Below are 139091 nucleotides of genomic sequence, written 5' to 3'. Positions count from 1 at the left end.
TGATCAGTGTCTCTCCGATGACGCAGTGGTAGCGTCGTCGCCTTGTAATCAATGGATCCCGGGTTCGATACCAGGTGGAGGCACGTAGTGGTTCGGATCCCACTTTAAACTGTAGGTCTAGTCCCGATTAGCCTTACTGTGCATAAAGTGAACTTAAAACACGAAATCAATCAATTAATATGAACGATCTGCATATATATATATACAGGTGTAGATAACATACATCACTTCAGAATCCAATTTGTTCGTAAAGAAAAACTGAAATATTGTAAAGTTAGAGCCAAAAAAATGGTGACTGTATTCCTTGTTTTACGCATTTATTATGCCTCCTTAGGCTAATCACAACGACGAAGATAAATAATGTTTAAGTGAAATTGACACAATGGTTGATTAATTGATTTTGCCACCTTTGGCTAGTCGCGAAGATGAAGATGAGTGATGACGATGAAATTGATCAGGGGCCACTCCCAAAGACCTAGATTCCAACCTAAGACCCCTGGCGTCGTAGCGTTCTGTGCTAACCACTCTTCTACTTAGGTCGGCTTGCCACAAAGGACCGCACATGTCCAGGCAGGGACTCGAACATGGAACTTTGGGTAGTCTCATCGCAAGTCAATGTGCTCAGTCATAAATTGAGAAGATTATCACAATTAATTCACACAGCGTTTTTATTTCATGAACACTGCCTTATTTTCATTCTCGTATTAAACCTACAGGGAGAGAAAGGGACAGGCAAGCGAAGGACTCCCATCCCATCACCGTCCTGGAGTGACTGAGGAGAAGCACAGGAAAACCTCAGCCAAAATAGCGGGAGCCATTTACAGGGAAAGACTAATCGGCCATGGTCCTACAGTTTTGTACATGCACTGCGAATTGAACCAGCGATACTTACAAAGCTGTTGGACATTAATCCTACAAAATCGCGAAGATATAGTGTAGATATGAAACTACCAAACAAGATCATGAATGTAAGGTTAAGTTGCAATATCCTACCACATGAATATTCAGAGTACTCTGAAGAAAAACACACAAGAAAGAAACTATGTACACTGTAACTCCTAGGGTATAGTTCAACGTTCATTATTGTCAAATCAGTTTAATAAGATTTCGAATAAGATTATCAACACCTACTTGACTTTTGTGTCGTGTTTGCAAGTAATTGTAAATAAATTAATGTAATCTGAGCTTTGTGTCATCTTGATATTGTTACTGTTTTGTCTGGTACTGGCTGTTCTACTGTTTTTATTGTTTTTTTCTTTCCATATACCGAGGAATTATAAATGAATAAAGTAATAATTTATTAAGGAAATTACTGAGAGCCGTCGATGTGTACGAAAGCACGATGACACTATACCTATGAGTGTAATTGTATTTACAGCCATAACTACCAATGCTAATTAATCCCTCATTTCCGCGATGACAGATTGAATTATAAGTAAGGTTGAATCATGTACAGTTACAACGAAGCGTGGAAAATGGTCGCTGCTAAATGTCCCGCTGATAATGCCCCAGTAATTATTGTCGGCGACAAACTAATTAACTATGATAATTCAACTTATACGTCACGCGCGCATGGATAAGTGTGAATCTTACGGCGTTGGTCAGATGACAGTGAAAACTGCGAAGCGTTTGGCTTCGTGTTAGCTTTTTCGCGTTATGTCGAAAGGCGTGTTCAAGAATAAGCTTTGCAAAGAAAAGGAAGAAGAAGAAGTTTAAAACTTGTGCGTTTTATTCAGTATGCGAAATAACGGGGGATGTCGGAAATTCCCCCTTCACAAAACATTCTATTCCCGGCAAAAGAAAATTATTTTTATCCATGGTTGTTAAACGTCCAGTAATCCATAAATTCTAAGGGGTTCTAGAGCATTCCCTGACATTCGCTACGAGACTCGGCGGCAAACTGCCCAGCATCAGCGCTTGTCTTTCCCGGCGAACGGGGTCCGCGACTGTCGGTAGAGTCGGCTATTAAAAATACAGTTTTCATATTGTGTACTAACCTTGACTACAGAAGGTGTTGAAAATGATGTCCCTCTGCTGCAACACATTCCTGGCATCTCCGAAGGAAATTGGCATTTACACGTGCAAGTTGGTCTACTGTAATTCTCCAGATTTTTTGTACAATACTCTCTTTTAACTCACGGATGGTGTGCGGATTGCCTTTGTATACTTTATTTACCCATTTTTCTCTCCACTTTTATTCAGAACTGACCCTGTTACTGCAAACCTTTTTACGAGGTTTAATATAGTTGTCCTATGTGGAACGGGAACACCAGGAAATTTCGTTGCAAAACGTCGTCGCACTTCTCTACAATTCCTCTTTCCGAAGTAGCACTCGACAAGATAAATCCTTTGTTGCAATGTAAACTTTTGTGGTGCCACAATCTTCAACACACGGACACGACACAACACAACTTCCGAGGGAAGATTATACTGGCGTCAGTCTGCAACGTCAATGGAAGGGGAAAGAGAGCGAAGTCAGGGAGAGCGAAAAAAACAGACTGTAGCGTGCGATTGTCGCGGACCCCGTTCACCGGGAAAGACAAGCCCTGATGTCGGGTCCCTTGCCGCCGAGTCTCGTAGCGAATATCAGTGGATGCTCTGTATTTGGTTCCGCAATATGACAGGAATTTCTTTCCTCGCACAATTTCAATTCGGTCCAAGTTGCTTATTGTTTCATTGAAAAAAGGTTCCTGGACCGAATTTAAATTCACCAGGAAAAAAGTTCCTGAATCGAACTGAAATACTTTAAACACGCAAAGGTTCTTTACGGTCTAGAACCCAGTTACACTTCTTGATTTTTCTTTCCTGGACCGAAATTGAATTTATTTACATTTCCTGGACATTTAACAACCTTTACATACGTGTATGGAATGTACTTTCGAAAGAAGCCACCAGATGAAGTCTGGATGCAGAAGACTCTCGTAGGGAAGAGGCAGAACACATGACATTGGACAACAGTGTTTTATTTTGGCAGTTGACACACTGCCCGTATGAAGGCCTCCACCCACCTCGCCACTGTTTGATAGAGCATGACATGCAAACCCAGTGTTTCCCGTAGCTCTGTATGGCATTCCCGTGCATTTCTGTCGTGGAGAACTGCTATTTTAACGTACGAACGTTGCTCCTGCTTCATGACTTCTATTTTCGAACGCTGTCACTCACCGACTGAACTTGGGTGCGTGTTTACTACCCCACCTTTGTTTACATACACAATTTGGTGGCTTCTTTCGAAAGTACATTCCATACACCTTCAAATGTATATCTTAGATTTTTCGTGTTGTCCCCTGTTTTCGAGAAAAAAAATAGTTGCCATGACTTATGACTTAACCCTCGTATAAAAAGGTTCTTTACGGTTCAGAATCCATTTACCCTTGCTGATTTTCTCTCCTGAACCGGAATTGAATATATATAAAATTCATGGTCCTTTAACAACCCTGTTTTTATCCCTACCAGGGATGTTTGTATTCTCGTCGAAGAAAATGGAACTGATAGCATATAATATGCAATTTCCTAACTGCGTATCAACCATAACTGGAAAATTATTCGTGTCCATTAATGGTTCAGTCATCAAAGATTTCCCTGCCGAAAAGTCTGCAGCCTTGTGGATTAAACGAGGACACCATTCTGCAACAGATCAACCTCGCCGAACATGTATTAAAGTGTTCTCAAGAAACTTGCAGGCTGGTTAAATGGAAATTAAAGCCCGCATCACACGGAACTGGATATACAGTAAGTATGCCCTATTTGGCGCTGGACTGGCTACCCATTTGCTAGTTTTCGCCTCACACGATACTTATCAGCGTACTTGTCGATAGGCTCTTGTTCCCATACGAGGGAAGTTGTAATGGCGGCCGCGTGAGATGTAAACAATGTATCACTTCACATTTTTAAAAGCCGATAACTATTGAACTGAGAGGAATAAGGTTTCGTATTAAACGTTATTAGGTGCAAAACAATAGCGCTGCTTAAATACATACTTTACAACGTTTACTGTACACGTGTGGAAGAATATTTTACCTGTTACAAATGTAAACACCGTGCACTCAGCATAGATGGTGTAACTTGACGTGCCTTTCATGCTGTATACGTTATACATTGCTGGAGTAACACTCGGAAACCACAGACAAAAACGCTTCTTTGCAAACTCGCAGATTATCTTCACATGGCGAAACTTCACTCTGATTGGCTGTTCCACAGAATCCAGTCGAGGGAAGCAAGTAGCAATTAGAACATGTTCTATTCCTCCAAACCAGTCAATCAGTTCAGCGCCAACTAGGGCATTCCTACTAGATATCCAGTTCCGTGTGATAGGGGCTTTAGTTTGAATCTGCTAATGGAAATTTGTACAAGTGTTCGACACGTTCGATAGCTCTTTTTGTGTACGAGTTTGAGTTTTCTTAGAATGTAAATACAGTAAAACTTCGTTAATCCGGGTTTTTGACGAAAACACGAAATGTGAAATAACACATTGTAATGTTAATTTTTCATGTTTCTGAAAGGTGTGAGGTGCATTTTCCTACCCTGTTTTGTCACGAAATGATGCGAAATAAACTGCAGAATGCGAAATAGACTCTTAAACACGAAATTTGCCGTTTATATACCGACGCGACACTTTCTGAAGTCAGAATTATGCAATTCACGGAAAATTGATTAATTCTGCTGTAAATATTTGACAAGCAAAAGTGGACCCCTTTATACATGAATAAACTTAATATAAAGGTAATGATTTAATGTGCTATTAGAAGATATATGTTTATTTTGTATAATAGTGTAAAGTAAAGGTAAAGTGTTCCCCTGTGCATAGCACCACGCCATGAAGGCGTATAGGGGGTGTGGGGGTAACGCCCCACACTTTCTTGATCCGGTCGTGAGTAGGGGTGATGTGATCAGCACCACGCCCCTGACCGCCTTTACCCCCCAGGGTTTCCCCCCAGGTACCCATGTTATTCGACGCTGGGTGGGCGCCGGGGCCGCTTCCAACCGTTAGAAAAGTTCCCGGATTTGAACCGGCCGGGGATCGAACCCGGGACCTTGAGCATGGTAGTCAGACGCGTTACCGACTGAGCCACCGCGGCCACCTTATAATAGTGTAGTTTTGTAAATCAAATTTGCTATTATATTCACATTTTTAAAACCGAAATGTCATTTTATATAACGCTATAAGACCAAATTTCATTTTATTTACCGCTTTTGAACACGAAATTGACTCTGTTTTGCTTTTTTATTTACCAAAAATATGTGCCTCTAGGTATAGTGTATTTAGACCTATGCCCTTTAAATACACCATAATAAACGTGTTTTGTTGCTATAAACGGAGTTTTAATGCACTTTCTACTGTTCTTTTGGGTTATTTCAGTTAATCCGGACTTTTGTTAAACCGGTCAAGTTATCTCCTCCATTCGTCCGGATTAACGAGGTTTTACTGTATACTGTTTCTAATTACGTGTAAATCTAATCATAAGATTTAATGACTTAGATTAGAACCAATGTTCAGTTACTTAGGACCGCAAAGCAGTAGTTTAGTTTACTGAATGGTAACACATTAAAATGTGCGTACCCCACAAAAAACTACTTCCCAAAAAGAGATCACAAATACGCCACTGAGAGGGCTCCCCCCCCCCCAAGCAAAAAGCTTAATTCGCACAGTGGTTTCATTGGAAGAATCTTTTAAACACATTTTCTCAGCGTTAAATAGTAACAAGAATGTACAGTCACGGATACTGCCAGCTTTTAACGATTCCATTGAAAGTCAATGTATTCATTACAAGCCAGCAGTGTCCGTGACTGTACGTTACACTTATATTATTTGTTCTATATTCGAATATTGCCGTTCACTTTGGAAACCTAGGTATAAGATCTGGCAGGCTAATGTAGAAATGGTGAAATGTGATTTAAAAAGTTATAGACGCATTTTAGTGTTACGTGTGTGACATTCTCACGTAAAATGTAAGTTCTAGACGTGCGATCGGATTAAAATATTCATAATAAACTGATTTCATAGAATTGAAGAACTGGATGCAACACCATAAGTCACACTTTCGGCGAAAACCGTATTTTTCAGCCCAAAAGGTGTGTTGCTAGTAGCTATAGTTTCCAATTAGTTTTCAGGTGTTATTTCCATAAATTGCTAAGAGAGAGCAGCACCATGCAGACTGTCATGTTCTTGCCCAAATGATTTTTCTGTCTTCCTTGAGAAGAACTAGCTACTGTCTAAGATGACGTCATGCAGTGACGTTTCCTCAATTCCAGGAGAAAAATTGTTTAATTTTGACACTTCGTCGTCTAATTCTAGTGAAGAATCCAGTTTTCTTATAATCGATAGCAATGAGGATATTGACTGTCGACTTCAAGTCAAGTAAGTAAAGAATAAAATAATTCGTGGCTTGTCATGCGATTGTGTGTGTGATTTCTAGAACTTCCTGGGGGCAAAATATTTGGTGCAGAATTATTTACGGCATCGAACAAATGACTTTTTAATCTAAAGTTTATGGGTTGTCTTCGTAAATTAACAAATTTAACTCGTTAGACACTTAAAAAAAGTTTAGTGTTGTAATAGTTATTAAAGTTATTAAAAGAATGTGGCTTGCTGTGGGACCTTAAGTTGGTTTATTATATGAGTGAAACGTGACAAATCGTAAAATTGTGTGCATTATTTCTTTTAGAATAATTCAATTTGAGTAACGTAAAACTTAAAACATACTTTCGTTTGAATCCGAGAAGAGATTATGAATGGTAAACTCGTCGCCTCGTAATCAAGGGGTCCCGGGTTCGATGCCCAGTGGAGTCATATAGTAGTTCGGATCCCACTTTAAACTGTAAGTCCAGTCCCGATTAGCCTATCTGTGCATAAAGTGGACTTAAAACAAGAAATCAATCAATAAATAAAAAAATATCAAGCCTGACGAACATTAAAAGAATAATAAAAATTATTGAATTTTTCAAATGTAAAAAATCGCTCCATTGAAAAATTTACTGGATATGGCTTGTCATGTTGTTGCAACAAGCCCTTCATGAAAACTTGAGTAGATGACAGAAAATTATTAACGAAAAATGTGTTACGTGTGTCACCCTTTAAAAATGTAACAAAGTTTGACTTCATTTGTCTGTGAAGTATACAGGATGCAGACGCTAATAATGTTTGTTGGCGAAATATGCGAATTACATTCATTCACAAACATTTAAATCTTAATGGAGTTAAAAACAATAATAATTTCCAGATTGAATCATTTTGTTATTTAATGGAGTAGGACTACTTGTCGCGGAATGGCCCAATATATATAGAATATAATACAGGGTAATTCAAAATGAATGGTACAACTTTACACAGTTATTATTATATAACTATTTATGATAGAAAATCAGACAAGGCATCAGTATAAAGAAAAATTCTGGAAGTTTTATTCCCACTTAGGGGGCTTATCCTGCTTAGCCGATGCTCCACCAGGCTCGCCAGTGTCGGAAAATGGCTAATGACCAGTAGAAGGCGTATTGTGTGCTGGAGCTATCGAGAACTGATTCAATCTATAGGCGTGCGCACGGGGGGGGGGGGGGGCAAGGAGGGGGAAATTGCCCCCCTGATCATGGACGTCCGCAGATTTTTCCACGGAGGAACAAGCAAGGTCTTTTTCCATGGGGCATATTACCCCGATAATGGTGTTGCCCCTTCAAAAAACACCACATGAATTTGAAATTATCGCATGAATGAAAATTACTATGACTGAAATCAAATTATACGTGTGAAATATATACTTTTAGGTTGAAATTCGATTTCTAAGGAGGAGGTATGGCCATTCTTGTTACCCCTTCCAGACGTCTATGTCCCTACATTATTATACTTTCACCTAGAAATTTAGTGTAGAGGAATCTTATCGATATTATACTATTATTGCCCCTCCCCAACCTTGGACGGAAATCAATTCTAGGGGGGCGGCAAGGGGGGGCAAACATTGAGATAAAAGAAAGGCAAGGCTTGTAGTATATAAGAGTAGCAGGACAAAAATATACTCAAGATGGAATTTCACGTCTTTCTTGCATTATTTCTTCCAGACGGCCAAGAACACCTGCAGGAGACACATAGGGGCAATTGCCCCCCTTGATATCAAATTTTGTACAAATAAAAATACATTTCGTAAAACTTTCTTGGTCGCTTTGCTCGCAATATTTGCTTTTCTTATAGTTAAGTTCAGAGCCGTAGCTAGGGGAGTTGGTCCTGGGCTCCGAAATGAAAAAAAAGGAAAAGAATAACACAGCGGCCCATGAAATTTTTTGCACCATATTAAATCAATATTGTTTTCAGTTTGCAAAAATTTGGATGTAAACATTTTCTTCCTGGCTTCGCTCGCATTTTTTATTGTTTTCTGTAATGCAATGTAAATTACCAGAGAGAGAGAAGTTATAACTACCAAGTACTTCAGGCTCATGCTGCTAAACAGTTTTGTCTTAAATGCATGGACACAATTGTTTGGAGAGACAGGAGGACAATTTGTTTATTCATTATGGTGCCTCTATGTTGCTGCATTAGACCATATATATATATAATATACAGCCCAGGGATTTCCAAACTTTTTCGTTAAACGGCACCCGTAGTGTTTCAAGATTTTCCCGCGGCGCCTAAGTCAGAAAGTAGGCCTATCTAACACTTGCAACGCTCACCAGTGTGGGTAGGGTGCTTGCCTTAAGTTAAATAGTAAACACATATTTCAAATTCATAAACATTTTGTGTAAAAAAGTACTAAGTAAGCACATATTTGGAACAATCCTTCAGTGAAAATATTGAAACATTTCGCGGCGAGCTTGTAAGCTAGCAATGACGCCCCAGGGCGCGGGGCCCGGAGACAAGTAAGCCTTTAGGGGGGCCCTCAACCATTGACATAGTAGAGGGTTCGTATTATATAAAAAATAAACGTAGTTACTCAGAGGTACAGAAACGAATACAATATCCCAGGTAAAGTTAAAGTTCCCTGTGCATGCCCCACATATTTTCGATGCCGGACATCTTGGAGGTAATGTGATCAGCACCACGCTCCGGCCGCATTTACACCCACCCCCCTCCCAACGGGTACCATTTGATTTGATGCTGGGTGGATCATGGATCAGCTTTTTGCGGGGACAAAACCGGAAAAATTCCGACCTTACATCAAATCTGGCTACAATTTCATGAGAAAAATAGTGTCATATATGTATATCACATCACCACCGGTGTCGAAACCGGGAGGGAGGGGCAGAGGGGCCCGGGCCCATCCACTTCTCGTTTGACCCCCAATGCATATCTTCCAACATATTACATAACTTTTGCACACAGAAACTTCACACACAACAGGTGGGAAATTACGCAGGATTCTGCTCTGAAATGGCCAGAATCAATAACGTGGGACTATCACTCAATTTGAGTGTCTTTCTTTTTTAAAACCGACAATGAATTAAGGAAAAATATTGGTATATTATGAATGAATATGTGCGAGAATAGAGGAAGAAGCGTGGGAATACTGTAGTCTTCATGCTCTTCAATGAGCCAGTCCATTGCAAAATAGACTCCTTTGTTTCCCTTCGGAAATGTCAAAAATCCCCCGCCCAGGTGAAAATTGTATCTTGGGCCTTCCTATTTTATGTTAATATGTGTGAAGATATTAAACTCCTATAAAGGGTTGTAAGAATAAGTATTAAAAACAGAATATGATAAAAAATTCTCGGTCAAAAGTTACATGTAAAGTATTACGTTCTATAATTACATAATCACAGTAGTGCAGTGAATTTTTTGTCCTGCTAATAAAGATCGATGTATCCTGATATATATGTTTTTTTGTCAAATACAGTTATTGCAATTACTATTTTTCAAAGGTAAATTCAAGTGTAATAGGTTCCACCTTAAGGGGAAAAAAATTGCCCCTCCTCCCGCAAACAGAAATAAATCAGTATTTATGCTTTACTTAGCTTTACCCCCCCCCCCAAAAAAATATCTTAACAAATCAGCGCCTATGCACATCACCCCCTTCCCATTTAAAAAAAATGAGTTGAAATTTAATATGGCGGCCACTAATATGGTGGACATCCGCTTGGAACACACCAACGTGGTTCCCCCTAAGCCTAATCTGTTTCTATCAATTGTACCCAACCTAACTCCTTTACTTTTTATAGGGGGTGTTAACATACTTTTGAATCACCCTGTAGGCCCTCGTATGTGAGTTTGTCAACATGATATCAAGAATTACACACAGAGACATTATATATTATAATGTGTGTGTGTGTGTGTGTCTGTGTGTGAAGGTAGGTACAGGGGGCCTTTGGTAATATTTTGCGGGGGGGGGGCAACATTTGTAGATCCGGCACTGGGTATAGCCTATACAGTGAGAGAAAATGAGGTTTTTCTTTCCCGATTGAACTTTCATCAAGGCTTCGCCCCCTCCCCTTATCAGAGGGTCTGCGCACGCCTATGATTCAATCACGCTGGAACAAAGACATTTCCGCATGCTTTTCGGTAGTAATGCATAGTTTCAACCTTCCGAGGGATTTGCCAAAGTTACAACTGCGAATTGTTAGTGCCTTCGAAACCGTTGACAACAACTTGCTGTCTCGTGCATAGCAACTACTTGATTATCGTGTGGACCTTTTGCCCGTTGAATGTTGAATCTTTATAATGTGAGTAAAACGTCCCGAGTTCTTCTTTATATTGATGCCTTGTCTGATTTTCTATCTAAGTAGTTACGTCATAATAACTGTGTAAAGTTGTACAATTCATTTTGAATTACCCTGTAGATTAATTTGTTTTTTGTGGCTCGGTACATTGAAAGATATGGAAGGGTCATGAGTGATGCAATATTTAGGACTCGGCATGTATCATTTTCCACTTCCGGCGACAGGCACCTAACACATTCATTTGCTTTGATGAGCGACCACGAAGCTCATTTCTGGCTAAACTCCTTCAAGAGTACGACCGGCCCCGAGTTAGAGCTATAGTGGTGAAGGGTTCTTGCAAGTGGGGGCCAGAGAGGCACTTGCCCCCTGAGATATCTTGGAAAAGTTCATGCAATCCGATTGGTGAAACTTTAGCGATATTTTTTTATTATGGGTAATGTTCTTTTCTATGATTTATAGGTTGTAAGCTACGGTAATTAATTGCCATGTCCAACAAGATAACGACAGAACATTTTTTAGCGGAGACATTACTGCGACAAAAGAAACAGCTGTAAGGAACTTCAATACAAGACCAAGATCGTTTGGTTTGAGTTTGTTTTTGATTTTGATTTGATTTAGTTTATTTTACTTCGCGTTTTGTGCCTCTTGGCTAATTTGCGAAGATGGGGATGAGTGATGAAATGATGAAATTGATGAATGGACATTCACAAACAACCAAGCCCGACCGGGATTCGAACCCGGGACCCTTGGCGTCGCAGCGCGATGTGCTAACCACTCGGCCACAGGGTCGGGCGGTTTGAGTTTGTGTTGTAAGTCCACTTTATGCACAGTAAGGCTAATCGGGACTGGACATACAGTTTAAAGTGGGATCCGAACCACTATGTGCCTCCACCGGGTATCGAACCCGGGACCCCTTGATTACAAGGCTACGACGCTACCACTAAGACCAAGATCGTATTTGTAGGATTATCCAATAAGAACAAGTTGCTTCACAAAATTCATAAGAATGTCTTTTTGGCCGAATTAAAAAATCTGAAAAATTGAGAATTTCATTTAAACCTTTCTTCTCTTCCTGCATTGTATTTAAATTTCATCAGGATCTTACCACAAGTTTTTTTTTTATTTATAGAATTTCGACGAGAATGGTTGTTTGGAAAACACAAAAAACCGGCACTATTTTTGTTCTCATGACGATAAAAAATCGAAAGCATACCCGGAAGAAAATTTAGTTCTCACAGCTTAACTTGCATTTATGTACATCTTCTAGTTAATTTTTAATTGGAGTCCAAAACTAGAGTATACATAATTTTTAATCCGATGTTAGAATCATGTTGACTCTCGTAACTAAGGGTGTGATTGGACGGAAAAATTTTGGTCGCCGGGATTGGGAAGGAAAAATTTTATAATCCCGATACTCTGAACTGAAAAGAAATCACCATTTCCAGATTTTTACCTGACGCGTGAAAATTTGGAATTGTACACATTATTTTCCCCTCAAGTGTTTGTTTTTGCAATTCTGGAATAAAAACTGTTAATTTCAAGAAATTTTAGACATTTATAGTGCAGAAAATACAACCACAGTCCTTTGAAATTTCTCGACTGTTGATCTGACAAAATGATAATTCATTTGCCGTTAATTTCAAGTACTTTTTTATTTTACAGTGCCCTTCGGCACGTAAAACCATGGATCAGAGGTGCCATGCAGAAGAGCAGATTAAGTGGTCTCTGCTTGGTATCTGTTTATCACGAAAAAGTACAAAAAAAAAAAAGAATAGTTCATCAACAAAGTGATAGATGTTTTATGGATTCGAACCCAGGATCCCTGGCGTCGTAGCGCGCTGTGATAGCCACTCTACCACGGAGGTCGTCTCTATTCAATTTTAATTTTATTATTTGTCATATAATATCAGTAATAATAATAACAATAATAAAATATAAATATGTACGTAAGTTGCTACGACTGAAGGGCAAGATATGAAATCTTATTCTGCCCCATTCGAGAAACAAAATCCTGCGCACGCCCTTGACGGTGGTGCCATCTGTCCTCGGGAGGGAAAGTGTATTTATTTTCCATTGAACACGAGGTGCGATAACAGCGAACTCGATATGCATTATTCACATCCGTTGTGAAGACTTCTTGCTTCTCGGACATGCAAAATAATGGACGCCTCATTAATACTGTCACGATTCAAAGCTGTTCGGATGTGCATTTCCAGTCGCGGCGACAGCAAGCACGTCTCGTCTCTCTGCCCTTCGAACGCTTCGTAACGAGTAGCCTTCTAAGGTTTATAAGGACGAGCTGCGGTCAAACGTACACGCGTTGTGTTGTATTGTAATTTCGTGTTCGTTATTTAACCTCGCTTATCTACCTGCTCAAATACTAATTGATTAGATTAATGCGTTGCCTGGGGCATACGCGGGACCTCTATAACCAGGCATGTAATTTCGGGGTGGGAGGGTGTCGAACCAATCGCGAAGATGCGGAAGTTGAAGACCTATAAATTGCCAAAAAATACTACAAAAATACCTAAAAATATAAAAAAAGGACGTAAAACGGAAAAAAGGACGTATAAATGTGATCCAAATTAATTAATAACTTCAGTTCTAATTACATATTTAATGAATAAAAAAATAAAAAAATTCTGGTGGTATGGAACACACAGTGCAAAAAAACTGAAAGCTTCAAAACAAGAGAAAGTTGCCAGTTACAGCGCGACCTTCCAGACAAGTTACGGTTAAAGGACCTTGTACCGTACATGCTTCAGGCCTCCAAAAATATATTTATTTATTTCTTTACTACAGAAAGGATGTTTAAGAGGTGATGAACTGATGATGATTCGAATTGAAAATGGGCAGTAAAAACGCAGTCGAAAGAAGCAATTAAGACCTTAAAAAAGGGCTAAAAAAGGACCAATAAGCCAAAAAACGCCACAAAAGGACAAATAAAACCCACCTTTTTGTGGCCTACAATGACCCAAAATGAACATATATTATGTTGGGCCTCCTCTTCGGACACTAAGAAAAAAAAGGATTTTTTCTCGACTACTAAGCCCTAGTGATAAGATGAAACAGATGGAAGATGGACAACACACAACGAAGTCCCACAGAGGATTATACTGGCCATGGGACCAGACGCCAGAGCCTCGTTAGTCTGCAAAATGCAGTCCGGGGTGGAAGGGTCACCCCTTGCACCTCTTCCCTCTCTATGGCTGTTATTCTTAAAATTTATCTTCTTTCTCCCTCGCTTTTGCTATTTTATTTATTTATCGCTCCCCATCTACCTCTCCCTTCTCTATATACTTCACTTGTTCACTCTCTTCTTCGTTTCCCTATCTCTCTCTTTCTTTCTCTCTCTCTCTCTCTTTCTCTCCCTCTCTCTCTCTTTCTCTCTCTCTCCCTCTCTCTCTTTCTCTCTCTCTCTTTCTCTCTCCTCTCTCTCTTTCTCTCCCTCTCTCTCTTTCTCTCTCTCTTTCTCTCCCCTCTCTCTCTTTCTCTCCCTCTCTCTTTTTCTCTCCCTCTTTCTCCCTCTCTCCCTCTCTCTCTTTCTCTCTCCCCTCTCACTTTCTCTCTCTCTCTCTCCCCCTCTCTCTCTTTCTCTCCCCTCTCTCTTTCTCTCTCTCTTTCTCCCCTCCCCTGTCACGTGCCAGTTTCAGATGACACAATGAATGTTGCAAGCAGGAATGGTTTCTCGTAATCGACGATAGATGGCAGCACGCCATGTGTCACGTGCCAGTTTCAGATGACACAATGAATGTTGCAAGGAGGAATGGTTTCTCGGAATCGACAAGAGATGGCAGCACGTTATATATAGAGGAGTGAAGGAAATTATAAAAAACTTAGAGCGGAGATGAGGGATTATATATATTATAGTAAATTGAGAAATATATAAAAGAAGAGTTCAAATACTATAATAGAAGTAAATAGAATGATGTATATAGTAATTTGAAAGAATTAAGAATATAGCCGCATATGAAACGTTTAGGAAAGTTATTAAGTGAGCAAATGAATTCAGAAATGTATCTCAATTTCTTTTTGATTCTCTGACGAGGAGAATATCGTCAGCTTTTGCATTTGTCCGTTCCCCGGTGGCGCTGTGTCAAATTAGACGCCCCGAAGCACTTTTCGGTTGCGCTTTTTATTAGTCGCACTGGGCCATTGGCAGCGCTCGTTATTAGCGATCCTGGTTATTCCCCTTTGGTCGTCAAATAGGAGGTGGCGCTATTGTCAGTTTAGTCGACCCTACTCTTTCTACAAGTATAGCTTGTATTGTTTGACAAAGAAGCGGGGGGAAAGCGAGCACATAAATAAGATTACGCTTTAATAAAAGAAGAAGAAATTCAAAGAAAAAGAAGAAGAAGCAATTTCCATATTAAAAGAAGAAGAAGCCTTTAAGAAGAAGAAGCCTTTTAGAAGAAGAAGAAGCCTTTTAGAAGAAGAAGAAGCCTTTTAAAAGAAGAAGAAGCCTTTTAAAAGAAGAAGAAGAAGCCGTTTCTTCCATAAGAAAAGAAGAAGCTTTTTCCATATTAAAAGAAGAAGAAGCCTTTTAAAAGAAGAATAAGCCAATTAAAAGAAGAAGAAGCCTTTTCGATTATACATATACATATATTTTCTCTGTATTTTGTTAAGTTCTCAGAATATAGATCCGCATTTTACTATATCCTCTTGACTATAAAACGCTTTCTTATTTGGAATTCTCAAACAAAGAACCTATCCCCCTGAGATTAAGATATCTGTAGCCGTGGTAAATAACAATTTTAAGAAGTGCACTAGAGGGACGTTGCACAAGTGGCGACCACCTTTTTTTCGGCTAGCAGATTTGTGAATAAGAAAGCAAAGGGAGAAAGCCAAAATGGAGGAAGAAAATAAAGTCGAGGACGAGAACGGAGAAACTACAGTGAAGGAAAAACAAGAGAAAATTAGAAGAGCACCATAGAGGGATGATGGAGATGCTTGACGAAAGGAAGAGAGAGGGAAAAGAGCACTACAGAAGGATGTTGGGATTGTTGGACGAAAGGAATAGAAAGGTAGAAGAGCACCACACAAGGATGTTGGGATTGCTCGACAAAAGGGAGAGAATAATAGAAGGAACAATGCTGTCGATCGAGAGTACGAGTTTAGATATGAATAGAAGAAGCGAAGATGAGGTGTCAGAGATTAGAGAAGAAAATGAACGAAGAAATGAAAGTCCGGAAATTAAAATTGGGGAAAGTGATTCTCACACAGAAATAGCTGTTTCAAGAACAGAAGAAAATGACAGGAAGACAGAAGTAGATGTTTCCATAATAGCAGAAAACGAAGACAAGATAGAAGAAGAAGCTATAAAGTTAAGCGAAGTAAACAAAGAAGAGACAGATAAGAAAATAGAAGAAGAAGAAAAAGAGGAAAATTCCAATGACGAGCATAACAGCAAGATAGAAGAAGAAGCTATAAAGTTAAGCGAAGTAAACAAAGAAGAGGAAGATGAGAAAATAGAAGAAGATGAAAGAGGAATAGAAAGAGATGAAAAATTTAGTTGTCAATGTAATGATGAAGAAATCCATGTCGAAATGAAGATGAAAGATGAAAGTTCCTGTGACGAGTCTCTGACAGAGGAAGAAAATAAGCATAAGCTGAGCAGAAGATGTAAACAAAGAAGAAAGAAAAGTAAAATGAAATTTAGATATATTAACGTAAAGACATGGAAGAAGAAGAAGAAGAGAAAGAAATTAAAAATAGAAAAGAACCTGAAGAAAGTTAAGAATATGGCAAGAGGGGTTGACATAGATCGATGTAAACAAAGATGGAAGAAAACTAAAATGAAATTTAGATATATTCACGTAAAGACATGGAAGAAGAAGAAGAGAAAGAAATTAAAAATACAAAGGAACCTGAAGAAAGTTAAGAATATGATAAAAAGGGTCAACATCGATCAAATGGATTTTGATGCTACTTCGCCAAAGAGAAGGAAGAAGAAGACGAGACGGAAAAGACAAGGAAAGCATGCATTTGATGAAGATGTAGAACATAAGAAGAAGACTTGGCAGAAACCAGATTGGAAGAAGAGAGATATGAAAGTAATTTCTTTACTGGAAGAAAGTTGGAAGAGGAGGAAGAAGAATCTTGAGAAGAATAGAAAAGAAAATAGAAGAAAGAGAAGAAAAGAAGAGGAAGGAAAAGAGAAACAAGATAATAACAAGCAACGAGTATCTGAAAGAATCGGAAGAAACAAATATGACTGAATAGTGCAAAGGAAGGAGATGTTATGACTTATTTAGACTGGCAAGCAGACGTTTCTAGGATTAAAAAAATTCTCTGAAAAAGTTCCAGTTTACCAGAAGAAAAATTCGTGGAATTATTAGTGATCTATTTGAAGGAAGAGAATTTTAGTTCTTTAATGTTAGTTCATGTAAGAAGATATATATATATGATAGTCATCGTTGGAGGAAAATCTATTCTGCAAGTGATATCTTAAAAAAGAATAATGACTGCTAATTTATGTCACCACCCCCATTGAACAATGAGACTGACAGTGAAATATCAAACCTGTAAAAGAAGAGATGCCAAAGAAAGTAATATGGAAAATGGATGTAAACTTTTCAATATACGAACAGAAGAGAAAGAAGATAGAACAGTTAAGCACAGAAGGAAGTTAATTACGAAGAAAATTCTCAGGAAAAAGGAGAAGATAATATGAAAGAAGATCGAATAGTATCAGTAAAATTAATTCTTTGCAAGCTTAGACGACTAAAGGTCATCGTGTATTTAGAAAAGTGTAAAACAAATGGGTTGTAATCCCAGAAGATAAAGAAAAATCGGTTGTATTCCGAGAAAAGGGTTGTAATCCCAGAAAATAAATATATCTAGATACATGCTGATATGAAATTAAGGCTGATGTGAAGAATTAGTGTAGCTGATAAAAACACTTAGATGGTCAACTTAGAGAAGAGAGAGAGTTCTTTGAAACGGAAAAATCTGAGCTAACTGATAATCTGTAGAGAGGTTGCTGAAAGAAGAAAAGAGTGAAACGAAAATTACTATTTTGGCATGACATTGTCAGGTAAAGACTATCTTGGAGAAATTAGACGAGCAGACTTGCAGGAGATGAACTATTGAAGAATTATATTTTGTATCTAAAAATAACTTAAGAGGTCACGAATATTTCCGGAACGGTGATAAGATATCTAGAAACGAAAATTGAAAGAAGAGATAAATCGAGAGATGAGGAAAAATGCTGCCAGGAGATATAATTGCACAGAGAAAGTGAAAAAGGAATGTAAGCAGTAGAAATGAGAGCCAATGAGAAAAGTCAAACGAGATGTAGAGAAAGTGGAAAAATTTATCTATTTCCAAAAGATTTTTTCCAATACATAAATTTTTATCCTCATGGAGGGGGATATTGTGTCACGTGCCAGTTTCAGATGACACAATGAATGTTGCAAGGAGGAATGGTTTCTCGGAATCGACAAGAGATGGCAGCACGTTATATATAGAGGAGTGAAGGAAATTATAAAAAACTTAGAGCGGAGATGAGGGATTATATATATTATAGTAAATTGAGAAATATATAAAAGAAGAGTTCAAATACTATAATAGAAGTAAATAGAATGATGTATATAGTAATTTGAAAGAATTAAGAATATAGCCGCATATGAAACGTTTAGGAAAGTTATTAAGTGAGCAAATGAATTCAGAAATGTATCTCAATTTCTTTTTGATTCTCTGACGAGGAGAACATCGTCAGCTTTTGCATTTGTCCGTTCCCCGGTGGCGCTGTGTCAAATTAGACGCCCCGAAGCACTTTTCGGTTGCGCTTTTTATTAGTCGCACTGGGCCATTGGCAGCGCTCGTTATTAGCGATCCTGGTTATTCCCCTTTGGTCGTCAAATAGGAGGTGGCGCTATTGTCAGTTTAGTCGACCCTACTCTTTCTACAAGTATAGCTTGTATTGTTTGACAAAGAAGCGGGGGGAAAGCGAGCACATAAATAAGATTACGCTTTAATAAAAGAAGAAGAAATTCAAAGAAGAAGAAGCAATTTCCATATTAAAAGAAGAAGAAGCCTTTTAGAAGAAGAAGAAGCCTTTTAGAAGAAGAAGAAGCCTTTTAAAAGAAGAAGAAGCCTTTTAAAAGAAGAAGAAGAAGCCGTTTCCATAAGAAAAGAAGAAGCTTTTTCCATATTAAAAGAAGAAGAAGCCTTTTAAAAGAAGAATAAGCCAATTAAAAGAAGAAGAAGCCTTTTCGATTATACATATACATATATTTTCTCTGTATTTTGTTAAGTTCTCAGAATATAGATCCGCATTTTACTATATCCTCTTGACTATAAAACGCTTTCTTATTTGGAATTCTCAAACAAAGAACCTATCCCCCTGAGATTAAGATATCTGTAGCCGTGGTAAATAACAATTTTAAGAAGTGCACTAGAGGGACGTTGCACCCCCTCTCTATCTTTCTCTCCCTCCGTCTCTCCCTCTCTCTCTTTCTCTCCCTCCGTCTCTCCCTCTCTCTCTTTCTCTCCCTCCGTCTCTCCCTCTCTCTCTTTCTCTCCCTCTCTCTCTTTCTCTCCCTCCCTCTCCCCTCTCTCTTTTTCTCTCCCTCCCTCTCTCTCTCTTTCTCTCCCTCTCTCTCTTTCCCTCTCTCATTCTCTCCCTCTCTTTCTCTCTCTTTCTCTCCCTATCTCCCTTTCTATCTCTTTCCCCCTCTCTCTCTCTCCCTCTCTCTCTCTCTGTGGTCTCTTTAATCTCTTCTTTTCTCTCATTCTCCACCTCTTCTTTAACCTCTGTTTTCTATCTCCGTTCAAACACTTATTTCTTATGATGACATACTTTGAGTCATTGATTGATTGATTTTACTTCGAATTTCTGCCACTTTTGGCAAATAGCGCAGATGAGGATGAGTGATGATAATATGCAATGCATGAAAGGACACACAAAGAATACCCCTGCCCAGCTCGGAATTCGAACCCGAGACCTCTGGTGTCGTCATAGGCGGGGTTCTGGAGGGGCCAGGGGGGGCCTGGCCACCCCAACTTAAAGAAGACTAAAACAATAACGCATGATTAAGTTTAGTTACTACATTTTTGTTACGAAGCCATACGTTTGGCATGTTGGCATCTGCGGTAATTGCGCCGCAATAGCGGGTCTTAGACGATTTGATTGATATGTACAGTTTGAAGAAAGAAAAACGTAAAATGACTTTGTGTTGAGTCAACTGTTACTGCTGGGGCATCAAAAGAACTTTTCAATTTAATTTTTCTAACATTTCTGAGGCTTACTATTGTTCGGTAACTTTTTAAAAATAATACGAGTATTGTATCAATAAAAAAATAATGAAGTGGAAAATGCATTAATCGTACTGTTTTGCTTCTTACAAAACTGACAACCAATATACTAATTAATATTTGTTTACTTAAGCGAGGAAATTTAACATTTTCAAATCTAAAAGGCCTGAAACTCAGTGTTTTTAAGTTGTTTTTTTTTACCTTCTTTACCTTTTAAGGCACCCGGACCCCTTATAAACTAGGGGATAATCAATAACCCTCAAGTACATCATATGCTTCTCCCAGAGTCTGACCCCCTCAAAGCAAAAGCTCAAAGTCCGCCCATGGGTGTCGTATCTGGGCGCTGACCACTCCAAACATGATGTTAATAGAGTCCAGTTTTCCGATTTCGAAAACCCTTTGGAAAACTTCCAGCTGTCGCCCGTGTAAGACCTACTCAAAATATTGTGGTATGTTCATAAATTATCGTGCATCTACGTAGCCACACGCACACATTTCTTTCGTTAAAGTAAAACGTCGTTAATTTTTATTCTCACCTACAAAAAGGTGCCGTTGCGAACCGTCAGAAAAAAAGCACCGCCCAAGGGGGGCGGGGGGGGGTTCAGACCGCCTCCTTCGGCCCAGTATTCATAAAAAATATGTCAAAGGCAGGAAAAGATGGCAAAATAAGGACCGACTACTAAAAATAGTCTACGAAACACCCTCCTAGAAAATCCTAGGCACGCCACTGTATATGGAATTCCATGTGAAAGTGCCTCTGAACCTCAATTTTTAAAATTAAATGCAATGCTGTAACTTCATCATATCTTGTGAGTGTACAATCTAAAATCGTCTGTTGGATAAAAATGCAAGTATTACACATAATTAAGTTAGAAGGTAGGAGATATTTCAAATATTGTTAGTTTATTTTAACTTACTGATTTACTTGTGTTTTACATTGTGTCCCACCGTGACACCAAAAAACAATTAATTTCTCCTTCAACTGTTACATTTTCCCCTCAACTCCACTAGAAAATTCAAAGATCAATTACCTTCTCTCTTTTTCTTACATAATTTATTTTTACTCATTTGACAATTCACAGAATTTACAATAAACTTCTTATTAAGTGAAGAGGCAGTGTTTCGTCTGTCCTGCCCATGACACAAAATTGTTCACTATAGCTACAAATCTTGGGAAGTATTTTAAGGGTAGTTATGTTTAATCAACAGAGTGAAGTTTCACATTTCATTGCACAGAAACTGTAAGAAAAATGTTGCTTAACTATCAGTAGAATAGTTACTTTAATACAAAAATGTAGTCCGCGTGTCCCACCCTTGACAATGAAATGCCCCGTAGGCGTCTCGTGAACGCACGCAAGCGGAGATAACATTACATCAAGGACATAACGAAGGGGGGAAGCTGATGGGGTTAAACCTCTCCCAAATGCATATCGCCAAAAAAATACAAAATTTTGTGGAAGTCACAAACATATTTGATGATATGAACTAATCTTATTTAGCATTTTTTTTCAAAATCAATCTAAATTTGTGCATTTTATAATGAACTCATTTGGCAATGTATTTTTCTATTATCATGTTGTTGTTGCTGCTGCTGCTGTTTTAAGTCCACTTTATGCACAGATAGACTAATCGGGACTGGGCCTACAGTTTAAACTTTAGTGAGATTAAATTCAAAATGAAATATAGTTTTCAATTTTACATATTTCTACAGCACGTAACCAATTAGCTAACCTGTTTCAAATTTGTGAACCTGAAATTCTCCATCCTGTCAAAAACCCAAATTTAATTTCCTATGGGTACATCCGTGGCAAACCTATTTCAACCAGCAATAAACGAGATGGAAAGGCTTTTATTGGTTATTGAACTAACGTGTTACGCAAAGGTGTACAAAACCAAGAACCGACACGCTTTTCCCAGTAGGAAAACTCCCAGTTTGATGCACCTGCCGATTTTCAACATAGAAGTCGCTGTCTTTGTTCGTCGTTTCGTCATACATTTGACCTTTTTGATAAACAAACAAAAAAAAGTGTAACATGTGTCGCGTGCTGCTTCACCTGAACTATCAGTTAAAACTTCTAAAAATCTATTTCTCGCACAACGCTTGTTTCTTGACGTCAAGATAACTAACACACATTTTTAGAATCAGAAAAAAAATTCTGTCGCTCTAGCACCTGAAATGTATAGGGTGACCAGACACACACACTCAAAAAAGAGGACAGAACAGGCAAAAAAGGAGGACAAAGTCATAAAAAAGAGGACGCCCAAAAAATTGCAACACATTTGACATTACTCATAATTTAATCAGTATATAAAAATCTTAATGACACTTTGCTTACAGAGAATTTTCAGGTGATCTCTTTCAATAATTTCTTATCTTTAAGCAAAGAAAACAATCTCCTAATCTGTCATTTAATAAATGACAAAGAATATCTACAATTTGAAGCACATAATTTTACTCCTTTTCTAATTCTTGGATAATAATAATAATAATAATAATCCTTAGCGCGACAGCCCATGAAGGGCCTTGGCTTACCTACCGACTGCCGGTGTCCCTCCCACACATTCCTTCACCTCTAAGCGTGGAGATCTTCAACCAGTATTGGAATAGTCGGGGGGTCAGCCCGACGTATCCCCCCACAAGTGAATACAAATTTAACAAGTAAGATTAGCTTTGACTTATTTCCAAACACCGGATTACAATTTTTAAGTTTTTACATTGGGTAGAGAAATATAATTTTTTTTATTTATTTATTTTTATTTATTCCTTGTTTTGGATGGCGTAGTTAAGGCACAAGCCTTTTCTTCCACTTAACCATATCTACTTTACATTTTATAAATTGATTTTTATAGCTAACTGTATGTTAAATATATAAAAAACTAAATATTTAACCCTTTAAGTACCACACATTTTCTTTTGATTTCATTGACTGAAATTCTGATTGGATATGATAAGGGGGTTGTTTTAAAGTGATCCACGCAGCAATAAAAATTTTACCTGTTACCAGTTTCATATAAATAACTGTCCTAAAAATAGGACGCTGGTACAATAGGGTATCATACTCAACATATGCACCTTTCTGACAGAACCTAAGATGATATAAGAAATTTCATAGCTTGGTTAAAAATTGTATTACTACTTCTCTGTTTATTGATTATTACATTTGATACACACGATACACATACATTTTCAAATAATAAGAAAAGAAACAATACATATATGGAACTCTGGTTGCTTATTGAGTGTGGTAAGGTGTGAAACAATCTTTGCACAATGTTACCTAACATTTCTCACAAAATATTAAGGGTTTAGATTTGCAGTTTGGTTCCTTGCACCTTCTTTGTTTATCTCTTCGCACAACATAATGTCCAATGCCATCTCATCATACCTCACATCTTGAAATGTGGATTGTGATGATGTTATTGTGGGTTTTCCAAATGCAGATAGACGTCCTTGTCCTGCCTTCAAATATGCCACTGCAATTGGTTTTCTGTATTCCAGCAAGTCCATTCCTGATTGTGATACCTTTCTGTACACAATCCACGCATTTACAACTGCCATGTCAAGCATTCTTGTAAACAGACACCAATACCATTTTTTACCTCGAACAGAAGCATTGTATTTGCTTACGAGCCAGTCGTGGTGGTCAACGCCACCCATGTATTTATTATATGTCTTCACAATATGTGACTGAGGGATGGAAATTTTCGCTCTAGATGTTCTGCTCCATCTTGAAGTTTGACACAATGGCTCAATAGTATCAAAGTTGGTACCGATAGCAACACATTTATTATCGTTCCATTTGACAAATAGTATCTCACCTTCCACATCAAAATAGTAGTCAAATGTGCCCCTTGCATCATTACTCAATTCTTTTGAATCCTTCATGGGACACTTACTAAGGCGATTCTGTCTCAACGTACCTGTAGCTCTAATGCCTTTGTCTCGCAAGTGCACAAGTAAGTCTCTGCTGGTAAATAAATTATCAAAAAATATCCAGTAGCTGTTTGGCTCTTCAATTGGTTCCAACATATTGAGCACAACACGGGAACCCAAAACTAAGTCTTCTCTTTCATTATGTGCTATGTCTTTGCCACAATATAGGTCAAAATTAAAGCAGTATCCACTTTCACCACACTAAGCCCACGTCTTATATCCAAATCGAATTGGTTTTCCCCAGGTGTAGGGATTTTTTCAGGTTCTTCCACATTCAAAGACGAAGACTCCCTGTTTTCTTCATTTGGTACAATTTGCAAAAGTAACTCACCAGGAACATCTGCAACCTCCACATCAATTATTTGATCATCTTCAAAAATATCTTCATCGCTGATGATGTCATTATCGGGAGGCAGAACCACCACACTCAGTTCTGCAGAGTTGTCAGTTACGGCTCGATCAAGGAGAATATCATTTATTTCACTTGCTGTAAGCTACTTTCTAAACATGTCGACAAAGGTAAGATGATGGATACTGGACACTGCAACATCCAAGCCGTTACCTCCTGATACACAAAAATCACAATGGCTTTCCATGCGCAGCTACTCGTTTATCTTCTCTTGCAACGAAGCTAGAGACATTTGTGAGGAAAAAGTTGAAACTGATACCTTTAAGTTCCAGCGTCCTATAAATAGGACAGCAAACTTCATTACCATTCCACGAAGACAAAAACCTCATGGGTTTGAGATATTCTTCATATAAATCGTATGGAGACCCTTTCAAAGTTATGTATAGCAATTTAAAATGCCTACTGCATATTGTTTGCAAACTAGATGAATGAAACTGATAGCATGACATAGTACTAAATATTGCTTTAATTAACTGTACTTTTACTTATGCTGTCCTCAACCCAAATTGTTATATTTATTTATGAACATAGTTATTAATATGCTTTATTGAATAATAAAACAATTGCTTGTTCATAAACTTACTTTTACATTTAATAAAAATTAAGAAATCAACTGTCCTATTTATAGGACGCTGGTACATAATGGGTTAAGATACCAAGAAATGAAATCTATAAAAAACTAAGAACATTGAGATACCAAAAAAAAAGAAAAACACAAGAAAAAATAAAAGAGAAAGACGCAAAACACAAAAAATAAAGACAAAAATACATACACACTAAGTAAAAAAAAAATACACGTAAAACATAAACACAAACGCAACAAACATAGTCAAATTACAGAAAAAGTCGGTGGGTGTTGGTCCTATCAGTTTACACGAAGGTTTAATTTTATTTCCCTGTTTTCAGTTCTGGTAAGTTGACTCCAGAAGATGGTTTGTTAATTTTGATTTGAATTGGAGAAGAGAAGAAGAGTTTCTTATGTCGTTGGGGAGGTCGTTCCACGCTCTGGTAGCAGTGACCGTGAAGGAATTTCCATAAAACGTTGTGTTGTGGGAGGGAATGGCCAGCAGAGACTTGTCTCTCGAACGGGTGGCAAAGGTGTGTGCTGAACTTAGGGGTTGAAATCGAGAAAGTAGGTAGGGCGGCTCTCGTGAGTTTACTATTTTGTAGAGCGCTGTAAGAGCGTGAAAGCGGCGGCGAGTGGAAAGGTCGAACCAGCCTAGGTCCTTGAAAGCCGGGGTCAGGTGGTCAAGAAATTTGATATTATAAATGTAGCGCACACATGCATTTTGTATTCGCTGTAGACGTCTTGCTAGTTCACCGTTGAGGTCAATATATGTCAAGTCACAGTAGTCTATATGAGACAGAACTAAGGACTCCACGAGTGTTTTTTTTACTTCTTGTGGTAAAATATTTTTAAGGCGGTACAGCGAGTGTAATGCTGCGTAGGATTTTTTACATATGGCCTTCACATGGTCACTCCAAGTGAGGTTTTCGTCCACGACGACTCCCAGGTCTTTGACCGAAAGCGACAACGAAATGGGGTTTCCTTCGACAAGAATGTCGGGGATGGAGGACTTCTCTGTTGTGGAAATGAGCTGACGTGAGCCAATTAAAATACATTTCGTTTTCTCAGCATTTACTCGCAGACCGTTTGCCTGAGACCACTTGCAGACGTTCATAATATCATCGTTTAGGGCTTTGATGGCCATATTGATGCTTGTTTTAGGGAACGACAAATAACATTGGACGTCATCAGCGTACAGATGGTAATTAGTCGATTGAAAGTTTCCAGATATATCATTTACGTACATGGAGAACAGCAGCGGAGACAGGACGCTACCTTGGGGTACACCGCAATTCGTCGGCAGCCACGACGACTTATTGTCAGAAACGAATGTGCGTTGCTGTCTGGCTGCTAAATATGAGCGAGCCCAGTCAACAGCGGGTTGGGAAAAGTTAAAATAAGATGACAATTTTGCCAGCAGGATATCGTGGTCTACGGTTTGGAAGGCTTTGCTGTAATCGAGGAGAACTAGCATTGTCAAATATCTCTTATCCATCGCCGACCTTACATCATCCACCACTTTAATGAGCGCTGTGCTGGTGCTGTGATGTGGGCGGAAACCGGACTGGAAGGGGTTTAACAATTTTTTCGATTGCACATAGTTAAAAATTTGCTCGTGAACGATGTTTTCAAATACTTTTGACAAAGTTGGGAGAATACTGATCGGTCGAAAATCTTCAGCTCTTACTGGGTTGGTGATTTTAGCCAGGGGGCGTACGTGAGCGAGTTTCCAAATGCTTGGGAATGTGCCAGTGTACAGGGATGTGTTGAAAATATCTGCAATTGCGGGTGAGATGTGGGTAGCGATATACTTTAACATGTTAATAGAAATTTCGTCTGCTCCGGTTGCATTGGATTTGATTTTATTAATTGTAGTTTGGACCTTTTCATGCGTTATAAAAGAGAAATCGAAACTATTGTTGTTGTTGTTGCTTTTATGAACACTTACGGAGTCGATTGTACGTTTCTTAATTTCAGGATTTATACCTGATACGTTTTGGAAGTGGCCATTTAGTTCTTCTGTGGAGATGCCAACAATTTCATTACTATCACATTTTTTTCCAACGCCGAACATTTTAAGTTTATTCCACAGCGATTTCGGCTGCGATCTGTAGTTTAATAGTTGTCCCGCAAAGCAAAACTTTCTCTTTCGTATTTCCTGCGTGCACCGATTCCGAAGAATGCGGTATTCTTCGAAATAATCGTGTACTGATTGCAGGTTTGCTTTGAGTGTGGACTTATACCGCCTGTAAGCTGCATCCCTACGGGACATCAGCTGCAGAATCTCGGGGGTGATCCACGGGCTGGGAGGTCTCGAAACTCTTTTTCTTTTCACGGGCGCGTGCTTGTTGTAAATATGAAGGATGAGGGAGTTTAAGAGATTCACTTTCTCGTCAACTGTTTGAAAAGAGGACACGAGGTGCCATGGCATGTTTCCTGCTTCAATATTCAGGGCTCGAATATCAAGCCGTTTAAAATCTCTGAGGGAGATTACTTTTGGTTTGTATTTATATGTTTTCAGAGAATAGGACAGAAAAATAAGGTCGTGCTTCGATATGTCTGGGACTGGAAATTGTCCGAAATTTAATGCCATGAACATTTCTATCACTGACAGTTTACCTCATATTCGTTTCTTCCTCCATCCTTAAAAAGCTGGATATTTTCTTGCTGAATTTACACTTTCGTTTCGTTATTTCATGAAAGTAAGTATTACTTAATCAAAATTCTCACTACGCGTTTCTGTATCGTGTATGTATAACTCGAAAAGGAACTGGCCGATCCCCGTGGCGGAGTGGTTGGCACACCGCGTCACAATGCCAGCGGTCACCGATTCGAATCCAGCCTAGGCATGAGTTTTCTTTGTGAGTGCCCCTTCATCAAAATCATCATACCATCGCTCATATCCATCTTCGCAATTAGCCAAAAGTGGATGAAAAGCGAAGTAAAATAAACCAAATCAATCAATCAAAAAGGAACTTAACAGACTACATGCGTTCCAGCAGTCTCAGAGGGCGAAACAACGAGTTAGAGAATAATAGTAATGACCAGGGTGCCGAATTTTGCCTATTTGCCATTTATATTCCTTTGTAGTAAAACATAGGCTTCAATGTTTAAAATTCGTTTCATTGTGTTTCTAGTCCTAAAACGCATTTTTATAGTACCTATAAATTCATATCTTGATTAATCGTTCCCAAAAATAACTATTCTGCAATTTTTGCATACTTCAGTATCTTTTACGTGCCTTTGGCTTTTCCTAGATTGAAGAATGTAACGCTTTGTTGATGTTGTACTGACTGAAATCTGGTATTTACCAGATTTGAGTGTCTCAATTGATTGGAAGATTATTTCAAAATAGTTTTGTTACAATGGTGCAAATTGTTTTTTTCATCATTTGTTCAAATTCGCACAATAGTTAGCACAAGCTGTTTTTGTGAGAATTACTTTTCCCCACAAATGTGAATTTCGATCAAAAGAGTGTTAATTAATATTAATAATTTGATATCGTACTTTTATGGATAAACTGAAGTGTTAATACTAGGGGTGTGCGGAACAGAATTATTTTGATCGGGACGGGAATTTTTTTAAATCCCGACATTTGGGATGGGAAAAATTTACAATTTCCCGAAGCTCTGGAAATCTAGAATTCTACACACCATTTTCACTTTAAGTTGTTATTTTTGCATTTCTGGAATAAAAACTAACAATTTCCGATAAGTTCCAGACACTTACAACGCAGGAAACGTCGAAAATTAACTACTTTTTAAAGTGAACATTCGGTATTTTATTTCCCGACTGCTCAGGATCCCGCACACCCCAAGTTAATACAGTCTGGTGCATTGTAAGAAGAAAATTGAAATAAGTTCACATTCATTGGCTCAGTAGCGTACGCAGGATTTCATCAAGGGGGGTGTTATTTCTAAAACTTTTTTTTTCCAAATTCACATTACCATTGTTTTATTATACTTTAATTAAATAATAATAATAATCACAATTAATTAATAATACTTATAATTAATTAATTAGCTAAATTAATACTAATAATAGTACTACTAATACCACTACTACTACTTTTAAGTAGTAGAGATCTACATAAATATAGTATTTATGAAAACATTAAAACGAAATTACTTTCTAGTCATTCGATTTTTATCAAATCCTGGGAGCATTTTTTTGTTTCTTTGTTACGAAATAATTGTCTGGTCAACGAGGTGAGGCATTTCAAGGGTGAAGAAAATCCATAAATACAAGAAAATATATTAAAATAAATTGAAATCAATTAATCAAAGTATGGAACTCATCCAAGAAGCTGCGGTGATCTGGTCGGTAGAGCGTCTGATAAGTGACAATCACGCGGGAGATCCGGATTCGATTCCCGAAATTGGTTGGAATTTTTCCGGCTTCTTCCCCGCATAAATGTCCCCAATAATTCACAATGGGTTGTCTCCCTGTTCTTACCAATAAAACATTTTACAATAGTTAAGCTTATTGTCGTTTGAATGATTGTCTAGTCAACAAGGTGACCCTTTTTAAATAGAGACATTCAAACGTGCTGCGGTAAACAATACAATGGGAAGGCGAATTGGTGACTGTATTCTTGTCCCCCTAGCCTTTGTCTATACATTAGCCTCTTACAACGTACCAACAACTTTATTGAGTTAATTCTCATTGTTCACACACAAAAATAAATACATGTTCGTTGAACACTGGCGTACGTAGAGGGGTGGCCGATGGTGTTCCAGCTCCTACCGAAATTTTGAGAAAATCAGAATTTTCAAATAAAAATCCGTTAAGAACTTTAAGAAATCAAAATGTGTAAATGCGAAACCTCTTTTAAAATGAATCCCGATTACCATTCTTGTCTTTGAATACAATTTTAATAGACTGAAAAGCTTCAAAAATACGAAATATTTTATTATGCATCCTGCCCTCCAAAACGAATCCATGTGCTATCCACATTTACTATTCCAGCCCCTCCCGAAAAAAGAAAATCCTGCGTACGGCAGTGTATTGAACATTGTTGCACCTGAGATACAAAACAACTTTTTTTTCTCTTTTAAATCATAGTTACCCTAACCTAACCTCATAAACTCGTGTTTATTTTCAAGGCATCACTTTGAAAGACGCGTGTGTTTGGAATGTTGTGCTTTTCTCCATGCTGCTTGGAAATAATAATTCAAATTATTATTATTATTATTATTAGTAGTAGTAGTAGTAGTGGTGGTGGTGGTGGTGGTAGTAGTAGTAGTAGTAGAAGTAGTAATAGGAATATTATTGTCCCAGATCCTTGACTGTGAAAAATTGGCCATTTTTTTTCCACAGCATTTTTCATATTTCACAAGCTCAAGGGGGGGGGTTTAAACCCCGTAACACCCCCCTTGCGTACGCCACTGCATTGGCTATTTTAATGTCTTTTCTTAGTTTATGGTGCCTTTTTAAGTGCCTCTTTCAGAGGTTTTTAGTCAGCGGTGTAGTGGTAAAATAAATAGTACCAGGGCGGTTCCTTCCCTTCGGTGTTTTCTCATAATAGACATCTTCGTGTCCCTAACGTGCCTGTTTCGAGACATATTCACTGCACAGTATTTCATAAATTGAATACATACTATCGTAACCTTCCAATTTCTCCCATAATGCAGCAAATGCCGAATTCCAATTTGGTTTATAAAAATACAAGAACATTTTGATATGCAACTTACTTGCATATTAATAATTAAAAAACTACGAAATACAGGATAAGTCAAACGTTAAAGTAATAATTGTAAATAATTTGGAAATAATAATTAAGTAATTTGTAACCTTGTTCTCACACCTTCTTTTCATTTCGAATAGAAAATCAGAGAGCGACCGAAAAGATGTTTTGTTTTAATCACCTCGAAACTCACAGCGAAAAACAAAAGAACAGACGCAAGTGAGAGTCAGCCACAAATTCTCCATTTTTTATGCTTTATGGTTCACCGTCTTATCACAACTAGAATCCATTGTTGAGAGCGAAAATGCTGGCGGCGTCGACATAATGCAGGCAGCTGATTGATTCTTTCGCCTAAATAATGGTTGCTTTACTGACTATTTATAACAGAGTAGATGTATTTTATTATATCAGTTAATATGTTTTCGATATAGGCCTACATATATTTTAAGGAAGACTTTTAAAGGAAAAACTAGTTGTACAAAAATATAGAACCAGAGCGTTCCCAGGGGTTAAAAAAAAAGTACCGGGACGGCACCCTGGCACCACTAAATACACACTCTATTAATGACTCAGTCGGGAAAGTGATCGTGTTGAGCTCCCAGATGCTAGGTGAGCATTGCTCGAATACTTAAAGGCAGCCCAAGTGATTTGCTTTAAATGATGATCGTTACATGTGGAAGCATTCTCTAGGCAGCATATTGGTTATGGTCTTTGCTATACTCTTTCCTAAAAGGAGGACATTTACCGATTTCTAAAAAATTCGCCCGGACGCCGGACAGACACCTGAAAAGGAGGACATGTCCGGACAAAAGAGGACGTCTGGTCACCCTAGTCAAATGTAGACTACTTTAAATATTCTCATGAGCACTTGGATTTTTGCATACTGTTCGTGTTGTTTTTCATACACTAAAAAAACGTCTTATGTGCAATTTGCTAGTGAGTGGCCTTTCTGACTTCAATATAAAAAGCCAAGAAACAAACCGTATTTGGCAGTATGGCGGAAGAAACAAACATGTATGCGTGTTTAGTTGCGAAATTATGGAACAATACAAATACAATTGCATTACCCTCCGCAGTCTTTAGTCGTAAACTGTAAAGTTTTAATCAGTTGTAAATCGGACGTAAACATTTTCAATATTGTCTCATTCATTTTCGTCAGAAAACAGTTCCTGACATCTATGAGCAATTTCTATAACTACTAGAGACGTTGCTGCAGAAAGTCGGCTTCCGAGAAGTACTTCACTCCAATGAGTTCACCGTAGTTTGTCCAGATGGCAGCATATACTGAACAACTGTACGTGCCACCTATCGGCAACTTGCATAATTAATATGCATGTGCTGGAATATTCGCATTACATCGCAATCCTTCGTATGTTTCTTTTCATAAAATTAATATTGGTATTTCAACACTGAAATTAAGTGAACAAATATTAATTCTATCTATTTCCGCCGAACTTAAAATGAGAATAGCATTCGATTGAGATAGATTTGTGTTAACAGTGAAAACTAAAGTTAATACAAAACTTTATTTTTTTCATCAGCTGAACATATTATTATTTATAAATTTTGCATTTTTGTGTTTCTTTTGACATTATATTCCTTCGCTTTAAAAGCATTTTTCTTTCTTAACTACATGTAGGTAGATAATGAATTTTATTATATATCTACGTGTTTGCACGTATTATTATTAATAATTTAAATTATAAATTTATTTTTATAATTATTATTCTTTGTAATAAAAGTTGTTATTATAACGTGAGACAGCGTAGAAAGGGCCACTCGAAACCTGACCCGGACATGTGTGTTCTTTGCGAATGTCCCTTCATCAATTTCATCATATCATCATCACTCATCCTCATTTGCTGCAAGGGCTGGACCCTCCGTTGTATCCTACTTGTAACTTTTTTTAAGTGTCCAGCACATTCTTCTCGAATTAACAGATTTTAATGACCTCAGACAGAGTTTCAAACTTCCGAACATCTATGTTGGGAGACGATGACATTGTTTTATCCAATGTTTTTAGATATTTGAGAAGAGCAGGTCTCGTGCACTGTTTCTGAGGTAGTTTTTCAATATCTTTACCTTTTTTAATGTGTTGTGTTTGTCCTATGCAGGTCCATTTACAACCTGTATTTTTAACCTTTTTAAAGGGGCCTTTTTACACCCCTCTTTTATTTCTTAAAATTTTGAGTTAAGATTTCTAGATAAGAGGATCTTCCCCCTATACATAGAAGGGTGCAAAATGGCCTAATGTGCCGACGCGTCCAAAAAATTTAATTCAATCAATCATCTCAGCGATTAGCTACAAGTGGCAGAAAAGCGAAATAAATTAAACCAAATCAATCATTTAAAACCACATAGCAGAAAATGTACGGTTTTCGCTGTACTTTCTAGAAATTTCCGAGAAACACTATTACATTGAATTCTGAATTTGCATTATTTAGTTTCTTATAATAATAACCCGTGGCTCTACAGCCCGTAAGGGCCTTGGCTTAGAACCGGTTTTGGGATGACGGGGGTCAGCACGTCGAACCCTCAGCCGTTATCGGAGATTTCCGAGACCGGAATACGCTACTCATTTTAATTAATTTAATTAGGATGTCTTCTTTGTTTCTACGCTTTGAAATATAACCATTAAAATGAAATTTTCACTAACATATGTATATTTTTATTTCATTCCTAGCTTGTAGCAGGATAGTGTAAAATTATATATTGGTTGCCTTTTGTTTTTAGACATATATGTTACGGTATCAGGTTGAGGAGATCATTGAGAACTCAGGAAATTTCAAGTAATGGGAACAATTTCTCTGTTTCAATATTTGAATGTCGCTCAACATTTTTTATTGGTCGACGCCCACATCCCTAATTAATTAAATTAGCAGATCCTTTGCTGACATTCTTCTCAGAAAAGAGCAAGAGTTTGGAAAGAACAAATATTATGTTTATGATTTAATTCACCACAAGAAATATAGCGGTGCTACACCTGAAAACAATAAAATGAAACATTCTTTGCATTTACAAAGAGTTTTTGATATCCGATTTCATCGTCAATGAAAATGTATAATGAGTTTTTGACTTGGATGAAATATTTTTTCCCCTTCAGTTCCTGAAATTTCCCGCCAGAGGGAAAATTCACTCACCTCAGAATATTCGGTAAAACGGGAATTCCCATTTCCCCGAAAATTTTGCTACGGGGAGATATTTGTCTCTGGGGCATTCGGCGAAACAGGTGTTCGTATCGTTCTCCTTATCTCCATGTCTTGGTCGTAATTCTTATTTCTGTCTCTTCTATTCCTTTCGCAAGGCTGTCGTGTTACTTGGGTGCGAGAATCTTGAAACATTGTATATTTAAATTTCTATTGCCACGTATTGCCTTACCAGGTAGAATAGGAGCAATATTTACTCCGAAGATGACGAGTTTTATGGAGTAAACTTTTAATTAACAGTAATTGAAATGTTTTGATTCTGTAGTCTAGACAGTCACTCCTCCAAGAACTTTCCAGACATAACACTGCTTCATTTTTTTCCTAATCATTAGATTAGATTACATTAATAAACTGGCATATTAGATTTGTTTCTTAATTAAGTCTAGGCGGGTCATTTCCACGCCATTTCAACGAGGTCATGACACCCACCAACTCCGATTTCGATGAAATTTGATATACACCCTTCCTTTACGGTTGAAAGAAACTCCCTAAATGTTTTTCACTCTATCTCAAACGGTTTTCATTTTACAGCACTTTGAATATCGAAATTTTTAAAAGGTACTTCTTTATGCAGTAAATATAAAATTTTATTAGGTTCCCAACCAGATATTGGTTTGATTTCAGTTTTAAGTCAACTTTATGCACGGAAGGCTAATCGAGACTGGACCTACAGTTTTTTTTTTTTTTTTAAAGTGGGATCCTAACCAGTATGTGCCTTCACTGGGTATCGAACCCGGGACCCCTTGATGTAACCAATAACTGACGACATCTATTGCATTGTACAATGTCTAACGATGAATAAATATATTGTATTGTACAAAACGTCGACGTAACCATTATGCCATCGGGAAGACCTTTCCAACCAGACATATATTTGGGGCCCAAATTTTGAGGAAAATGAGCATTTTCAAAGAGCTTTAACTCAATGCGGAAACCAGTAACAGAGCTCAAATATTTTCTGTTGAAACTTTGGATGTTTCCTCTAAAAAAAATTATAGCTCTGATATTTCATTGCTTACCTACTAAAAAAATATATCCTATACATTGATTTCCCTTCAAAATTGAATATCAGTCAGTTTTGACCCTAAATTTCAGTCATTTGCATTAGATGTGGTGAAAAAGGTACGGAACATAAAATGTAGCCTGAAATGTACTGAAAACAATGTTTTTACACCAGATTTCTATAAGTTTTCTTAACCGAGTTATCATAATTAACGCAACTGTCTGCATAGGCCAAAAATGTTGCAAGTCATGAAACAAAATTGGCCACCATTTTCAAACGAAGTCTAGTTCTAGAAAAATAATGTCTGTTTTGAACTACCCTTGTACAGGGGGTTACAACGACAAACAAATTAAACATTTTAAAAATGGACCATTTGGTACGGATTGACCCTGAAATTTTAGGCAATTTCCAAAAAACGTAAAATTTTCGTTAGAAGGAATAAAAAAACCAAAAATTTTATTTTTTGTAGAGAAAGAGCATGTCTTTGCAATGATTTTCAACATCAAAAGTTTTTGGTTCCATCATACCCATATGATGAAAATTCAGATTTTCGTAACCTAGTTTTCCCACCACAAAAATTAGGCTACAAATCCATTATTAGTCTTTTTATAGGCATTTGTAAAATTTTTTAGAGCTGATGTATTTTTTCTGAAATCCTCATTATTTCGTTGAACTTTGTGTAAAATTTCAAAGAGATCTGATGATTGGTTAAGGAGAAAAGAAATAAAATGTAAGCAAGGGTATCTTGTGTCGAGGGTCTCAAGAGTGACAGACAACACTGATTTGATGACATTTCAAAGCGCTGTAAAATGAAAACCGTTTGAGATAGAGTGAAAAAAAAAATTTAGGACATTTCTTTCAACCATAAAGGAAAGGAGTATACCAAATTTCATCGAAATCGGAGTTGGTGGGTGTCAACATCTTCGTTTTTTGCGTTGATTTGATGATGACCCGAATGTGTCTTCTTGGATCTCGTTTCTCTATGATATTTATGGTCGGATTATGGTGGTGAGGTGGTTGTGCCCAGAATTTCAACATTTCGCGTTGTATGAATTCAAATAGCGTTTGTTGGTCTAATGCTTCTCTTATTTGAATGTTAGGTATGTATCGATCTGCGCCAGATATTATTTTTATTGCCTTGTTCTGGATAGTTTGTAGTGGCCCAAGGAAAATGTTGAGAAACTCGCTATATATAGAGCCCTATTCAGTTCCGCAGAGGGAGCCCGAAGCCAATATCCCCATCGTTCGTCAGAGTCATTCTTAGTCTATTCTTCTAGAAACGTGTATTTTCGTTTCGGTGAAGGTTATGCAAGAGTGTGGAAATGGAGCATTATGCTTGTGAATTTATACGAACTGATTTTGACATCCCTCTTCAAAATGCATTCTGCATTGGCAAAGAGGAAATATGGCAACGCTGTGTGCAGTCAACAAATAAGTCAGTATATTTTACCGTGTGTCACTTTTGTGCAGTTCGGGTCCAAAGCTGAAGACATTGACGACAGCAGAACTTCCGGAGCCTCAGTGTAGTGCTAGTTCGGGTCGAGGGCCGAAGAGATCAAAGGTCTCTCTCTAAAGTGAATATTTCAGCAGTAACGGGTATTGGAGCGGTTAATTAAAAAAAAGAATTTTTTTTTTTGTTACCATTTATTTATTTTTTGTTGTAACATTTCGGGAGAACACACATTCGTTGTGTGTGTGTGTGTGTGTGTGATGGTGTGTGTGTGTGTGTGTGTGTGTGTGGGTGTGTGTGTGTGTGTGTGTTTGTTTGTTTTTTATATTGTGTAGTAGTTGTGGTGTGTTTGTGTGTGTCTTGTGTAGTAGTTGTGATGTGTTTGTGTGTGTCTTGTGTAGTAGTTGTGATGTGTTTGTGTTCGTCTTGTGTAGTAATTGTGCTGTCTAATATGTTTGTGTTTGTCTTGTGTAGTAGTTCCTCCATTCATATCGGGGGTTAGGCGTAGAGCTGACAACTCTGCACTGTAAAAAGACATGTCAAGAAACAGAAATATAAGGCCATGGATGTTCCCAAGGTAAAATATTCCGGAGGTAAAATAGTCCTCCGTTCGGATCTCCGGGTGGGGACTACTTTGGGAGGTCCCTGGACTAAGGATAAGATCTACGTTAGGAATAAGGATATTAAATTAGGCACCTGGAATGTTCTGAGCCTTTACCGGCCTGGGGCATTTCAGTGTACAGTTAATGAGATAGTGAAGTATAAATTAGATGTAGTAGCTGTCCAGGAAGTTAGGTGGCCAGGAGAAGGGAATTGTAAAACTAAAAATTATACTTTTTTCTATGGTGGTACTGAAAATCATAATTTTGGAACAGGCTTTTTCATAAATAATAGAATTATCTCGGCTCTTAAAACAGTAGAATTTATTAATGATAGGATATCATATGCAGTTTTACAGGGTAGGTGGTGTAAAATTATTTTAATAAACATACATGCACCAACGGAAGATAAAGATGATAATACTAAAGATGATTTTTATACAGAGTTAGAACAGGTCTTTGATAAATTTTCTCAGTATGATATGAAAATTCTGTTAGGTGACTGTAATGCACAGATTGGCAAAGAAGATACATTTAAACCCACGATTGGTAAAGAAAGTCTTCATGAATTAAGTAATGATAATGGTATAAGATTGATTACTTTTGCAACCTCAAAGAATTTAATTGTGAAAAGTACCACTTTTAAACATAAAGATATCCATAAATATACCTGGTCTTCTCCAGATGGTAAAACTCATAATCAGATAGATCATATTCTCATTGATAAGAGAAGGCATACTAGTATAATTGACGTTCGTACACATAGAGGTGCTGACTGTGCCAGTGACCATTATTTAGTAATTGCTAAATTAAGAGAAAGACTCTCAGTGATAAATCATAAGCAACAAAATCTAAAAGTTATAAAATTTGATACAGGAAAGTTTGTTGATGAAAGAATTAAGAAAGATTACCAAATTAAACTGTCAAATAGATTTGAGGTTTTGCAGGATTTAAATGATGATGAAAATATAAATGAAACGGACGTAAATAAGAATTGGGAGCACATACGTAATGCAATAGAATCAGCAGCTAAAGAAACTATAGGATACCATAAACCAAGAAAAAGTAAGCCATGGTTTGATAATGAATGTCATAATCTAATAGAAATAAGAAATCAGGCTAGACTTAGGTGGTTAAATAACTCTGATGATACAAATCTAAGCAATTATAATACAATAAAGCGAGAAGTTAACCGCACGTTTAGAAGTAAAAAAAGAGATTACTTGAAAAGCAAAATTAATGAAATTGAAACAAACAGCAAAAATAAAAATATCAGAGATTTATATAAAGGTGTAAATGAATTTAGAAAGGGGTGGCAACCTAAAGTAAATTTGATAAAAGATAAAGACGGTGATTTTCTAGCTGACCCAAGCGATATTCTCAATAGATGGAAGAACTACTTTAATGACCTTTTAAATGTCCATGTAGGAGATAAATCAGAAGTAAATGAAGTCTACACAGCAGAACCTTTAGTTCCAGAACCTAACTTGACTGAAGTTAAAGATGCTATTAAAAGGCTAAAGAATAACAAAGCACCTGGCATTGATTTAATACCAGCTGAGTTAATTAAATATGGTGGAAATTCATTAATATGTCAAATTCATAAATTAATTTGTTTAATATGGAATAAAGAAGAAATCCCTCAACAGTGGAAAGAATCCATAATTGTTCCTGTGTTTAAAAAAGGTGATAAAATGAACTGCAATAATTACCGTGGAATTTCTCTACTCTCAACAACATACAAAATATTGTCTAACATTCTTTTAACAAGACTAACCCCATATGCTAATGAAATTATAGGTGATTATCAATGCGGATTTAAACGTAACAGATCAACTACAGATCAAATTTTTCACATCAGACAGACACTTGAAAAAAAGTGGGAATATAATCAAAATGTCCATCAGCTATTCGTTGATTTCAAAAAAGCATATGATTCGGTCAAAAGAGATAAATTATATAATATATTAGTAGAGTTTGGAATACCTAAGAAGCTTGTTAGTATGATAAAAATATGCACCAGTGAAACAGAAAGTAAAATTCGTGTGGGTAATAATATGTCTGACAAATTTATAATTCATGATGGGTTAAAACAAGGAGATGCATTATCTCCATTGCTCTTTAATTTTGCCTTAGAATATGCTGTAAGGAAGGTAAAAGAAACTAAAGAAGGACTAAAATTAAATCGTGTGACTCAGTTGTTAGCATATGCAGATGATGTAGACTTACTGGGGGATGATATAAATACGATTAAGAATAATGCTAAAATATTTTTCAAAACTGCTAGAGAGATAGGTTTGGAAGTTAACAAAGAGAAAACTAAATATATGCTTACAGGCCGAAACCAAGTGTTAGGTAATAATCAAAATCTAATTATTGATAACAACTCGTTTGAAACAGTTTCCAAATTCAAATACTTAGGAGTAATATTAACAAATGAAAATTATATTAAAGAGGAAATAAAAAGTAGGCTTAATTCAGGAAATGCATGTTACTTCTCTCTTCATAAACTTTTGTCTTCTCGTTTAATATCTAAGAAACTAAAAGTTAAAATATACAAAACAGTAATTTTGCCTGTAGTATTATATGGATGTGAAACTTGGTCCCTTACATTAAAAGAGGAACATAAATTGAGAGTATTTGAAAATAAGATCCTTAGGAAAATATTTGGACCTAAAAGGGATGAGGAGACAGGTGAGTGGAGAAGGTTACATAATTTAGAACTACATAATTTGTATTCATGTCCAGATATTATTAGAATAATTAAATCAAGAAGACTTAGGTGGGCAGGCCATGTGGCACGAATGGGAGAGGAAAGAGGAGTTTACAGGATTCTTGTTGGGAAACCTGATGGTAAGAGACCAGTAGGAAGGCCAAGACGAAGATGGAGGGACAACGTGGAGATGGACCTAAGGGAAATCGGTAGGGATGGAAAAGAGTATATAGATCTTGCTCAAGATAGGGACAGATGGAAGGCCTGTGTTGCTGCAGCCATGAACCTTCGGGTTTAGGAAGGCTAGAGAGTTAGTTAGTTAGTTAGTCACTTTTGTGCTTTCAAAACTGGTTTACAGAATTACAAGTTACTGAATTTCGCATGGTGGAGAACACTAGAACGAAAAGTTGGAATGTTGCAAGGAATTTTAAAATGTAAATTTTAGTCATCAATGCAAGAAAGGTTAAATTGTCGACGTGAGATTATGCTGTGTAAGAAAACAGAAATTCCCTCATTTTTTTCTGAACAAAATGAATTATTGTACTTACATTGCAAATTAAGGTGAAGAAAGGAAAAGGTAAGAAATATCATTCAAACGTTAGAAATAGAATGTTGAGTTCAAGTCGTCTAATATAACGTTTTACTTGAACGTTGAAATAAGTTTTGTTAATATTTAATTAATTAAAGAATACTGTTATTAACTTGAATTTGTACTTACAGTATGTGTTTTCCTCAGAAAACTTCGTTCTTCATTCCAACTTCCCCTCAAACCAAAGAAGGATTCTCTCATGCCAGTGTGGCCAAAACCAAGGAATGGAATAAGCTAAGAACCAATCCAAAATTACTTTCTTGCATTGATTCGCAAACGTTCCATAATACAAATAAAACGCATTTTCTATGTTGTTTCTGCGAATTCAGTCTAAAATTCATTTTGCAAAAGTATATGAAAGTTGTAGAGCATCGGTACAGTGGGATACGTAAATAATAGAGCGAAAATTGTCCATTGCTTCTTTTTATTATATTTCTCTCTCAAATCCATGTTTTTCCTAGGAATGGAATTGTTCTGATAGTGGTGTATATGTAGAAGTTATTAATGACTTGGTCAGTGTATTCAATTTTGAACCGCTGCATCAAATAGGTGAATGAACATGGGCGCGACTCTTTAACCTGGTAATATTTATGCATCGCATTTTACATTTTACGATGTAATTTAATTGAAATACCTGTCGAATTGTACGTTGTCGGATATATTTAGTCAGTTTCGTGTATAAGAAATTTGTTTTATTTTGATTCTTCAAAGATTGCACGTAACTTGGGACCTACCTGGGGGAGGGGGCAGAGGGCATAATCGATTAGTTTTCCATCCCTTCAAAAATAGCGTCCAGGATTATTTGCTAAATAGCTGTTACACTTGCGAAATCTTATTACTTTGCTCCTCAGGTCCCAAGAGCTTAACAAGAAGTACCTAAATTTTAATAAACCTGAACATTTTGGATTTCAAAGTAGTAAAACAAGATGGTTGTGATGACTTGGTGTCTCTCTTAATATTTGTGTTGTTAATATAAATATTTCACACTTTCTACTTCTCACTGATATGTTCACCGAAAATTCAATCAATAGCAAGCCTACTATTTCTGTACAGGGTGAGTCAAAGGTTAAAGTGGTGTGCCCAAAAAAAAGTTGATAGGGATCACTTACTGCCTTTTGGCCCAGTAAAACACATGGTAAAGATGGCAAAATAAGTACTAAAAAAAAGTATACATAACCTGTGATCACCCAAGTATATTTAAAAGACCACTGATATACGCTCTCACACCATTCTCAATCATGTATTAACCTTGACCATTCACATTTATGTAAAATTTTACTAGAAATCCGATGGTGTGATTCATTTTAGTAATCTTTGTTACTTAAAACTTCACTAAAGAATACTTCAAAAATGTACACAAAAGCATGAATTTCAGAATTGGATTTGTTGTAAAATCCAAGCCTACATAGAACTGAGTAGTCACACGACCACACCTCTGTATAAAATGTCTTAGCCGAGTTCAAGATAACGAAGGAGAATGGTAACACATATCAAAGGTGTACTTACTGGTGTAATATGTAATGATAACGCCTAGAGGATAAAACAAAACAACTACATGATGTCATTTCATACCATCGAGTGATCATTCACAACTCCTGATTGATTCACTTGATCCTCCTTGTTATGATTAGTATAATGCATCACAATATTCTTTATATGGGGCATTCCACGAAACGTGGTCTTACTCCATGCAAATAATAAAATGAATTATTATAGAAATTATTATTTATAATTGCATTAAGGTTTAGATGTTTGTGAATGCATATAAAAGTCACTAGCAGCTGCAGCCTATATGCTTCAGAGATAAATTAAGTCAAAATTTGCTACATTTTTAAAGTGTCACACACGTAACACACTTTTGTTAATGCTTTTTATGCATTCAGCCTATGCCATCATACTATGAAATCAGTTCATCAAGAATATGTCTAGAATATTAAATTTTGTGTAAAATGTCACACATGTAACGCTGGAATGCCCCATATGCAGTTGAATGAATCTCATGTCATTGCTGGTCTGAGAATATACGTATATATATATATATGCGAGTTGGCCTAGTGTCATACCATTGAACAATCAAATGTCAGCTTTACATGTTCATGAAAATAAACACCACTTTTTAAAGTCTCCAATATGGCGCATTACATGTGCAATATTCATGCATAAAATGCAAGGTTCTTAGACATGCAATTGGATTAAAATATTCACAATGAACTGATTTCACAGAGTTATGAAGTACTTTGTGGTGTCTGCTAACAAATTAAAAAAACTTGAGTATGACATAGCCTGAATGCATGAAATGTATTAACGAAAGTATGTTACATGTGTGTGGTTTTTAAAATATGGTTAAGCTTCACTTTATTTGTCTGTGAAGCATATAGGCCACAGATTGCAAATTGAAATATGCAAATTACATTCATTCACAAACATTTAAATCTCATGCAGTTACAAACAATAATAATTTCCAGATAGATTCGTTTTTTTACATAGAGTAGGACCACTTTTTGTGGAATGCCTCGTGTACAATTTTGTAGGACTTGCAGTCACTTGCTGCTTCCAAACTGCACATAACACTGCAACAATGGCATTATGTATTGTAGTGGGTGAGCAGTGCTTGAAGTGGGGAGAGGGTGCAGGATTTCCAATTAGGAAAATATGTTTAAGGCACCCTCCCAACTGGGATATGCGTAAGCTTCCCTCCAGCTGCTTCACTGTCTCAACTTTGAACCATACAAGCAACCCCCCCCCAACTAGGAATTTCCACTTTATAATGATGAGATCACTACTGGATCCTTTTTATGTTATAAATTGTATAATATATATGTATTGTATATATATTTCTGTACTGGCTTTTTTTAAATTTTTGGCTATTGGGATAGGCAGGTGTGTAGCTGAAGAGCAGACAAGCAAAAGTTTCCAGTAACGGGTTAGGTCATTAGTGAGACTTATATAAATAGGAAGGGAACGAAGTAGTGGCTCAGATGTCTGGCGGGAGTTCTGAGATGTAATACGTGCCTTCTTCTCTAAGGGAGCGGCTGGGAAAGCTTTCCTTTTACTACGTAAAACCAACGGGGACTTATTTATTTGTATTTATTCTTTATTCTAATACACACACTTGATATCTTCCACTATTTCAATAGTTCATTTCATGTGGGAAAACTGGTACACAACACACATATCTTCGGCCACTTTGTTTGGTACCGAATGGTTTTTTTTTTTTACTCACTGAAGTCAGTGGCTACACGAGTCTACACACCCTCTTCAGGACGGGGTGACAGAGTACACTGAGATGGTGATTTTTTCAGAATATCGGCCAAGTTTTAACTTCTTCTGTAAATAATGTATAACGAAAAACCTCCGTATATCAAAAGGGAAATGGACGTTCTGATGATTTGATGAAATACCTGTCTATTGTCAATTGTTACTGCTACATTTTCGCAGAACGTCAGATACTGCATGTTTTTTTAACCTAGGGACAATAATAAAAAATGAATGGGAGTGTATGTTGAAGGTGCGAGGTGTAAATTGCATAAATACACAATGTAAACGCATACAACTTCAAGCACTGTGGATGATATCAGGTAGGACAGACTTACACAGAATTAAAGAATAGCACACATTAAATAAAAAATCTGAAATATATTTTCTGTAAAACATCCTAAGGCATATAATAGATAAGTATCACATAGTTCTAAGTTGGGGAGAGAAACAGGGACATTGTTTCATTCACCATATGAATATAGAATGACCACAATCGGCACACAACTCAGTCACTCCACATCTTTGGTAATAACCTAAAGAAAGCAGTAGTTCTAGTTTTCACAACATGGTACAGATTTTTTTAGTGTATGTAACATTTTTTATAATATATAGTAACAAAAAGGTCACTGGCATATAACGTTAAAACTTACAACAATACACATCAACTATATTTGACATGTAAAACAGGAATGGTCTTGCCTTTTCCAAAAAACTGGTTTCCGAAATATTCAACAAAATACAATTTCTGTGCACCAACTGGTCATTTTGTTCTTCATTCTTGAAACGTTCAACAATACATGATGAATCACCCTTAAGAAACAAACCTTTCTTATGTATTTCTCCCTGTGTCTTTTCATGAAAACATGTAACCTCATTATAAACAACAACTTTTTGAGTATACGAATAACTGCTGTAATGTTTTACAGTTACAGTGACACAGAAATGCGAACATCAGTATCTTTTTTATTTAAACAAATTAGTGATAACTATTTCTGTAACAACAGTAATATTCCATTGTATCAAGCAATATATGTATATATATATCTATATTTCTATACAAGATTTTTTCATTTACACTCAATAGCCATTCTTCAAAATATATTTAGCCTATACGCAAAAGGCACTTTCTAGGCATGCGCACGCTGAGCTTACTAGCGAACTAGCAGCTCGTGATATAAAATAATTTTAAACCTTTTTCTTCGGTTATTTTACCCATTAAAATAAGCATTCCGATACCTAAAACTGATTTTCAGATTCAAAAGACAAATTGTTTTGTATTTCATATGATTTGTGTTGCTAAATGTACAAGAAACTTTTGGTAACATTTACCTTGCTGATGGACATTGTTATAGCTGTATGTTATGGTTAATCAAGTTTTGCTCTAAATTCTATGCATCTACAATAGGCGATAGTTACCTATTCTTCTTTAATGCAATGATTACATACATGCTGTGTCATTTGGATATGTTCGGGAATTTTCATGTGACGTGGCTTGGAATTTTGACAAATTTACACATTCTGCAGTCTCTATTCTCAGTTAAAACTTTCTAATCATTAACACATTAATATGTGATAATTATTTAATGAATGACATAATTCATTATTTACTTAAACATTTTAATTAATGACATAAAAGTTAAAATTATTACAATTTTCTTCAGAAAATTAAACATAATTCTTCATTATGTATTCCAGATGGCCTCGCTTGTTCATACTGCACATTGTACAATGAAGTGGATACAGGTAATTCTGTTGCAGGCAGTGCTCAAAGTGAGGGGGGGGGGATGGTATGCCTCTAGCTAGCAAAATTTTTGCAAAGTATCCCCCCATTGTCACCAAGTTAAATCATGGGAGCAACTAGTATAGCTCGGCAAATTGGCCATGACTATTTTCATGATTTTATTATCTTACATCTTATGGTTTTTAAGCGATGGATTTGCAGAAGTTGTCAACAACTTGTTTTGAGTCTTCTTTTAATTCTTGAAGCTCTTATTAGGTCAAATGAAGTGCACGAGCTTGATGATGGACAATTTGCACAGTAAAACTCATGGATCCCACTGTGCCAAACATTCCTCCAGCTACATTTTGCACTTCATGCCCTAGTTGCATGTTGGTTTAATGGCGGAATACTTCTGCAAGCGATGTCTGAAAATTGGATTGTATGCATCGTCTGGGGCTTCACTCCTGCCTAACTTACTCATGTCTATTGTCTGTGTGAAAAATTATTTCCTGCTAATATGCGACAAGGTGAGTAGGATATGCAGGTTGGGTTTCGTGGACCTTAATCCCATATTATAGTCAGGTGGTACAGTGGGATCCATGAGTATTACCGTGCAAATTGTCCATGACTATTTTCATTAATTTTTCTCTTACATCCTGTGTGTTTTTAAGCGATTGGTTGTTATGTATGCTGGTGCTTTAGTTGTCAACAGCTTGTTTTGAGTATTCTTTCAATTCTTGAAGCTCTTATTGGATCAAATAAAGTGTACTAACATGGTGATGGACAATTTGCACGGTAATACTCATAGATCCCACTGTACATCCAGCCTTCAAGTTTTGCCTGCCTCCACACAAAGCTTGCAGAGGTGTTCATAACGTTATCTCAGTAACTTGGGACACTTTCCGCTAGGTGGAGTTGCAATCTTTACACTGGCCCCACACTGAGAATAACAAATGCCACAACAAAAGTTCTAGTACATTTAGCATCTTCGCTCCAATGCTTGATTTGAATGCCGATTTCTGTATCTTTCTTTTACTTATCAGTACATCTAAACTTCAAACACCCTAACCATACTGTCAATATGATCCTTAATACTTTTTTGGCTGTCTCTCCCGAAGAGAGACCACGTCATATATTTCTTAACATTTCATATAAAATGTTCCTATTCAGTCTTTTCCTACACAACTGTACCAAGAGTACAGTGTTTTATTTTCTCGTAACCACCATCGTCTGTTCCTACAAAACCTAAGTTGAACGCATAGGAACTTAAAAAAAAAGTCTTTAACAGTTTTATGCAAAGCAAATGCATTGTTAACATTCTACAGTGTAATTAAAAATAGTCTTTTTTTGTTATTAACACATCACTTTAGGAACCAGAGAGACAGTTTTCAACATAGACTTTATACACCGTTCCAATGTGTTCGCATTGAAAGAGTGTTGGCTAAATCATTTAAACAAAAAAAAAATGGCAGCTCATAGATAAAAAAGAACAGTCAAAAATTACTGACTGCCCAGAAGAGGAAACACATTAAGGGTCCTTTGTCCTTTTCACTACGTCATCATTACAAAATTGATCAGGTGCGGACCAGCGTCTCTTACGAGGGTGGTTTGAACTAGCTTGTGCTGAATCTTGGCTGGACGTGGCTGTGGGAGGGGGAGGAGGGGGCAACGACACTTTGCAGTCGCCTTTGTGCTTGCTCGCCGACTGCCTCGAGCCACCGTGATGGTGCGCTGACTGGTGTCCGGTGGTGCTGGAGGATTTGGCCGCTGAAGTCGACGACGAGGTTTCCGGCTGAGGGGTTAGCGAAACGCACACATCGCCCACTTGGAGCTTGTGACACGAGAGTCCAAAGCACTGCATTGTGCGTTCCGGTGAACACGACGCCCATCCTCTGGAGTACACGAAAAATGGGTGCTCCACAGAGGTATCGACTTCAACCTGCAAAGTCAGAAGAAAACAACAGTTAGTATTATGGTGAATATCAACCTACATTCTCAAGAATTACAACAGCAAGGAAGAAAACATATGCAATAATGACACAGTGCAGGCAGGTATCTAGAAATACTATATTTCGAGGGGGGAAGGGGAACGAACCAAGTGTAGCAGAAATAATAATAATAAATAATGTTTGGATTAAAACAATTACATTATAATTAAATTACATATTAATTAAAACATGCCAATTGATTTTTATTATTACATAAATACTTAAAAAGATGGTATAAGAATATAAATATAACAGCATATATTTATTATCTAGTTTGCGTGTACTCAAGATAGCCAAATTTGTACATAAACAAGGAAATGTATGTCAAATAGATAAAGAATGGAATATTTATTGAACAATAAGACAGGATGTTCCTGATTAATATTTTATGCATATTTTCATTAGTAGTAGTGTGCATAAATCTTCTTGGTACTGTCCTTCAAAGCAGAATGATCTTAATATAATAATCCTTGTCTTCCAAGTTCATAGGAAATGAATAACCATCAATTATAGTTCAACAAATGCTAAAAAGTACATTTTCATTATAATATTTTAGTACTTGCTAAGTTTTCTGGGAAAGGGGGGTTTCGACCATGGGCGTGTCAGGAGGGGCGTCGAACGGGTCGGTCGACTCCCCCCCCCCCCCGGAAATTGACATCGGTAATTTAAAGATACAAGAAAGCCGAAAGCTTGTTACTCTTATTGTTAAGAACAGAAATAAAGTTCATTTAGTTAGTATTCGAACAGAATAATCAAAGTAAAAATGCATTGGATCGAAAACATTGAGTGAAAAATACAGCAACAAGGTTAGATTCTACCATTTCATCCAAAGAACAAATGGTTTCACAGTTTTCAAAAATTCTAACAATTACAGTTGTATGTGAGAGGTCACACAACACACTTTATTAAAAAAAGAAATACCCCTAACACATAAAGCCTTGTCTTGAACGAAACGTGCAAAACTTAATATCAAAGAGCTTTTCAGATACTAACTGCATAAAATGCAAAAGAAATAATGGAAAATAGTTGTGCTGGTATTCACTCGTTTGGTGGATCGAGTCTCCCAATTTACATAATAATAATAATAATAATAATAATAATAATAGTAATTAATAATTATTATTATTTCGAATAAAATTTATTATTAGTTTATAACATTTATTATTGTATAATAACATTTATAACCGTGGTAATAATACTCATTATTTTTCTACTATTCAACTTATATCATTTGCCCGACCCTCCTGCAAAAATTTCTGGCGACGCCCATGGCTTCGACCCCCTCCCTGGACCCCATAAATACGTCTTTGACACAGTGGTGTAATTCATTCATGGGTCAAATAATGAAATAGTAGCATTGTTCTATTCATCCATGAGTACAAATATTATTTAACCAGTTGCCGAGAAAAGTTGATTTTCTCTTCGCGCTGTGCAAGTTTGTCGCCGTTATACGGTGACATTCTGTAGATGATATTGTTATTTAGTAGATACACTCGTTTGCAAGTATATATTCAAAGAAAAAAATGTAATTCCATAAAATTCCGGATCCTAATAATCAGCAAAGAAATGATGCGAGTATTTCCCGTTACAAGATAAAAGCGACATGTCAAACAACACAAACTACTATCCATCCAAACCAAAGTAAAGAATGTCGTTGTGTTCAATAGAATTCTGTTTACATAGCAATAATACAATGTACGTAGTTAATATATCCAACACATACAGTAATTTCTTAAGTTCCCCGTCCAATTATGAACAGCACAATGAGGAGAACGAAGAGGTTTACATCCGACTTGACTGCCACCTATCGGAGAGCTCCGAGGCTGATGCTGCCATCCGGTGGCAAAATCAGGAACTTTATGTCCCATGAAAAGCGGCACGTGTGCTGTTGTCATGCAGATCTGACAGTTTGTAGCAGACTGCGAATACTGAAAAAAAAAAAATAATTTCGTCTGTCAATATGTCAATTATTAGCGATCTAACAAGCGTGCATGAATGTACGCTTGCAGAATCTGAATATATAGATCAAAAGGCAGCTCTCAACAGCACATGGCATAGAATGTCAATTTTTCAAGGTTTGCGAAGCTATTCTCATACTATTTTGCTGTGTTGATGTAAATCTTTATGTGCGTACTTACAGTAAGATCGCAATTATCTAATTTCCTTTTGGAAACGATATAGAAATAAATTTATCATAGGCAAAGCCACTTAGTTATATAGTGAGTGGCGGCGATTAGGATGGGGCGGTCCCCCCCCCCCCACTTTTCGCCACTTTTGCCCCCGCACTATTCTAAATCTTATCTACAAAGGGAAATATACTGTATTTGCCCCCAATACGAGTGAGTAGCGTAACCTGGTCACGGATATCTCCTATACCGGCTGGGGGTTCGACGTTCTGACCACACGTCACGCCATTACTGGTTGAAGAACTCCACACCTCTAGGTAGGATTGTGGGAGGGAGATAGGCCAAGACCCTTAGGGGCTGTAGAGCCACACGTAATCATATATAAAGCCACTTATACATATTCTTTTTTCTGTGGTTCACTCCTAAAATTCTGACCAATGAGTTTCAATAAAACATTGGATTTTGTGTCCCAAGGTGGTCACATGCAGGTGAGTCAGGTAAGTCTGAAGTCTGACTAATTGAAGTATGTTCAATATTTTTTCACATCACAGAAACTTGAAACAAAAGTTTAATCAATGTTAATGTGATTCCAACAGTTTGTAATTCTTATGTTGTCTTACTTTGAAAGATTAAGCAATCATGATAAAATCAAAGGAGTACGGGATTAAAACAACAAGCATAAAAACCTGAGATTTGTATCTCGCTGTTCGGTCTATCCAATTAAATTTCGTCGTTGCCTCTGCCGTCTCATGCCCAGGTGATAAGAGACCATGTCGTCGATCTGCATCCTACATATATCTCCACCAGGTTGAGCTTCGAATGAATTTTCTATAAGGGCTCAACTAACGCGAATATTTATTGGTATATCTCCCACTCCGTTTACATCATTGAACAAACCGCTGAAAAGGAACTTTTCCAGTGTTCGAATCCTCATTTACCCTATCCTAGAGCTTTATGGTCATTCAGATTAAACATACTTCCGACTGCAAGAGGATCGGGACTATAACGGATTACCACAGGTTAACACTAGAACGGCGAAGGATCTGATACCCCTAGAACAGCGGAACGGGGTCATTTTGACAACTCGTAAGAAATGCATTTAAAAATTTAATTATCTTAGAATGGGGACATATTTGTAATTTATATTATTTTCTGTGCTTTATGTATTATATTCAAAGTCTTCAGGTGGTTTGTGATACATTTTGATTACAAATAAAAATTATAATCCTCAACAACTGAACACTCCAGAATACGCAACATTTCACCACGAGAAACTGCTACTTGATGCGACATGTTCGGAGACGTCCTTCCCGGTCAAAGAACACTAGCTACATGACGACATGTAAACTGTGACAAATGGGAACATGCTAAAGACAGATTGACACAGGAACAAAAACCTAACGCTGATACTGCAACACGCATAAATGAAAATTTACAGGGGTCAAATTGACCCCTCCCGTTGTTCTACAGGTATAACATGAAATTTCACAAAAAGCAATTATATTTTGTAGATTTGAATATACCATCTTAAAAAGGACAAAGAATTATGAAAAGTCACAAAATTTCGAGGAAAAAATAAGAAAAACTTGATAGTTATTAAAGAAACGGTCAATGTAGGAGTCTTTTTGACCCCTTCCGCCGTTCTAGTGTTAGAAGCTTGTAACGTAACAGAATGTATAGACCTTCTGTAAGTAAACATTTTTAAACTCCATATTTATATTTTATCATGGTAGTGAAATTCGTGAAGAAACTGGAAAGGTGATAGATACGACATAAAAAGGCCGACTGAATTTTAAAGCTTTTTAAAATAACACAAGGGTGTACAGTGTACGTCTATCTTGCCACCCCAACGTAAGAAAGTAAGTTGATATGTGGTCACAATGAGTTGTGAACACTTTGTAGACGACTAGCTGATTCGCCTGTTAACTCGGAATAAGCTACGTCACAACAATCTAAATGACTTAAAACGCGAGTTTGCCCTTCGAGATGGCGAGAAACTTTTTCATCAGTTTTGTAAATTACAGGACACCTGCAAGCGCACTGACTATACTTTAAGTTGATGTAACTTATCATCTCGACATTACAACTAACAAGAGTTCAAAGATCATCCACTCCGGTTTAAAAATGTGAGTAAAGCATCCCCCATCTACTTCTGTCTCCATGTTGAAACATACAGGCATGCACCAATCCTCAAACTCGACCAAGTATTTCCCCCACGTAGGAATTTCCACTTCGAGTACTGGCAACAAAAGAACTACCAACGTTCCCCTTTCGAGTTCAAAATTATCAGATTCAATCTCTAAAAAAAATGTGTAGTTATCAGAATTCACATGGTATTTTCAGTTGGAATTTTAGATACATTGGGATGCATAAGTATTACCACGCAAATTGTCCATCACAATGTTTATTCCCTTGGTTCTATGCACTGAGAGCTTCAAGAATTGAAATAAAGCTCGAAACAAGCTGCCGACAATCTATGCATCAGAAAACATAAAAACTCAGTCCTTCGAAACAGGAAGGGTGCAACAGAACAATTAATAAAAATAGTCATGGACAATTTGCCGAACAATACTTCTGAACTGCACATTAAAAATCTCATTACAAATACACGTTCTCTAACGCCAATAATTGTGTAAGAATTGAAACACCCAAATTAAGAACTTGTTTAGTTCCAAACTAAAATATGGCAGGTCATGTAATGTACCGCATTCCAACACCTCGAGAGAAGTAAATCTTGTGGCCACGGAATGGAAATCCGTTGATCGGAGAAGTCATGATCATACCAAATAAGGTAACAAAAGGTGAAGATGAGGTATGCGATTACTACAGGACGCGGCACAACAGCGCCACCAACTGCAGCGCAAAGTAGCATACCGAAAGTTCACAGTGATGTATGGGGAGTGGAAACCTCGACCAGTTTGTCGAGTGTCAGGTGGGCGCCAGGTGACTCTGCAGTCGTCCTTGCCACCACTCTCAATCCGTCCTCTTGGTCCAAAAACTTGCGGTCAACGTCCTTGGCAAGGATCACGTACACCACACGCGCTCGCAACCGCCGCGGTAAAGCACGGGATTGGCCACGCTTGAAAAGTTCAACGGTGTTTATCAAAACATCCACGAGCAAGGGCAGGGAGCATAGGTGTTTTCCGTGCACTGACATTTCCTAATGGTCAGGTACATGAAAAATCTTGATATAGCGGATGTGGGTGGATCCAGCCAGAGTAGACGCTCAGTTCGTGAACGTGACGCCTCGATGGGCGAGAGCTTTTGTGAGTGACCGAATAGCGACCTCGCATTGAAGGTACTGGAGTTCGGGTACCGGTCAGGGTGTAGATATTCACTGATTTTCCCATTTCATCCTATCAGCATTCATTCTCAACGTCAGGTATATCCGAACATGGCAGAAAAAAGACATTCAATAACAAAAATTACAGTACATTAGTTCTTACTAGTATTTCCCGCAATTCTTGTCTAATCGTGAGGATGTAGACGGGGCCGGGTTAAGGTGGGTGCTATCAGTGGCGCAGGAACGGGGGGTACAGGGGTACATTGTAACCCCTCAAATTTTTGAAGGGGGGTACTGTACCCCCCTAAATCCGTAAATCGAGTTGTACACCCTGTACCCCCTCCCCCACCTTTGGTAATTTGACAGCAGACGCAAGGTGCTACTGTTAAAAGAACCTATTTTCAATTCGCCCAATAAAAAAAAAGTATTATGTTTATAACTTACAAACGTTATCTTCCTTACCACAGAAATTCTAACCATTGTAAACTTATTCTACTACATTGTGCTTGCTACTATAGTGCGCGTCAAATCTCCTGCATATGGCGATAGCCAATAGCAGCGCACTGCAGCGGTGCCATGTCGAAATCTCACACGAAAAGAGACAGCGTGGTCGAGCGAAACGCCTTGTCACGGAGAGCACGGAACATTAGATAATATAACATATAATAAACATAATGGGAGAAAAGAACATACCTGATTAGGGACTGCATAATTCTTTCAATATTCTCAAGGTGAAAGTTGTAGATCCTTTGTAAGATATTTTGTCCCGTAAAGAGTACGTTATCTTTTTGGTAGTAGAAAATTCGCCACGATCGTAAATCTCAAAGACTGTTCTACGAACTACGTCTTTTTTCAAAGTCATCTAAATTTGTCGTTCTTTTCGGTATATTAATGTGCTTTCTAGTCTAGGTTATTGAAACATTGGAGCAGGCCCCGATCCACATTGTTTTGCCCCCGAACATATCCGAGAAACGGTAGCTTGATTCACACCACACGCTTGAGCTGTTAGATCCTGGCACTTCTTAAAGTCAATTTTACTTCTTTGTTCGTCACTCGAACACTTTTTTTTTAAAAAAAAAAATGTACACCTGAAAAATCACCTGTCGTGCCTGGCTTCGTACAACACTGTATTTTTCCCTCTTCTCTCGCCATCACTACCACTTGGTTTACTCAACGACATGCTGCACACACCCACTAAACACATGAAAAAAATACGAACAATGACGGTATCCTCTTCGTCAACTTCTTCTGCCATCACTGGGAACGAACGTGCCCTGTTCCCTTAGCTAATCGGAAAGTTTCAGAATGCAACAGGAACGAAGGGAGAGCAAAAAGGATACAATGCAAATACGTTTATAATAACATTGCTTCTACAGAGGGAACGGTATAAGCTACAATCACGCTTGTTTTTCGTACATACTCGCAAATTCATTATCTTTCCATCTGTTGAACTACTGACACTTGAAATAATATATTTATATCCGAGCGCCAGGTACACGATTTAGTAGCGAGGTGAAACAGCTTCTGAACTAGGCAACGCTGCACGTCCGTGATTCGCTGGTGCTGTTCAGTCGTTCAAGGTCATATGCAGGAGATTTGACGCGCACTCTAGTTAGTTCATTGATCTATGTTCTTGAAAACCTCTTTAAGGAGATGAAAATTGTTTAAAATGTGTGTGGAACCATTGAATCAGATTTGCCATGAGAAAATCACGCTGCAGACGAATGCTCCTTTGGGTAAGGGGGGTACACTATTCTAATGAATTGGTCGCGTTGATTCGAAGATAAGATACAAATCTTCATGAGAAGAGTATATGACTGATCCCATTATCTTTTGAATATTTAAAATGGAATTTTCCGAAACGAAATACTTACACGAACGAGACGAGACACGACAGGCCAACTTGGGGATGGGGGGGTACAATGTATTTCTATACCTCACACAGATATTTTTAATAACTTTGTAAGAGGGTGTTCGGAAAACTATACATAAATCTACATATTAAGACATTTTTTTTGAAAATAGAGTCTCGAATAGCCTATCTGCATCTATAATAAGTTTTAATAACTTCAGAGTGGAAACCGAAACAAAAATAAGCACAAACAAGGATGAGAAAGACCTCACCACACAGGAGACGAGATGAGGCTGTGACAATTCTCGACTCATCGCATCGCGATATCATTCCTAGGTGAAATGAAATTCTTCCTAGACATTTAAACAAGGTGGGGGGGCCTCTCTCTCTCTCTCTCATTCTTTCCCTCTCTCTCTCTATCTTTCTTCTCTCCTCTACTTTTCCTCTTCTTCTCTCCCTCTCTCTCTCTCTCTTTAGATCTCCCTCTCTCTACTTTCCTTCTCCCCTTCTCTCTTCCTCCCCCCTTTATATTCTCCCCCCCTCACTCTCTCTCTCTCTCTTTCATTAAACAAGGTGCAATTTGCGATCTTTTTTTATTTTTACCTATGTATTAGGTATAGTTATAATTGGACATAAATTGCTTAAAATCTAATTCTGCTATCGAATGCAACACAAGCACACCATTTTAAGTTAAGGCGAGGAGGGACAATTTCCCCTAGGTCTTTCTCGCTGGGGCAGCTGCTGATCACTGTTGCCAACTTCGCTCTTTTGGAGCCAGATCTGTCTCTTTCGTGCACTCGTTTGTCTGTGAACTGTGGCAGCCGCCCTCTGCCCCACTATGATGCCACCACTGGCTCCGGCCCATAAATACCAACTTTTGCCATGAGTGTACATTTTGCACGTGACGTGATATTCGTATAGCTATAGGCTGCGTCACCCACCTCTTCTTTCCTCCCCATGTATTTTTATATATAGCGCTGTGGCTAAGATGAAGATAACAATTTTGTAACCCTTTATTTTCGATTTTATATTAACATCATTGGATTATTGAGATGGGTGATGCCGCCAAATCTAGGCAGTGAAAACTAAGAATAAATTGCCATCACTTTAAAGCTAACGGTAATAGAAGCACCCCCACCCCTCTGACAACTAAAATTACCCTAGTAGGCACTTTATGCAGCCTTCGTTAATCTAGCTCCTTGAAAGTCCTCTTTAGCTATATTAATGGTAAAATTTAGCTCTATTATGCACATCAGGTTTGGCAACACTGCCAGGATGGCCGTAGGAGGCAAGGAGAAATGCACTAGGCTTATGGGACCATTATTTTATTCGTTCTCTTGGGAATATCAAACATCCGATGACGTAGAAAAGTACATGGACGAAAAAAGGGCACGTTGAACTATGTCATAGTAGTAGGAAAAGTCGAAACTCCCATTTGATGAGCCGTAACTTGAAGTTGAAGTTGATGTCCCATAAGGAATACATGGGATTCGGTAAATACTAATTCATCATATTTTTCAAAAATCGTATAAGGCTTAATAATCAACTTAGGAAACCGCTTCCACTTGCCACATGGGGAGAAATTCATACTCTTCATTTCTGGCGGAGATCTTTTTAGTAGCATTGCTCATTCCGATGATATTGGAATAAATGCATGCCTGGTGCATAATTGTCCCTCTTCGCCTTAAACCCTAAAGTCAAACTGTAAGAAAATTACATTAGTGAGATGAATGCACGAGATAAAAGCATTGCAGGTACTATTGGTAGATTTTGGATTGGATTCACAAGGTCTTTGAATGAGATGGGAATGTTTGATTGATTTATTTGGTTTATTTTACTTCGCATTTCTGCCACTTTTGGCTAATCGCGAAGATGAGGATGAGTGATGATGTGATGAAATTGATGGACACTCACAAATAACACTCATGCCAGGGCCGGGATTCGAACCTGGAACCTCTGGCGTCATAGCGTGCTATGCTAACCCCTCATCCACAGAGGACGGCGAGGTGGGAATGTGTTTTGGATTTTCTTTGTAGATGCGAAAATCTTTAACTATGACGCGCACATGCTTTTGCTTATATTATAGTTTACCTTTTCACATAAACGAGAAATTGACATGCCACTCTAAAAACACACGCATGTATCGGCATTTAATAACGAAAAAAAATACCTTGGTCGGGTATCACATTGTCCACTAAAGATTGAGATGGAAAAAAAACTTTTGAGCGTATGGCTTTCCTTGCTTCCTCTGAGATGTGAAGAATTTCGTTTCTGTATGTATATGTAATGATAGTAGTTTCAGTGCTTGAAGAGTGCCATTAGGTACAGCTAATTACATAACAAATAAATGCTTTGTCAAATGTTTCACAAATATTTCAAAATTAGACATCCTACTTGTTGATCGGGAACCATCTCAACTTAGTTTTATTTTTATTTTTTAATACCACGCCCTATAGATGTCTGAGAAAATACCAAATACATGGCTTCTAAAAGGCATTGGATGTGGTACACATCTGCCATAAATTGCTTAAAGATATTTTTATGCGTAGCTATGGAACTTTAAAAACAGAATGAACTGAACTGGACCTCTATTAAGTATGATATATTGAATAATGTGGTTTCTATATCCAGTGGGTGGGAGATGATTATTCCTGGTTCGGGTGACTCAAGATCCTATTCAGCCCCTTTAATCTCCGTAGTCGCCTTGTAATCAAGGGGTCCCGGGTTGGATACCCGGTGGAGGCACACATAGTAGTTCGGATCCCACTTTAAACTGTAGGTCCAGTCCCGATTAGCCTTACTGTGCTTAAAGTGGACTTAAAACACTAACTCAATCAATCAATCAAACCCTTTAATCACAACCTCCATTAAAATGAATAGATGTATCTTTGTTCGCAATTTTTACATTTCAAACTCCTGATTTTCCGTTCTGTTAAATCCAAATAAACCCAGAACGAGGTAGAGAGCTATATATATTTCAGAATTGTTATCTGGTTTAAAATATGTTTTTAAAAAAATTATAAGAAAAACAAAGAAAAAATATTTATGCAGATTCTTTTCTGAAAGCTGAACAGTTTTCTTTGCTATATTAACCTGAAAATAAATCTGAGAATGAAATTTGGAGCTCCAATTTCGGACGCCTAGACACAGCGTTACTTATTATACAGTTACAATTATTCTTTCCGCTGTGACGTAACTATAACGTCGTTGTGTTTATTGTTCACAGAAGATTTCAAGCATCAGGCCCAACTTCGTCATAATCCGGCCCTGGATGTACGTGAACGCAAATTACATGAAATAGATGTAGGCAGATACGGAAGGCACGCTCACAGAGCCACCACCATGCCTTCCCATAAAACCCGTAGGTGTGTGGATCACTCGAGTTAGTGAACCGTTCTATAGTATGAAATACCCGAAGCTTCTGGTCGCGAAGCGCTGCACTTTACATTCTGTACATTGCACAAGGTAAAAAAGGTAAAGTGCTCCCCTGTGCTTAGCACCACGTCATGAAGGCGTATAGGGGATGTGGGGGTAACGCCCCACACTTTCTTGATCCGGTCGTGAATGGGGGTGATGTGATCAGCATCACGCCCCTGACCGCCTTTACCCCCCAGGGTTTCCCCCAGGTACCCACGTCGTTCGACGCTGGGTGGGCGATAGGCTGGTGGGTCGCTTGCAACGTTAGAAAAGTTCCCGGGGATCGAACCCGGGACCTGTAGCATGGTGGTCAGACGCGTTACCGACTGAGCCACCGCGGCCACATTGCACACGGTAGCCATTATATCTGCAACGTCGTTTGTTATAAAACATGGACTTCAGGAAGAGGAAGGGGGGGGGTAGCCCTTCATGGAAAATGAATGTCAACCTACAATTATATATTTCACACATATATTTTCATTTCAGTCACAATGATTTATTTATTATTAAAAGGTCGGTGCAGGAGAATGATAACTTCGAATTGATAGTGTGTTCTACACGATTATGGGAGGAATATGTCTCGTTTGCCCCCTCGGAAAAAAATGGCTTGCTCACCGCTCCCTGGAAAAAATCCTGCGAACATCCATGGCTAGAACCAATTCTATCTGTAAACAACGCCATAGAATATGCTACAGCACCACAATATATATATATATATATATATATATATATATATATATAACGGTGGCGTTTCAAACTAAAGAAAATGACAAATATTTGGAACACCACTATGTTCTCCCAGTTGAGCTGTAGTTTCAATAAGATCCACAGGAAATCGGACCAACGTTAACTACATCAGTACATTCACCCTCGCCTAAAACCTTAAAAACGACACTTATATGTAAGAAATTATAAATGCTATAATTGCAATCATCTTATTTCGGCATTCATTTTTAAGTATGTAAGGAGAGTGAGCCAGGAGTTTCCTAATGCTTCATCTCTATTCATTTCCACCATGGAGCGACGTACGGTGGGATCCATGAATATTACCGTGCAAATTGTCCATCACCATGCTCGTACACTTTATTTGATCCAAGAAGAGCTTCAAGAATTAATAGAAAACTCAAAACAAGCTGTTGACAACTGCTGCACCAGCATACATAAAATTAATCGCTTAAAAACACACAGGATATAAGAGAAAAATTAATGAAAATAGTCATGGACAATTTGCCGAGCAATACTCATGGATTCCACTGTATAACTAAAAAAAAAACGGGACAAGAATATTTTATTTGTTTTCGACGTCACACACTACTTTGAGCAACAACGATCAATACGCCGTACCGTGTGAATAAGTGCACACGAGTTAAAAATTGTCGCGAGAGTGAGCAGTTTGCACAGTTCGATGTATTAATTCAGGTGGGGATAAAAAAGGAGCATGAATATTGTTCTTATAGAGCGTGCAATGGAGCCATTACCTTCAAATTGTCTGAAAAGTATGAATGCAAGCGAGCAGGCGCACTGGTGAATGAAAGGAATAAGGAGAGATTTGGAACCCTTCATTCATGGGTGGAAGCGGGCTTCTGCCCCGGGTCTAGGCACGCCAGATTACGACAACATCGATTTTCCAGTCGCAGTATTGCCATCTATTTTGGAGCAAGTCTCGCCATGACATTTAAGACTCGCTGCAAACCTGCAAATCGTAACACGATAGGCGCTGGAACAGCCAACGAGCTTAAAACGGAGAAGGAAACTGGCGACTTCTTAGCTGGGAGCCACCGAGATAGCGCTGGTCTGAATTTTGGAGCAGTTGGTCGACCAGCGAAGGCGAACTCACAATGAAATACGTCCACAGCGAATGAATAAGTCATGTTAGCAGGATTGCCAACTAATCTCCTTTACATTTCACAGATTAAAGCCGATATTTCGATTACGCCCACATTTCTTGTATTCATTCATTCGTTTATTTTGGACCGACCCTTGTTAGTCGAGAGTGTTTGAACAAATACCAAGAATAATTTACAATTAGAATACATCAGCGCCGCATTGAGAAGCAGACATTAAAACCACTAGCGCCGCCACGCGGATGGACCTTTGCCCACATACATTTTAATAGTCACAATGGTTAGTTGGTTTTTCTTACTTATCAATACAATCGTTTCGCTGTAGCACCAAGTTTAATTTTTAATATAATTATTTCAGTTTAACTTTAAAGTATCATAATATGTATTGATTGTAGTTTAAAAATTACTGTCGTCTATTTCAACTGAAACTAGAAAAGATACAGAGAAACTGGATGAAGTACACGTTCAGCTACAAAACACAGGACACTGCAATTAACTGCATTTTCGCCAGCAACAAACAAGGATGATACAGTACTCGCGAAATCCTGCTCCAAAGGAGCCGGTCTTTTTGTTCACAGATGAGACGATTGCGTCGTTGTTGGGAATATGTTGCCCGCGTAGTGGACCGAAGAGATGAAAATCCGGACTATGAGGTTGTGTGGCAGATGAGTCCAACTAGTGTGTGTTTATATTATGTGCAAGTATATTTTTGTCCGCTTGAATTTTAATGATATATATATATATGTTGTGTGTGTGTGTGTGTGTGTGTGTGTGTGTGTGTGTGTGTGTGTGTGTGTGTGTGTGTGTGTGTGTGTGTGTGTGTGTGATTATATTATTGTATTATATAATATTATAATTTTGTGCAGTTACATCTTACTGTTTTTCGTTTTATAATTAGTAATTGTTATAAATCTATAATGTAAATAAATGTGGGAAAATGCCTATCCTTGACTTTCGCCATTGATAAAATATGGAAAATTTGCGGAAATTGTAAGTTTAAAAGCACCCACTCCCCTTCACTGAAATATCTCAAACTGGGTCTTGATAAGCCTCTTCATGTGACGTGAATATCAGTCTCGGATGTTTGTGAGGGCAAGCCAAAGATAACTATTATTCCGGAAAGATGTTGATAAAAGCCTTGTCCAAAAAGAGAAGAGCCCCGGAATGTGCATAACATACTTCATACAACTGAAACGGAAAATCTCTTGAAATATTTTTCTCCTACTATTCAATCAGGAGTAGTTTGTCAAGTACATAAAAAAATTGATAACTAACATACTCAGTTCAATAATATTGCGAAAAGAGTATACTGTTCATAATTGTTCTTATCTCGGTGGAATATTTACAGATACCCTTTATCTATGAATACTTTCAGTAAGGTCTCTTATCAAGTGTCAGCTTACTACAATATCACAGCCTGTTTTGGTTTGCAGACATCTGATTTAAACGTCGTCCGATAGCAGCGAATCGTCAGAGGGGGGCAAAGGGGCAAAAACTGTTTCTCTTAAAACCTTTTATGCGTAAATTACTTTAACTGACATCGTACGGAACGACTAGAATCCAGACTTGGGGGGGGGGGATGTTTTTCATCAATTTAATCATATCAACACTCAATCTCATCGTCGCGACTACTCAATAGTGGCAGAAAAGCGACGTTAAATAACAAAAAACAATCAATCATCACTAGGTTGACACAGACAGGATATTCACCTGATTATTTATAGTAATTTCAAAGTTAGTTGCACACCTACACTATATTGCTGCATATTATTCGCGCTGAAATCCCGTTTTTCGTGTAGCATCGAAACTGAGTGTAAAACAACTACAACAAAAAAAGTTACGAAAAGTTGCTTGCCTTAGTAAAGTATACGTTGTAAATGTTTGTGGTGTTGTTTAAACAACCTCTTTCGACCAAGACCTTGCCTAGTCTTGTCTCATCCCACAGGGACCCCTTGCGAAGGTATGAAAAGCTCCCTTGCAGTCCGCGGACCACAGGTTAAGTCCCGCTGCACTTTGATTTTATCCCCCTATCGGTGCGACAAGCGCACGGCACTCCCATGGTGCACTTCGTAAACGCAGACTCTCCCGAGTGATGACGTCAGCTTTAATCCAGATAAGCTATCTTCCCCAAACACCCGATCACATGGCGGCCGCAACGCTCTTTGAGACTGTCATATTTTTCGCTTCCTGTTCACGACCACGTGACAAGGCAATCTTCCAAATAACTTATTGATGGCACAAGGAACGATGGTTAAATAAGGGGGGGGGTCAAGGTCCGCCCCTCAGAATTCTTGCCCGGGTCAACTTGCGTAAAGGGTTCGCTCGTGCGTCAAAGATATGTATTCAAGACGCGTCAAAGTCAATTACATAAAAACAATCTGATGTTTTTAATCGCTGCAGTTTCAGCAATAAAAATACAGGCTGCGATACAAAGTTTCAACCGTAAACAGAACATCCAGATCATCGTTCTAAACTAGCGACTCCCAACTTTTATTTTGGCGCCTATCATATTCATTCGCCACTTTTTGGCGACTACACAGTTTTTGTGCTTGCAATAATGCAAATTTTGAATTTTTTCTTCGATTTTTCTGATGCAGGAAAGTGAAATATACATTTTATTTTAAAATTTATATCAGTGTGAATACATGTACGTCTAAATAAAAATGATGCAATATTTACGAACAAACTGTAAAATGTAACTGGAAACTGTATAGTCCGAAATGAAACAATCAAGGGAAACAAAAATGGGGGCACTATTATTCGACAAACAGTCGCCCTGGTTTAAAATTTTTAAGGTACGACGACGAAAGCGGATACAAAAGCTTTAAAAAAACAACTTCATAATACATTCGTTGCAAGCAAATATTTTACACGGCGTGTTAGTGACGTCGTCGTAGTCTTGTAATAACGGGGTCCCGGGTTCGATCCCCGATGGAAGCACACTACCTAGTGGTTCGTGTCCCACTTTCAAGTGTAGGTTCGGTGCCAATTAGCCAATCTGAGCATAAAAGTGGACTTCACCGAAACCAATATTTCAAGTCAAATAATTCATTTCATGTTTTACTTTGAATACACAAAGTTATATTATACATGTTAATGAGTCTTAATTTTACATCATTAATAGTAAAGAAAGGACAGCCTGTTTGTAGTTCGTACATACAACACACTGTGCGAATTAAGCTTTTTGCTTTTGGGGGGGGGGATGCCCGTCAGTGACGTATTTGAGATTTAATTCCGGGAGGGAGGGGCTTTTTCTTTCGTATGCAAATTTGTACATGTTACCTAAACTAAACTACTGTCTTGCGATTCTAAATCATTTAGAAAATTGGTCCTAACCTAGGTCGTTAGATTTTAAAATAACATTATAACGTCATTTAGAAACACTTACTATATTGGCATTCTAAGAAAACCGCTCACACACAAAAAGAGCTCCCGAACTAGTAACATCGAAAACTTGAAATTTCTATTGCCAAGTCTATCTAATCTACCTACGAGTTTCTTGTGAACACTTTAATACGTGTAAAATATCAGCGCTATGTCATGAAAACGTGAGTGGAAAACAGCTGCTGTTCTCTCGGTTCGGTAAGGCTCAGTTTCAGAATGGTGTCCTTTAAACAACAATGCTGCATACTTTTCGGCAGGGAAAATCTTTGATGAGTGGTCCATTAATGGACACGAATGATTTTGTTTGCTTGTTTGTTACATACTTAAGAAATTGTATACTATATGTTGAGTGGTGCAACCACACCGGGGGAGACTTCTGTATATGCTTTCAATCCCATTTTCATTGAGGGGGATAGAAACATCCCTGCCAGGGATAAAATTTTCTGGGGGGGAGGGAATCCCTCGCATCCCCCCGTTAATTGGCACACTGATATAACACGTTTTACACGATACAAGATATAATATATGATCTGGAATTAAGTTAATGTATAAGAAATGAGCTTACTGTAAGGGAAACTATAATTGTTATATTAACAAGTAATTCAATTACTTACGAAAAATAACTTTCCGAAGAATGCTGGATTAATCTTGACGATGTGAATGAATGAAGATTAGGTGAAATGAATTAAAGAAAACCCACAATGAATGGTTTATTCTGGATTACAACCTGGCTTTTGGCTTCACGACACCGATCAATATCAACACCGTCGAACACTGATGTGGTGACTATCAGTAGATTTTTTTTTAAATATTCACGTTGACGTAAATATTTAACCTTTCAAAACAAAGTTTCCTTCGCGAGGCGAGAAACGAGTTACTTCACAAAACTGCACGACAAACGCGTGCAGCATGGCGAGAAGCTCAGACACGTAGGCGTCCATAATAGAAAATAATCAACGAGAAATCAGGATGGGTGAAGGAACTTTCCACGAGCAGAATAGGTTGTCATTTCTCACATCTGTACCTCAATAAATCTGTGTTTCTTTACGCCTAATGTGCATAGTAACTCATGTTTATTTTCATACCACACTTATCTCGTCTTGAAGTGAGCCAGCATAAATCTATTTGCACTGTATAATACAAGCCGAATTAACAAAACACGCTATCTAACTTGTATCCAGGCGCGTCAAGACAAGAATAGAACATTCAACATTAAATATAGACCTTCGCCACCAAAATAGATATTGGGAAGTTTGAACAATAACGTGGAAAGTACAATGATAAAGATGTGCACGTCAGACGCGACCCTTATCAACGTGCATTCAAATGAAATAACGTAGCTCCAGAAACAACGTGCAGCTTTATCTCGAAAACCTACGCAATACGACTTAAGCATGCGTGGCCACGGGTAGCCTTGAGCACAAATAACAAAGTCGTGGAATAGATCAAATCATAGTGCGTCTCTTCCATCAACTTCTTTTATCGCTTGTGTGATGACGTCAATTGTCGTTAAATTTGGTTATTGGCAGTGTGGAATATCAAGCTACTCATCAATAACGAAACTTGTCTTCTCTTGACAGATGTGGTAAATATAACTGAGTTATGCCTTGCCTAAATAAGAATATACTGTATATGTACTGTAGATTAGACGATTACAGCACACATATTGCCTTATATGTAAAATTATCAAGATCTAGCGAGCCCTCGCATCTGGCTGACATGTTGACGATCCCTCCCATCAGTATACACAACTATGGTAATGACACAATTTTAAAATGTAATCATCTACACTCCAAGTAGTTTTAAATTGTGCCTGTAAAAAACTGGAATGGCCATTTTTTAAAGGAGCATGTCAAATTAATATATCTAAAATAGAATACTTTCAAAACAAAGTAAAGAATTACCTTTAGCAGAGCACTATGACTAGCATGTTTTCATTCTTACGTATTCTTTTATTTTATTTTTTATGTACATAATATGCACAGCAATTATTTCATCAATGGTAGTATTTTGCAGCTAAATACTGTAGTTAATTTTACATTTTTTCATATTGCAACAGCATTTCAGAAATGCAAGTTTAAGACTGTATTCCATGACTAGGGTGGGATGGTATTCCGCTTCAGGCTGAACTCTACCACAAATAAATTACATTTTTCCTCATGAATTGAATGCTGATTGAGCCTGGATGAACGAATAATTGAACACACCTGCGTAAAAAAATAGATGTTGAGGGACGTATATTGTTCGAATTGTCCAACACCACAATGTTTGAAATAACAAAATAGTCAGTCGAGTGTGGATGACGATTGAACTTATTGGTTGCCCTAATACTGGTGGCATAATGCAACGCGTTTAGAATATACTATAATGTAAATAAACAAAGCTAGATTATGTTTATAGCGCTGAAATAATTGTAAGCCACGTGCCTACACTGCGCTACGGAGAAAAATACATTACGTGGAACAATATTTTCACATATTATATAATTCTTGACGGACAAGCGTGGCTGCTTTATCCACCCAACAATAATTCACAGTTAGAGGAAATAAGACTACAGTAGCTCTCACTACACAGAATATAAACTAATAGCAGAAAGGCAAAACGATAACTTTCATATTCAGTGTAGCCAGGCAGGAAAGCTTTAAATATGTTCATCGTTTCTCGGTAATCATCCACTTAACTTCCTTACCAATGGTAAGAGATGTGGCAGTTTGCCCTGGTGTGTACACAGGACAATGCTGCCAGCGCGTTTATTTTTCTTCCACCCGATTCGCAGAGTTATTTGAAGACACGGAAGCCAAAACAACGCTGGACGGCAAGACCTGTTACTATTTGTGAGAAGACAACACAAGAAAGAATGCTCCTGAAACGTTTAATGGGGCAAAAGTTAAATGTGGCGTGATCAAACGTGGAAAAAAGAGTAGCAACTTGTATCGTTCTTTTAGCCAGGCTTAAATTAGTCATAGTATCGGCTCCTGTGCGAAAATAAGCTGGTAAATTAGGCTCTTTAAAACGGGAAACGCGGCAACTGCTATTCTGGTCGGGTTACACCACGGGCGACGCTGATGGGGGAGATCGGGTGGGCCACACCACCTGGTTTTTAGGGTAAAATATTTTTTTTAGTATTAATGTATGATCGCACCATTATTACCAGACACATATTCTGTACTTCTAGGAAAATTTGCAAACTGAACTTCGAAAGCACGTGTCCAAGAGTTCACAAAGAGGGTTTTATTCATACTGTAATTCGTGTTAATGGTGTGCATTGCTGTTACTATCATTAACACTGCTAATTAGATGCAAAAAAAAAACAATAGAAAGTCATCATTGTAAAAGAATTTAGCGTTATGACTTTTGTAAGTGAAACTGAAACACTGCCACATAATAACTTTATACTTAATTTCTTTATATTTAAATAACATAGCTGTTTATTTTTTACATTGTCGATGGTTAGGGTTGGGGATGCAAAAACTTGGTTCCTGGTGTACACTAGAGATGGGCGGATCCGAAATTATGAACACTAGAAAATCGGATCATAATGGGTTCGGATATTGGATCCAGAATTCGGATTCGAATGCCTATTCCTTCTCCTGAAATACACGAAACATACTCTGAAATTCTAATTCGAAATTACAAATGTGAAGATAAATTGTGGTGGACAGACAGGGATGCAAATTTAGCTCCACTTCCAGGAATACTTGAGTATACTAGAGGAAGGGACGTCCATGGCTGAACCTCCCACTGCCAACTCGCCCCTTACTGGATCATCGACTTAATCATATCAGTTTCTACCGAGACGTTACTGTGGAAAATTCCATCGTTTCGCAAGAGGTCACAACTGGGAAAGCTCTGTCGGAGACACAAAACACTGGCGAATCCTCTGTTACGCCGCTCTTATCTACTCTGAACATCCACTATGTGATACAGAGCTTCTTCCTCTTTTCCTCTGGCTACTAACATGAACCCTTTTTTCAGTCTTATCACTTGGTGACAAACACGTCTGTTCGGCGCCCTGATGTCTACTGTTACCAGGCACAGTTTATTATTCAGTGTTGTTTACTGATCTTCGTTACGGCTGCACTTGGAGGTAACAGGCCAGCAGTTTCCAAGGGCGCTCGCAGAGGGGGGCGGCAGTCCCCCTGAGATTTCTGTGAGAACTTCATTCATTCGAATAATGAAATTGTGGCGTGAAAACATGTACGAGGTTAGGCCCGTAACTAGGCAAGGGGCATTGCTGTCAGCCCCCCCGTCGTTAGGTATAACGTTTTGTATAATTTGTTTGCAGGAAGAGTGAAAATGTAGACATTCCGCTCACAACTTAGTGAAGGGCAAATTCACAGAACGTAAACAGCAGCTATTACATTTGTTGATCTTGTTTATGAGCCGAAGCCTAAGTAGCGACAAGTATTTAGAAGATTATCTAGACTTTAAAGGTTGTCCAGCGAAAAGAATAGACTGTTGGGTATATGAGAACAGCGTTGCCGCTTGCCGCAGGGGCGAGTAACGGACCTGCTGGCAGCGAAAGTACAAGACCAAACAAACGTGCGTGGCGCTTGAATCGCGGGTACGTACAAATTGAAGAAATAAGTTCACGGTGAGCTATTATTAAAAACATGAAACAAATTCACAAAATTACATAAACTGAAAGAATAATTCTTAATGAACTTACTTTTCTCTCACATGTCACTCCAGAGGGTTAATTCCTTCCATTGCAGAATCATCACCAGAATCATTTTCTTCTGTCAGATCATCATTCTCGCTGGAATCTTCACCCTAGTGGATTATTGTCTGATCAACGTCATCCTGCAATTCATCTGCATTCCACATTTCCTTCTCTATGTCCATGACATGTTTTACGTAATTTTGCCAGTTTTCAACTGTTACTGTCTTAAATGATTCAGTGATTAAATTTTCAATGTCTTTAGTTTTGAATGGAGTGTTGTTACACCGCACATAATGCTTAACCTGTGACCACACAAGTTCTATCGGGTTCAGTTCGCAATGATATGGGGGCAAACGAAGCACCGTATGCCCCATCTGTTTTGCCATCTCATCGATCAGATACTTATCGTACTTAATTTTATGAATATTTGTAAGTTCCAGAAGATCTCTCCGTAACATGTCGTCATCATAACGAATGCCATGAGATTTCAACCATTCTCTTAAATAATTCTTCTTCCACGAGGTTGTCGGCATTGGCTCTTGCTTGCGGCTATGATAAGAGGCATTGTCAACAACAATAACACATCCTGGAGGGAGATTGCGGAGCAACTGTTCCCGAAAATACATCTCGTACGTTTCTCCATCCATTTCATCATGGGCATCTGCTGTATTCTTTTTGCACTGAAACACAAGTTGGGAGTTTTGCAGAAAACCGTGTTCGTTACCCGCATGCACTAAAGCGTATCGCGCTCCGCGAGATGTTGGATTTTTTTAACCAGTGGAAAGACCTGCCAGAAACGCTTGTTTTGCAGTTGTAATTGTCTTGTCTTTCCATTCATAATTGACTGAGGTTCCGGTGTTCACCCAGGATTCGTCAGTGTAAACAATATTTATATTTTCACGCCTAAACTTCCTATTCTCTCTTAAATATTTATGGCGAAGAGAAATTAAATCTTCTCTTTCAATACATGGATTTTTGCCCCTTTTCTCATACGAAAAGCCAAGTTCTTTGAGAAAGACATGGAACGTTGATCTTTTAAAATTCGGTAATGTGGAGTCAGAATTAACAGCAGCAAGAACAGAATTAAGTGTTGGGGGTTTGTTTTTAAAAAAGAATTCGTGAACTTTACGTCGCACAGCACTTCTGACAAAATTATATTTTACATTTCTACTTGTAATTTGCGATCTTTTCCTGGGTCGTTTCTTACCTGGTGTTTCAAGAGGACCTTCAGAAACCTCGCCCCGAATTTTATACACAGTAGCCCGAGAAACTCCAGTTGCTTTCGCCGTATCGCTGGCTAACCAACTTACACTGCGATCCGGATTTTTCTGTTTTAAATAAACAAAAATATTCATTACTATTTGCCTTTTTTACTTTTGAGAACCTCACCACGCCTTCTCTTGTTTACACTACTTTCGCTCATATTTCAGCATTAAAACCAACGGTTTTTTACAGCACAACACAACACAACCCAACGCACAGATCCGCCACAGTCATTCCTCGTCGAAACCAACGGTCAGTCACCCTCTCCTTCCGAGAAATTTTGTCTACCGCGGTACTGGCTGAGGGGGTGGGGTGGAAAGCAGTCGACAACGCTGGGCTCGCCGTTCCCCTCCATTCACGTGCCCCTGCACAAACAAAATTAAAAACACGCGCTGCTGGAAGGAAATTTTGCTGGTCTGAAAGCTTAACCAGTTCCAGAATAGCGTTTTACATTCCAAAGAAAAGCAAGTGTGTTCACCTTTGCGCTCAGTAGTGAAAACAATATTTAAAAAGAGGGAGGATGTAGGGAAAGTAAAAGCCCATTTGAAGCAACAGTCTATTCTTTTCGCTGGACAATCTATAGAAAGTTATTTCACAGGAGAGCTTCTTTATCTGTACCTTGGCCTCCCCTGTGGACAGAAATCTGTGACTTTGACGTCATCATCCACATTCCTTCTACATCTGCGTCAAAGGTCAACAGCTCCAAGTTTTGCGAACGAAGGGAAGTTTTATTGCTTCGGCCGTGGGTGGAATGTATGGTAAGCACTATGACTAAATGTTTTCTTGTATGATTTAGTAAATATGTGAATCATCAAAAGTGGTACGGGGTGTGTAGTAAGGTCAGTAGCAGTCAATTAACACTTCAAGAGATGTTTTAGAAAATATTATTATGTCCTTTCCTCCCACACACATAATTTACCTTAATTTAATACTGCTAAACTTTTGAAAAATGGACATGGTTTACAAAGCTCCGGAGAACAATTCTACACTCTGTAAAAAAAAAAATAGCATCACTGTATTCTTATTACGGATGTTGACAATTTTGAGTTTCGCATGCATGCATCTTTCCTGCACAACTTGAAATCAATTGATTGAAGTATTGGTCTGGTATCACTGCGTAGTGTGGTGTTATTCTTTTGTTGATTTAGTGTTTGGAGTGTCCGCTAGAGGGTGTTGCAATCAGTTACTGCTGCAAGGCTTTGTAATCAATTGTCAGGAATCTGTAAAACGATTGTTAGTAGTGCAACTTGTGACGTGTTTTATGTTGCAACTACATGTTCATTATTGACAGTTTGGATACGTTATCATATTTGTGAAGTGTTCTGGTGGTGTGTAGTGTATTTGAGCGTGTTTTCTCGAAAAAATGGGCAGAAAGTGTGACATTTCACCACGTAAGCAAGGAATGGTTCTTGCTTTGCATATGGATGGTCATTCTCAGAGTGAAATTGGTCGACAACTTCAAATGCATCAATCCACAGTTAGCCACTGCCTGCAAAAGTAACAAGAACATGGAAAATCATCACTGAGAAGTCACCGTGGCAGAAAGAAAAAGACATCACCTTGACTGGATCGTATAATAAAGGACATGGCACTGAAGAACAGAGGAATGAGTTCACGCCAAATTGCACATAAACTTCAAAATAAGGTGGGAGTTAATTTTACTCATGCTACTGTAGTATCCCGACTAAAGAAACAGGGTGTTTCTAAACACGTCCCACGTAAAAAACCAAGACTAACTGACGCACATGCAAAAGCTAGACGTGAGTTTGTCACACGTTATGGCGCATGGAATGATACAGATTGGGAACATGTGATATTTTCTGATGAAAAATGATTTAAATTGCTGGAGAATGACAGCTCAGTTAAACTGAGGATGCGGAAGGGAGAAGAACTTGCAAAATCTTGTATTTTAGAAACTCAAAAGTTTTGTAGCAGTGTTATGATTTGGGCATGTTTCTCTGCAAAAGGGATTGGCAGGATGCATTTTGCACATGGACCGTTAAGGCTGATCAATATCTGGAAATCCTGAATCGGAAAGTTCTACAAACTGCAGGAGATCATTTTTCTGGACAGAATTTGGACTACTTTATTTTTCAAGACGATAATGCAAACTGTCACCGTGCTCAGGTGGTGAATAACTGGTTTCATGATATGAATATTGAAAGACTTTGGTGGCCGCCCAACTCTCCAGACATGAATCCTATAGAAAACCTGTGGGCTATGATGTGCAAAAAACTTGGTAATCAGACGTACAGGTCAAAAGAGGAACTTATGGCAGCAATTGTACATGTTTGGATTGAAATTGAGGTCGAATATTGTCAAAATCTCATTCATAGCATGCCTAGAAGGTTGGAAGCACTTAGGAAGGCCAGGGATGGCCACACTAAGTACTAGTCAATGTATTTACTTACTATCATTTCAAATTGACATATCATGATGCATTTAAAACCTTTGTTCAATCGTTTTACTTGCAAAAATTGTATTTGTGCGAAAACGTTCCACAAGCTATATTTGCAATAATTTTGTTATTAGTTCTGTCAAGTGCATTATGTACGTAACTATGACTTAAATAATAAAAATATATTGTACAGATATAGTGTTTTATATAATTGTTAGGAAAACAAATCGACAAGTGGAATTAAATCAATAAAACAACTGATAATTCACGAGCGAAATGCTGACGACCAAAAATAATGAAGTGATGCTATTTTTTTTTTACAGAGTGTAGCTACGGGTCTGGATGAGGTGCTTCATGAAAGACAGCAGATTAAGTGGCATCTGTTATCTGTGCATCGTGAAAAAGTACAAAAAGAACAAACTGATAATGTTTATAGAAACCCAGTTTCTATTTACTGTAAATAGTGAACTCAAGTCTGAACTTGATAACAACGCCACGGTATTTCCAATTCAATTTCAATTTTATGATTTGTGAAATAATAATAAAAGGTACAATGTGAGATTTTATGACTGAAGGGTCATATGATAGGTGATATGAAATCGTTCTCTGACCCCAAATGTTCGAAGTGGAAATCCCTAGCTGGGAAAGATGTTTTGTCCAGTTTGCGGAAAGATATGAAGGTGACTGTATGGATCAATGCAGTTGGTGGGGATATCTATGCAAATTATCCTAGTGGGGAATGCTTTGTGAGAATTTTCGTAACTGGGGGATAGCCAGCTCCCTGTGAAAAAAATCCTGCGGGCGATCTTGTCATCTAACTCTTCCCTGCTTTAATATTTTTGCTACTACGGACTGAACCACGCGAAATGTTCTTTTCACAAGCAACGGTGCTAGAAGAGCATCCATCGGTGGCAATCTTGCAAGCTTCAGCGCCAGATGTCCTAAGCATCTGGCAATTAGCGATGAGATGGTGTTTACGGCAACTAGAACACGAGTGCACTTAGCGTCAAGAACACGTCCGCATGTATCAACACCGCGTATCTGCATTCCGCCACTATCCCAACGCGCCATGTACGGTCAATTACCTCTTTTACTCAGACCTTCCCCAGCAACTCCCGAATGTTGGAGTTCCTCAATGTTAACGATATATTTTGTCGCAGAGTTGCCAACTACGAATGGATTTCCCAATATCTAGTGTAATTTCTGTCTCGAAAGTAAGGCGTTGATTTCTTCCCAACTACAAGAAGAAATGTGATGCTTATTTATAGAAAGCAGCTACATGAGTTACATATTGCAAGAGATGTCGAGATAATTTAGGACAAATTATGGTCGGTACATAAAGGTGAATCAGACAGGTGTTTTTGAAACTTTCGCCGTATACTTTTGTGGCGCAGGGTGTAAACACTTTGTAAATTAAGATCAAGCGAGAATTCTTGAGCGTTTCTTAACTGTGCTCAGTTAAGCGATATTAACACAAATTAATGTAGGCTATATGGGGAAACGTAACAGACGTAAAAAATACAATAAACGTAATTATTTGTGTAACAACACTATATTGCCGACAACTCTACTCCACTATTGATTCTATTTTGTCTCATGCTTAGTTCTAAATTGTAACAATAATACTTGTACATTTAACAACGATCTTCCCCTGCATTAAAGTTAGCGATTTCTCATCAAAACATTTAATACTATTTGATACTAAGAAACTCTGCGGCGAAATTAAAATGCAACATAACCCACCGCGACATTTCTCGTCAACCAATGACTGTCCGCACACCGTAATCGACTCACCTGTATGTAAGCACCTTGTGGGAGGATGAAATTACCTTTTTTGTGTTCTGGATTATTGGAGTGATGTGGTACATTATATAACTGTTCTGGGGGTCATTTCCCCCCAATTAAGGTGATCAAATCAAAAATGATTAAAATTATCATAGTATTGTGGGATGACAAAATCGGTCGCACCTTTATAAATTTCATGTGGGTATATTTTCCGAGCATCCAGTTGGCCACACAATCCTTTACCTGCACACCGCGCCATACCGTCTCAAGGTCACCGACCGTCCCGGAACTCGCACTAAAGGTAAACACCATTAGATACCTGCTCGTTACATGTTTTCCAAGAGTGCTCTGAGTACGGCTAGATTCAATTATGTCTTCATTACATGATGGCAAGTGGAAAACACTTTCCGACCAGGGGGACACTTGAAAGTCGGGGAAAGGCTGTCAGCACAATGAAAAGAAAGGAGAAAGAATGGAGGAAATAAAGAATAATGACGATACCGCCGAAAGCGATAACGGCGCAGACAAAAATCACCGGCTGGATGAACCGAACTGTTTAAATATCCTCCCATTAATCTCCTCGCCCCCTTCTCCTTATCAGTGTTGCCATATCGACAGAAAATTCTTTACACAGACATCCAACCTGAACGGACAGAAACCCCAATTTGGAGATAACACTGCGAATCAACTAATTTGACGTCAACTGACAGTGTAATGAGAAACCAGCATGAGGGACTGAAATCTTCAAACCTGCATGCATGTCAACGTCCTTCGCAAGGAGACCAGTGTCTTGGGTCCGCTCTTTACAGGGTGTGCCAAAAGTAACGAACGGTATTGACATTGTTGTGAAAGCGGTAATCAATGCACAAAGTGTGTGAAATAGGCGACAAGATTGCAGCCACAACATGGCTTTTAACTGCAGCATTCGAACGATTCTGTCTGAAAAACTGACCCCTGAGCACAGTATTGGGACTGACTGACCTCCATGGGAAAACATGAATTATTATCACACAACGTATGTGAGGAGGATAAACATTTATCTTTTAAACTACGACAACTTTATACGTCAATTTCGCTTGCGATTAATACATTCTTGCATTATAAATAGTACTCGATTGTGATTTTTGACCCATGGTGTACATAAGATCCAATATGTATTACTAAACTCCAAGCAGAACCTACAGAGTATTACTTCTGCATATCTTAGTGATTTCATTCAATGGCAGCACTCATTCTTCCTATATAGACCCCTTTGTCCAAATTGTTTCAGAGTCTTCAATGCTCGGAATGGTTTTCCAGATTACTTCACCAAGAGACACCTATGAGGCCTGATGCATCCAGAGCTATCAAGGGTTGAGGAGCAATGACAGCACTGGATGTACATTTACTTGTTAGAGGTGCATCCACAGTTACTAACAGTTGCAGAAAAGTCAATGAAGAATGGCATGTTCTACAGCACAATGTCTGTACACTTGTCCCTCCCAAGCATAGGTGCATCCAGAGCTCCTCAACTGTTGGAGTAATTGAAGCTGTCTCTAAACAAACTTCTCTGTACTTCTCTTACTAAAATATGGTTGCATCCAGACATCATCAACTGACGAACCAATGACAGCTCAGTCTCAACATAGTTCTCTGTACTGTCTCTGCGACAGTATGGGTGTATGTAATGTTTTCGAACTCTCAGAACAATGAAAGTTTTCTCTCGAAAAACTTCTCTGCACTGTCCCAAAGTATGAACCCATCCAGACCTTCCCAAAATATGGGTGCATCCAGATCTCATCAACTGTTGGAACTGAAAACTGCCTGAACAAACTGCTTTAAGCAAGCGTTCAACTAACTACCCAATAGATTTATTCAAATCAAACGAGATGTTCGTCTGAAAACATGGCACGAAACTTGCTTCCAACAGTTGTGACACTCTGGATGCACCTCTCATTGAGGTACTTACGGTTGATATCAAAGGATTTACTAACCTGAGATCTTTGGCTTCCGACGCTCAGCGTAAGGAGGGCGTTGCCAGCAGAGTGGTTCTCCTCTATGCGCACAACAGTACTGGGATCCAACCTCACTCCGGGACACCTCTCGGCGGAACTCACAAAGTCCTCAGTCCTCATGTCCTCAACGCGACGGAACTCTCCACTGGCTAGCTGAATGAGCGATCCTTTGGCAAAGCTAGGCGCACTGTTCAGGGCTCTCCTCTTCGGACTGGCCGCCTGTCGGGGTTGTTGTTGCTGTTGTTCGGGAGGCCTGGTGAGTATCCTGTGCTTGAGCGAGCCTTCTTTGCCCGTCGGAACCTTGAAGCACCTGTTGGCCGGGGAGTCCTGAGGTGCGAGGGCAAAGTCCACCGACGAGACTCGACGCTCCCTCAGCACGGATTGACCCGGTTTCACGGTCGGAGCACTCGCTTGCGCTACACTCGGAGGGGTCGTCTTCCTCTTCGGCGGCGACGCGGGCGGGGGGGCCGGCGCAGGGGCGGGTCTCGGGGCGCTGTACGCCGGAGTGCTCGCGGACAACGGGAGGGTGCCGGGAATGAACGTCGATCGGGATATCTGGTTCTGCAGAACGACGGGCGTCGTGTACGCCTCGCTCAGGACGGGCGGGTAGGCGGGCCGGGCAAGGAGAGGGGCGTAGGAGGCCGGTAGTGCGTTCGGGTACAGAGACCCGTAAGGGCTGATGGTGTGGGGCGGGTAGTAGGGAGAAATGGACGGATTGGCAGTCTGGAACTGCGCGTAGAGCCGGGAGTTAAATCCGGCGGTCGAGGTGACGGGAAGGTACGTCGGATGAGAGTCATCCCCGTTGATCTCGCTGGCGTCGTCGTGGCTGACCCTCTTTTGGACCAGGTTGACGGCCTCCTCGGGGATGGCGGTGAGCGTCGCGGTGGCCCTGTAGCTCCGCGCTGACGTCACCGACGTCGGAGGTTCCTTCCTAGGGATCCGGCAGCCGTTCACCCTGGTGATGTCGCCGTTGCTGAGGTCCTTGTAGCGGGGCGCCACGGCCGGTTTGGGCAGCGGCCGGAGGAACTCCGCCACCGACTGCTGCTGCTGGTGGTGGTGCACGGCGGAGGACTTGGTCACGAACGGATCGTACGGCATGTGTGAGGCTGTTCCGTCGACGACGGGCGTGGCTGAAATCATGGGTGAGCTCTGACTCCACTCGCCGATACCTGAAAGTATACAAGACAGGAGTCGTGAATGTGTGTACAGCAAACTAATCCAACAAAGGTTCTTAACTGTTAAACATCGGTTAGGTATTGTACAGGGTTGTGTACGTTGCTTGATAATTTGCTATTAAAATCCACTTATCGCCGTAGAGTTAGGCAACACACATGACGTCTTGAAAGAAAGCGTTTATTTCAGGTCCTAGGGGGTCCCATTTTTACTGAGAGTAAGTGTACATACTGAATCATTAGACACTGTACGTATATCTATTACGAAGTATAAGGGAATGCTAGAGCATGCAATTGAGTCCTTACGCTATCAACTATTGGAACAGGAGCGTATATTCGAGGCTACCTATGCTATCTGCGAAGCCTCAAGCCTAGAAAGTAAAAAACTGAAGAAAAATCTATTAGAAACTGTGTGAATTAACCTGATTAAAAAAAAGAAGATAATGGCGATTCTGAAGTTGGCAACCTGAATTTTCAGAAGTCGGCAACATGACTTCCTTGAAGATGTCAAGAATGAGCCTAATCTTCTCCTTTACTCCATAGCCTACTATACCGCGTTTGTTACAACCTGTCCCGGTTCCCGCGCTAGCTGATCGCTGGCTTTTCTCGTTGCTGGGGAAAGTCAAAGCCTGGCAGCCAATTAAAATACGCAACGTGGCAACAGCGTCTACGTAAGCGCCTCTCTTCTGGCTTCCATTCGCTCCTCGCTGCCCAGCAGACGATTTTTTCCTCGTTTCTCATTGGCACCGAAACTGTAGAGCGATCCCTAGCGCGGGAAACGGGACAGGTTCTAACAAACGCGGTATAGGATCAGGTGTCATACTGAGCTAGTCCAGGTCTTAAGACTCAGCATACGCCACTGTATTGGCATGTAATGTATTGGTAGGTTTTCGAAGCCATATGGTTTCAATAGCTTTCAAATTTCATCATACTGGCGGCTATTGGGTGCCAAAACTGTGGGGAGGGGCAAGGTGACAACTGGTCCGCACGTCCGCCTAATCGCCGCCGCCACTGCTAGATATAGCAAAAGTGAACACACACATAGCAAATAAGTTTTCCGTACTGGACAAGAAATGCGTCTAATTATTAAAGTCCAGTTTCGAACCCTGTGTTTGAACTCGAAACACTACTTTCCACTAAATCGTAGCGCTGCAGTGCAATTTTCACAAACAGGGCACCATGTCGACTGATACCCCTGTATTTTCTACCCAGAGAATCTCAAAGAAGCCTTACTGGCGCCAAAAGTTCTGGTCCGCCATTTTCTCTACATGTAGGATCACGAACATGGTGGTGCATCAACAGCAACATTCTGTATCGATGACGTCACATTTCAGCATTTCAAGGCCTAACTTCACCTTAAAATAGTATGTGTTGTTCGAGTGAGGTCAGAAACGCCTAAAAGACAAAACGTCTCATTTGCATAATGACATAACTGCTAGAGCCAATTGGTGGCTTCCGTTTGATATCGCAACCTGGAAAACTGGTTGGTGCTAAAGGTCACTGGGCCACAGATTCGTTGCCAACATGGTCAACTTCGAATCGAGAACAACTGCGTACCCAAGAAGGACACCCTTGTACACTTTTAGTTTCAAACTGATGGTTTTTTAAACCCTATACTAACAACGATTTTCCGGGAAGCAGGTTTCGTAAGATTTCCTTTGCACAATTTTCCCCGTAAAGTCTATGGCCGGACGGTGCGCCTGCAATCCCATTCGCTTTATTGACCTCTATTAATAACGTCTTGGCCAGCACGCTACGTGTCTCATGCTGAATGGAACTTGGAAAAATCGTTCAGCAACAAATGTTTACGTACAAGGGCAAAAAAGAAAGATAACAATTTCTAGCTTAATGTTTTATATCGAAAACATTGCATGTAAGTTGTGACTGTCATTCTTCACAACTATATTGTAAGGATAAAAAATTTTTGATAAGAAGAAAGACATTTCATTATCACTGTTACTGTTTAAAAATGTTTCATTATTTATTTATTTCCTTCAACAGAGAAATTATCTCCTTTACAGAAGGTTGCCAATAAAAAAAAAAAGTGAGACATAATACAGGTAGAACACACACATATATAATAATGTAATATAAATTACTAAACTATACTATAGAATAATATAACACCAAATTAACAATTTAGCAGCGCTTCACCCAAAATACAAAACAAGACCAAAAAAACAAACCAGATGTCATTTTTATTCATAAGCAGTGATATATTGCTAAGTATAACACTAAATCTGATAATTTATGTTGTAAACACTTGTCTTAATATTCTTTTGTACTCATTGATTGAGATACTAAAATCAAGATTAGATTGCAATATAGATATTTTGTTGTACGCAAAGGACATTCTAAATAATGGTGAATTCTTGAATCTTTCTGTTTTAGGAATATCATAAGACATCAACTGCCGCAGCCTTAAGCCACATTTCGTTGCTTTGAAACATATCTTTTGGAGAAAAATAGGGTTATCTATGATGCCAGTCATTGTTTTGTACAGAAATATTTGTTACGTTATTTCCCTTCTATTAATAAGACTTTCTTAATTAAACTCATTAAGTAGGTCATTGTATGATAAGTTATTATACTATAATGGTACATTATACTTTTTGTAATACAAATATCTTAAAAATCGTTTTTGAATTCTTTCAATTACCAACTCCTGGGATTTATAATATGTAAACCAAACATTAGAACCATATTCAAGCATACTTCTAACTAATGCATTATACAAGAGAGAAATACTGTCTACATTAGTTAGATTCCTCGTATTTCTTATAAGAAAACCTAATGATCTAAATGCATTGTTTACCATGTATGATACATGTTTGTTAAACATCATATTACGATCCATAATAATGCCTAGGTCCTTAATAAAGTTTATTCCTTCAAGCTCTTCTCCACAAATAAAATAGGAGATTTTAGAGGTATTTATTTTACTTGATAACTCCATAAAAGAACACTTCTTAATATTAAAATTAAGGTCATTGTTTATACTCCACTCATACACCATATCTAAATCTGTTTGAAGTTTCCTAATGTCTCCATCATTATTAATTTGTTTGTAAATCTTTTTGTCATCAGCATACATTAGACATTTAGAATATTCAATTTGTAATGGTAGATCATTTATAAACAATATAAAAAGTAGTGGTCCAAGATTCGATCCTTGTGGTTCACCTGACTTCACAATATATTCAAACGACTTCGATTGTCTATGATTATTATGGGATATAGTATAATACATGAAACTCCTAAGTTGATTTTTGTCTTTTATTTATTAAAATAATTTATAGATTTGTGTTTGTTCGCTAATTTAAAACCTAACAGCAACAAAATGCTGAAATAACATAATTTTTTACTTTCGTGTAATTTTGTGCAAAGATACCTCAAGGCGATGGCTATGTAATTCAAAATAACGATTTTGAAACTATATTTTCTTCTAATTGACTACATTTTTGTCGCCAGTATTTTAGAACTTTTCAGTTACTAGACATACAGTACATATTTTTTTGCATCAGATCTACATCTTAGGGAAAGTGCAGATCGTATACAAGTTTTGTGGGTGACCGATGTCTTCCAATCAAGGACTTCCCATAGGCCGATCTAATCTCCATACACATTCACCTTTGTTTAAAAATTAGGGTTGGTCGCAAAATCCTGGTAATTGATATCTGGATTTCAAATTATCCGGAAGCAACGGATAAAACAGATATTTGAAAATCCGGATAGTAGGCTACATACTTGATGAAGGATTTGTACAAAATGACGATTAAACGAATATTTGGATAGGCCGTAAAACAGACAAACGATGAAACTGTCCGGATAATGCACACATCGGATATCAGGATATCCAATATCCGAATCCCTATTAAAAATACGTTAAAACAAATTATATTTCATGAAAACAATTGTAATCTTCAAAGTTCTAGGTAACTTAGACAAATTGTGAATACTTTCTTCAATATTGTGCTGGTTATTTAACGTCAGTCTTGTATATTTAGGTTCATTTGCTTCCCTATCTACGTTCCACTTGCAACCGACACTCCCATTTTGTGGTAGACTCGTCCATTTGGCGCATGCGCTCTCACGTCGATTGTCACAGCTAACACCGACAGTGACATAAACGAAATTGATGAAGGGCAAACACAAAAGAACCCGTACGGGAGATTACTTACCACTAAACCGTCGGGGAGACCGATTATCATGTTTGTGAAAGAGATATCGTCAAGACAATATTTTTTAGTTACCGTGATATATCCTGTACAGCTTAGATAGTGTTAACGACACCTTGTTGTGGCACGTACCATATCTTGGGAAACGCTGCTCGCTACAAAGGCGAAAGGTCGTAAAAAAAAAACGGGAGTCAACTGGCCATAAAATGCACACTGCATGGCGCAAGCGAAAAAGGTTTTACGACAACGAAAAAACAGGAACTAGCAAAGTCTCTGCTTGATTTGAAATCAGAGGTGGATCTCGATGGGAAAAGACCAGGCTTTACAGGTGAGAAGTTAAAACTTCCTTGCGTTTCCACTGCTGCACATGCAGTAAACAATTGACGCATTCACCCACTCTGCTGGTGTAACCTGATATTAAATATGGCATCCTATCACGGCTTGCACTTTTACGTTTTCCTTTCAAACTCCCTTCTATACATCAACAGCGAATATATACGTGAGTATGGATTAAATGACAATAAAATATATCGATAATAAAGACGTTGTATTAATTAATACATAGAAAAAGAACTGATTTATATGAAAACAAATGCTCCCCAAGATATTTAAAATGAATTCTTAAAAACGACAAATAGCAAACAGGCACCACGACATAATATATATCAAGTGTTCGGAACACCAATGGCTCATATTGCATCAAAACTAGTGGCAAAAGTTGAAAATCAAATCGTCAAAAAGAAAACAAAATGGAAATGTAGGAAAGACAAACACTATTGTCACTTTGATAGTGATTAAAATTATAAACAATAAAATTAATAACATTTGCGGTTTACTAAGAGCAGTTAGTCAACCCCTATGTCAACAAAACTGTCACCCCCCCCCCCCTTTGTTGGTGTTCAGGGAAATGTGCAATAACTTACAATGTCATTTCGTTGTGCAAAAAAAAATATTTTTTGGTAAATATAAAACATTTTAACGCTACTTAACTGCATGCAATCAATGTTTAGCAAGTTCAATTCGTATTGTAAAAATAAATAGAACGCGAGTGGGAATTTGCAACAAATATTAGGCTACTCCTTTTTGGACAATATTTTACATTCCCATACATATTTTTGTACATTTATCGAATGATAAATATACGAAAAGTACAAGCTCTCGTTATGAGTGTGACCGAGGACAAAAAAACAAACGTGTCCGGTCACTTTGTCGCCAAAAGGTTTCATTCTAGTCGCGAGAAATGGCAACTTTAGATATCTACGCAGGAGTAAAACCAAAAATTTGAGTCGCACCGGTCAACACTTACACGCAACGAACTTCTTCCCAAAAACCATTTTCTAGGCACTTCGCACCCTCGTACACTTGTAATTGCAACCGAATTGCCTAACATCTTAATTGATTGTTGCCCAACTAAGCTGACGGGCGTGGTGGCCCAACCGTCGCACCCACATTAAAAGAAAATCATAAATTAATAAGCCTACAAAAGAAAAGCGAAAAAAGAACCACACCCATTGTCCATTAAACATCATGCCTGCAACTTTCTGTCAGATTATGGTGCACTTTTGTACGTAATACTACAAACACTAATCAACACCTACAACTTACTCGCCTTCCTTCACCGCCCTCACTATGTGTACAACACTTAAGTACACGGGAGCTCTGAATGAGTATTGATATACTTGCCCGAAACACAGTAAACAGGTTGGTGTAAAAATGAACACTGCAATGCCACTTTTTCTGTGCACAGCATGCAAGGTGTACCAGAAGTGACAGCGCTAACTGAAACGGTGAAAAGTATACGATAGTAGAAGCAAAAAAGTCTCGGTAAACATAGGGTCGCAGCGAATGAATGGTCACAATCTGCCACTAACTTGTTTGTACCCATCGTACGCTTGTCTCCTTGCGCACTCCGAGGTTTCTTTGTTTAAAATTGAACACTGTCGAACATGTAACATAGTACAATAGTCATTGGTAATAAAAGCAATGCGAGATGAACCTTTTAATTCTGTAATTTGTTACCAAATATAACTATGGCACCTCACACGTGAAAAGCATACAATTTGTACAATACAATTTCATTAGTGTGTTGCCAGATACTGCTATAGGTTTCGTCTTTGAAAAATAACCGCTTATTTAGGCACTTTACAAAAGCTGCATACAATGATTGTATCTTTATATTTAATTAAAAGAACAAAATGACAGAATCTTGTATTAAATGAAAGACTATTGCAGAATTTCAGTAACGCAATGCCAGTAACTGAAATTACAAAAGTAATCGTAACGTTAGTTCGTTGCTTTGCGTTAATTTGCTGAATTCAGAACTGAAGGATTATTTGATAAGCTGAAAAATTTGTGTTCTTTTAAACCTGTGTCTAATAAGTTCCACTGGAGAACATGCACTACTTTGTTAATTACTTATCCAACGCTGAGCTATTGATAGAAATATCGGAATATAATCTATATATATAATCAATATTACCGATAAACCGACATATACACAACGGGATAAGATTATTGAAAGGAATATAATTATGTAATTCTGATTGTACAGTTAACGGCAAATATAATAGAGCGAAACTGTCCATCATTATTCTCATTACTTATACATTCCACGTCCTGTGTTGTTTTAAGGAATGGAATTCTGTTGATCTTTTATTTCAATTCATTATCATCACATTGTGGACAACAGATTGAATGAAAATGATGGTGGACAATTCGCCTACCATTTCTTTTGCCGTTGAGTGTACGTGCTTCAATATTTTTCTGGGTATTAAGCCTCGACGTTTTAGACGCAGCTCTGACAATATATCGCATTCACGATGCAGCCCCGCCCCTGCTGTTCGATTCCGTGTATTTGACCGAGCGACTCGACTGACTGTCTGCAGCGGCATGCAACACGTGCATTAAATGAAAATGTAGTCCTCAATGGCGTAGTCGGGGGGGAAACAAACAAAGGCTGGAGCAACGCCCCTTCACTGCGGACAGATCGATCGGGTCAGACACGTGCTGGGTCGGGGGATTCTGCCACAATGTCAGGCGTGCATTAATATTTAACCTTTACAAAAAAGGTTTCATGCATCGCAATTTACTTCTCTGATCATTAGTTCTTATGCACACGAGCACAGTAAATGTCCTCACGGACGAAATAGGTCGCGGCCTGTCTTGCAAACTTCCAAGAGTTTTTGTTTCCTCTCCCTGACGATGGCGGCGCTACTGAATGGACTGTCAAGTTGACCAAGATGAGTGTACGAAGGTGGGTGTTGCGATGTGAGAATGGTGTGTGGCGTCTCAAAGAAGACTAAACCATGCCTGTACGGAAAGTAAAGTAATAGAACATTGGGGGCGGGGGTGTAATTCGGTGCCCTTGTTTTACATTTTAAAGCACCAGGTAAAGCGCCTGAATGTATGAGGGTGAAGGAGAGAGAGATGGTTACACTCGCTCGTCGATTTTCGTCTGCGCAGGTAGAGCGGCACAGAGCACTCCTTCTGCGCATTCATAATTTCATCGATGGCGCCATTATGTCAACATTTCAATCAGTGATGAATTCATCACAATCCACCAAGTCAAACACGCCCAGACGCTGATGAACGCGATAGACTGAGGGAATCATGGGAAGAATATGGTGGCGCGAGTGCAGACAACTCGCAATAATTATAGTATTAGAATTTTCCTACGGTATACCTGATATGTTGCATCTTAAGGCTAAATTACACGGGACTGGTTTTCCTGTAGGAACGCCCTAGTTGGCGATGGACTGGCTATCTGGCTGGAAATGATGGCTGCTGGACTCGTTTTGATGACTACACAGTGTTCTAATTGCAACTGGTTGCTCTGCTAGATCCTGTGAGCAGCCAACCAGAGCGAGCTTGGTCTTGCGAAGATAATCTGTGAGTTGGCAAGGAAAAGTTCTTTGTCTGTGGTTTCGACATTAGTTGTTTAGTTCGCTTCTTGATGAAAGAAAAAAATAACAGAGATGATGTTTATCAATATTTAGGAATGTATCCAAAGTCATGATTTGTACACGACAAATGTGATTAGCCGATAATTAAAATCTTTATTATTACCATTGTATTACATGTTTGACATATTTAGTTGAACAAAATATTTTTTACAAATGAATCCTGCGAATCTGCCAGAGTTCATTGAAACGATTGTTGAGCACAACTTGATTACTATATTCTCTTTCGAGACAATTTCTAGCCCATACTTTTCTTTGAATTTTTATTAACAGCAGTAGCTATTCTGTGCTCATGACATTCATCAAATCGCGCGTCCATTTTTTAACTCTGCGCAATGGCTTGTGGGAACAAAAGAATATCGACAAGTACGGCAAAACCAGTATCGTGTGAGACGAAAACTAGCAGATGGCCAGTACCACACTACTAGTCCAAGCCCAAATGGAAAATCCAGCAGATCTAGCCTCGAGTGATTCAGACATTACGTAAGTCACTAAACGTTGCCAGGTTTAAACAAGCAGGCGAGGTAAAATCGTGTTATTGCTCTTTAGACACCCGTCCCCGACGATTAAGTCCATGTATTGCAATGGCGTACAGAAAGGGGGGCTGAAGGGGCTAGCTACAGTCGCCTCTGAAATTTTTAGAAAATCAACATTTTCAAATAAAATCAGCGAAGAACTTGGGGGGAAACAAGAGTGGTACAAGCAAATTCGCCTTAAAAACTCCCCAATTGCAATTTTTGAGAGCGGAAAGTTCCAAATATACGAAATATCTTATTGCGTATGCCGCCCCCTATTTAAAATTCCATCCCATCCCGAAAAAAAAATTCTGCGTACGCCAGTGATGTCTGGTATGATCTAATATTTACAGTACTACAGTTAAGTGCAGTTTCGTGCCGCCCACCAAAAAAGAATGCTCCCCAAATGACAAATAAACACTATAGTGACAAAAAGATAAACTAATAAGCGGTGGCGACAACACGCATGCAGTTTTAGACTCTTTTTTTTTCCTTGCGACGATGATTAGAAGAAATCTGACGAAGCGCCACCCACGCCAAGCCTTCAGTGACATGGCAGACTTGTGTGCTTCGTTCATTTTATTCACAAAGCACTCTCATGCAGGTTTACAAACATTTGTTCTAGTAAAGCGCATGCGAATCTTTTCTGTGACGACGCATGAGTCATATGAACGTGATCGTAGGGGCTGAGTCACAACCGTGAATGCACAAGATGTGGTTAGCCCCTTTCGAGAAGGACATAAAGAAGCCTGTTGTAATGGTTTCCCTTCATGCTTACGTGTACTTTAACTGCGTTTAATTACTTGCATCGTACTGCTATTATTAGGCAGTACTGGAAAAAGTCAGACCCGCTTTAGAGGAAAGCATTTTCCTTAACATTTATGCCATAACCAAAATGCTACCAAGTGAAAATTTTCATGGCGTCCTATTTCCGTAGCATAACCAATCAGAAGCGAGCTGTATGTCACGAGTGCAGATCTGATGGCGGCTTGTGAGATATAAACAACGTATCACTTCTCATTATTAAAACAAGATAACTATTCAACCGAGAGGAATAACGTTTCGTATAAAACGTTATTAGGTATAAAACAATGGCGCTGCTTAAATACATACTTTAGAACGTTTACTGTACACGTATGGAAGAATATTTTAGTTGTTTCAATTGTAAACACCGTGCACTCAGCATAGATGGTGTAACTCGACGTGCCTTTCATGCTGTATATTACTAGGCTTACCATACGTCCGGGATTAGCCCGGACGCGTATTTCACATGTGCACATTGAAATAGAGATTGGGGGCGTGGTTTGTGTATGAATGCTCCCTATTGGCTAGCAGACTGCCTCAATGATATAGGATAGGACACTGGCATTTATTTCATTGACCTGTGCGAACACTTTCTGTAAACCACAGACTACAAGCAGAACCATCTAGTGGGAAAAATACAACGCAATCGGATAGTAATCAATACTTGAAAAGCGAGTAGACTTACTTATTGGAAATAAAAGCAGCAATAATTTTTAAAATGTTGCGTTGGATGAAAATTCTTATAGGATTATTAAATATATTGGGTCATTTTCCGCTTTTCGTCAGATGCAAACAAGGAGCATTTTTAATTCTTACTTTAAAAATCTGTCAAAACCTTGTGTAGCGTCAAAACCTTAATTTCGACTATATAAGCGCGCGGCTATTTGTTTTGTAAAAAGTTGTTACAAAGCAGATATTACATACTGGAAACAACACAAGATGAAAAGAGAGGAGTTTCAAAAAAGAAAAGTAGATGGCAGCATAAGATGAAAGAATATAAATAAATCGCTGGAGCATAAGTATGGATTTAGTGAAAGTGAACTACAATAGAAATATGTAGAAAAGATCAAAGCAATGTATAAAAAGTAGAAAATAGATGGAAAAGGAAAATATAAGTGGTTTACGTCATTCAACAATTTCAAGCCTGTAGTCAATTGTTAGGCACGCCATATAAATACTAGTGTTGCCGACGGGACGAGACGGGACAGGCTTTTAAAAATTCGAGACGAGACAAACTAATATTTTCAAGACGAGACAGCATTTCACAGCATTTCCACGAGATGAGACAGGCCAAAGTCTCGTCTCGTGGGCAACACTAATAAATACTCAATAAAGAAAAAATAGACCAGCCAATCAGAAACTTCTCCATTGCAAGCCACGCCCCAAATCTCTATTTCAATGTGCATATGTGAAATACGCAGCCCGGACAGTCCTGTTTTTTTAGTGCTGTCCGGGATTGCAAAATGTCCGGGAGTTTGTGAATCTGAACATGTAAATAGCTACCGGTATTGAATATTCACGACCAATTTTTAAGGTGTTTCAAAAGACTGATATTTCATGTACCAACATTTCTATGTCTTTGCCTGGAACATCTGCTCCAGTTGAGAGTATTTTCAATTATGGGGAATATTTGGTCAGCAGAAAGAGTTAGACTTCTAGTATCCACTGTTGAACATCTACTGAATGTTAAAATTAATTCAGAACTTTCATGGTGTGAATTTTATGATGTTCTTAAAACAAACAAGTCATTTCTGAAAAAAGTCATATCTAGTGAAAAGTTCAACTGAGTCAACCAACAGAACAGAGAACAGAGAGGCTTCCTAAACATCAGACAATGTATTATTCAATTAAACATTTGACAATTAATTGATCGATTTTAGAAAATAATGTTATTTTTTTCTTGTACAATTTATAGTTTAATGTTCCAATAGAATGTTAAGGCTTTTAAGTAATTTCAATTTATTTTTGTAAAGAAAACTCAAATTCAGCAGTAACAAGTTGATCGCAAATATGTCCTGGGTTGGACCCCAAAAAATATGGTAAGTCTATATATTATACATTGTAATTGCAGAAGCTAGCCGAAAAGTTACATGAAATGCTTCCGTGTAAAGAAGTACTGTATGCTATAAGATTTTTTGGAAGCATTTACATACTATTTATGCTAGCAAAAATGTTAAAGAAAATGCTTCCGTCAAAAACGCGGCCAAACCAATGGAGTTCGAGTTTTCCTCCCCAACGATTTGTCATCCATGTTGGGTGATGAAGTCGGTGTTTTAACCAATGTTTTTAGATTTTTCAGAAGAGCAGGCCTCTTCTACAGTTTGTGAGGTAGTTTTTAAGCCATCCTGGCCTATTTTAACGTGTTGTGTTTGTCCGATGCAAGTCTATCCACTGCTTGTATTTTTAAACACTCTCAACGGCCTTATTGCCAACTTCCTTTTAGATTTCAGGTAAGGGTTTTAGATAAGGGGATCTTCCCCATATGCAGTATATTGAAGGGTGCAAAATGTCCACACGTGACGACGCACCCAAAAATTTTAACTCGTTCATTCAATTCTGCGAAAAGGGATATCATCATTGCAACAGGGTGCCGTCAGAAGAAGTGGACGCGCCACATAGCGGAGACAGATTGATTTCATTGCAGTACTTTTCAGTCAAGGTCCGTTCATCCGTCAATGCGACTCAACGGGCGAATCGAATCAAAAATCGCACACGTGCTTTCTCGCATCACACGTGTTTTGTCATTGCGAAGCCAACGTGCGCGTGTGAGATCGGGACCTCGAAGCGATATGCGACGCCAATCCACGGGTTCCTGCATTATAGATCCAAGGTTGCTACAGACGAGAAGGGGGAGGGGGATAGGAGAGACAGATATGACCGACACGTGTGGTATTGCAAAGACTTATTTTAATTCCTTCTTCAGATGTTTATGCTATCGTAACCTTAGAAACGATATGGATATGTAGAGATTGTATAGCTGTATATCAGACCGAAGCGATACACGACACAACTTTTGCCATGAGTATATATTTTGCATGTGGTGTGATATTGTTATAGTGACTGCGTCGCCCCACCCTCTCTTACCTCCTCAGCTGTTTTTTATAGCATAATATTGTTAACCAGGATTCCTTCATTTCCAATTTCAAGCAACCATTGTTGGATTACTGAGATGGGTGATGCCGACAGATCTAGACGGTGAAAACGAAGAATAAATTGGCATCACTTTAAAGTTAAAGGTAATAGAAGCGCCTCCACCCCTCTGGCACCTAAAATTACCCTAGGAGGCACTTCATGCAGCCGTCCTTAATCTAGCTCCTTGAAAGATCCAACTTTAGTTCTATTTAAGATGACATTTAGCTCTTATATGCACAGGTTTGGCAACACTGCCAGGATGGCCGTAGGAGGCAAGGAGAAATGCATTAGGCTTATGGGACCATTATTTTATTCGTTCTCTTGGGAATATCAAACATCCAATGACGTAGAATTGTACATGCAATGAAAAAGGACACGTTGAACTATGTCTTGGTCGTAGGAAAAGTCGAAACTCCCATTTGATTAGCCGTAACTTGAAGTTGAAGTTGATTTCCCATAAGGAATACGTAGGATTCTGTAAACAATTATTGATCATATTTTTCAAACATTGTGTCTAGCTTAATAATCACCTTAAGAAACCGCTTCCACGTGCAACATGAAGAGAAATTCATACTCTCTTGTATAGTCAAAGGTTTTCTTTAGCAGTAGTGTCCATTCCGACGATATTGAAACAAATGCACAACCGGTGCGTAATTGTCACTCTTGCCCTTAAGTCAAATTGATGTGAAAAAGATGAGAAAGAAACTGGCATTTGAAACTACCGCCTAGGAGTTTTCCTTTTAACGAAGGGGCTAACGCTAACGCCTTTGGTGCGAGCTGCCCCTGGTTCGATCCTCAGTGGAGTTCCAAAATGCCAGTGTTCATCGCAGTAGCGTGCCCAAGAGGGGGTTGGTGGGGGTTATAACCCCCCTCTTTGGCCCAGTATTCCTAAAGAAAGGAACTTCAAAGGTAGAAAAACATGTCAAAATGAGGGTTGACTAACTAACTGTACATAACCCCTCCTTTTCAAACATCCTGGGCACGCCACTGGTTCATCGTGATGACAACTTGGGAGCTGTGGAAGCAGTAGCAGCGGTCTCCAAAACCAGAAAACAGCGGCGACGGGACTCGACGCGCTGCCCACCATTCTCGATCACCGAACACATCCTCCTCGACCGAAGCAACTACATTATGGAACCACCTTATTCCAAACAGCAGTCTCCGCCATGTCTAATTCTCGCGTGTATGCAGGCAATGAAAACTCCCTTCCCACCACGTGGAGGGGAAATGGGCGTCCCCTCGAGGCTGAATGGCCCATAAAGGCCTTTGTTAATTACCTGTAAACGGCAGGTAATGAACGAGCAGAGCTTTACGCCACTTTTCACCTTCGGATAAGGCTAACAGTTTGGACTCTGGCCATTAACCAGCTAGCCGTAAATCAACGTGGGGGAAAAGCGCTACGAAATCTCGAGAAAAATAATCAATACGCAGCAAATGTGTGATTGCGGATCATTAAAATGGAACGGTACAGACTCGACTTACTGTCCGAAACGACTTTGGTGTGAAGTTTGATTTGATTTTTGTTATTTAGCGACGCAAAATCTGTCACTTTATGCTAATCGCGACGATGAGGATGAGTGATGAAATTGATGATGGAGGAATCGCAAAGAACGTCCATCCCCAGGCCGGGATACGAAACATCCTTGCTGCCCAAGAGTATATCCAACCTTGGAGAAACATTGCGTGGGTTGAACTAGGAGATTTGCTTTGTAATTTATGTAATATGTTACAAGTACGTTGAGGATTTACCGAAAATGACTTTTGTATTGTTCCTTGACCGGAAAATGTAGGTTTTTAACTTTCAGGCCATTTCAGACGAGTACGTGAATTTTATAGCGGTTGTTTTCAGACACGTATCTAGAAATATGTTTCTGGGGGGAAGGGGGGGTTCCGAACCAAATGTCTCAGGAATAATAATATTAATAATGTTTATATTAAAAAAATTATAAAACAAATTAATACTAATTACAATATTATATTATTATTACACGATTAGGTAAAAAGACTGTATAAGAATAGATATATAAGGCTGCATGTAGCTTACTTGTAGTTAAGATCGGAATAATTTATATAAAAATAACTGCGGTGGCAAATTAAATTAATGTCAAATACATGAATAATTGAATATTTATCGAACAACAAAAATTATGTTAAATGTAGTTGGAAAAACGTAAGTAAGTTTCTGATTAAACTTTTATGCATATTATTTTGAGTAGTAGTGTACATAAACCTTGTTTGTAATGTCCTTCAAAGCCGTATGATGCCAATATAATCCTTTGTCTTCCAGTAAGTTTAGAGGAAATTATACAACAACGGCTAAACGAATATATTTTTCATTATTTAATTTTAGTGCTTGATAATTCTTTCGGGGGGGGGTCCGGACACCCTGGAATCCCCCCCCCCAAATACGTCCTTGGTTGTTTTATCTATTTTAGTCATAAGTGCCAGTTTTGAAAAAAACTGTTTCATGAGTGCCTAGGGAAAAATTATTTTAAAAAATCTGAAAATGTTCATAGCTGTTAGAGCCTATTTTGTAGTTTCGGTGCTTTCTACTATTTTGAGAGTTCTTAATGCCTTTAGATCCTCATCCTGATTACAAGTCCCTATCCTACCTTACATTCGTAATAAAGGTGTGCACACGGGTAGCGTAAATAATATAGGGCACTGAATAGCATCATATTGGAGACGCAACAAATTATTATGGCACATTTTCATAGCACTCACTCAGTAATTGTGACAATTCTTTAACTATAAAGTAATGGAACATTTTCTTTTCTAACCGCGGAAACTTTATTTCTAAAATATAATATAATAACAAGCAAATTATTGGGTGGACTCAAGCCGCACAGGCCCATAGAAATTGGCGCCATTATGCACTGATTCATTTCATTGTACCGTAGTTCTCGGAGTTGCCACATGAGCGTTGGCGGTCACGAAAACGAGAAAATAACTTCCAGTTAGAAATGTCCCATCCTAACATTCATGCAACCTTCAATGCACAGCGGACTTACAAGTTGCATAACGTACAAGGGTGTATGTTGATTTCCATCTCGAATAGATCGTTTCACATTGCAGTTTCGTATTAATTGTAGAGTGCAGACAGAAAAGGGTATGTCGAAGGGTGCAAACTCGGAGAATATTAATCATTTGGGTAAATCGTGCGATGAGGTTGAATGAAGAACTGCAAAAACACAATGACACACGCCGAACTCCATGTCAGAGTGGATATTACGACACCAGGGGTAAGAGGTTCGAATCCCGCTCGGTATGGGCATGGGTGAATTTTGTGAGCGTCGTCACTCATCTTCATATTCGCGATTAACCCAATCGGGATGATCCGTATATTGAGATATCAGAGTGTCTGATATCCGGATAGAATATTATCCGAAATCTGGATAAAATTTTATCCGGATTTGGCCATCCCTAGTTCGGATAACCCGTGGCTCTACAGCCCGTAAGAGTCCTGGCAGTCTCTCTCACACAATCCTAACTAGAGGTGTGGAGAACTTCAACCGGTAATGGAGTGACGTGTGGTCAGCACGTCGAACCCCCAGCCGTTATGGGAGATTTCCGAGGCCGGATTACGCTACTGGCTCGTAGCTATCCCATTTTCCTCACAATGGTGGGTTGCCACCGGTCCTTTACACAGGCCGAAAACCCAGAGACTGAACCCAGGCGGACTCGAACCCATGCCGTCCCGCAGTCTGAGCCCAAAGCACAGCGCCTTAGACCGCACGGCCACGGATGGGGACCAGTAGTTCCGTTCCCACTTTATAAACTGGATGTCCAGTCCCGATTGGCCCATGCGCGCGCATACAGCGGACTTGAAAATGAAATAAAATGTTGTATTTGTGTTCTGCGTATACAGAATGGACACCTGACGTACAGGATAATATTCAGGACATAACTTCTTCATTTGAGAAGAAGGCGCCTGCGGAAAGAACAGCGACAACGATGTAAGCGGCAGGTGTAAAAAATAACACGCATACCAGCGTGTTTTCCCACACGTACGACACGCATGCACGCACAATCAGCCATTTACGCACGCACCCTATCGCGTCAGCTGGGCAAAGATAGTAGCGACGTGTCAACAATAGCACCTAAAAAAAAAAAAAAGAATGACGCATGCGTTGCGAGTTGTAGGGATTTTCCCCCGCCCACGATGCCACGACACGCTGCTTCCTCTCCTCTTTCCGCCCCGTGAAGGATGGCCGACCCCGGCAAACAACCGTGAGGGGGGGGCAGGGGGAGGTGCGTGCCCCTCTTCGCCCAAATGCTCCCGAAAAACTGCCCCCGGAGTACACGGGAATTGAATGGTTGCCATGGCAACGGGACGAGCACGAAGGAACGGCGATCGATGCCTGGCTGTGCCTGGATCACATGGTTCTTCATTCTCGACGCAGTGTTGCCAGCTACTGCGAAATTTTCGTACTGTGTCGATACTGGGAAAGGAATTTGAAGTTGTGTGGTTTATACGGAACTTTACATTTGAGGTGGTTCGTATTTATGGGGGTGTAAGTGTAAATTTAGAGTCAAATTTGTGAAACATTTTGGGCGTGTTGAAGACACGTATTGATTAATAGATTGAATGTGAAATTGTGGGTGCGTCAGAACTTAGGATATTTTGCACCCGTCACAGTATACGGGGTCCAGCCCGTTACCATAACTTACATAAAACTAATAGAACATAGCCATAATACGGGAGGACTAAACTATTCTCACTTGGGTTAAAAGCTGAGGCTGCGAAGCGGCACTCAGAACACAAAGAACAAAACAGAGGACAACACACACACAGCCCTATGAGGATGATACTGGCCATGGATCCAGACGCCACAGCATCGTTAGTCTGCAAAATGCAGTCCAGGGTGTGCTACGTCACCGCCTGGGAGTGCAATAGTCACCCAAATTCAGTTATCGCCATTAGCAGGATTTTTTTGTAAAGATGAATATTAATTACATGGCTGCATTCTAAGTAGCGGCAGGATACACTATTCAATATTACGTAAAAAAGGTAAAGTGCTCCCCTGTGCTTAGCACAACGCCATGAATGCGTATAGGGGGTGTGGGGGTAACGCCCCACACTTTCTTGATCCGGTCGTGAGTGGATTGGATTGGAATTTAAAATTTTGGGAGCGTCAGCACTTAGGCTATTTTGCTCCCTTCACATTATACGGGGGCCAGCCCCTTACCATGACATATAACAACTCTAACTTTGCATTAAAAATCTTAAAATGTTCTGACTTGTTAAAAGCTGAGGCTGTAAAGGGGCACTCAGCACACATAAGGACAAAAGAACAGGACAATACAAACAAAATTATACTGGCCGTGGGGCCAGTCGCCAGAGCCTCGTTAGTCTTCAGTCCAGGGTGTACTGACGTGGAAGTGAGGTTGACATTTGGGTGTACTACGTGGAAGGTCACCCCTTACACCCCCGGTCGTGAGTGGGGGTGATGTGATCAGCATCACGCCCCTGACCGCCTTTACCCCCCAGGGTTTCCCCCAGGTACCCATGTTATTCGACGTAATTACGTAATATTACGTATTACCACATTTAACCTTAGTTTAAAAGTTGTTCAAGGACAAATATGATAACAGGGGGTCATTTTACAGTGGATTTGCATTTACTACTTAGGTTTTTCAAGAGTTGTTTTCATTTTAAATTTTTAGTCATTTCAAAATTTCGAGACGGGCTGTAGCCCCATCAGCTCTCCCTTGCGTACGCCAGTGCTTATCGTAATCGCGAATGTTTCTAAATATTAGTAATGAGTGGATACATTTAATTGTTAAAAATTTATTTTAAGCAGCCACGTCGAAAAATATCGCGAAAATCTGAAATTTATGAGCCATGATCTCATCAATGTTTTTAGATGTAATTAGCACCACGCTCCGACCACGTTTTCTTCACAAGAAAGGGCAACATATGCCAAATTTTCGCACAACGCCACTTAGTCTGTCATTTTGAGTTGTTGCAAGTACTTGAAAATGTAAATCTTGCCGTTACAGGAAGGGAAAATACTGGCCTAAGTAACTGGCAACTCTGCTTCATTCTCCACGGGGCCCCTGAACAGGCATTACGTCATTTTGCAGCCGGGAAAGGCGTTGAAGAGAGCTCAAGGGTGGGGTTGCACTGAAAAGGGTATAAAAAAACGAGGAATATTTCCATCCACCCACACATTCGACAAGACCGCACATCTTGGGTTTTTGAGAATAGAGTGGATGACATAATACCATGCCACATCTTTAACCTGAAGGCAGGGATTTTTTGACATCATAAGCAAACACTGAATGAAGGTGAAACTTTAAACAAAGGAATGTGAAATTAAAACGAACAAAGAAACAACAAGTCTTTCTTGTTTACCTTTTTTAACAACTTTTAAACAATTAAACTCAACTTCTATATGAGAATTTTAAAATACAATAGGTTCCGGGTTCGAATCCCGGTCTGGGTATTTGTTCTTTGCGAGTCTCCCTTCATCTATTTCATCATATAGTCACTCATCCTCATCTTCGCAATTAGTCAAAAAAAAATGCACAAAAGCTAAGTAAAATAAACCAAATCAAATCAAACTGAAATACAATCACCAGACAGCAACTCATTTTTCCACACGAAACTGGAATGATTTGATTTCAGTAGCGACGAATGGGAGACAAAACTGTAGAGGGGGAAGGTTTACTTTCTCTTGGCAGAGAAGGCATTAAGAGGCCGAAAGGGCAACTGCCCCCACGCCCCAATAATCGCCGCCACTGTTTCATTACATTATTTTTTTTGACATTTGGCCTCGCTCTTGACACTTTTAACTAATCGCGACGATGATGACGCTTGAAGATTAGAAAAGGGACGTTGACAAAGAACGCCCATTGTAACCGATCTTGACGCACCCCTTATAAAAGTTGACCCACCCTCCTTGGGGGGAAAAAGGGCGGAAAGAGAAGTTAACGTCTTTTCTAGTGAACGGTTGATGTGCGTTGCAGAGAAGACAGTCCGAGTCAAGCATTGATACGGTTAGGATCAGTGTTACGTTTGTTATTGGTTTCGCGAGCCGTGAAAAACTGTGAGTGAACTAATGGCCATGATTTCAGCCGGAAAGAGAAATAGTGTCTAAATAATAAACTGTAAGTGACCTATCGGCCTGTGCAGTATCTCTACCAGAACATGAGAAAAGGTTACTAAAGAAGAGGGGCTACATGTTTATTATGAACCATCGACAGGAGGATTAGAAGATTGAAGACGTCGAACTCGGTATCAGCAAGATTTGTGCTTTCCCCCCAACTCCCCTTAAGTGTTTTTCAGCGTGTTTATCGCCAAGTGAAGTGAATACCTAAGTAGTTACATCGAAGACGTAAGTACTCAGTGAAGTAACCACTAGTTTGGTCTAATATCTCAACAAATTCACACCGGAAGCTGAGTAATCTGTGTTTTCCGGAATCGTTTGTAAACCACAGACGAGTACCTGGGCTTTTAATAAATATTAATACTGTATTTTGTGGTGTATGAATACTTACATACTTAAATATAAAAATTCACTGCTGATCTCCTTTTGTGTTATTGACGTTGTTCTACGGCAGAATAAAAATTGCACTAATTAAAGCAAAGAAAAAACGATATACCATGTCCAGAATGATATTCGAACCCGGGACCTCTGGTGTCTAGGTGCGCTCTGTTAAACACTCCGCCACACACGAAACTGGAATCCATACACATATATAACATTCTGTACTTATTCCGGTGTTACCAATCAGTTGGCCATAGTCGATGGTTGATTGGTTGAATTACTTTATTTTACTTCGCTTTTTTGTGCCACTATTAGCTAATTTGCGAACATGGGGATGAGTGATGATATGATGAAATTGATGAATGGACACTCAGAAACATCTATGCCCAAGCCGGGATTTCAACCCAGGACCTCTGGCGTCGTAGCGCGATGTGCTAACCACTCCGCTACAGGGGTCGGCGCCCTCCCCATGCGCGATCCTTGCAAAAACGCATTCATAAAACAGGAAACGTGCGTTGCCCCTTCCCCTAACACCACGGCAAGAGCAGTTCTCTTTCAGACGCTTTTTCATTCATAGCCACTTCCTTCCTGCTATTCCGGACTCTTCCAAGGGGTTGAACTTCATCCCTTGCGATTCCAGCCATTCATCAGTTCGCAGTTGAACGGGATGAAGAAGGGGATGGGAGGGGGGGGAAGGTTGCGCCTGGCGAGTCGGGCCCCCTCTAGCGAACAGAGGAGAAATTCACACTGGCATCGATCCAGTGCCTTCACTCAGACGACACGTAAGGGCAAAACAGTGGTGCCAGCACTCTGCGAGCAATATCCCTACGATTCACCAAAAAAAGCACAATACATTCAAGAAGATTAACATTACTAGTATTCACAAATTTAGATTTCTTAACCTGATTACGACATACATTTGAACATTTTCTATTGCTAACAGTGTATTTTAATCAGGAAGTGTTTGAAAAACAAAAAATAATGAAAATGTTAAGTTGGACTCGAACTTATATGTAACGATCTTTAATCTTTCATGAAACGTACAAGAGTGCTCGTTTTTATACGATAATTCTTCTCAGTATCCTAGTTATGGGTTCAAATGAAAAGTTTACTTATACATAAGTCTCGTACTCGTGCAGTCGCAGTCACTACCGGGTTGTGACAATTCCATTGAAAGTCAGTGTATTCATTACAACCCGGTAGTGTCCGTGCCTGTACAAGACTTATCGCATAAAGACAAGCTCTCTTGTTCATTTCGTTAATTATTTGAAGCCATTTCGTGCAGTTCATGTACGACATGACATGTTTGTGGTTCAAATATGGATTAAAAGATAAGTTTAAAATTTAAACACGATTCTTGAAGCCTACCAACTCTGCTTCTGAAATGCACTCTCTTAAAAGAGTTATATCGGTGGGAACAATGTACGAAATCCATTGCAGAAGTGTTTTAAATACACAAAAAACAAAAAACTTTTTTTTAGATTAATTGCAACGATGAGAACGAATGACGATAACATGAAGTTAATGAAGCACACTCGATAACCGAAACAAAGATGCTTTAAACTTCTAAAGTATGTTACTCTAAACGACATTCATAAACCTGAAAAAGAGGGTGGGATGTATTGAAGCAGCAGCTCAAGTCATATCTTCGTGTGTTTCGTCCAAAAAAACAAAGAAAAGGTTGCTCTAAGCAGGCTATTCAAGACTGAACCTACAGTGGGATCCCAACCGCACATTTTTTCACAAGGTTAACACCTCTCAAATACGAATGTATTATCTTTGAAAGTTTCAATTACTGGCAGTTCTCGTTCGTTGCATATGTTGCTGTGAGTTTGTTCACGTAAAATTAATACACTCTATTTCTAATGGATGGTTTTATCAAAGAGGAAAGCATGCGGTATCCAAACACTGTAGAAAGGAACAAGCATATGCAGTTGGCAACACTGGCCGAAAAGCGACCGCCACTTCCCGAACACATTTCTCTTTCTGCTCCCTGCTACCCCCCCCCCTCACACACACACACAACAGAGAGAAGCCATTTATCTACTGTCCCAATAAAAATCTAGGCAACGAAAAGCATTCATGAAATAGTTGAATGAATTATCATGACGAGACGGCTGAAGAAAGAAAAAAGACTCGGAGATATTCATTTAGAGCGAGGGAAAAAAAAACAAGTATATGGACAGGTTTGTAAATTTGCAGAACCGCGATTGCAAAAAATAAAATAAAATCTCTGTATATGCAAGTTGACTTATTCATTGGTACTCCTTGCATGTCGTTGGCTAAAGAGAAATAAATTACGCGAAAATTCAATGTAACATGATAACGTTAAAGTAACAAATGAAAGCACACGAGATATCATTAGGTAAAAATGTATCCTCACCACAGACATCTAAGCAACAGACGGTTAAGTACGCATTCCTGCAGCACCAAGCGCTTACCACGCTCCTTTGACAGTTCTGGGAACTAATCATAAGAATCACCAAAACAAGTATGGCTCTTTCCACTGCACATCGAAGTTATTAATCTAATTCCTTAACCCCGTTCATATTAACAACTGGAATTTTAAAGACACCTTCCTTATTTCTTATACTGAGTACTATTGGGTGACCAACTTTCGGCATTGAATTTACGGGAGATTTAGTCGGGACAAATTTTGTGTATTTTTAGCAGCTCCATCACTCCAGCAAATGTTTATGGAATGGATAATATTAAACAAAATAATTAATTTACATTTCATATAATGTACAGATAAAACAGAATAAAAATTTACAAATTTGCATGTTTCTTAGTCGTAACAAATATGTATTTGTCCACTGCTGATGAAGAATTAAGCATCAACCAACTACTACAAGATATTACGTCACTTCCACCCGCCAAAGGTTAAACGTGCAAGATCTTGCAGTAAACTTGAAGTTTCGTATGGCTCGGCAAACTCGAAATGAGTTGAAATTTCACCATCTTGGTTATTAATAAAAAAATACAGGAGAAATAGAATGTCAATATGGGAACCGGGAAGATAAATAATAAAAAAGAAAATATTAAATAATAAAAGCTCTAATAGGGAGATCCCGAGATATACGGATGAGTTGGTTACTCTAGTGTACCATCAGGTCTTCTCAGCTTACAACTTTTAAAGAGCACTCAGAAAATGAAACGTACGTCCAAAATATCCTAATCAACATTGCACGGATTTATTTTCGGGTAGACTTGAAGACACAACATAAGAGACCGTGTGCTTGCTTGCTGGCCTGACCTTCATCACATTCTGGTAACTTTTAGACAGTTTTCTTTCTCTTCCTTTCTTTTAAAAAGCTGTTAACAGACCTGGTAGTAATCTGTACTTTCCACTTAATCCATCCTACTGATTGGCAACAGCCATTACCTCAATTTCCGGTCTGTTAGAAGATTTCTGTGATCTACACATTGACGCTATATAAATAGTGTGGCGTCCGTTACGTAGCTGTTTAGCCAGAAATACAAATCAGGAAAGAATTCCAAACAGCACGGTACTTCATACAAAGGTTTCAGAAACCGTTGCACGTTACACAATTCAAATAAATTTGAATAATGTTTATCAGCCATTGACGAGTGGTTCTCACCGAATCGAACCATCCTTTGTGAGTGTCTCTTCATCAATTGTATAATGTCATCAGTCATCCTCATCGTCGCGATTAGCCATAAGTGGCAGAAAAGCGAAGTCGAATAAACCAAATCAATCAAAGCACAGTCGTGTTCAACAGAAAGAAGATATTCGACACAGAACCGCAACATATCTTCTCTTCAAGCATTATAAGCCTAAATGTAGCAGAAATTCAACGTAATGGCTGCCAGTATGCTCCGAAGTGTCTGTTCGGAAGTGCATTCATCACATCATCATCCCAAATAGCGGGGGAGTGGCTACCGGAAATGTCTCTGTGGCTATTTCCTTTCGCACCAAGTCTGTGGAGATACGGCGTAGTATTTCAATCCCACGCACAGAGAAAAGCTGTTCTTTGCAGCTGATAAGTGCTTGTTGTTTAAAGCTTCAATCACTATACATTTAATTATGCCTCAAAATTGTCCATTTCTACAGTTAGATAGTCCTTATTTTGATATTCAGTGTCTAGAAAGAAGGGGCGTTTAGGCTTTTTCCACGAGGTGAAAATTCTGAGAATAACTTCGATTTCTGAGGGCCAAAAACCGAACTAACTTTACAGCTCTGAAGAAATTGATAAATCGAAATATGTCCCAATATTGTTGACAAGTTGTTGACAAGATTTTCTTTTGAAGGAAAAAAATGCAGAGTACACTGGCGTACGCGGGATTTTTTTGAGGGGCTGGGATTGTAAAGGTGAATAGAACATAGCTGCTTTCTAGGGGGGGAGTATACACAATAAGATATTTCTTACATTTAGAACTTTATACTCTCCAAAATGGCACTCGGTGGTAATTTTAAGGGGGGGTTCATTTATCCTTTTTCACTGCATTTATTTGAAAATGTTGATTTTCTCGAAATTTCGGAGGGTTTGTAGTAGCCCACTCAGTGCCTAGGAGGCAGTGGCGTATACTAAGTCCAACGTCTGGGCTATCTCACTATGTCACATGGTCCTAGGCTATGGATAGAAATCAGGTTGCCAACTCACAGGAAATCAGGTTGCCAACTCACAGGAAATCGGGTTGCCAACTCACAGGAAATCGGGTTGCCAACTCACAAGAACTCAGGTTGCCAACTCACAAGAAATCGGGTTGCCAACTCAGAGGAAATCGGGTTGCCAACTCAGAGGAAATCGGGTTGCCAACTCAGAGGAAATCGGGTTGCCAACTCAGAGGAAATCGGGTTACCAACTCACACGAAATCGGGTTGCCAACTCACAAGAACTCAGGTTGCCAACTCACAAGAACTCAGGTTGCCAACTCACAAGAACTCAGGTTGCCAACTCACAAGAAATCAGGTTGCCAACTCCAGAATCACCATCATCATCTCACTGATATGAATAATTTTCTTTACAATTTCTGATCGATTTTTCTCCTGTATTTTATTCTCTAGACTTCAGGCTTCGCAGATAGCCTAACTAGCCTAGAACATACGCTCCTGCTAGGAGGATAATATAATAATCTACACAGAAGAACCTACTTCTGAACACGAAGGCAGATCTAGTCTAATAATGTTCGGAATCAACGCGGTGAGGAATCCAATATAACGCAATAAAAAGACTAATAGTGCTACAACTCTAGTATTGGATGTATTCACAATTCTATCACTGCAGCATGGGTCCTTTTAGAGTCTATTATGTTCTAATAATAAAGACATTTAGAAAAATACGGAAACCAAAGATACAGCATAACATATTTCATTCTTGTGAGGTTTGATATCAAAATTTTGGAAATGAAATGGCAGATTTGTATGCAAAACAAGCAAAAAAATTCAACCTGTCCTGAAGCTGAAAACATGGTACACAGACCTTTTACCAAGGGTGAAGAAAAAATTGAAGGGAAAGTGGCGGGCAGTTGTTATCAGAGGATAGCTAATTTCAATAGAATCAGGCCCTGGTTTACAAAAGTTCAAGGTACAAGGAATGTGACAGAATTGCTAAATCGTATTAGGTCAGGTCATACAACTACTAAAAGTCATTTACAAAAGATCCGGATTGTACAAAACCCAAACTGTACATGTGGCAATAAGGAAGATATACGCCATATTATATTTGAGTGTAATAGATACATACAAGAAAGAGAGACATTCTACAAGACATTTATAAATGTGCAATTCCTCTTCCACAGTGTTGGGAATGTTTCTATTTGTGAACCTAACCTTACAGTTGGATATATATTATCATTTTTTTTATAATTTACACAAAGTAAAAAAGAAATGTAAGTTTATGTACAGTACATAGATATGGGAAAATTGAAAACAGCGGTAATCCCAAATACAAGTAAATAAAATTGGTCATCACAATCGAGCCGATTTTGAAAGATGGTTGTGTTACAGTTATACCGAGTGAGCATTAAGGATTTCCCTAATTGCAATCAAATATGTATTACCTAAAAAGTAGGGTAGGTGGAGACATGTGTTTATTTGGGTATGGCACCACAACTTAAAACGTTTTACGGTAAGCAGATCATGCTGTGTTTTGTGTTTCTCTAAAGGTAGTACTTGAAACAAGTCTTGATAAGATCCCTTAATAAACACGACATTAAAAATAAATTCAGATAATCAAATTCAAATCAAAATTAACAAATCATCTTCTGGAGTCAACTTACCAGTACTGAAAATAGGGAAATAAAATTAAACCTTCGTGTAAACTTGTAGGACCAACACCCACCGACTTTTTCTGTAATTTGACTATGTTTGTTGTGTGTGTGTTTATGTTTTACGTGTATGTATTTTTCTGTTTTTATTTTTTGTTTTCTTGCGTCTTTTTTCTTTTATTTTTTTCTTGTGTTTTTCTTTATTTGGTATCTTAATGTTTTTAGTTTTTATATATTGCACATACAGTTAGCTATAAAAATCAATTTATAAAATGTAAAGTAGAGATGGTTAAGTGGAAGAAAAGGCTTGTGCCTTAACTACGCCATCCAAAACAAGGAATAAATAAATAAAATAAATAAATAAATAATGAATGTTACTTTTGTATTCATTAAACTGTATCCACTAGTCTAATAATCTAAAATTTACAACAAAATAGTAATTTGCCGGCTGTTCTGTATGGATATGAAACGTGGTTCCTTGCAGTCTCACCGATGGCGTAGTGGTAACGTCGTCGCTTTATAATCAAGAGGTCCAGGGTTCGATACCCAGAGGAGGCAAACTGCACAGTGGTTCGAATCCCACTTCATCCTCTGTAGGTCAAATCCTGATTATCTTATCTGTGCATAAAGTGGACTTAAAACAAGAATTCAAAGAAACAAACGTGGTTCCTTGACCAAAAATCTTAATGACCGATTGATTTGCTTTATTTTACTTGATTTTTGTGCCACTTTTGCATTTGGAGCTAGTAGGACACACAATGCTACGTGTGCAAAGTTGGATTCCATTCTCTGCACCACAGACTACATCGCTTCTGTCCTTCATGCTGCGAAGTGCATGCAGTTGCAGCTTTTCCTCACAAGAGGGCGGGTCGGTCTTTATCTTCAAGTGGCGAGTGATTAAAAGGTACGGTGAGGAACGAAAAGGCTGCCCTAATGCAACCACTCCCTTAGCGGTGTCGCTATGGCAACAAGTGCAAACAAAAACATTATAATGGGACTGTTGTTAAAACGCCGTTTAGACCGAAATAGTGGCAAATGCAGCAGTTTTCTTTAAGAAGGAGGGAGAGGGATAGTAACGTGCTTCTTTCTTGATCAGCTGCAGAGATATATCGATTGATGAAGTTCGAGATATTTATGTTGCATGGGTCAAAATCCTGCGTGGTTATTTCTGCTTCATTATAGATAAAACAGCAATCATGTGATATTAGAGTGTAAACACGGGGCAGTTACGAGAGAGTGTACTTTGAAACAGTGCAACTATATGGCACAAAAAACAACGTGATAAAGAGTGTATAACTCTGAAGTTACATTTTACTCGTGTTTGGCTATCAACATTTGTACACTAGGACAGTGCCTGCTTTGCTTAAATATCAAAATATTTGTATTTTCGTCATTGAGCGTCGCTTTTCCTCCACTTTTGGTTTATCGCGACGATGAGGTTGAGGGACACTCACAAAAAAGGTAACTATTTATCTTGAACCGATTTTTGAGTTTCACTCTAACCGCCAGGTGGCAACACCATCGGTTACATGAATATGCAGACCACTGAAGGTTATTTTCCTGCTTTTCTGGCAATGTGTACCTAACAGCATTCTTCTATTTCAGGGGTATCCAAACTTTTTCGCTTCACGACGCCCTTAGTGTTTCAAGATTTTACTCGGCGCCCAAGTCAGAAACTTCCAACGCGTAGTTCGTGTGGTTAGGTTGTTTTCCTCAGTTTAAAAATAAACACATTTCAAATCCAGAAACATGTTATATGTAAAAAGTACTAAGACTAGACTAACAAGCAAGTGTCATTTCAGTGAACATATTGGAATATTTCGCGGCGCACAATTTGGGAACCAGTTCCAAATTTTAATTGGAACTTGTGGTATACGAGGTGTGGCTAGAAATAAAACGGACTCTTGCTACAAAATCTTTTATTTGTTATTTTGTACAATACGAACATTACCCCCTTCAAACTACTCCCCTGCACTATCGATACACCGCTCCACACGAATCTTCCATTGCTGGAAGCAGTGCTGGAAATCATTTTCTGAAACCATGCCTCCGTCGCTTCTGTTTTCACAGATCCTACGGTCGTAAATCTGGTTCCTTCCAGTGCTGATTTGACCTTTGGGAATAAGAAAAGTCGCACGGAGCAAGATCCGGCCAATAGGATGGATGCTCTAACATTGGGATTTCTTACTTGGCCAAAAAAGCCTCGACTGACAATGCCGTGTGGACAGGAGCATTGTCCTGATGAAGAATCCATGACTTGCATTTCCACAAATCAGGTCGTTATCTTCTTACTCGCTCACGAAGGCTCGTCAGTACCGGAATGAAAGATTGTTGGTTGACAGTTTGACCTTCGGGTACCCAATTCGAATCAATTCACCGACATTTGCAATGTTTGATTCAGTTTTCGACGTGCAAAGCCGTCCAGGATGCGAGTCGTCCGCGATCACTTCTCGTCCCTCTTTAAACCTTTGAAACCACTCAAACAATTGAGAGCGCGATAAATACTCATCTCCGTACACTTCCTTCTGTTACGGATTTTCCGAGTTTCATAAGAAACTTCACATTGATACGCTGTTCCACTTTCACACTTCACCATTTTTCCGACGGAACACAGATGTACGGTTCACTTCGTCCACAAGCTACAGCTGAACTGAGCACCGCGCACCCTGGGCATTCACACAGTCGATAGGCAGGATATCACATACACTCATGAACCGCTTGACCTTGCCGCGCTTGCCGTTTGTCGTCAACAACATCAATCCGGTTTTTTCTAGCCACACCTCGTAAAATGATTGATTTAGTGTTTTAAGTCAACTTTATGCAGAGTAAGGTTAATCGGGACTGGACCTACAGTTTAAAGTGGGATCCAAACCCGAACCCGAGACACCTTGATTACAAGGCGACGTTGCTATCACTGCGCCATCGAGGAGGCTCTTGGGGTATAAAAAGAATGAACAGTCAAAAGAGGTTAAAATAGAAACTTACTTGTGTCACAACCGTATTATTGGATTATTTTTACAACTTGACCGTCAGCATATTGAATGGTTGCACAATTGTGCTCAATATTCTTCAGACTCCTTTTAAAAAAAATGCAAGAAACATGAGACGGATGTACGAATAATCAACTTCGAGTGCGACGTTGAGTGTGGGCACTTCCAGATGTCGTTCAGAACGTTTTACAGAAACATAAGATTCCATACTTAACGAAAGTCACGATTGCATAGAAAACACATTTGTACATCACTCGAAGATACCCGTGAAGGGATCCCGGAAAAGAAAGAAAAAAAACTGAAAGCTTCGAAAAGCAAGCAGCTCTCACCCGATCCTCCATTTGCAAGTCCGAGCGTGAGTGGACGCCCGCTACTTCTTCGCTTAGCATGCACTCGATAACAAGGCAGATGTTCCCGAAGGTCGACGAACTACCTAAACGCTCTTTCCCAACATTTTTAGAGCAAATACAAGCTGGCGAGTGATAATGAAGTGACGACTTGATCTAATTGTGCTCAAGGAAGAAGAAGGATTGAGGAAAACGGGGGAGATTCTTGTTTCGCCATGCCACGATATCCGGTTTGTAAATCAAGAACGTTTCTCTAAGCTACACTCTTCAGTGATTAAGGATATCAACATGTGATAGACAACTGACTATTTCAGCGACAAATTTTCGCAGCACGTAGAGGACGTCTTAGGGTTGCTACAAAGACGAGACCGAAATAAATATCAAAGATTCTCGACCTCCCTCCATACTCTGGTACGATGAAAAATTGACGTCAACAAACTCACTTTACTATGAGACATGTTCGGACATACAAAGCTGGTATCTCATTGTTTCTTTCATTGACTGATTGATTTGGTTTATTTTACTTCTCTCTTCTGCAACTTTTGGCTAATCGCAAAGATGACGATGAGTGGTGATAAGTAAGATGAATGAGATTAAGGGGGCACATATGGACAACACATAACAAAGTCCCATAAATGATTATACCAGAGCCTCACACTAAAATTGAAAAACTTTGGAAAAATACTTTGATGACCGAACTACTTATATCGGGCAATCAATTCTTCTGGAGCTGTTTCTACCAACAGAGCCTCTTTTCTTACGTTTTGCACACTAAAATAAGTGTCGTTTGCAGCAACGTGGTTTAGGAGTCATATCTTCATACTATATCCCTGAAGCAGTGGCGGCGATTAGAGGGGCTGCTGCCCCCCCGTTTTCGCCACTTTTGCCCCCGCACTATGCTAAATCTTATCTACAAAGGAAAATATACTGTCTTTGCCCCCCCCCACCCAGTTTTGCGACCCAATCGCCGCCACTGCCCTGAAGCTTAACTGATCAACTGGTGAGCCTCTCGACATTATATTCCCGATCACGTGAAACCAGAAGTATTGACAGTAATACGCTCACTAAAGCAATGGTCAAATTACATAAATACAAACGAAAGAAAGTAGAAGCTATGCGCTAATGAGTAAGATTCACCAGAGGGTATACGGTGGTACCTTCGACTACAACCATGCCACAAACATCACTTTAGTCTGCAAAACGTATTGAAAGCGTACGATCCAAATAAATAAATAAATGCTAACTACCGACTCGTAGCTTACTACAGCAGTGAGACAATTCTGTGAACATGCAATGCAAACTGAATGAAACGTCATACGTGTCGAAAGAATGCACACGCTCTTAAGACACGAGTCGTGGAAATGGAGTACACGACCTGGCAACATCGCTTCCACAGCAGCGCACCTGGCGGATGAAAGATCGCCGACGACCCACGGCAGGTGCGTGGATGTGAATGTACGATTCCACCCCTTGTCAGAAGGGGGTTGGGGATACCCTCAATGAATGGCCCTAGAGCAGGTGGTAAGTTTGTAGCTATCTCCCGAACACCAACGCTATGTGATTGAGTAAATCAATTGCCGATTCCAAGCAGCAGATTAGATTATTATTAATAGGGTTAGGAAGTTGATCAAAAATCTTATTTTTTTCTCCTCTGGGCCTTGAAGACAAATGCTAAACCCCATAGCAGTTTGTTTCCCTTCAGTTAGAATCAGAAAACATGGTCTTTATTTTGATTTGTTTTACATTGTCCGCCATTTTCGCTTTTATGTCATTTTCTGTAATTTTTTGCCGTTTTTGTTGCTTCTTTGGTTCCTTTTTGCTCTTTTCCTGTTGTTTCGTGAATTTCTTGCTAACGTACCTTGCATATTTAAATTTCCTACCATGGTATTTTTAGAAAGTACGCCATTAATCTGGAGCAGTTTGAAGCAGCTACAGGCACGGTGTTTTGTTTTCAAGAACGTACTTGGGAGGAGGTCAGGAATTGGAAGGCAAATATTATATTGGCATCATACGGCTTTCAACGACAGTACAAAAGATTTATGCTTGCACACTATTATTTACGATAATATGCTCAACATATTACTTTTTTTCAATCACCTTTTTTGTTATTCAATAAATATTCAATTCTTTATCTATTTGACATTAATTTCCTTACCAGGGCAGTTGTTTTTATACAAATGAATGGCTTATTGCAGAAAGGGACCTGAGTCACATTTTTGACGTATGGGAGTTAATTTTTTTTTTTTTTCCTAATTACAGGCACATCTTTTAGTGCAGAAAGACGTTAGTCTCACGAGGCTATAGCCAAGGAAATGCACAGTGAAAAGTGTACTTTAATGCAGAAAGGTACCTAAGTCACTAACTCGAGTCCTTTTCTTGTTTTTCTCAGAATTGTGCAAAAGTGACTCAGGTCCCTTTCTGCAATAAGCCATTCAAATGTTGGCGATCTTAACTACACGTAAGCTAGATAATGAATAAGTGCTGTTATATATGAATGGCTTATTGCAGAAAGGGACCTGAGTCACATTTTTGAGGTATCGGAGTCACAACATTTTCGTCACAACTTTTTCATCTCCTCTGTCTCTAGCAGCATACTGCAGGAGGGCGCATTTAGGGTTGCAAAATTAACTATTCATTATGCTAAAAATTTGAGCCAACAACAGCACATTTCTTTCTTACACTCTCAATATTATACGATTTTTCTTGTTTTTCTCAGAATTGTGCAAAAGTGACTCAGGTCCCTTTCTGCAATAAGCCATTCATATATATTATTTTACCGTCTTCGGACCAGGGTTCCTTATCTCAAATTGATACATGTGCCGTTCTCCATCATAACTGAAAGTTTGTATCATTAGCCCGGAAACACTCTGTATATTTTAATTAGTATTTACTTTATTTAATATAATTATAATATAATGATTTTAATTTAAACATTATTATTATTATTATTGTTTGCCGTCCTATACGTGAAAGGTTTGGTGAAGATGTCACCAACCTCGATAAACGACCATAATGAAAATGAAATCATAAAATCTTTCTAACTAGAAGGTCATGGGGTTTATTCCCGGCAGCCAACTGACTAATAAATGCGAACTGTAAAACTTGGCAGCGCCAAACAAAGTACTGGCCAGATCATGTTGATGCATACAACGTAAGAAATTAAAGAGTTACGACACTATCACAGACTCTTTCAAGTAAAAGCAGCCAGGATGTGAGTTTTATCGCCAAGATATTTCTTTCTCTAATGTGCTGTTTGTATCTAGGCACTCTACCCTGCCCTTCTGTTGCTATGGTTCCATCCAGAAGGAGGCGGAGGCTTGTCTCTAGGCCTGGCTATGTGAGGACCTTGAACTTGCCGTCCGCGTTCATCTTGGAGCTAGCTGCAAGATTTTTAATCTGGTTCAATTAAATGTAATTACTCTGTACTGCAATTTACTTCGCAATGGATTATGGGAACGGTGCTGTAACGTTCTAAAGACTTTCTAACCTTGTGGATATTTACGCAAAATACCGGACAAGGACTTGAGGGGGTATGGTTTCGAATCCCGGGTGAAACACGGTTGTTTCATCTCACTACTTTGTAATCTATGGTTGCAATTAGACTAATAGTACAGAAACGGCATTAGTTTTAGAGTGGCGTTTCTTACAAATAAAGAATGCGGGTGGGCATGGGCGTTGCCCGACATTTTTGCAGGGGGGGAGGGCTCGGGCCAATAATAAACTTGAACACTAGAAATAATAACAAAAAAGTAAAAAAAAAGTAAAGTGCTCCCCTGTGCTTAGCACCACGCCATGAAGGCGTATAGGGGGGTGTGGGGGTAACGCCCCACACTTTCTTGATCCGGTCGTGAGTGGGGGTGACGTGATCAGCATCACGCCCCTGACCGCCTTTACCCCCCAGGGTTTCCCCCAGGTACCCATGTTATTCGACGCTGGGTGGGCGCCGGGGCCGCTTCCATCGTTAGAAAAGTTCCCGGATTTGAACCGGCCGGGGATCGAACCCGGGACCTTTAGCATGGTAGTCAGACGCGTTACCGACTGAGCCACCGCGGCCAACCAGAAATAATAACAACAATAATAAAAATACAAAAATAAAGTTGAAAATATAATTATTATACTATAATAAATATTCTAAACTTATATTTGTGAGGAATGTATAATAATAATTATTATTATTATATGAACTGGAGACTTTTACTACTCGACCCAACAGATGAGTGAACATCCAGCACAATTGTTATTTCATCTATAACTTTCCATTCAGTTATTTGAATTTGAAATTAAAATTTTCGGTGCGTCAGCACTATGGCTATTATGCACCCGTCACACTATGCGGGGTCCAGCTCCTTATCATAACAAAAATAAAATCGTGTCTGAAAACTAAAATATCCTTACCTTGGTTAAAAGCTGAGGCTACAAAGAGGCGCTCAGCACGAATCAGGGAAAAATGCGCCCGGGAAAAATGCGCTCTCGCAATAAAAGTGGGAAAAATGCGCCCTCCCAAGAGTAACCACATTAGAAAGTGGGAAAAATGCGCCCAGCACACATGACCTTCACCAACTAATCCATTGAAGGGTTGGAATTCCTGGTTTGGAAGGAACGAAGAGGAAACGAACGTACATAAAACTGGATGAACAGATTAGAAAAAATTTATATACTTACGGCGTGGTGCTATGCACAGGGGAACACTTTACCTTTACCTTTTTTATATACTTACAAAACAATCACACCCAACGACCTTACCAAGTGCCTGAGAAGTCTGGCGTACATCCAAAAAATGGAGTAAAAGATCGTCAACGGAGGTCACAAGAAATGGAAATACAAATGTAAATGAAAAATTTAATCAAATATAATAAAAATTACAACATATTAAATAAAAATTACAAAAGTAAAATAATAAAAAAAAATTGTGACAAAGCACATCATCTCCAGGTTCTAAACACGCCAGAAAAGAAAACATTTTTACTGTTCTTTAAAAAAAAATCTCTTTCCTGACAGTCCCAAGCCTGTGTTAAGTGTGAGGGGAAGCTGCGTGAAAAAAATCAACATATAATCATATTGGTGAAGGTCGTGTGTGCTGGGCGCATTTTTCCCACTTTTCATTGTGGTTACTCTTGGGAGGGCGCATTTTTCCCACTTTTATTGCGAGAGCGCACTTTTCCCGGGCGCATTTTTCCCGACACCCTCAGCACATATAGCGACAAAACACAGAATTATACAGGCCATAAGGCCAGTCGCCAGAGCCTCGTTCGTCAAATGCAGTCCAAGGTATACTACGTGGAAGTGAGGTTGGTCGCCCCTTACACCCCTCATTCAGTTATTGTACTGAAATTTACAGTAATTGTATTTTGTTATTAACTTTTGTATGCCTCATGCAGAGACTGTAAAAGTTATGGGGAAATTTTACTCAAAAGGGTTATGTTGTGCGACCTCTCACCTAAAATTATAATTTTGGAATTTTGAAAACTGTGGAACCATATATTTTTTGGATTAAATGATAGAATATGGATGCAATCTAGTTGATCTTTTATTCATATTTTTCGAGCATTTAAAACAAAAAAGAACGTCGAAGGCAGGAAAAGATGACTACTAAAGAGATGATGCACATAATGACATCATCCAATCACGATCGCTGGATACTCCAAACGGTCACCTGAATGTTTACATCTTGGTGTAAAAGTGCGAAAGATCGAGTCAAGAATCTCAGGTTCTATGAGACTGCCTACATTTGTTTGTCTTTCGTTTTAAAAAGTCACCGCCTTGCTTTCGTATGCGAGTCCGGCTTCTTGGCTTTACTTCTACGTGAAGCATTCGAAACTGAGAACAGCGAATCGAGTTCCAATCAGCTTGGCAATCAAACTGGAACGACCTTGAGAAAGACACGTGATTGAAGACGTTCGTGGTGTGCTCGCACCGTAAACGACTGAGCTTTTTTGAGTTCAACCGTTGCCTGTAGGCGATGCCAACGCCTCCTGGTGGGGAAAACCCACGACATTCTCTGCTAATGTGGCCTCGTCACGTCCTGCACTTCACAGAGCTGGATCGCCTTTTTTTTCTTTCATTTTTTTTAAAGAATGCTCAAGAATATGAACAATGATGAGAAGTCCATGACAGTGTTTTATTTAGGGAACAAGTGAGGGTTGTGTTTTGGTCGACCGGCATTGGACAAAAAGATGATAATTGTGGCACTACTGAGTGCGTAAGTGTGGCGCCTCCTTATATGGGCCTGTGAAGTTCGAGCCCACCCAATAATTTGCCTGTTATTGTATTTTATTTTAGATATAAAGTAACCGCGCATAAGACAACAAAATACGACCATTATACATTTCAACAATTCTCTTAACTACTTTGCGAGTGTTGTCAAAATATTACATAAAAATTTGTTACACCAATATGATACTTTTTAGTGTCTTATTTTATTTACACTATCCGTGTAAATATTGTTATTAGGAGAGTAGCTTCCTCAGCTACATAACCTAAGCATTCTTGCCAGGTGCAAGAAAATTTACACTTGTAAGTAAAACGCCACGGTAAACTTTACGATTTATGGTTGTGTAGTCAGTACTTGGCTTCATGTTGGCCAAGCCTGCCGAAGAAATTCTGAACAGGCAGTCTTGCCAACCAATCAGTTCATTAAGTCCTACAATCTCCTGTACGTGGTAAACTGGCATCAAATGCATTTCAAAATATCTCAGTTAACGAGGCTTCATGATGCAGTAATCTCGGCGGGAACATCTCTCACAGTTTGCACGGTATAAGTAATCAAAGTTGCGGTTGCGCGACTTTTGAAACACCCTATATATTTTAGCCCGTTGGTGTACAGAGAGCACGCATATGCCAATAAAAAGATGAAGACAATGTGAGCGCAGCCTGGGGCGTGTAAAAGGTTGTAATGCTGCAACCGCCTGCATCTTCGTTTATGCGTGAAGCATGGGATCCGATTCGTTCATCCAAAGCAGGGTCTGTTCAATTGGAGCCGTCATTGACCGCGACTGACGAAGCGGGACGAAAACCATATCCGGTGCAACATTTGTTGATTAATGGCTCCGATTGCCTGCCTCGCAGCGAAAAGCTAAACAAAACAAAGTCAGTCATCAAATGCTTGCACGTGCAATTAAACGGCCAGGGTGCCGCCCAAATATACGCAAAAAAAGGAACTTATATTTCCCGCGTCCTTTGATGCGAGGTTAATCGACACCTTCTTATGTACAAGGCTTATGCAGATACTCCGTGGACCTGCTACGTCATCAGTGATAGACCATGGATCACAACACGATATCAGCATTACAATATAGTCGCGATTTCTTATGGCTTCTCCACGCACTGGAGACATACGTTCGAACTGACTCGATATAGCATGCAACTACCGAAACATCAGGAACACAGGCGTACGCAGAGGGGGGGCTGATGCGGCTACAGCCCCTTTAGAAATTTTGGGAAAAATCGAAAGTTCCAAATAAAAGTGGTAAAGAACTCGAGAAACAACAAAGTGTAAATTAAAACCCGGCTTAATTTATCTTTGAACGGCATTTAAACCAAACGTTAAAAAATGGTAATTATATAATATCCACCTCTACAATTCCAGCCTCCTTCGAAAAAAATCCTGCGTACAGCAGTGAGCAGGAATGTTGTTAATTTTATTCTTAATGTGAGGAACAAAGTTCAGTTAGCAAGTATTCGAACAGAATAACGAAAGTTAAAAAAAAATACATGAAACGAAAAAAAAATGAGTGTAAAACATGAAGGATCCATGGTCGCGCCATGTTGATGACGTCATTTCGACGAAACTCGCAACAGGATTCTTTGGGTCTTTTTGTGACAAATACAACTCAAGTAGTACCGCATATTCCAGCAAGTTTCGTTTAATTATTTTGACTCAAAGAATAATTTCTTCCACAGTTTAAAAATTCCGGAAAATAGAACGAGGTTACACAAAATAAAATTTGACTAAAATTTCCTCCCAACTATTAAAGCTTCTTCTTGAACAAGGTGTAAAGTTAATAAAAAAACAATTTCAGTAAACTAAGTGTATGAAATACTAAAAAAAGGAATTAAAAACAGTTGAACTGAATATTCACTCATCGTGCAGAAAACATTTTCAAGAACATAATTATAATATTGGAATAACATTGTTTACTTAATTATTGAGTTTATGATAGTTGAGTTGTTTTAAGTCCACTTTATGCACAGTAAGGCAAATCGGGACTGGACCTACAGTTTAAAGTGGGATCCGAACCACTTGTGCCTCCACCGGATATCGAACCCTGGACCCCTTGATTACAAGGCGGTGACGCAACCACTGCGCCATCGGGGAGTTTATGATAGTTATAAATGCATCTAATATAACAATAATAAACATATTATTATTTCTAATGTTCAAGTTTTATGATGGCCTGGGCTTCCAAAAAATTTCATCCTACGCTCATGATGCTGAGGTACGCCCGCCCCACATGATGTGATCAGCACCACGCTCCGGCCGCCTTCATATTCTCCCCTAGGGACCCATATTACAGACTGGGTGAGCCTCTACACGCAGACATTGAAAAATCCCGACCTTAGGTCACTCCCCCCCCCCCCCGAATCAAATTCGGGTCTTCCACGTGGCAGTCAGGCGCCATACCACCCAGTTCGCACTTCTCCCAACAATAATCCATTATGATGATCCAAGGGCGCCGCAGTGTTCCATCGCCAGAGGAGCTCTTTTTGTTCTTCACAAGGTCACGCCATTCATTAGCGAAAACAGTTACGGCATGTAAACAGGGCTGTTTGTCGCCTCAAGGCCAGATTTCAAAACGACCAGCTCTGAATTAGACAAATCCATGCAATTACTTCCTGCGCCTCCGTAGTAAGAGTGAAGCAATGTTGCTAACTAACTAATTAACTCTCTAGCCTTCTTAAACCCGAAAGTTCATCGCTGCAGCAACACAGGCCTTCCATCCTTCCCTATCTTGAGCAAGATCTATATACTCTTTTCCATCCCTACCGATTTCCTTTAGGTCCATCTCAACGTTGTCCCTCCATTTTCGTCTTGGCCTTCCTACAGGTCTCTTACCATCAGGTTTCCCAACAAGAATCCTGTAAACTCCTCATTCCTCTCCCATTCGTGCCACATTGCCTGCCCACCTAAGTCTTCTTGATTTAATTATTCTAATAATATCTGGACATGAATTATGTAGTTCTAAATTATGTAACCTTCTCCACTCACCTGTCTCCTCATCCCTTTTAGGTCCAAATATTTTCCTACGGATTTTATTTTCAAATACTCTCAATTTATGTTCCCCCTTCAATGTAAGGGACCAAGTTTCTCACCCATATAATGCAATGTTGCCAACCATGCATTTATAAGTGTCACCAACTGACGCATAAAGTTACAAAAATCAGTGCCACTCCAAAAGAAAACCCATGCGTGTTCACTGTAATAAATATATACAAATTCTTTAAAATATTAATAAAAAATATATATTCCATGGTATGTCAAAAATTAATTTTACTACTTTCTAACAAGCGCACAAAATGAAGAGCAAGGACTGTCTCCCCCCCGGGAAGGATGGGTTTGCTTCTTACGGCGTGAATTCTGGTAGCAATCCAGTGACGAGGCGTAACATGTCATTTGATTTTATTTGTATTGTATTCAGGACATTGTATTCGCGCTTTAGCGTGTCGAAACGCAGGTAAGGTAAAATAAGCAATTGGTTCTCGGAAGCGCTAATATGGATGTGGCAATATGCCTTGGGGTTGACATGCCAGAGGATTGGTATGAATATGTGATATGCTAACTAAGTAACTCTCTAGCCTTCTTAGACCCAAAGGTTTATGGCTGCAGCAACACAAGCCTTCCATCTGTCCCTATCCTGGGCAATATCAATCCAATCTTTTCCATTCTTACCGATTTCCTTTAGGTCCATCTCAGCGTTATCCTTCGTCTTGGCCTTCCTACAGGTCTCTTACCATCAGGTTTCCCACCAAGAATCCTCCGAATTCTTCTTTACTCTCCCATTTGCGACACATAGTGAAATGCGCAAGTTATAATTGGTTGATCAATGAACTGAACAGGCCAGAGTCGTGTAGAAAATGTTCAGTCCGAGCAGACAACCGCCTCTTCCTAAAATAGCCGCATGGCAACTATAGCACACGGCTATTCGAACAAGTTTCATTAGAACTTGGCGTAAACCATAGCATTGGCAGAGCGTAACGAACGGTCGTGTGAATTCAATGAAAAGCGCTGTCGTCGTTCACGAGCGTGCTCCGGGACAATTCGCCCCGCACGCGGCGAAATGTCCACGACCTTGGAACTCAGGAGCATCCAAAATAGATCGAGAACAAATGAATGGAAGGGTCGCATAATAATAGGTACTATGAAGGTCGTAGGTTCGAGTCATTCTGACACACGGATTATTCCTCAGTCAAGCTTTCATATTTCGTATAGTGTCAACGAAATTAGTAATAAGTTGTGTTTTATACAGCGCATATTGATACACTTGTAACTTAAATTGAATCATCTGCAAATATGCTGTATAAAGAAACAAACTGCCCGAGTACTAATTGAGGCGGAGTGTACATGGTATTGCGAGTCTAAATAACTAATTCCTTTCCCATACCCCGTTTCATTTTATATTTTTAATTATTTCTGTTGTATTTTAACGCGGTCCATGAAATTTAAAATTTAGGGTCAGAAACAAAAATCAGTATTAGTGCAAATGAAACTCCTTCTTCGTAGTAATAATAATATACGAAATGTAAAATGTATTTATTATAAATTCCATTTCAAGTCGAAATTAAAGAAATAACAAACTCTCTTTTGTAACTTGTTTCTAAACGTGCTTGCTTTCCTTCTCCTTGCTCTAAATAATGAAAAAAATAATAATTCCTTCTTTTTGCATTATATCATTAATAAAATTAAAATTAAGAATTACACTAAAAATATGATAGCGAGAAATTCGGTTCGTTTAACCCAAAAATTTTCCTATATACCCCCTATAATCGCCCTTACACCCTGCTTGATCCGTGTTCAGGATTTCTTGTTTTGAAGAACGGAAACTTGCAGATCGAAAAGGGATTTCTTTTGCATACAAAAGGGATATTTCCCTATATCCAGGTACAGTGGTATCCATGAATATTACCGTGCAAATTGCACCCAATAAGAGCTTCAAGGATTAAAAGAAAACTCAAAATAAGCTGTTGACACCTTACATAAAACCAGCAAACCTACATCGCTTAAAAACACATAGGATGGAAGAGAAAAATTAATGAAAATAGACAATTTGCACGGCAATACTCATGGATCCCAATGTACGTGACCGCTTTTCACACGTATCGACCACACGTGAGCTGTGCGTGTATATGTGTATAATCGTAACGATGAGGATGATATGATCAGGGAGCAATCACAATGAATCGTACACTTATCAACAAGGATTCGAACCAGAGACCCTTAGTTACGACTCGTAACAGCAACGCTTGGAACTTCGCCCACCCAACAACCGGACGCTCGCTGGTTGTGGCGACTGCACGTGAAGGCGCCCAGCGACATACCATGATGTACGCACAATCCTCGCCCCTCCGAGTGCATCTCCTGCCTCCTGTTCGGGGTCAAGGACAACCCAAGGACTTCTCTTGTTCGCCCGTTCGTCGCGCGAGGGTTGCCAACTCATACAATAGAGCGCCAAAAAAGAAATTCAAAGTTCACTTTATTGTCCATCTAAATTGTGTACATTTTATTTGTTTTAGTTGCAACATTAGCTGTCCTTTACCTCAATATCATCACTAGTGCTATGACTTAGCATATTTTTCTTTGGTAAGGGTGATGTAATCCCTGAATATATAGAAATTCATATTGTGAAGAAACTAATTGAATTAAGGCGCTTTTTAAGGACATATTTTGGCATATTTGGCCATTTCTACGTGATAAAGCATATTTTGATGGATTTTCGGTCATATTCAGCATATTTTCGCTTTTTCAAGAAATATAGTCATTTTCCAAGTGGATTCGTTCTTACTCTCATGTTTACTCAAGGATTTTTGTTTGACTGAAGCAAAATCTTTTTCATTTTTAATTGAAAATTTACAGAAAGTATTCATTGTGCATTTCAACTCATCAGGGTCCATAAAGTGAACTAAGAACAGTATGTATATGAAAATATTTCAGCATAAGTTAGATATTGATGTTTGAAACAGCCTAGTTATAAAGGCATATTTTTCAAATTATAGTGCTTATTTTGTAAAATTTTAGGTCATAAGAGCATATTTTATTTTGCAGATTTTGGTGATATTACTTAAAGAGATTTGATTTAGTTTGTGTCCACTTTATGCACAGTACGGCTAATGGGGACTGGACCTACAGTTTAAAGTGGGATCCGAACCACTATGTGCCTCCAGTACATAAACAAAAAAACCTTGCGATGTATTTTGTGTAATATACATAATTGCTTCCCCTCCTTCGTTAGTTTAAACCAATAAACAACGAGTTGCACTCACGTCCGTGGCCAGACTTGATCTCCGGGGGGGGTTCACTGGTTATCAGGGGGGGCCTTGTAAATCAAGTGATTTTTTCAAAAGTTTGACAGTGTTAAATGAAGGTAAATTATGTGTGTGGGGGGAGGGGGTCATTTAGTTACATAAAGTTTATAAATATCACACAAATACTACATTTTTCTATATCTTTTAAAATATCACTTTAAGTGTTAATTGGCTGCAGTTGAAATCATCCCGTACTACACACTCCATACTACGTTTGATGATACAGATATTTATATTACACAGGAAAAGATGGACAATATTCAATCATAGTGCCTACCGTACATTCCACTCCCTTGCCGAAACAATAAAACTCCCCTTCGTTCCCAAAACTTGGGAGCTGTTAACCTTTGACGCAGATGCGGAGGGAATTTGCATAATGACATCAAAGTCACAGATTTCTGTATAAATGGGAGATCGTAACAGGGGCAACGAAGGTACAGATAGAAACTTTCTGAAGTCTAGAGAGGAGAATCTCCTAAATACTTGCCGCTACTTAAGACTTCTTATAAATAAGATGAGCGAATGTAATAGCTCCTGTTCATGCACCCTGAATTTATCTTTCATCAAATTTGTGAGCCAAATAATATCTGCTGTCTACATTTTCACTCTTCACTGCAAACAAATTACACAAAATAGTTTTACCTAATGTGAAGGGAGGGGGCTTATGTCAGTGCCAGGGTGGGCTGACGGTAGTTCCAGGGGGGCTGAGCCCCCCTGGCCTCTTCCTGGCTACGGCCCTGGTTGCACTCCTCTCTTGTAATTTATAAAAAAAATCAAGCTTTCATTTTAAGAGTGAAAATAATTTTGAGATTAATTTCTATTAATTTTAAGGTCATTCTTTTAGGTTTTTGGGTTATAAACGTACTGATACCGCATTTTATTCGTGCCACATACTGGGATGGTACCTTTCATTAAGATTAGGTACGCATTCGTAACTTCCTCATGTCTCTTTGATTATGTTAAGCTTCAGTGCAACATTCAGGTTAAACTCTGAAAGCATATGCAGTAGTAAAACATTGATAAGAACAGTCACTTCGCATGCTCAAGAAATGTTGAAAATTTTGGTGACAATACCCACGACGGAATTGGCAACACTTGATATAATTCGCAAACCACGATGTCTAGACTTCGCAACAGCTTCCAAAACATTCATGTTAGTCAAAATACACCGAGAACGAGATCGAAAGATGGTATCGACTGAAATTCAGCACAGTATCTACCTGATCAAGTCAAATGAAATCCTCGCATGCAGTGAAAACGAAGACATGTCACCGTGAGCTGCCTACACAAAGGCACTCCTTGAATAAAACACGACGTTACGCATGAAAAACAAGGGCACCCGCGGGATCTTTTCTCAGGGGGCAGAGTAAAATTTCATATCTTGCCCTTTAGTCACAGAAACTATTATTATTATTATTATTGCCAATATTATTACTTTACAAATCATCAAATTCAAATTGAATTGAAAATACTTTGGCTTTGTATACAAGTTCAGACTCGACTCTATACAAACTGAATTCGCCTTTCCATAAACATCTATCACTTTGTTGTTGATGATTAGTTCTTTGTCTTCTTGTAGAGCATTCCCTGACATTCGCTACGAGACTCGGCGGCAAACGGCCCGGCATCAGTGCTTGTCTTTCCCGGTGAACGGCTCTGCGACAGTCGCTAGAGTCGGCTATTAAAATTACAGTTTTTATATTGTGTGTGGCCGTGGTGGCTCAGTTGGTAACGCGTCTCACTACCATGCTAAAGGTCCCAGGTTCGATCCCCGGCCGGTTCAAATCCGGGAACTTTTCTAACGTTGGAAGCGGCCCCGGCGCCCACCCAGCGTCGAATAACATTGGGGGAAACCCTGGGGGTAAAGGCGGTCAGGGGCGTGATGCTGATCACATCACCCACCCCCTCACGACCGGATCAAGAAATTGTGGGGCGTTACCCCCCACCCCTTATACGCCTTCACGGCGTGGTGAGTTACTTGTTTTACTTTTTATATTGTATACTAACCTTCACTACAGAAGGTGTTGACAATGATGTCCCTCTGCTACAACACATTCCTGGCATCTCCCAAGGAAATTTGCATTTACACGTGCAAGTTCGTCTACTGTACTCCCGATTTCTCGTACAATACTCTCTTTTAACTCACTCACGGTGTGCGGATTGTCTTTGTATACTTTATTTCCCCATTTTTCTTTCCACTTTTATTCAGAACTGACCCTGTTACTCTAAACTTTTTAACGAGGTTTAATATAGTGGTCCTATGTGGAACGGGAACACCAGGAAATTTCGTTGCAAAACGTCGTCGCACTTCTCCACAATTCCTCTTTCCGAAGTAACGCTCGACAAGATAAATCCTTTGTTGTAATGTGAACTTTTGTGGTGCCATCTTAAGCCACAATCTTCAACACACGGACACGACACAACACAACTTCCGAGGGAGGATTATACTGGCGTCAGTCTGCAACGTCAACAGAAAGGGAAAGAGAGCGAAGGCAGGGAGAGCGAAAAAAAAAACAGACTGTAGCGTGCGACTGTCTCGAACCCCGTTCACTGGGAAAATCAAGCGCTGACGCCGGGCCGCTTGCCGCCGAGTCTCGTAGCGAATGCTCTGTACTTCTTCACAATGCAATATAATATCACACAGAGACCACTGAATCTACTGTCCTTCATGTTACCTCTGACCAATGTTTTTTACGTTCCGAAAGGTAGGTACTGTAAAATAAAAAAATATATAATTCAAAATGACGAGGTGTGAATTATTAATGACAGATCCCGACTTCGGAAATTAAGTTTTTATTACAGAAATGTAAAAACAACCACTTGAAGAGGAAACCGTAATGGGAAATTTCGAAAATTTCTCGACCTGTCCTGAACGTCAGGATCACTAATGTTGCCTTCTCAATCCAAATCCAACCCAATCCGTCTCGACCAAAAACTATAGTTAAGACCATGGGCGTAACTTGAAGTCTAACTTTGGGGAAGGGGGGGGGGTCGAATTTGGAACTTAACTTTTGAAGGGAGGGGAAGAATCAAAGTGGGACCTTGGGGTGGCAGAATCAAACTTGGGACTTAACTTTAGGGGTCAGAATTGATAAGTTTTCAAGTTTACAAAAGTATCTTTAACTTAAAAATTTATTGACCTGAAAATTTTGGGTTGCACCCGCCAACTTACGCCTATGGTTACGGCAGTCATTAATTTCCTGTAACCCTCCCCCCTCAAACTTCGCGAGACACAAAAGACACCGCCTAGGTTAGACCTGAAGCATGTCACGTGCTGGTCTCCCCTTGAGAGACGTGGCGGCGTCTGGCCTTTGTTCCCGCCGACAGTGGACTCCCTCGCTCCCTTCGTTTTATGGCACCTGTGTGCGATTTTGTCCCTAGTAAGATTTTGAGACCCAGGTCGCAAAGCAGGCAGTTGTGAGAGTAATTAACAAAAAATACATGAGAATACTTTTAAAAAACTGAATATCAGACGAAAATCTTGCTAGGATCAATAGAGCAAGAAGAAGATATACCAACAAAAGAATTGCACCTAATATAAAAAAAAATAAACAAATATAAAATAAAGGACATTTCAAACAAATGCGAAATCAGTTTTGCTGTATACCCAAAGAATATACGATTGCTGTTCCGGGATGGAATCACTTGTCCCATTGTACCGAAAATTGAATTGAAATTATTATAGTTTTATAGTATTCAAATTTTATCTCTGAGGATCACGAGATACAAAATAAATTAACGAACAGTTATTACACTATAAACACAACGTTCCGAACATGCAACAATGCGGTGTGTGCGCGCGCACATACAAACACTAGGATCAATGGAACTTTTAAGAGAAGATACTGTTTCTGGGAGGGGGTAACTGACCCATCCTTCTTTGAAATGTTGCTTTTATATCCGGTGCGGGAACCGCCCTTATGGCAGGGACCTTTTGTTGTCGCGTTTCCCTAGGAAGGAACTCACGGTGACAAACAACCAATTAGGCCTACCGCTTGGACAAAAAGCGGTAACCTTACAATCCCCCCCAAGCAGCCAGCAGGGAAACAGGATATTGTCCAAATAATAGTTCTGCGCTGTGGATGGACACAGGTTCGTACAGCAACTCCACTGTAGGTCTTTCAAGAACGAGCGAAGTACATGAATGGCAACCTCAGAGCAATTATACCGGCTGTGCAGACCAGGGGTGCCCACGGGATGGGGGGTGGGGATTACGGCACAGGCTGCGCCATCGAGATTTTTGGGGGGGATTTTTTCTTTCAAATAATATAAAATTCAACATTTATATATTTTTCCAAAATATATATATGTAAACATTTTACACCTTAAATGCACCATATTTAATCCATTAGATGAAGGAAATAATGTCTTTAAGAGTATTATCGAAGGAGGGGGGGATATCAGACTTTAACATATTAGGCCTTAATTGACACGTGGGTTCTGTGGAGGGGATTCTGAATTAAAAGTTGGTGGGACAGTGACCAACTCTAATACCAAATAGTTAAGAGGGGGGATTGAGCATTAAATTGAGGGAGGTATACAAACAATTCTTGTGTGTTACTATTGTCTTAGACTGTTGCGGAAATTCTGGTGTGGAGCTTGGGAATTAATTTTTTGGAGGAGGCAAGGGAATTAATTTTTTGGAGGAGGCAAGGGAATTAATTTTTTGGAGGAGGCAATATCCACTCTTCAATATCAACAGTAAGTCTCAAATTGGCATGGAAAATTTGGTGGTAACATTGAATATTAAATTTAAATGGAGAGATAGGAAGCTCTTGATAAACTGTTAAATCATAGATTGTCAAGGGAGTTGTCTGCAGTGGAGAGAGATTTCGAACATTAAATTTTGGAGACTGTATTTAGCGATATGGTATCCACACGTTTTCGACTCCGAACGTGCCAAAAGAAAATCTGGAAAAGACTAAATATCTAGGCATCAAAGAAAGTATTGACACACGCCTGCAAAGAAATGGATGTAAAAATTTTCTTGATCGCTTCGCTCGCAATGTTGTGTGTCGGAGAATGCGTGTTTGCACAATCAATGTGCTAGCTTGAAGTGGTATAATTTAGCAATATAGGGAATTTCTCCAATTTGTTTGAAATTTCGGATACTTACTAATTTGGGTATCCTAATCACGAATCTGCACTTAAAATTTGGCGCTCACGTATAGAAATTCCTGAATTATGGCTAGCCCCACGGACCATTGACGCGTGGTTAGGTTAGGAAACATAGTTGAATTTTAGGGTCGTAGTAATATCAGGAATATATATATTTCGTTCTTTAAGTATTCGAAACGGAAAATCTTGCGATAAATAATGAGCAATTGTGCATTGTCGGTTGCGATGACTGGCCCTCTTATTTTGCAAGTTTAACACGTGAGCGCCAAATTTTAACTTCAGATTCGAGATTAGGAGCCCTAATTTAGTGAGTATGCCGAATTTCAAACAAAATGGAGAAATCCCCGGTATTGTAAAATCGCTCCGAAGTTTTTTCGAATATGGAACAATTTAAAAATAAGGACAGTTTAACATGATATTTAATTCAAATAGACATAAATTGTTACGTGTTCATCCAAACTATTTTGGGGGGATTATGATGAATGATTTTAGGGACGGTCTCTAGGGATTGGCACCCCTGTTTAGGGAGGAGGGGCAGATCAAGTATAGTGTTCAGTAAAGCTAGGAAAAAAGTTACTTTCGGTAGACACGCTGTCGTAATTAAATACTCTTGTGTGGATTACGATATGGCTTGAGAGCGCAAATGATATGATTTGGGGGGGGACATGACACGATGCGCCATTGGCCTTGGGGGGAGGATGGGCACCCCTGGTGCAGACCCTCGTTAGCCTGCAATGTAGTTCCAGAACATACTACGCGAGAGAGAGTCCAGAACTTTAGCCACTACACCACGAAGCCAGTGTGACAAAACACAAGTTCATCATTAAGGCCACGCAGTACGCAGAAATGATAAAAAAAAAACAATCAAACAGATTAGGTTAATCCTTATTTATGAGCTCGAGGACATTTACATAAGGCAGCGAAAAAAAACACGTACGAGGGGATGGGGAGTAATTTGAGGACAAAGAGCGGCCAGTGCCAATCACACGGGGGGCAACGAGAGGACGTTTCCCCCCCCCCCCTCACACGCCATGCATCTTGAATACCGTAGCTCTTTTATTTTCCACAGGAGTAGTGCACCCTCTTGGCAGGTGCCGCCATACCGCACTGTTGCCAAAACTCCCTCCTCCACTCTCCCACTGTCGTCAGGTACCGCACGACGGCATCTGATCCCACTCGTCGTTAAGACCGCTTGACCAGACCCGTAGTACTATACTTGGATCATTACTATTATTATCACCGTTCGCGAACCATGCGAAAAGGTCCGTGGAAGCGGTGTTGCCAGGTCGACAAGGCCCTCGCATAGTTTCCTTTTGTTCACCAAGCCTGGCGACCTTCAGACTAGCTCCCGTCCCGACGAGAAATAAACAGTTACCATCTCGAGTAGCAAGACGCTACGTGCAGAAGCATGTCTCTTGACTTGCAATATTCAAGAACCGCTGCTGGATTTGTGATTTCCAGCACTCGGCTTGTCACCACGGCGGTGTCAATTTCGCTTGGCAACAAGCCCTGAACTGAATCATTTCGGTTCTGATAACCTGTAGATATTTTCGCATTATTCTATGACTCATCCGTCAACTAATTCGAACATAACGTGACATGTCATCCCCCTCAAATTAATACTAACGTGACATATCAACCCCCCCCCCCCCCCAATGTTACAGCTATGCTCACCTAGACAATATCTTTGCCTATCCTACAACACTTCAGAGAAGGAACACCGCGAGATAATTATGTAGACTCACCTTTCAATGATCAGGAAACTTGAATCCAATGTTAAAAAGCCTTAGCAGCATGTTTTCGTCCTGTTTATGTCCTTATCTTCCGCTATAAACGTTATCAACGATTTCACGCTTGCATTGCCTGTTGCAACTTCCACTCCAAGCTAGCAGGAAACTATTCAGTAAGTCACAACAGAGACACTTTCCGTACGCACAAAGCACCTCACGCACTTCGCGATACGCACATTGCACACACACGGTACCAGACTTCTGGGTGCAAGCACTATACAGAGTTGACCAACTTGGTTTCTATCTCCTGCTGCTGGAGACTGGTGCGAAATCTGTCCCAGTGTGATCTGCTCTCGCTCATGGCGCCACGCAGCGGCAAACGCTGCAAACATCGTCTACTGTTGCCAACTGACTGACTTAAAAAGTACTTTTTAGAAGATTCCTTCATATTTTCGTTCATGAAACTGTAACCCAGTCACGACGAAGGAAAGGAGGTTCAGTGGCGTGCCCAAAAGGGTGGTTAGAGGGGTCATAACCCCCCCTTTTAGTATTTCTAGAAAAGAACGTAGCAGGCAGGAAAATATGGTAACATGAGGGTTGACTATCAGAAAATCCTAGGCACGTCACTGGTTCTTCGATTGTAACTATAAATGTGTGTGTACTAATCTTCTAATTAAAAACAAAGTTTCTTTCACATATGCGTTTGGAACGAGATAAGTATCACTCGCATTTCTTTGTGATTATCCATTCATCTATTTCATCTAATCCCTTTATCCCCACCATTTAGCTAAAAGAGACAACAAAGGCGACGTAATTTAAGAAAAATAGATATTCAAATTAGTTAATTTCATTGTTCTCTATGTCGGCCAAAAGACATTGGTTCGCGGAAGCAACGCCATGTCTTGTACAATCGTACGGAAAATTGTTCATCATTCATAACCATTTTCGATCGTTTTGTATTCAACTTTCTTATGCCCTCCATGGTGGAGTGATTGGCATAGCGCGCTAATTGGGTTCGAATCCCAGCCTGGATATTGGTGTTCTTCGTGAGATCCCTTCATCATATCATCACTCATCCTCATCTCGAGTGTTCAAAACTGACAGAAATGCTACGCTGAATAAAGTAATTGTCGTTTTAAGTCCAGCATATGCACAGATAGGCTAATCGGGACTGGACCTACAGTGGGATCCGAACTGCAGTGTAATGTGACTCCACCGCCCCCCTTAATTACAAGGCGACGGCGGTTGAATAAATTATATCAATGAAATTTAGTCAGGCAGAATTTTAATCTGTGCGATACATGCTCGTATTTAGATTTAAGTGTAAATTTAGAACCAAAATAACCATAAATTGAAGTGTTTATGAAAAAAAGGCGTGTGGAGGATATTTGAGGGGCTGTTAGTGGGTACACGGATATATCACTGAGTCATGTATGCTTTGAATTAAGATATTGCATGAAAAATTCCATATATCTTTGGGCTAGAACGTGCTAGGCCATTTCTAGGTAAAGTTTCCACTAGCTGGCAACACTGCCAGTACCCCGCCTACAGTTTTTCCCGTCCCCGCCCCATCCCCCCTTTACAACCTCTAGCCCAGGCGTGCCCCGGGACCCCATCTACGTACGGTTACGCTGGGTTTCCAAACACACACACACACACACACACTTACACATGGAGAAAAGAAGGGAAGGGGGAGAGAGAGAGAGAGAGAGAGAGAGAGAGACCCAAGGCCGCATCATCCCGAAGGTCTACTCCAGCCCCGGCCGTACCGTTACGAATCGCGCTGCGTCGCGTCAATGGACCAGCCGGACTTGTTGCGGCACGGTACGGGATGGGTTGGAGGGAAAGTGCCCACGGGGGAAGGGGGAAGAAGCTAAGACTGCGGTGTTGCCATGGCAATGGGAGAAATTCCACGACGGGGTTGCCAGATGTAGCAAAAATATCGCGTAAACTTGTTTCTCCGTGAAGTTTTTCCTGGTCGCTCTTCGACTGACGTGGTACGATTGGATGACGCAAGCTCACCCTCTGTGACAACACCATCTCCCTACTAAAATAATTTCATATAAACATTTACCTTTGCAAGTCTCAAAATAGTTCATTAATAATTAAAAATGATTTAATTGTTATGCAGGGTGATTCAAAAGTCTCCTGACATTTTCCTTATATTGCTAATTTTCAGGATGGGATAAAATACACTGTTGTTTTTCAGAAAGATGGTGCAAAGTCCTGGCTTTGATTGATTGATTGACTTTGTGTTTTAAGTTTACTTTTGGCACAATAAGGCTATTCGGGACTGAACCTACAGTTTAAAGTGGGATCCGAACCACTATGTGCCTACACCGGAAAAAGTCCTGACTTCGTAAACTTTAAAATGTAGACACATCTGATTACAAAATATTCATTAAACTTCGATAATAAAATACGTTTAGATTTACCAAGAGAACACTCGCCAGTAAATATTTCCCTCTGGCTTTCGTGGCTGTAAAATTATGAATGAGAGACTCAAAGTCAATTTCTTGCAGGACATCAGCTAAAATGAGAAAGTCTGCTATCCGACGCTGCATTTCTGAGGGCAGTTTTAAATCTTTTCAGTACACTAAATGACCGCTGGCTCCACTGGCATTTGATGATGAAATACTCACAAAATTGCTAGCAATGTCTAGATTCGGAAAAAAAGCACTGTTAAATCTTTCTCACGAATAAGTTTTAGCCACAAGCTGAATTCACTTCATTTTAAAATTATTGAAAGTCGAAGCTCCTTGTCACTTCTACCCCTTCAGCGTCTCATTTCTGATCGGGCCCCCGGAATTTGTGGCCCCCAGGCTACAGCCTAGCCCCTGTCATGGCCGTACTTAGAAGGGGGGTTTAGGGTTCAACCCGCCCCCCCCCGAAACTTCTGGCATGTTGGATTAATGGACGTTCAGAAACCAAAATTTGTAACACATTTTCAAAAATTTATTCGCAGTTTCAAAAAAATTCAACAGGGAGATAATGCTGAAATGATCGAGCTAGAATGTTCAAATATTTTGAATCCTGAAATTTATGGGGAAATGGGTTTAATTCTTGTAGCTCACCTGCAACCCCTTCATTTTCACTTCTGCTGTCCTCTTTCTAGTGTTGTTCCTGGATCAGACTGAAAATTCCCTTTGCGATTGTCCCAAAATCCCCAATGATAACACTGTTAAGACTTGTTTCCATGTTAATAAAACATTCAAATGCTGACCAAGGCGAATTTATTGTATAATAAAATAGACTAAACAAAGATCTCTTTCAATTTATTGTGAATGTTTGGCTGAAGAAAACCCTGTCAGAGGGTGCAAACGTTACGTTTTTATATTTATTTTATTATACAATATATTTGCCTTTGTCATTTTAATGTTTTATATTTTACCAAAATTCCCGTTCCAACTTTTTAATTCCCTGTTGGATATGGGTTTAAATCCCGGTCCGCGTTGCTTGAGCAGAGTTATTTGCGTCGAGGGTTCTTATCGGTTCATTTCCGCCGCGACATACTATGTCAAGACCTTCCTTGGTGGGTTTTCCCACAATCCGGAGTGTCATTACCGCCGCGCGCACCTGTGTTTATGACGTTGCACAGCTGCAGCTGTGTTTATCTTCGATTGAAAAGGAAGGTGATTGGTAAATGAATGTAAGATGAAAGTATATATGAGGGATCTACATTGGGAAATTAGTATTTATGTAAAACTTGACAGACAAGATGGCTGAGAGTATGATAATGTCAATACATCGAAATGGACAAACGTGTTGAGTGTGTTCTTTCGAAGTACAGAAGCTTAGGCAATCTTCGAGGATGCCTTCGAGCATTTTCATACCTACAAGAATTCAAATAACGTTTGTACTGTTCTTGATCTAGTGTATCGAAATATTGTGTTTATGTAATGTTTGCAAAAAATAACACTGTATTTACAATGTTTCTTTGACGATTAGCGATAAATGATTAATAGTTAATAGGCTGATGCTGATTTATGTATTTTGTGTTGTGGAATAAAATTGAAACAAGTAATCCTGTGTAACGTCTTTTGAAATAAGTAAAGTCATATTTGACTCTGTGGATAGGTTTAACATTTCAGTGTAAAGACAGCTGTGTAACGTCATAAACATACGTTCGATTTTATGTTTTTAGTCCACGTTATGCACTATGCACCATGTGCCCATAAACACATGTGCGCGCGGCGGTGATGACACACTGGATTGTGGGAAAACCAGCCAAGGATGGTCTTGACATGTGTCACGGCGGAAATGAACCGATAAGAAGCCTTGGTGCAAACGACAGGACACCCTTGAAAAGAGTTCAAACATAGGATATCCAGCTTCGTAGAGCATTACGTTCACTATCCTTCACCCAGCGGTCGATATAGTACATACATAGATATAACTTATATGCGGTCCTATAAAACACATACTTGTATAATGCATAGTGATTTTATATAATGCTGTTTGGCGGCGGAAAGTGGGATCGAACTGGCCCATAGAACCCCCCCAAATTGAAATCGTTTATTGTTAATAAGGGAAATAAAGTCCAGTTAGTATTCGAACAGAATAACCAAAGAAAAACAGCGTTAGATCGAAAAATTGAGGTTACAATACAGGCACCAGGTTACGTTTTACCATTTAATCCAAAGAATAACTGGTTCCTCACTTTTCGAAATTTCTAAAATTAAGTTTTGTGAATGGTCAAACAACATAAACTATATGACTAAAATTTATCTTACTTTTAAAGCTTTTTCCTGAAGGTATCTAAATTTTAATAACAAAATATAATAACTATGCATTTCAGTACACATTGCATGAAACGTACAATAATAATAATAATAATAAAAACAGTTGTGCTGCAAAAGTCTCCTCAAGGATATAAGGACAATAAAAATAATAATACGTTTGGAATAAATTAGTTTATTATTATGAAATTTTAATTATTATTATTACTTAATTATTATTGTTATTATTCCTATTATTCAAATTTCTTGCGACGCACAGGGAAACAATTATTATGAGTGAACCCCCCCAATTTTTTTCCTGCCTACGTCCCCCCTGTGTGTATGTAATGATGTTATTTTGGTGAGCAAGAACCATTTCACGGTGGGCAAGTGCCACCCTCGCCCAACCTCTGGCGACGCCATTACTCCATGACAACTTCCATGTACACACAAAATAACAAACGAAAAGCACAAACATAACCTTTCTGCAAAATGTCCAGCGAAAGAATAAGTGGGGAAATCTCCCCTCGCCTGGCAACACTGGCGCCTGGGCAGATATTTCAGTCAGTAACCCAACCTCACACTTCGATTCCCTCGGACCACCGTCGTTCTTTTTTTTCTCCTTCTGTTCTTTTCGCTTCAGTCTTTCGAGAAGGGCGACGGTGGAGCCGCCTACCGTGAACAAAGCCAGCTCAGACCCGTCACTCGAAGCAGTCGGCGGCATTTGTCCAAAAACTGTTAATTTACTACACTTGTCCTGTTCAGCCGCCTTCGGGGACGGAAAGAAGAAGAAGAAGAAAGAATTGGAGACAGGAATCGGGGCGCTTTGCCAATATTATCTTCCTTCTCTCCCTCTTTTCCAGACTCGATTTATTTCCACTGCTTCTCATTACCTGTGTGGCAACAACTTGCTTTTTTTTCGATCAGAAGATTCCAAAGACATAAAAAAAGGAGTACATTCTCTTCGAAGCAGCCGTTCTCCATCGTGTACTCTATTTTTAGTTAGTCTATGTCGCTTTTCTACATGACCAACAAATTTAGACGGGCATAGTTCGCTCTGATTAAGACTAATAATATTTTTAATGACTAAAAATAAACTTTCCTAAACGGTGGCGTAACCAAGGGAGGGTTGCTAGAAAAATGGAATGGCGCCTGAAAATTTTCAACTGGCGACCGAATTTTAAAATTCAGTACTATTTTTTTTTTTAACATTTTGAGCTCACTTACGGAAATGTACATTACATTTTTTAAAAAATAGAAGAGTATGTGTTATTTTCAATGTTTGTGCTTTCTGTACCATGTGTACCATTAAAAATAAATAATAACTCGTGGCGCGACAGCCCTTTCGGGCAAAGACCCACCTACAGACTGCCGGCCTTACACCATGAGGTTGACCGTTTGTTGATTGTTTCATTTTCTTTCTTTGTTTGTTTTCCTTGCATGGCTCAACAATGCAATATGTTTCGTGCGAGCTTCAACATCAGGGTTGTGTTCAGAAACTAATACACTGGGTTTATGAGCGAAAATATTGAATACAGATTTCACACAATTACCAAGATTCTGAAAAATGTAAAAATGTAGGTTAGAAAACGTAAAAAAAAAATGGCGAAATTACATCTTTCCCGTTTTCTTTCTGAACGACGGTGATGTACAAATGTAATGTAATGTTTCTGAATGCAACCCAGAGTGGTATATATTAGTCTGGCAATGATTTTATAGCAGTAAACAGCAACGTAAGGAAGCAGGGACTTAGGAAACAATATTTTTAAAGCTTTCTCCTTATAGGGGCGGCAAATTACATTTCTACCAAGGGGGCGCCCAGCTACGTTCCTGTAAGGAACAATTAATTATTTCCTTTCAAGTGACTTGATGACTGTCAATGAGTGACTTGATGACTGTCAATGTGAATATGTTATGAGTATGTATTGCATTCTGTTGTTTCTCTGTTTGAGAAAAGTTAGTTTCATGTATATATTAAGAAGGGCAAATAAAACTATTTTCGACATGTTTATGGTAAAGAAATGCAACATATGTGGCGGGCCGGACCTGGCCCGCGGACAGTAGGTTGGGCATCACTGGTCTATTCAGTACTGAAAGCAATAACACGAGACAATGGAGCTGAAAAATTACCGTACGAGTGAATACCATTCGGGTGAATCTTTGTTGTCACAGTCATGACGCGGTTGTGTTGCTATTCTACAGAAAGGTGAAATGATTGCGCACCATGAATGTTTCCAGAGGCTGGGGGTAAATCAGTTGCTGAAGAAGCACTTTGAACGCCAATATGGGTAGGAATATTGAGCGAAATAATAATTCGTCTAGTCTTGTCAAGGAAAAATCTAAAGGGGTGTGAGTTCTGACCTTCATAACCAACATGGCCACAGGAATTTGAGTCACCTTTTCCCGGGTCCGATCGTTAGAAGCCATTTCCAGGAACTTTTTAATCAATGTTTCCGAAATGCCCTGGTAAAACAGGGACTGCAAGGTAGCGCTAGTGACGTGTTACCTCGAAGCCAAGAACCATCTATATCCAGTGTTGCAAAAACGCCCGATTCATTGCCGCACCCTGTATTTATATTTCTAATACTTTTTCTGATAAATCCGTTCTGTAGTAAACCCTGGACTACACTTTGAAGACCTAGCGAGTAAGAATATTTTAGTCCGACATACACAGTTACATTTTAGATATGGTGAGGGTCTGGCCGTATAATGTGACGGGTACAAAACAGCCTAAGTGCTGACGCACCCAAAATTTCATATTCATTCAATCAACCAATATAAATCCGTTCCTGGTTATAAGAAGGAAAAAAGAAAGCAAGAAAGAAATATAAAAAGGAACAAAGAAAATAGGGAAACAACAAAAGAAAGGGAGAAAAATATATAAAAAGGAAGAAAGAAAATAGAGAAACAACAAAAGAAAGAGAGAAAGAAATATAAAAAGGAAGAAAGAAAATAGAGAAACAACAAAAGAAAGAGAGAAAGAAATATAAAAAGAAATAAAGAAAATATAGAAACAACAAAAGTAAGAGAAAGAAATATAAAAAGGAAGAAAGAAAATAGAGAAACAACAAAAGAAAGAGAGAAAGAAATATAAAAAGGAAGAAAGAAAATAGAGAAACAACAAAAGAAAGAGAAAGAGATATAAAAAGGAACAAAGAAAATAGAGAAACAACAGAAAGAGAAAAATAAATATAAAAATGAAGAAAGAAAGTAGAGAAACAACGAAATAAAAGAGAGAATAAAAGGCTAAAGAAGAAAAGAAATATAAAATGCTCAAAGAGAGAGAGATAAACATGGAAAGTAGATGAGAAAAAGAGAGAATGAAATATACGAAAAATCAACATAAAGAAACAGAGAAACATGAGAAAGAAAAGAGAAAAAGGAAAATAGCACAAAAGCATAGAGTCCAGGTGCGTATCTTCAACAGATCGCATTATGAAGACCTGTTCTCGCCTTTGCATTGCAGAGGAGCACAAACACATCTCTCCTGGGACTAAAATAACGGTGTGTCAAGTTACTGAGAAGCAACGACGACGGTGCTTCGAGGAAGTAGGCAAATATTCCACGTAGAGTGGCATCGGCAGATTTCGCAATTCTACGAACAGAGGCATATCGGCAGTGGTAGAAATCTGTCCACCATGAGTGCGTGTTCATAACTCAAGGAATTGTGGGAGCAGGAAAACGAGGAACGAGATGTAAGGACTTGAAGACATTCGAAACGAACAAGGGAAATGAAGAGACAGAGGAATATGGATCAACTCAAAAAAGTGGAAGAGGCTTAGCTTCGATCAGACACGTAGCCAGGGGGAGGGCTCGGTGGCTAAATCCCACTCCGAAATCCTACAAATACTTAATTTAAATAAAGTATGATGGTAATTAATACAGGAATGCATATTTCGTTTTTGACGAAAACACGAAATGTGAAATAACATTGTAATGTACATTTTTCATGTTTCTGAAAGGTATGAGGTTCATTTTCCTACGTTGTTTTGTCACGAAATGATGCGAAATCATCTCTAAAATATAAAATTTTGAGTTTATTTACCAGTACGACACCTTCTGAAGTTTGAATTACCCTGTGAGTTATGCAATTCACGGAAAATTGATCAATTCTGCTGTTGAGAAGCAAAAATGAACCCCTTTATAAAGGAATAAATTTAACACTCTGACAACTACATAAATGTGCTAATAAAAGGGAATATATCAAATTTAGGATTATATTTACAATTTTAAAACTAAAATGTAATTTTATATACCGCTTTTGAACCCGAAATTGACTCTGATTTTGTACGAAATTTTGCTATTTTATTTACCAAAAATATGCGCCTCTAGTAATTAATTTTACTTCCTTTTCAGGATAAAACATATTGTATAAAAAGTTGTAATGTACTGAGAAATATTAATCTTCAGGGCTTCCACTTACAACCTTTTCACCTTTAGATGGTGGCTGCTGATATGAGATGAGCATGGACGTTCGGAAGGGGGCAAGAAGAGCCTCCCCCTGGAAAATGGATGTTAACGTTAAATTTATATTACACACTCATATTTCATTTCATTCACAGTAAATTATGTTAGTTATTGGAAAGCGCAGGAACATGTTATAACTTTAATCTGAAGAAGTGACTTTGATGGGGCAGCACTATTATTGTATGTCCCCCCTGGAAAAATATATCTTGTTGCCCTCCCTGGAAAAAATCCTGCGGATGTCCATGGGGATGAGCACCTCCCCCAAAATAATTGGCTTCGATATCGAAACAGGTAGCTGATAAATGACGATGATATCGCTTTCACAACTTTTAGGTTAATCGCGACAGAACCTGGATAAACGGCTAGAAGTACCCATGCCATACAGGGTACTTGGGCACAGCTTTGCAACGCACAAATCATTCACAAGGTTCGAATCAGTTGAATCGATGTTACGAAGCAGACACGTTATGTCAAAGTAGAGGATTGGGATCAGTTTTAAAAATAGCATCGTCTGGGAAATGACCGAGTATCAAAAGCGCCGCGTGGAGAAGGGGAGGGGGGCGAGGGGGCAGAAACAAAATGATACGTTGTTGGAAGCTGTTTCACATTATGCGAGTAGGAAGCTCAGCGTTGCCAAGCGAGCTTAGGCCTATTCCTGCAACAAAGAGGAATGTGCGTGCGGGTAATTTTATCTCGTCTTTTGCAGTCTCCGAAACGACAGTGTTGCCAAGTGGTGCGAAGTGCAACCAGGGTAGGGGAATTTGTAGAGTATAATCACAGTGTTGTGGAAATCTGCCGTATCGCAGACATAAATTTTAGAAGGTAAGGTAAAGTTCCCCGTGTAGCATGTAGGGGATGTGGTGGTAGGGCTCAACATATTATCGATATCGGCCTTTTTGGAGGTGATGTTATCAGCACTCCGCTCCGGCCGCCTTTAACCCACAACCCATTGATTTGAGGTTGGGTGAGCCCCAGAGCCGATTATTACGGGGACAAGGCCGGAAAAATTCCGACCTTACATCACCCATCCCGGGAATCGAACCCGGTGCTCCCGCGTCACAGTCACACGCCCTACCGACTTGTTTTTTTAATGCCTCGTTATTCATCCCGCTTCTCGGGTTGTTAATTTTAACTACATTCTCTGTTTTCCTCAGTTTTTGGACTATCACACACATGCACGTCTGAACCTGGATTCGAACCCGAGACCTCTGGCTTCGGAGTACGCTGTGCCGACCACTTCGCCACAGAGGCGGACTGGCCCACCGCAGTTCTCGACGTAAATTTAAAATCGACGACAATAGCGACAGGCTGCGATAGGGTGGAGAGTGGGGGAAGGGGGGATACATTATTTTACCAAGGACGGGCCATTTCGCTGTCGGTGTATAGCAACGCTGTTCCGGAGAGACAGCGGGCCAAAAATCCGGGGTTAGCCTGGCGGGGAAACATAACTTGGCATGAATAACCAGGAAGGCCATTAACATGCCCCCTCCATTGACGTCAACCGGCGGGGATGCTGGGTACAGTGCGGGCATCACTGCCACGTGACGTCCCGTGGCCAGACGGAATATCATGGAATGTGAAGACGACTCTTGCATCCCCTCGCTTTATTGCGGACAGGCAATGGCATGAAGCTAAATCGGACAGTTGAACATCGGTCATCGTCATCAACAAAAAGCATCATTATTATGAAATTTGGGATCCATTTTATCAAGTACCTTCAGATAAAATTGAACGAATTCAGTTTAAATTTTTACGATATTTGTATTTTAAAAAGTATAATCGTTCAGCAGTATTAAATAGAATTTCTTATAATTTTTTACTTGTAGATTTTCTGGTGCCACCTTTAAAATCTAGAAGATTAATACCTCAATATTTTATACTTTATAAGATTACGAAATTACTTAACAGATTACCCTGAAGTGTTGCAATATTTTAAACTTAAATGTTAAGCCAATAAATTTTAGGTGTTTGCTTCCTTCTTTTATTGATAAATCGAGAAACAATATACATCAATCTTCAGTTGTTATCTGACTATGCACAAATTATAACAACCTTGTTCAAAAGGGAATTAAAGTAGACTTCGCGCTTCCTTTTATAACATATAGCTCAATAATAAAACGACATATATTGTCATTGCCTAATCATTTAAATTCACAGTAAATTTGATTAAAGCTGTGTTTGTATTATATTATTTTTATCGATACTATGTATTTAAAGTCATGCCTTATTTACTCTCATATGGATTTGATATTTGTACACATTGTGTAATTAATCTTAGTGTTCATCGACTATTGTGCGATGTATAATATGTTTGTATCTGAAAGTATTTAGCAGTATTCTGTTGTGATTGTACTATAATGTGTTTGTATTTTGTTCTGTTACTATGTGTAACATACCTACTGCCATTTTTATCTTTTGCTTTGTATTCTGTAATATTGTAATTCTGTAGTTTTGTATTATTGTAATTTTTTAAAATATATATTTAATCTTGATTATAAATGTTTTTAATATGATCCTTTGTAATTGGAACTATTGGTTCTGTTAAGGATCTTTTCCTAAATAAATAAATAGCAAGTTGTTATGGGACATGCAAGCAAGAGGAGTGTTTGGAGAAATGTATTCGTGCAGAAAACACCCTAATCAAAAATTAATAGTGACTATTTCCAAATTCGCTACTATCATTATACAACGTGTAAAACGATGGTGTTCCTTCATTAGTTTCCCCATCTCGATTAGCCAAAAGTGGCAGAAAAGCGACGCCAAATGACAAAATCAAATCAAACATTACATGAGTAAAAAAAACTCTTCTAATAGAACATTCGACATAGGCAATTTTAGGTGAAATAAAATGTACATGTAGCCTGAAATCAACCAGCCTATGAAAGAGGTTTTTCCAGGATTTTGAATCTTGGGGGTTTAAGAGTAAATTTAGAGCCAAAATGACCACAAATCGGGTCTTTGTGAAACAATTAGCACAACATGGTTTCAGATATGTTACGGATACGTAACTCGTGAAACATTGTAACATTGCAGCAACATTGCGAAACATTACTGTGATGTTTCAGTATGTTTCAGCAATGTAAAAATGTCCGCGAATCTAACATAACATTCGTAATGTTACAGAAACATGTCAATGTAACATTGCAGAAACATTTCCGTAAGGTTTTGTGATATTTCAGCTACATTAGTGATATTATTACACATTATTCCCGTACAGCACAACATGGTTTCAGATATATTACGGATACGTAACTCGTGAAACATTGTAACATTGCGAAACATTAGTGATGTTTCAGCAATATAAAAATGTCCGCAAATATAACATAACATTCGTAATTTTACAGAAACATGTCAGTGTAACATTACAGATACATTTCCGTAAGGTTTTGTGATATTTCAGCTACATTACAGTGATAAAATTTTACATTACGGTTATACTGAATGGAATCAGTAGAGTGGCGCCCCCCCGCCCCCCCCCCCCGTGATATTTGGAAAAGTTCATGCACGAACGTTAGACATTAGAATCATGTTGCCTGCCGTAACTAAGCGTGTGTCGGATGAGAAATGTTTCGTCGGGAAGGATTTGGGAAGAGAAACTATATAATCCCAACGTTCGGGTATTTAAAAAATCGCCAATTCCTGATTAGGACAGTAAATTTTCCGACGCGATGAAAATCTCTAACTCTGCACGCTATTCCCTTCCTCCCCCCTCAAGTGATCGTTTTTGCACTGGGGGGAGCGCTAATCTCAATTTCACACGCTCATAGCGCAGAAAATACCAAACTTTTGCAACTTTTAGATATATGATCGCGGATCCGCCAAAATTCCTTTGATATCCGTGCATCGTGAGAAAGCACAAAAAGACAAAACACTATTCACAAACAAATTATAGATGTTTATAGAAAAAGGAGCAAGGCGAATCCAGCTTTCAACAACGACAAAGTATTTTCAATTTCATTTGTATAATAATAATAATAATAATAAGCTGTAAAATATAAGTCTGAGTGAAAAAGGCCTGCGGACACCATTGGGTGTTGAGGAAATTTTGGGGTTGTTAGGGGGTGTGTGGACAAATACCTGGCCTAAGGCACTGTTCACGGGAGCAAAGTAGGCATTTAGGCCCAAATGGCGGGCTGGAATCATGACTACCTCCCCGACATTGTCGTCAGCGGCGCTATTAAAAGAACTCATGTCATAGAAGTGGTTTACGCAAGGCTCCCCAGGTTTTTATCCACAAATTCCTTCCCATAGAAGGAAGCGAGGGGAGGGGGAGAACCTGTAACATTCCCCCTTCTTTTGTGCCTTCCCTATTCAGCGTGAAAATGCCTTCACGCACCACAATGTGCTCTCTCATCATCCAAATCTGCTCTCCCCTCCCACTCGCCTCCCCTTTCACACAAAGTAGTATTCTTCCCCTTTTTTCTTCTTTTTTTACTACACCCATTTGAAGATCGTTTAGCGCACGGGGGAGGCAGAACGTGATGTGCCCCGGGGTAGGAATTCAAGGATGGGATAGACTTGGCAACAGTGTAAGGAACGTGCATGCCGGGATATAAACAAACGTAGCACAATGCACCAGTCGCTCACACCTGCTCCTCTGCTACTCGAACGCCCTCTACACTACTCCCCCTCCGCTCCGTGGACAGGATTATCTTGGTTTTTGTGCGCCCTTTACAGAGCCCCACGGTGTTCGGTTTTA

At 39.1% G+C, this 139091-nt stretch overlaps 1 protein-coding gene across 1 annotated transcript; it reads right to left on the bottom strand.

The window, feature by feature from the left end:
* Nucleotides 1-43699: 43699 nt before the first annotated feature.
* On the bottom strand, nucleotides 43700-125516 carry Atx-1 (Ataxin 1). Its single transcript, XM_083143585.1, has 3 exons — nucleotides 125223-125516; nucleotides 75002-76191; nucleotides 43700-46964 (listed from the first exon to the last, which is right to left on the bottom strand). Exons 2-3 carry the CDS (start codon nucleotides 76160-76162, stop codon nucleotides 46554-46556), a joined length of 1572 nt encoding a protein of 523 aa, XP_082999711.1. The 5' UTR covers nucleotides 76163-76191; nucleotides 125223-125516; the 3' UTR covers nucleotides 43700-46553.
* Between the last annotated feature and the right edge of the window lie 13575 nt (nucleotides 125517-139091).

The sequence above is a fragment of the Lepisma saccharinum genome, chromosome 22 (genome assembly GCF_977018435.1).
Source record: "Lepisma saccharinum chromosome 22, izLepSacc3.1, whole genome shotgun sequence".
Taxonomy (NCBI): domain Eukaryota; kingdom Metazoa; phylum Arthropoda; class Insecta; order Zygentoma; family Lepismatidae; genus Lepisma; species Lepisma saccharinum.
The sequence above is the reverse complement of the archived record's forward strand: the minus strand, read 5'-3'. Positions and strand labels throughout refer to the sequence as shown.

What these genes read in the sequence shown, in the direction of transcription:
- Atx-1 (XM_083143585.1), bottom strand. Translation starts at nt 76,162, where the DNA reads ATGATTTCAGCCACGCCCGTCGTCGACGGAACAGCCTCACACATGCCG. An exon ending in TCGGAAGCCAAAGATCTCAG is followed by an intron (nt 46,965 to 75,001) that starts GTTAGTAAATCC and finishes CTGACTTTGCAG; the next exon opens with GTTGAAGTCGATACCTCTGT.